Genomic DNA, 139751 nt, shown 5'->3' with positions numbered 1-139751 from the left:
TCAAAAGAGACATTGATAGATTCCATGACCACTCTTGTTCTCAAATTATAGACTCTGAAGGCTTTTGTGGAAAGTGGATATCCAACAAAGATTCCTTCATCAGCTTTTAGATCAAATTTAGATAGCTGTTCAGGATGAGTCTTGAGAACAAAACACTTGCATCCAAATACATGAAAGTACTTCAGATTTGGCTTCTTTTTCTTCACCATCTCATATGGTGTTTTTCCTTTCTTGTTAATGAGTGTTGCATTTTGAGTAAAACAAGCAGTCTGCACAGCTTCAGCCCAGAAATAGGTTGGAAGCTTTGCTTCTTCAAGCATTGTACGTGCAGCTTCAATGAGAGTTCTATTCTTCCTTTCAACAACTCCATTTTGCTGTGGAGTTCCAGGAGCAGAAAATTCCTGCTTAATTCCTTGGTTTTTGCAGAACTCTTCCATTATCAAATTCTTGAACTCAGTGCCATTATCACTCTTTATAGTTTTCACAGAATCTTTGACCAATTTATCCAGATGTTTGACATGATCAATCAAGATAGATGCAGTTTCACTTTTTGTGTGCAAGAAATACACTCATGTGTATCTGGTGAACTCATCCACTATGACCAACGCATATTTCTTCTTTGCAATAGACATGACATTCACTGGACCGAATAGATCAACATGTAGTAGATGATAAGGCTCAAGAATTGATGATTCAGTCTTGCTCTTGAATGAAGATTTTCTTTATTTGGCTTTCTGACATGAATCACAAAGACCATCAGGAGCAAATACTGTGTTTGGAAATCCTCTCACAAGATCTTTCTTGACCAGTTCATTTATATTGTTGAAATTTAAATGAGAGAGTTTCTTATGCCAATTCCAGCTTTCTTCAATTGATGCTCTACTCATCAGACAGATTGCAGACCCATCAGTACTTGTTGAAAGCTTAGCTTCATAAATGTTACCACGCCTGTATCCTTTCAAAACAACTTTGCCTTTAGATTTACTCACTGTTTCACAGTGTTCTTCAAAGAAATCAACATGATAACCTCTGTCACAGATTTGACTTATACTCAGTAGGTTGTGTTTAAGTCCTGAGACCAGAGCTACTTGTTTAATTATGACATTTCCAAGATTGATATTGCCATATCCCAATGTTTTTCCAATGTTGCCATCTCCATAAGAAACACTTGGGCCAACTTTCTCCACAAAGTCTGATAACAGGGCTTTATTTCCAGTCATATGTCCTGAACATCCACTGTCCAGAACTAGAATATTTTTCCTGTTGCCCTGCAATCATAAAGACCACTATTGATTAGTTTTAAGGATCCAGACTTGCTTGGATCCTTTGGCCTTATCAAGTTTGTTAACATTTGCAGCGGATTTAGCATCAGAGTTTATGTTAACATTTTTCTTAACAGAACTTACACTATCAGACTTTGAATCAAAATTTACACTAGAAGAAACAATGGAAACTTTCTTCAAAGAAGGTTTTAATTGATAATAATCATTGTACAAACTATGATATTCCTTACAAGTATAAATGGAATGCCATAAACTACCACAATGAAAACAAGGATTTTGTGGTTTATATCTAACAGACTGACTCTTAACTCCTGATTTTGAAGGTAAGGAGTTTATGTTCTTATTCTTCCTGCGAAAAGAGGCCAGATGGTTAGAACTTCCACAGTTATGGCAAGTTTTCCTAGGAGCATCAGGAATAGATTTATAATCATTGCTTTTATTTACACCTTCCTTTCCATTCCTATTTTTCCTAGGTGATTTTACCTTGTTTGCATTCTTAACATCTTTCAGCTTATGCTTAAGCTGCTTTTTAGTCATTAAGCCTATGTTTACTTCAGCTGTCTTTTCCTGTTTTAGTTTGTCAGAAGTTAATCCCTCTCTAACTTCTGATTTATCATTATCAGACTTTACAGTTACAAACTTAACAGGTTTTAACTTTGGCTTTTGCTTAACAACAGGCTTAATTTCTACAGTTCCTTTGTCATTCTTATCCTCTCCATAACCTAAGCCCTCTTTCCAATTTTCACTACTTAGCAAATTTTGAGTTGTCCTGCCAGAGTTAGTCCAAGTCCTGATTATCTCTCTTTCCTTTTCTAACTCAGTTTTTAGAGATTCATTCATTTTTAGCACTTCATCCCTAACATAAAAAGTATCATCTCTATCCTTCTGAGTTTGATGGAACATAACTAACTCTTTTTCTAAGAAATCATTTCTTTTCTTAAAAGCAAGATTTTCAGAAGTTAATCTTTCACATGTTAAAGTTTGATCTCTATAACTAACAAACATGGTTTTAAGATATCTTCTCAACTCATTAATATCATCAGTATGAAAAGCATAAGTAGTCTGAGGTACCTTTGTTTCAGCAGCTTCAGAACTGCTCTCAGCACTTTCTTTATCAGCATTTGCCATCAACGCATAGTTCTCCTCACTTTCAGAGTCTGAGGTGTCTGTCCAGCTTTTCTGCTTTGTGACAAGAGCCTTGCCTTTGTCACTCTTTACTTTCTTGCAATCAGGAGATATGTGGCCTTTCTCACCACAGTTATAGCATTTGACATTGGTATAATCTCCTCTATCAGACTTTCCTCCTCTGCCTTCAGATCTTCTGAAATTCTTCTTATCAGGACTTGTGCCTTTCCTGGAAAACTTCTTTCCCTTCCTGAACTTCCTGTATGCAATCTTTGTGATCCCTTTCACCATAAGAGCACACAGCTTCATCATCTCCTCATCAGCATCAGTCTCAGGCAAGCTTTCAGAATCTGAGTCATCATCACTTTCAGAACTTGATGACTCAGTATCAGACTTTGTGAAAAGAGCTTTACCCTTGTCTTTTCTTGAGGTAGCTGCCTTGGGGGATTCTTCTTCAGCCTTAAGAGTAACTGTCCTTGACTTTCCTCCTTTCCTCTTGCTTCTTTGTTCCATCTCAAGTTCATGAGTCTTGAGCATTCCATAAATTTCATCAAGAATTGTTTCATCAAGACAGTAGTTGTCTCTTATTGTTGTTGCCTTCAAATCCCAACATTCAGGAAGAGCTAACAGGAATTTAAGGTTTGAATCTTCAAGATCATACTCCTTATTAACCAGTGACAGATCATTCAAGAGTTTGACAAATCTATCATATAAATCAGTCAATGACATATTAGCCTTTGAGTCAAAGTGTTCATACTCTTGAGTGAGTATTGTCTTCATGTTCTTCTTAATTGTATCAGTTCCCTGACACCTTGTTTACAGAGCATCCCATATCTCCTTAGCAGTCTTGCAGTTAATTACCCTATTTGACATTACATTATCAATGGCACTATGCAGTAAGTGTCGTACCTTAGCATCCTTAGCAATTGATGTAATATCTTCAGCAGTATAATCACTCTTCTCCTTTGGTACGGTCTTTGCTGCTTCACCTGCAACTGCAACAGCGAGCTTGATTGGTTTGTGAGGCCCTTCCTTGATTCTATCAAGATATTCTGGATCTGTAGCTTCCAGAAACATGGTCATCCTCACCTTCCATATGGCATATTCAGATGGTCTCAGTATGGGAACTCTGATGGTTTCATACCGACTTTGAATTTGTGTCTTTGGAGGTTCTTCAGTTTTGGTAGGCTTAGTTGGAGTTTCTGTTCAGACATGATTGTGTTTGGATCTTTAACTGTATGTGTGTTAACAGATAGGCTCTGATACCACTTGTTAGGTCACACACACTATAGAGGGGGTGAATACAGTGTAAAATTCAATCAAATCGAACTTTTAATATTTCAAGTAACAGAAAACAAACTTTATTGAAACAATAAACTCTGTTACAGTATTGAACTGTTACCTCTCAGTGATGAACAAATATCACGAGAGCTGCTAGGGTTACAATTAATAATCTCTTCGAATATGATAACACTTATAGTGTAAACCCTATGTTTGTGTTTATTACTACACAGTTACAAGATAATCGCTAATTGATATGGAATATAATTCTGCTTCCTAAAATATATCAATCAGATATCTTTTCTTCCAAGTATCCCATTCTTCACGGAACTCCTTCTTCATGCATATCTCTTCTTATGTTTATCTCGATCTTCTTTCCTTTAATCAGCTACTGTCCTTATCTGAACGTCCTTCAGCACTTAAGTTCTGATATCCATCTTCTGATGATTATCTCCTGATAATATAAGTACTGATATCCTTAAGTCCTGACTTCCAGTAAGTACTGATTTTTCCTGTTTAAGTAAGATCTGAAAACTAAACATAAATCATATTAGCCATGACATTATCAAATATATCTAACATAGTCTTCATAGGGAACACATTCTCAAAAAATATTGCATCACGAAACTCAACTATCGTATTCGCCACAATACCGTCTATGTCAGATTTTAAAAACCAAAAATCTCATAGCAATTGTGGTTTCAATATAGCCCAGAAAGACACAATCCACAGTTTTCGGTCCTAGTTTCTTTCTCTTGTGTTCAGGGACAAGCACCTTGGCAAGGCACCCCCACACACGAAGATAACTCAAACTAGTTTTACGCTTTCTCCATAATTCATAAGGAGTCTTATCCATGTGTTTCAGAGGGACTTTGTTTAGAATATGGCAAGCCGTATTCAGAGCCTCTCCCACCATGTACTTAGAAACCCTAAATTAATCAGCATACTGTTAATCATATCTTTAAAATTTTTGTTCTTTCGCTCTGCCACCCCATTAGACTCAAGTGTGTATGGAGGAGTCACCTCATGAACTATACCATTGCTTGCGCAAAATTCATTAAATGAGGTACTCGTATACTCACCACCTCTATCCGACCTCAACCTTCTAAGTACTTTGCCAGTTTGTGTTTCAGCTTCATTTTTAAACATAATCAATTTATCTAGTGCTTCATCTTTATGTTTAAGCAAATAAACATAACAATATCTACTACAATCATTTATAAAGGTAATTAAATATCTACAATGATCCTTAGTTAACACACCACCAAATTCACATATGTCTGTGTGTACTAAATCTAACAAGTTAGAATCCCTAACAACATTATGAAATGGTTTCCTTGTTAATTTAGCAGTCACACATACTTGACATTTAGTTTTCTTATCAATGGCATGCTTTGGAATCAACTCTAAATTCATCATATTCTTTAGAGCACCAAAATTTAAATGACCAAGTCGTAAGTGCCACAAATCAGATGATTCTACACAATTAACAGAAGGTGCAACACTATCATTAATAAAACTGCCCAAAACAGGCTCCATATTTATTAAAAATAAACCGTCACACAAGTAACCCTTGCCATAAAAAGTACCAGTATGTGTAATAACTACTTTATTACATTTGAGAGAAAGTTCAAAGCCATTCTTAACTAAAATGCTTCCACTAATAATGTTTCTACGAATAGAGGGAACATGATGCACTCTAGTGAGAGATAGAATCCGCCCAGAAGCAAACTTCAGGTCCACGTTTCCTATTCCAAGCACTTGAGCAGCACTAGCATTCCCCATCGTCACTGTCACCCCATGAGTCTGTTGACAAGAAACAAACAGAGTAATATCAGCACAAATATGCACATTAGCTCCAGTATCAATCAACCATTCATTAGACAGATAAGAGGAAAGTAGTTCATGGTTGTAGTTAACATACCCGTCGTTGGTGTCAAAGGAAACAAACTCACCAACAACCATGTTAGCCACAGGCCCACTAGTGGTTGAAAGTCCAAGCACAGTGTTTGCTTGAGCTGCCACTCCAGCTTTCTTTGCTTTCTTCACAGGACAGTCTTTACTCCAATGACCAGCCTGTCCATAAGTCCAACAAGGTTTTTTTGCCTTTGGTTTCTTATCCTTGTTCTTGTCATTTTTCGGTTTAATTTTATCCTTCTTACTGACAGATTTCCTTTTCTGCCCAACAGTTACTACGTTCACCTTCGAACTACTCCCATGTTCAACAGGCATCACATGTCCTTGTTTGCACTTGTGTTGTTCCTGCACAGAGATTTCCAGCATAAGGTTTGTCCATGTGATCTCTCCTTTTTATCTTTTCAGGGAGAGAGCAAACTCCTCCCAAGATTTAGGGAGCTTTTCAATCACAGCCATCACCTTAAACTTCTCAGGTAAGTCCATTCCAGACTCACCCAAAGCATGCACCAACATCTCAAACTCATGTACTTGCTCAGTCATGGATTTGGTATCCACCAGCTTGTAATCAAGAAACCTCGCCACAGAATACTTCTCAAGACCTTGAAAATCAGTATTATGGGTTTGGTCCAGCTTCTCCCACAACTGCTTAGCACTATAAGCATCCGATGAATAAACATCAAACAGAGTGTTCGCTAAAGCAGCCAGAATGACAGCCCTAGCCACCCCATCCTTCTCAGCCCATAGCGCATAAACAGTCATAGTTTCAAGCTTTTCTTGATCCACAACAGGAGGATCATACTTTACCACCGGCCATAGACCCTTAACAGTTAACCAGAGCTTCATCTTTTTCTGCCAGCGAGAAAAAGAAGCCCCCCACTGAATTTATCAGGCATGCCCAATAAATCAATAGGTTGTGGAAATCTATACGTGGTCCAATCTATGGTGGATGCAGTAACTCCAGAACCGGAACCAACAACAACAGGAGTCTCACCAACAGGAGTATCAGTTTCGTTAACCATCTCGTTAAATAGCTATATAACAAATAAACTCTTCAAGATTGTTGGGAAAACAACAATAGTAAATAACTACTATACTAACACAATGAGGCAGTTATATAACGAATAACAAGAACAAGGCAATAGTACCAATAACGAAAACAAAACACGAAGGTCGTAAGTAAAAAAAATAATCAGCAACTGTAAAAAAAATAAGAGGAGAAAGAAAGCTTAGCGTAATGAAGCTTTCAATCACATCGGAGTCACCAATCCCTCGAGAGGAAGAGGCTGTTCTTGAAGAGTTTATTGCCCTCACTTATTGTATTCAGAGACTGCAATAACCCTCCCAGGATAAAACAGCAACAACATACCAGTTCACAGCAACTCGATCTACAAATAGCAATCAGACCTCAGTCGCCAAAACCTATGCTAATCTGTATAATTTTGGAGGAGAGAAAAAGAGGAAGATGATATCTAGGGTTTCACGTATGTATATTTCAACGTATTTCAACCTCTATATTCCAAAATGTTTTATTCAGTATATATATTACACCCCAAAACATAACTGAATATGTTATATTAATTAAATAAATATTCTGACTTATATGCATGTAATGAATACTTTCAGAATCAGAAACAACACATCCCCGGTGGATAATGCTTGGTGCACCGATGGATAATCCATACATTATACACCGATGGATAATGCTCACTTAGTACCCCGATGGATATTGTACACTTTGTACCCCGGTGGATAATGCACATTTTGTACCCCGACGGATAATGTACACTTTGTACCCCGACGGATAATGCACACTTTGTACCCCGGTGGATAATGCACACTTTCTACCCTGACGGATAATGTACACTTTGTACCCCGACGGATAATGTACACTTTGTACTTCGACGGATAATGTACACTTTGTACTCCGACGGATAATCAGTTCGTGCATTTTGTACCCCGACGGATAATCAATTCAGTGCATTTTCCAAATCATGATATTCATATTCAATATTCATAATAAAATAATATAATAAGTCAGTAAATATTATAATTAAACATTAAATAAACTTCCTTGCTTACTTAATCAATGTGGGACAAACCCTCACAACCTTTTTCAAGCTACTACAATTTCTTTATGGATTACACTAAGAAAATGACTTAGATCCAAACATGAAAGTTTAAGTCCTCATTACAAAGAACAACCTCCAATAATTAGATTTAGGAAATTACATTAAGAACATGTCTAAAACATGCCTCAAACTTTCCATTTTCTAACTTAGCGTACGCAGCCTTACCCTCATTCCAAAGAATGAAGAGGTTGTTCCCTCAAATGACCTCCGGCTTGTGTGTGTGCATAAATATGTGTGTCCTAGGTAAAAAATGATACATAAAAGTAAGTAACAGTAAGAGAGGTAATGATAAACAATGATACAATACCTCATCCCATGGTCTTCTTCACATGGGACTTACCGTAAAAAGTTTCGTTCATTGGTTAATTGTCGTAAGTCCATACCCCTGGAGGCCTTCAAGCTTTTCACGGACATCCCCCTCCTCGACCGTCTCAAGGAGGGAATTCTTCTAAAAGTACCTACAACAAATACATTAGTAAAAATAATCTCCACTGCTCCTCTCCGTGCAAGCCTTATCCTAAAATCACCATTGAGAATAGATGGACCAGGGCATTGGACGCGTCCTAAGACCCTGGGCGCGTCCTCTCCTTCTTGAAACCTGCACAGCTTCCTCAAAACCCTGGTGCACAATATTCCACTACACAGGGCGCGTCCTAGGCAAGACAGACGCGTTCTCGAGCTGTTATTGCTGCAAGACCATGTTTTCCAAATGCCTTCATCAAGGTTGACGCGTCCACCTCTCTTGGGCGCGTCCATCCCAAGCGATGCACTCCCATGCTTCACCATCGCCTGCCTACAAAACATCTTCTAACATGTAGACGCGTCCCCATTATATGGATGCGTCCTAACCTTCCACAATATAATACCGGTCTTGACTGTACTTAATCCGCGTTTGATCCGAGTCACTCCAATGCCAAATTTTGGGTATAACAACTACCCCCCAAATTCTATTTGCAGTTGAAAACAAAATTGGAATTTTTATCCATAAAACCAAGCAACGAAATTTGTCTCACAAACACAGGATGCGTCGTTGGCGGAGGACGCGTCTTGCCTTCACTTTATACCCGTGGCGTACAGCTGTCATCCACGTAAGCTGACCCTCTTCTATAAATATCTTCCCCCAACTCACAATTGTACTTTATTCTTTTTCTTTCTGGAAACCGCCATTGCCGCCATTCCCAAGCTTTTGGTCCAAAATCCCGACGATTCAACCGCCCATTACTTGATTTCTCTTGCTCAATCAACTCCACAACTTAAAAGTTACATAAATCTCCTCTTATTTCTTTATTTGGCCGAGTAAATTGATTTTAATGAGCAAGAAACCGTTCGTATGCTCCGTTTTTACCTTTACTGTTCTTCATTTTCGTCGTGTATGTATATGTATGTATATAGAAAATCCCCATATTTTGCTCCTTTGATTCTTGAATTATATGTTTTTAGGGTTTTATTATATTTTCCCCAAATTGCTAACAGTCGGTTAGAATTCCATTGCATTGCAACCACATAGGACGCGTCTACCCGTTAGGGCGCGTCTTATATTCCCTTGTTTAAGACGTATGTTTAAGTCGTGTTAATTAGAGGTCACATAAGGGCAACACTTCACTAGGACGTATCTTCATAGTGCATCTCATGCGATAGATTCTTAGGACGCGTCCCCGGATATCTCCAGTATCTCCCTTCTTCATTTTTTCTTTTTATGTGGACGCGTCCTCAAATTTTTCTTCCTTCTTTTACAGCTGGAGGACGCGTCATCTTCATCACCTTTTCATCCATTCAAAGCTCTCAATAAACGCCTTGGGATTTACTCCCCACACTTAATCTATTTCATACCCGATTTTCCTGAATTTCACAGGACGAGTTCCTTCCTTGAAGCAGAAAGATGCGTCTTCGATTCCCTCAAATCAAAGAGCTCTATAATGTCTGATTCCAGTTCTGATTCTATGGACCATGTCCACATAAGCTCTAGAATGAAAAAGAAAGAATTCAAACGGAAAAGAACTCCAATTCTCCATGCTAGGGCCGCTATCGAAGATTGGACAGATGATGAGATTGTACCCACCACCAGCCAACAACCCCAATGCATGACTGTTTCAGACGAGGACGCGTCCCCTTCTCAGGACGCGCCAGATTCTCAGGACGCGTCCCCTCTTAGCGTAAGAGAATTTGAAAAGAGGGTTCCATACCCTGAGGCATATCCTGTGTCCCCTCAGAAATCTGATCCTCCCCTGGAACATTGGGAACCTGCAGATGTTGAAGTGGATTGTGACTGGACAAGGCTTGGTGCTCTAACCGAGGCAGAGAAAAATGCCAAAAGGAAAAAAGAAGGTAAGCTAGCCTGTGTAGCTCTTGACTCTACTGCAACTGAGTGGGAAATCCAGTGGCATATGAAGTACTATGACATGGAGGGCATCTGGGCGCGCCCTCTTCGTACAATGAGGCCACACATTTTTAACATTGGGAACCAAAGGATTCCCAGAATGGTTCTCACACCAAAACTAATTTCCTTGGGTGTGGGCGCGCCCCTACATCCATACATCAAGAAAATTTTGAAGTGGTACGACGTGGCTCCAGTCCAACTATCCCCAAACTCATACAAGCTAGCTTGGGCTCTGTCATTATGTACCATAACCTGGGATTGGGAGCGCCCTCAATGAAAGAGTTTAGCTTTTTCTACAGCATCAGGAAATCTATTCTCGGGTACCACTTTCTGGTTGTCAACAAATGGCTGAACAACAAGGGATTTAATGAAGGTAAGATCAGTCATGAACGAGACTGGAAGGAGCTATTTTTCTACATTTATGATGTCAAAAGGACGCGCGTTCGTTTCAACCTAGAGCCGAGTAAGCACAATGTCTAGGACACGTCCTCTTTTTCAGGGCGCGTCTTCTATTTTGTAACCCTTTCTCTCTTTTCTTTTTATAACCTCCAACTTTCTTCTCTAGATAAAAGGACTCAGAAAGAGCTAACAGGAAGGAAGAAAAAGAGAGCAGTGAAGTTATTGCACTATGCTGAGAAACATTTCAACCTCAAGGATATGATCACTGAGGAGAACTTGAAGAAAATAGGAGCTTCGTCCCCACGAGTGGGTTCTCTCTGCAAATTTCAAGATTTTCATAATGGGAAGCCCATTCTCACTGCCTCTGAGAAATCCAAAGGGATCCATGCCACATAAATTATTCAGCCAGACATTAACAAAAAGGTGGACTTGGAGCAAGGTAAGTAATTATTATGTATAGGACGCGTCATGACTCTATGACGCGCTATTTTTATGCTTTCCTTTTCCTTTTAACTTAACTCGACTTATAGACGTTCCTTTATATCTGCGCTTTCACTTTGGGCGCGCCTTACCCTCAGGGCGCATTTTTTTATAAAATTTTGGGACTGCTATTAACATATTACTCATGTATTTCCATATATCCAATATTTTCTTAGGTGGGACGCGTCATATCTTAAGGCGCGTCATACTCGCACATGCATTTTCAGATTTTTGCATTCATTATACTTGACATCTTTTCATGCACTTACATGTTTTTAGCTACATGCATGTAAAATCTTTATATTATAGTATGGACGCGTATTATTATCTGGACGCGTCTTCTTTATTCAACTAACACCTTTTCATGTTTATATCACAGATATGGCTTCTCTTCCAAAAGGATTTGCTATTGGAGCTTCCAAAAAGCTAAGGGCCAGGAAACAGGTCCCTACAAACTCTGATCCAAATGTCAAAGACCCCACTCCTGCTATAACTCCTTCTCCTCCACGAAAAATATTTGATACTATTATGCTTGAATCCCTGAGAAGGAGGAGGACGCGCCCTCAAAGCGTCAGAAAGTAGTGCCAGATGATCAATCTTTTGTGCTTCGGTATCTGGGCGCGTCCTCAGGTGGCGACTTTACTGAAGAGGAAGTTAGAGGCTGGACTTTTAGGACAGAGCAACAGTCAGAGGAGGCTATGGTGAGGGTTGCAGCCGAGCTTCACTTGCACGCCAGGCAAAGTGCTAATATGTCTGCAAGGCTCAGGGCGCGTCTTGCTGCCACAGACACTGCAAAGAGCCAAGCTGAAGATAAGATAAAATCTCTGAAAAAGTACATTAATCTGCTTGTCCTAGAAAAGGATGTTGAGATCAAACGCCTGGAGGAGGAGAAGACGCGTCTTGAGGGGGATAAAGCCGTGTTGGAAGGTAGTGTTTCCTCTATGGAGAAAATAATGGAGAGTGTTATCACTCTGAATTCTACCATGCAGCTGGAGCTTGATACCCTCAATGATGACAAACAGCATGGGTGGAGAGAGAAGAAAAAACTAGTCTATCAAAATAGTTTCATAACTGGGTTCGAAGAATGGTGCTCTGGGTTTATTGCAAATGACCCAGAGTACTCTTTTTCTAAGTTCGATGCAGACACCCAGATATGGGTCAATGACTTCAGAATCAGGGCTGCGGATTCCATTAAGAGTAAAAGAATTTTTCTAGGCTTGGAGGAAGAGGACGCGTCCCCTGCTCCTACTCCGCTCCAGACTCAACCTCCTCCTGCAGACAACCACGACAAGCCTCAGGATGCGCCTCCTGCCTAGGACGCGTCCTATGTTTATTCATGGAGTTTTTTACCTGAACTATTTAAGGGTGCGGGCCCCTTGAAGCCTTGCAAATTGTAATGATTACTTTTGAACTTCATTTGCCTACACGCTTTATGACGCTTTTTTCTGCCTTAATCATGCAAACTTTTACTCACTTTAATTATTTTTTTTTGTCATATATATTTGGGCGCGTCCTTCTATGAGGACGCGTCGCCTTTTAAATCTCTCTGTGTTTATATTATTATCTGTTAAATAGATGTCCTTTAAGGGCGCGTCCATTCTTTTTGAACGCGTCTTTGTTTATTTTAGATAGTATATGGGCATGATACGATGTTGTACTTATGTATCAAGGCACAAAGCAAAATGGGGCGCGTCCTAAGAGCATCAACCAAGATAACTTGGGCGCGTCCTTAGTAACAGTACTTGTTCCATTTTTACCTTGACTTTGTTGTTCCCTTTAACCGAATTACCACTCAGGGCGCGTCCTGTGATTAGGACGCGTCACACAACTAAGTAAATCAACAAATAAATAACCATTTGGAAAATTTTCAAAGTTTTCATTAATAATGTGCTCTGGTGTCAAAACTGCACCAGTCCCACGGCTACTATGCTCTGTGGGGAAATTATTTCGAAAAAGTGACCCTTCAACTAGTTCTAAGGTAAGTAGTACATGCACTACCCCCCCTAGGCTAGGAGAATTTATTTAATTCTAGTCTATAGTCTGGGCATATCCCTAAGTAAAAAAGATATGTAAGGGGCCAAAGTCGCGCCTTACTGATAATACTTTCGGAGATGTTCCGCGTTCCAAGCTCGTGGAACCAGCTTCCCTTCCATATCCTCAAGGTGATAAGTCTCTTTCCACAAAATTGCTTTTATCTTATATGGTCCTTCCCAATTAGCTCCAAATACTCCATGCTGGGGATTCTTCGTGTTCGGCATCACCTTCCTGAGCACCAAATCCCCTACCTTTAGCAGTTGTCCTTTTACCTTCTTGTTATAATACCTTGCGGCACGTTGCTGATATGCCGCAAGCCTCAGCTGAGAATTCTCCCTTGTTTCTTCCAAAAGATCCAAATGAAGCCTTTGATTAACCTCTGAATCCTCCTCCATGTATCGATCCATGTGAAGCGACCCCGAACCAACTTCCACGGGGACCATAGCTTCGTAGCTGTAAGTCAGCATAAATGGAGTTTCTCCCGTTATAGATCGTGGAGTAATGTTGTACGACCACATCACTGTTGGGAGTTCTTCAGGCCAATTCCCTTTACGCTCTTCCAGTTTGGTCTTAAGGGTGTGCTTTATTATTTTATTCACGGCTTCTGTCTGTCCATTACTTTGAGAATGATAGACCGCTGCAAACTCCTTCTTAATTTTCAGATCCTCACACAATTGCCGCAATTCCTTGCTGTTAAACTGCTTCCCATTGTCAGAGACAAGTTTGTAAGGAATACCAAACCTGCAAACAATGGAATTGAAAACAAAATCTCTGATTTTCTTTGCCGTGATAGTTGCCAATGGCATAGCCTCTGCCCACTTAGTAAAGTAGTCAACTACGACCACCGCATACTTGACATCCCCTTTAGCCTTGGGCAACTCTCCAATTAGATCTATCCCTCACATGGCAAACGGCCACGGACTTATCATAGTCGTCAAGAGCGTCGCTGCCATAGACGAGTAGTTTGCAAAGCGCTGGCAGCGATCGCATGCCCTGATAAAATTTGTAGCATCCTCTTTCATTGTAGGCCAATAATACCCTTGGCGCAAAACTTTCATCGCCAACGAGCCACCCCCCCGAGTGATTACCACAGATTCCTTCATGTACTTCCCTTAAGAATTTCCTTCTTCTTCGTCAACACATCTAAGCAGCGGTTGACTGAACCCCCTTTTATACAGAACTCCGTCGTACATCACATACCTTGCAGCCTGATAGCGGAGTCGACGAGCCTTAAACTTATCCTCGGGGAGTGTTCCCTCATGAATGTAGGCCAGAATGGGCATCATCCATGTCTCTTTGGGAGCCTCATCCACCTGTATAATTTTTATCTCTGGGATACTAGTAATCTCCTGGATTTCAAGGGGTATGGATCCTAATAACACAGCCTCTTGTTGCGACCCCATCTTTGTTAGAGCATTTGCGTTACTGTTCTTCTCCCGCGGCACACATTCCAACCTAACCTCTTTGAACATTCCAATCAGGCGATGCGTGCATCTCAAGTACAATTCTGTTCGTGGACCTCGCGCTTGAAATCTCCCATTCACCTGATTCACCACCAACTGGCAGTCACTCCTTGCAATTAGGTTTCGCACTCCCATTTCCAAAGCGATCTTTAGGCCATTAATCAATGCTTCATACTCCGCATCATTATTTGTTGCATAAAACTTGAAATAAATTGCGCTCATCAGATGATGGCCTTCTGGAGACACGAGTACTATACCCGCACCTGCTCCTCCATTGTTAACTGCCCCATCTACATGCAAGATCCACCAGGGATGTGGAAATTCCTCCAAAGACTCCTTAACGTGAAGTGAGTGTAGCATCACTAAAGCTTTGTCGTCAATCGCGGAGTCAAATTCCAACAAGAAATCAGCTAAGGCTTGTCCTTTAATCGCCGTCCGGGGCATATATTCCAAATCAAACTGTCCCAACTCCACGACCCACTTCAGCATTCTCCCTTATGAATCTGGTTTGTAAAGGACTTGCCGTAGTGGGTATGTCGTACGGACTTCACCTCTATGGGCTTGGAAATACGGCCGTAACTTTCTTGATGCAAGAATTAGGGCATAAACCAACTTCTCCATGCTTGTGTAGCGAGTTTCAGCGTCGTGCAACCGCTTGCTCGCATAATACACTGGTGATTGCTGCCCATCTTCCTCTCTTACCAGAACTGCACTGATTGAATACTCAGACACTGCGAGGTACGGTATTAGAGATTCCCCATCCAATGGTTTTGATAACATGGCAGGGTTCCCCAGTTGTTCCTTGATCTTCCTAAAGGCCTCTTCACACTCTGGTGCCCACATGAAGTCCTTCCCTGCCAGCTTAATGGCTTTGAAGAATTCCTTACATCTATCGGAAGACTTTGAAACAAATCGATTCAGCGCGACAATCCTCCCAGTTAAACTCTGTACCTCTTTTACATTGGTAGGTGACTTCATATCCAATAATGCCTTGATTTTTGTGGGGTTGGCCTCAATTCCCCTATGGTTGACGATGAACCCGAGAAACTTGCTTGACTCCTCGCCGAACACACACTTTTGTGGGTTTAACTTCATGCAAAACCTCCTTAGAATGTCAAACATTTCCATCAGGTGCTTGATATGGTCATTTGCCGCCTTGGACTTTATCAGCATATCATCCACATACACCTCCATGGTTCTCCCAATTTAGTTCTTGAACATCATGTTTACCAACCGTTGGTAGGTTGCGCCAATGTTAATTAAACCAAACGGCATTCCTATGTAACAGTATAACCCCCTGTCAGTGATGAAGGATGTATGCTCTTGATCGGGACCGTACATCGAAATTTGATTGTAACCAGAGTATGCATCCATAAAACTTAGCAAGGCATGCCCTGCTGTCGCGTCAACCAACTGATCAATTCGTGGGAGCGGGAAGCTATCCTTTGGGCAGGCCTTATTGAGATCTGTGAAATCCACACACGTCCTCCACTTCCCGTTCGGCTTCTTCACAAGCACTGGATTTGCAAGCCATTCGGGGTTGAAAGATTTTTTGATTAGCCCCACCTCCAACAACCAGTCTACTTCTTCTTTTAATGCTATCGCCTTTTCCCCGCTCACCGTGCGGCGTTTTTGACGTATGCCCGTACAATTCGGGAAGATATTCAACCGGTGACACATTACTTCTGGGTCGATTTCCACCATGTCTGAATGACTTCATGCGAAGATATCAAGATTTACAATTAAGAAGCGGGTAAGACTTCCCCTCATTTCATCATTTAACTGGGATCCCACTTTCAAAACCTTGTTCGGGTCCTTTTGTCAACCAGAATAGATATTGTGTCTTCGGCCGGTCCCGTCTTTTCGGCGGGCAGGATCCTGGGATGCAAATCGAAATCAAAGTCTCGGGGGTCCTCGACTTCCATTCTTGCATCTGAGGGCGCGTCCCCATGAGTGCCTCAGGACAAGGCATGGTTTTGTGCGACGCGGGTGAAGAGGGCGCGTCCTCATTTGGAGGAGCATCAACCTCAATTCCATTTTTACTCTTCAAGGGCGCGTCCTCTTTTTGAGGAGCATCCACCTTAAAGTTATTTCTGAGACCTTGCAAAATCTCACTTCTTCCTTCCAATTTTTCCCCGTTAACCTCCTTCTACAAGATCTCCTCTGCATGGTTCACCACAACTTGTTCCACGCTATGGATCCTCGAAACATTCCCCAGCGTCAAAATAGAGTTCCCGGTGACATAGGTTTCTTCCTCTTCGGGGCCTTCTACGAAATAGTGGGCATGAACCTCTCCACTCGGTTTTGTATGAATGTCCTCCGCACCCTCAAATGGAAAACTCTTTCCCTCGTACCTTCTCCTGCGGAATTCTTTAACAGCCTTGTAATAGCAGTCGCGTCACTCGTACTGCGACCCTCTCAGACTGCCTATTCTGTTAGGTGTCGGGAACTTTATCATCAAGTGATGTATCAAGGTTATCACCCTGAACGCCCTTAACCACGGTCTTCCCACCAACACGTTATACGCGGAATCCTGATCCAACACCTTGAAATCTATCATTTGAGTGACAGACAAAGCTCCTTCCCCAAGTGTAACGGGAAGCCTAACTGAACCCATAACCCTTACTGCTTCTCCAGTAAAACCATAGACGTGTGCATCTTCAAAATACATGTTGCTATCTGGGAAACCCAATTTTTTGTACGTGCTGTAATACATGATGTTCGCAGAGCTCCCGTTGTCCAAGAAGACCCGATGCACATTCATTGCTCCGATAAGCATAGTTATTACCAGCGCATTGTTGTGGGGATGATGTACCCATCTTGACTCTCTCTCCCTGAACGTAATATCAGCTGACTCCCCTTTGAATATTTTTGGGGGTCTATCTTCCAAACTATGAATGTTAGTGAGTGGCGGATGCCGTGCTTCTCTCACATTTCTTTCCAATGCTCGATTACTATCACCAACAAAAGGGTGTCCTCCAAAAATTGCCCTGATACTACCAGCCCTTTGAAACTTAACTTCCGCTATTTTTTCAACATCTTCCACCCGCGGGGGCTGCCTTTCATCCTTACCCTTGTCATCGCTTCCCCTGCGTCGTTTCACCTTATCAATCCACTCTCCCAGATACCCAGCCTTGATCAATTCCTCAATTTCATCTTTTAGGTGACGACACTCGTGGGTGTCATGGCCGGTAGACTCATGGTAATCACAATACTTCTTCTTGTCTCTACTCTTCCATGAAGTTAGGCGGTCTGGTTTCTTGAAGATTCCTCTATCCTTATTTACCTCGAAGATATGATCAATAGATGCTGCCAGTGGGGTATAATTGCTGACCCTTCTCTCATAGTTCGATGGCGGGCTCCAATCTCTCCGCGTGTTCACGGTGTTCACCCTATTAGGGCTTCTGGCATTCCGCCGATAATCTGGGCTCAAGGATCTATCTCTTCTCTTGGCTCGCCCCTTGGAGTTATGGGTGTTGTCATTCTTTTTTGTTTCTGCAAGCGACTGCTCAATTGCTTTGAATGATTCCGCTTGCGCAAGCATATCAGCTAACGACACAAAGTCCTTCCCTTGCAGGTGCTTCTAGAAATCTGTTCCCACACGTAGTCCAGCTATAAGAAGTATTTTCAGCATTTCATCAATCGCGCCCCTTACCAAAGTGTATTCTGTATTGAACCTTTTAAAATATGAGTTCAAACTTTCTCCCTCCTTCTGTTTCACATTAGCCAGTGTGGTAATTGGTGGCGTGTACTTCACTGCAGCTTGGAATTGAGTTAAAAACAAAGTTTTCATCTGTTCCCAAGATGTGATCACACCTGGAACAAGTTTCTGGAACCACTGTTGAGCGCCTTCTCTAAAAGTGGCCACCAGGAGACGGCATCGACCCAAATCAGGTACTTGATACACATCCATTTCAATGTTGAAACGCCCCAGGAATTCCACAGGATCAGAGTTCCCATGAAAATGCAAGTCATTGGTTAGTTTCCTGTATCCTGTTGGCAATCGCGCCTCCCTCACAACAACAACAAAAGGAGACGGAGCTTGCGCAGTTGCCGTTACCCTTCCTCCTTCAAGATGGTTGAGCAACCTTTTGAGATCGTTCACATTAAACGTCCCTACTCCAGGAATGGTTTGAGCATTAGGCTGCTGGGGTTGCTCCGCGACTTGTTGGGGTTCCCCTTGATTACCCCCTTGGTGTAGCGGTGGATCTCACCGCCCCTCGCCCTGAGGCTGCGGCTGTGGTATGTTACCAACTTGGTTTTGAACGTTGTCCCGCACGCGAGGTTCCTCTTGATCGCGTCGCGGAATTTCATCATTATTTTGCACTCTTACTTGAATTCGATCGCCATCCTGGTCATGAGGACGCACTCTGGACCCATTACCCGTAGCACTGTGGGAAGCTACAGGAATAACGACAAGATTTTCTTCAATGGGGGGTGCGCCATCTCTCCTACCATTGTAGGGCGTTCTTCCATATTGGTATCCCATCCTTCCTCGTCCATTCCTCTGATATCCCCGATAGTAATTCCCGGGCCTTCCTCGCGGAGGAGCACGCTCGTGCTCGCGGTGCAGCACCCTGTCATCCCTTTGGAATGTAGGGGGCACACGCGTTATATCACGGAACCTCGTTTCTTCAGCGTTTCTTTCCTTTTGCCATTCTACAAGCAGCATCCTCAAATCGTCATCTTCCAACCTTATGCCAAGCCTTCTTTTTAAGGTTGAAAAATCTCTTCCTTCCTCGTCTTGATTCTGAGTGTTCTCCGCACGACGACGCTCGTCCATTATACGCCCAGACCTATGTGGGTGTGGCACCACTTGGTTACCAAGGTGAGGCCTTTCCCTACCATCAATATCCTCATCGACAAGCTCCACAATAGGTTCTACATCGTCAGAATACTCCCAGCGCCGTGGAGTGATTCGCGGGTTTTCTCCGCTGCCCTGGGTATCTCCTTCAACTACTGGCGCCTTCCCCACGGCGTGGCTGTGACGGGGAAAACGACGACCTCTCCTCGTTCTCCGGCGCTCCACCGTATTCAGTCTTGAGTGAAAACTATTAAGAGTATCCCCCATGCGGTACAACTGCTCCAGGATATCAGCGTTGTTGATGAGAACCGGAGGTGTCCCCCCACATCCGGAGCTCTCAGTGGATCTGCCATGTTTCTGGGAACGTAGGGTTCATGGCGAATGTAGCCTCCCTCGCCTTCTTCTTCAGATATGTTATCACTTCCATCATAAGAACTTCCATCACGATTGTAAGACATCTTTTCCTCCTAAGATTACAATCTTAATCAGCACCCCTCCTTCTAGCGCCAATTTATTGACGGAGGAATCTGGTAACAACAAAGATTTAGGTTTCTCGCCGGAATTAAGATATATGACGGTGGTTCTTCGCCGGAAAATCAAGCGGTGTGTGGTGGTTTGTGGTTGTTTTAGGCTGAGATTGATCAGAGTAAGTGGTGACTCTCTTATCAGCTCTCAACTTCTTACCCTTTCAATGTGCCTACGTACTCTTTATATAGGGATCAAGCCTGACGTAGTTCTTGTGGAACAAGAAATCTAATGGGCTTAGAATTCTTATTCCTAGGCCCGGTAGAAGCCCATCCAAAGTCCGTCTTCCGCTAGCTTTAGAAATGTCCAACTATGAGGCCCAACCGCAAAGGCCCAAGGCTCGTCCGTAATCGCAGGACTTCACGGATAATGCATCTCCCTGCGCAAGGATAACACTCCGCTACAGCTATTTCCCTTGATTCACGGACGCAGGTATAGCCATAGTTCACCCCAAGTGCGGGACGCATCCCTGTCCCCCGAATGAGGATAACCCACCAGATAACAGGACAGGTGATCCCAAGCTCTTGGGTGCAAAGTGCAGGATGACTCCAAAGTTCTCCAACGAGGACACCCGTTGAATACAAGAATAGAGTTCCCAAAGCACACACCAATGTTAACCCCGCATCCCCAACGAGGACACCCGTTGAATACAGGAGGAGGCCTTCAATCATCAGGCATACCCCTGGAGGCCTACAAGCTTTTCACGAACATCCCCCTCCTCGACCGTCTCAAGGAGGGAATTCTTCCAAGAGTACCTACAACAAATACATTAGTAAAAATAATCTCCACTGCTCCTCTCCATGCAAGCCTTATCCTAAAATCACCATTGAGAATAGATGGACCAGGGCACTGGACGCGTCCTAAGACCCTGGGCGCGTCCTCTCCTTCATGAAATCTGCACAGCTTCCTCAAAACCCTGGTGCACAATATTCCACTACACAGGGCGCGTCCTAGGCAAGACAGACGCGTCCTCGAGCTGTTATTGCTGCAAGACCATGTTTGCCAAATGCCTTCATCAAGGTTGACGCGTCCACCTCTCTTGGGCGCGTCCATCCCAAGCGATGCACTCCCATGCTTCACCATCGCCTGCCTACAAAACATCTTTTAACATGTAGACGCATCCCCATTATATGGACGTGTCCTAACCTTCCACAATGTAATACCGGTCTTGACTGTACTTAATCCGCGTTTGATCCGAGTCACTCCAATGCCAAATTTTGGGTATAACAATTTTTCTTGGAGATCACTCTCCAAACTAAATATTTTGAATTACCACAAACCTGTTCAAAAAAACTTAAACTGAACACAACCCATCTACCATATCATGCAATTAGTCATATGGCTTCAAAAGTGAAATTGTAGCACGTACACGAGCAACTAATACTATTAATAACTATAAGAACAAAAATAATTTAATATCGCTTTTTCATATATGCAAAAATAATTATTAGAAATTATGGAACTATATAATTTTTTAGAGATTAAGCTTAAGATTTAACTTTTTTATTTGGTGCAAAAACACCCAGATTAAATGAGTAAACACAGAATGAAAGATGATGAGAAGTTTTCACACTCTTCTCGTGACAAACCTCTCTGCTGCACCCGTCTAACAATCACACATATATTCATGAAAAATGCCCAAGTTAAATGATCAGAACGTTTATTTTCATGTCGCAGTCCTCAATGGATCATGCAAAATGGCAACCACAAGTGTTTGTTCCTATGTTTGTTAATACTATAAACTCTTACTTATTTGATAATCAACTACAAAATGAAGTCACAATAAATAATGAAAACAAATCATCCATACAAGATCCAGGAGAGTTTAAAATTATATTAGTTTGGTCCACATCCTACTTTCTCCCCCAATATAAATGCAATTTGCAAAGTGCAAATGTAATCAGAGTTGATGAAAGAGCTAAATCTAATCCTATCTTTTGTTGCAGGCTCCTTTCATGATCGCTTTGGATAAAACAAGCTACACTGATGGACAGTGGGATCAATTCACCCATTTTGTATGTGAACGGGCCCATCATACATTCTATATATTTAAGTCTGGGCCCACTTTCTTATGTGATATGTTTTGATGATTAACCGTAATAGTTCGGTCATATCGGAAATATTGATATAGGGCGTCTTTGTTTCCCGCTTATAAGTCACTTACAAATTCATAATAACTTATCGACGAGTATTTGTCTACTCAATTTATAAATTGAATTTACAATTTATAAGTTGATAAGCTAAATGTTAGTAACAACGTACTTTTTCTTAATTTATTTTTATTTTTCTCCTTTTTGTTAACTTTACTTTTACAAAAATATATTTTTAAACATTAATCTAATTTAAAATTCATGAATTAAAATAATTTTATTTAAAAATTGTTTATTTTAGTTCATTTAAATAAAAAAAATCAGACTTATAAGTAAAATTTTAACCAAACACTTATATATACCTTATAACTGTTCATATACTTATCACTTAAAAGTAACTTATTCATCGGGCACATAAAACCCTCTTTCCCGTTTCAACTTTTTTTATTTTCAATTTTCCTAATTTAAAATCGATTTCATATTATTTTAAAACCAATTGTAAATTATTTTTAAAGATTGATATTTCTAAGTACGTACTATTTTTGATTTGAATGCACGAGGGGTATTATTGTCATCACAAAATTAATTTAAAAAATTACAATTTTGCCATTAAAATTACACTATGTACTCAGATAAGACCTCTAAGTACGTGTTTAGGGTATTTTTCTCTTATCTTTATATAATTTTTAAATTCAAAATCTTGTCTAACGAACGTTGAATATATATATTTTTTTACATATGATTTAATATTTTTAATTATAATTAAAACTTGATGAATTTAGCTTTGGAAGACAAAATAGCCGAAGGACTTTATAATGAAAAACTTATAGAGGGAAAAAGAAAAGAAAGTTGATAATGGACTTGCGTTACAAATACCTATTGGGCTTTTCATTCAAAACATTCAATTTTGTTGCATCCTTGTAAGTTGTATCTTGGAGTAAGATCCATAATCACAACTCCGAATTTGAAAGTTATAATGCCGGATGGGCTTTTAGGGGGATGGTTATAGGGACAAAGGGCCCAACTCTAAGAACATATGCACCCGTAAAGTATATCAATTCATCAATTCAATCAACGGAGTTAGTTACTATTCACGCTAAAAGTTAAAATAACTTTTTTCTTAATTTTTATGCACCCGCAAAAGTCAAAACTCCATCAATTCATCAATTACTATTCATCAAATAAATCATATATATCCAATATAATACAAGAAATATGGATAATCTAAAAAGGCTATTAAAAGTCGAGGGTTCGTTACCGCCAATAACATTCATTATAATAACTAAAAGTATATTAAATAATAAAATTTTAAATTTCGAATCATTTTGATTATATATTATATTAATATTAATATATAATATTTATATTATCAATTTCAAGATTTTAAATAAATTTAAAATTTAAATAATATTAAATTAATAAATATATATAAGAACCGTGTTTTGCGGGAGATTAGAGGTGATAATTCGTAAAAGACATGAAAATTTGATATATTTGTGTGGATTACACCAATTGATGCCCATTAACAACTCCATAAAAAATCAACGGTTTGGTTGATGGATTGATGGAGTATCAATTTTTGATGTAATAAAAATGGAACTGGTGCATGCTAGTTTTGCAAGTTACAATTAATAATGCTGATGAATCAATGTTTATTCCCTCCTGTTCAATGTTTACTCCCTCCGATGCATATGCTCTAATGCCTCCAAGAGTTTTCATGGTAAACACACAGGAGAAGAGAAATTTATTAAATATATTTTGTGTATTTTTTAGTTTTCTAAATAGTTTTTTTTTTGAAAAAGAACATGATGGAAATTATTTGAAAATTTGTACTATAAATCTTATATCTTAATCATCTCAATTTATGAAAAATTAATTTTTAAAAGAAAATTGTTAGAATTTAAATTTCTTTTTTCATGGATGTCACTAATAAGACAATAACCAATAATACTTGCAACTAAGCATTTTATAATGGTTTTTTGACGTGTTTTTTAAATCCTATAATTTCATATTTTCATTTTCCGAATAAATAATACCTAAATTGAAATTATATTCACATTTGGAATACGCTACACGGCCCAAACAAAAAGGCCCATAACCCGGGGGTAATAAAGACAATTCACAGCCTAGGGTAGCGAAATCCCCGGCTCTCCGTCTATAAATAAAGGCCTCACCCCCCATCTCCCCTCTTTTCATTCATTCTTCATCGACTCTCTCGAGAGTGCGAAGAGAGACGATTTCTAATACTCTCTTTCTTCTTTCATAACAAACTTCTTATATACATACAAACTTTTATATCTATATATATATATTTCATTTAAATATTGTAACAGTAACAGTACTCTATCTTAATCAATTTCAAAACCCTAGAATTTCAAAATATTCAATTCCAAACCCTAATTAATTCAATTAATTTTATACGATCGGAACGCAATCATGGATATGCGATTTCCATTTTCTCCGGCTGAGGTTGCCAAAGTTCGTATGGTCCAGTTCGGCATACTCAGTCCCGATGAGATTGTAATTTTCGAAACTTTTGAGCTCTCTATTGTTAATAATTGTTCACTGTTTATGTAATTGAGCTGTATTTTAAGTTTGTGATGTGGAATTGTTGTTTGTTGTTGCAGAGACAAATGTCAGTTGTGCATATCGAGCACGGTGAGACGACAGAGAGAGGGAAGCCGAAACCGAGTGGATTAAGTGACCCGAGGCTTGGAACTATTGATCGAAAAATGAAGTGTGAGACTTGTATGGCTAATATGGCCGAGTGTCCTGGGCATTTCGGTCACTTGGAGCTTGCCAAACCGATGTTTCACATTGGTTTTCTTAAGACTGTGCTCAGTATTATGCGTTGCGTTTGCTTTAATTGCTCCAAAATCCTCGCGGATGAGGTAATTTCTTTATTCAAATGTTTATAATGTACTGAATTGCTTTACTTTGAATTTGGAATGATTAAATTGTTTACATGGTGGTATTGATAATAAATGCCCTGTTGTTATTTGTATTATAAAGGAAAGATTAGGATAACTGAAGTCACTTTGATAAGGTTATGAATGTTATTGGACACTGTTGAGAAAAAATGTACCCACTGGATATATTCATGCTGGGTTCTTGTTATATGTGACACTTTACTTGCTTTAATACTATTTCGCGCTGGAGTTCTTAGAAAGCTGACACTTTACTTGCTTCTAGTTCTGTTTCCCGCAAAATATATTTATGAGTTGTTTCTTTAATATGCGTGACAAATTGCTTTAGTTGTATTTCCCTTAAATAGAATATATGTATGCGAACCTTTTGCTGTCTTAAATACGCTACCCGCAATTTTTTTATGAGAAGCTCATATATATACATATATCTGACAGTTTATCTGATTAGAAGTTGTAGTTGTTTTTTAGTATTGTAGAATATTATACCTGGAAGCTAAATGACGTGTTGTGACTGTTATGAGACACTTCACGTCAGGGATCGTGCATATATTGATATATAGAAGTTACATATCACAAATGTGTTGACTGAATATTCTTTTTTAACCCGTCGTCATAAGCCCAGGTTCTATATACAATAGAACTGCCAAAGATTATAAACAATATGCATTTTAATTCATGAAAGAAAAGCAATAGTTGGTTTCAAATATATATATGTTCATAAATGCTAGTGCAAAGGTGGAAACTGAACTACGGTTTTTAGATTTAAATTCTGTCAGCATCTGTGTAGATTATTAGTGAATCTCTGTTTGAGTTCATGTGTTCTCTCTGTGCTACATCTTTGATCAATTTTACTCTCTAACTTGCAAATTTTTCAAGCTAATACTCTTCTTGAATGTGATAGGGGTGGAAACATTCTTTCATGTTTTAACTTTGTCAAGATATTTTTGGTTATTCCTTGTATATTATTCCTTGATTATTTTAGTCATACTGTTTTTAAGGTCTTTCTCAATTTTTTTTGTTTCTTCTAGGAGGATTATAAATTTAAACAAGCTCAGAAAATCAGGAATCCAAAAAATAGGCTTAAAAAGATTTTAGATTCCTGCAAGAGCAAAACTAAATGTGAGGGTGGTGACGAGATAGAGTCCCAAAGCCAGGATACTGATGAACCAGTTAAGAAGAGTAGGGGAGGTTGTGGTGCTCAACAGCCAAAGATTACTATTGAAGGTATGAAAATGATTGCCGAATACAAGATTCAGAAAAAGAGAAATGACGATCCAGAACAGCTTCCTGAGCCTGTTGAAAGGAAACAACAGCTTTCAGCTGAGAGGGTAAGTTCATTTAATACACTTTTGATAATACTTGCATCTTTGTTTTCCAAACATGTGGTTTTGATAATCTAATCTTAGAACATCATTATTTAACAATTCCCATAGGTGCTAAATGTGCTCAAGCGGATAAGTGATGAAGATTGCATGTTACTGGGCTTAAATCCGAAGTACGCACGTCCGGACTGGATGATCCTGCAAGTTCTTCCAATTCCTCCTCCTCCTGTTAGACCTTCTGTAATGATGGATACTTCTGCTCGGAGTGAGGCAAGTCTTTTCTTGAACACTTTCGTGATTTAATACTTGTAGTAACTTGTCTTTTTCTTTTTCCCACATAATTTACTTGTTAAAGTAAAAATTGGAAAACCTTATTGTGCCTTTGTGTTTGTTAACAAAATCTGAGTTAAATTACAAGTCGGTAAGAGCTGGGATGAGATGCTTTACTGTATTTAAGTGGCCCAAGTGGAGAGGTTTTACATTCATTAAACCAAGTTCAATACTGAAGTCTCTCTATCTCTCTCGCTTCTCTTGTTACAGGATGATCTGACTCATCAGCTGGCTATGATTATCAGACACAATGAGAATCTAAGAAAGCAGGAGAGGAATGGAGCTCCAGCTCACATAATTTCTGAATTTGCTCAACTGTTGCAGTTCCATGTTGCTACATATTTTGACAATGAGCTTCCTGGACAGCCCAGGGTATGTTCAAAATGCATACCTCTAAAGTGATTAACTGTTACTGTATTGCAAAATTTACTCAATAGTTGCCCATGTTATTTACTGTTCAGGCTACACAGAGGTCAGGGCGGCCAATCAAATCCATTTGCAGTAGGCTCAAAGCTAAGGAGGGTCGTATCAGAGGAAATTTGATGGGGAAGCGTGTGGATTTCTCTGCACGAACAGTTATCACTCCAGATCCAACTATCAATATCGATCAACTTGGAGTTCCATGGAGTATAGCTCTGAATTTAACTTATCCGGAGACTGTAACCCCTTACAACATTGAAAGGTATTGTATTGTTAATAATATTTGGTCTAGTGCAATCCTAATAAGTCTGTGTAAGTTTTGAATGTTATATTCATTCTCCTCTAGGCTGAAGGAACTCGTTGAGTATGGTCCTCATCCTCCTCCTGGCAAAACTGGTGCCAAATACATTATTAGGGAAGATGGTCAGAGGCTCGATCTCCGCTATTTGAAGAAAAGCAGTGATCATCATTTAGAACTTGGATACAAGGTATTGATATTTTAGCTGTTTCTTTTATGTTGTTTAAATTTGATTGGCCATGTCAGGAACACCAGTGATTTCCTTACAATTTCAATTTGCAGATCCTTAATTACTTGTTCCTTGTTACAGGTTGAGCGACACTTGAATGATGGAGACTTCGTTTTGTTTAATCGGCAACCAAGTCTTCACAAAATGTCTATCATGGGGCATCGTATCAAAATCATGCCGTATTCAACCTTCCGGTTGAATCTGTCGGTCACTTCGCCGTACAATGCTGATTTTGATGGAGATGAAATGAACATGCATGTTCCCCAGTCATTTGAAACCAGGGCAGAAGTTCTAGAGTTGATGATGGTACCCAAATGCATTGTGTCTCCACAAGCAAATCGACCAGTTATGGGTATAGTGCAGGATACACTCTTAGGGTGTCGAAAGATAACTAAGAGAGATACCTTTATTGAGAAGGTGCTTTGCTGCTTTGGTTTATATCTCTTGAATGTACTCTGTGCAAATAAATATTGTTTCCATCTGATCCTTTGTATTTTAATACGGGTCCTGTTTTCTGCAGGACGTCTTTATGAACATCCTCATGTGGTGGGAGGATTTTGATGGAAAAGTACCTGCACCTGCCATACTGAAGCCTAGACCGCTTTGGACGGGAAAGCAAGTGTTTAATCTTATCATCCCCAAGCAGATAAATCTTATGAGGCAATCAGCTTGGCATGCTGATGGTGAAACTGGACATATAACACCAGGAGATACTCAGGTTCGAATAGAAAAGGGGGAAGTCATTACTGGCACGCTTTGCAAGAAGACCCTAGGAGCTTCTACCGGAAGTCTTATCCATGTCATTTGGTAATATTCGTCAGTAAAGGAGGAAGCTTTTTATTGTGTACTTAATTTTTATTTAATTTATTTAGTGGTGTTATACATTTAATGTACACAGGGAGGAAGTTGGCCCAGATGCTGCTCGTAAATTCCTGGGACACACCCAGTGGCTTGTCAACTACTGGCTTCTGCAGCAGGGTTTCAGCATTGGTATAGGAGATACTATAGCGGATGCTGCGACTATGGAAAAAATTAATGAAACTATCTCTACTGCTAAGAATGCAGTGAAAGAATTGATTAGATCAGCACAAGATAAGGATTTAGAACCAGAGCCTGGTCGTACTATGATGGAATCATTTGAGAACAAAGTTAATCAGGTACAAAAATAATAATATGTATAGCAAGGTCAGTGTTACATAATGTTGAATTTTCTAATAATTCTCCTTTTAGGTCTTGAACAAAGCTCGAGATGATGCTGGGAGCAGTGCTGAGAAGAGTTTGTCGGAGAGTAACAATCTGAAGGCAATGGTTACAGCTGGGTCTAAAGGAAGTTTTATTAATATATCACAAATGACTGCTTGTGTGGGACAGCAGAATGTTGAGGGGAAGCGAATTCCATATGGATTCATTGATCGAACTCTTCCTCATTTCACCAAGGATGATTATGGACCTGAAAGTCGTGGTTTCGTGGAGAATTCTTATCTACGAGGGTTAACCCCACAAGAGTTCTTTTTCCATGCTATGGGAGGTCGAGAAGGGTTGATAGATACTGCAGTCAAGACATCTGAGACGGGTTATATCCAAAGGCGGCTAGTAAAGGCTATGGAAGATATTATGGTCAAGTATGATGGTACTGTCAGGAATTCACTAGGGGATGTGATCCAGTTTCTCTATGGGGAGGATGGCATGGACGCTGTTTGGATTGAGTCTCAGAAACTGGACTCCCTTAAAATGAAGAAAAATGAATTTGACAAGGTTTTCAGGTATGAGATTGATGATGGAAATTGGAATCCAAGTTATATGCTTCCAGAACACGTAGAGGATTTAAAAACAATTCGAGAGTTCCGTAATGTGTTTGATGCTGAAGTCCAGAAGCTTGAAGCAGACAGATTCCAGCTTGGAACAGAGATCACAACAACTGGTGATAACACCTGGCCTATGCCCGTGAATCTTAAGAGGCTTATTTGGAATGCGCAGAAGACTTTTAAGGTTGATTTGAGAAGACCTTCTGATATGCATCCAATGGAGATTGTCGAATCTGTTGATAAGCTTCAGGAAAGATTAAAGGTTGTTCCTGGTGAAGATTTGATGAGCATGGAAGCTCAGAAAAACGCAACCCTCTTTTTTAATATTCTTCTTCGCAGTACATTCGCAAGCAAGAGAGTTTTGAAAGAGTATAGACTTACTCGGGAGGCGTTTGAATGGGTCATTGGGGAGATAGAATCACGTTTTTTGCAGTCCCTCGTAGCCCCAGGAGAAATGATTGGCTGTGTTGCTGCCCAGTCTATTGGTGAGCCTGCTACTCAAATGACTCTCAACACTTTTCACTATGCTGGTGTGAGTGCCAAGAATGTGACTCTTGGTGTTCCAAGGTTGCGGGAAATTATTAATGTTGCGAAAAAGATTAAAACTCCATCACTATCTGTTTACTTGAAGCCAAACGTTAGCTCTTCAAAAGAGAAGGCCAAGAATGTACAATGTGCTTTGGAGTATACCACTTTGCGAAGTGTGACACAAGCTACTGAAGTATGGTATGATCCAGATCCCATGAGTACCATCATAGAGGAGGATGTTGATTTTGTCAAATCGTATTATGAAATGCCTGATGAAGAAATTGATCCAGATAAAATTTCTCCTTGGCTACTCCGGGTGCAGTTGAACCGGGAAATGATGATTGACAAGAAGTTAAGCATGGCTGATATTGCCGAGAAGATCAATCTTGAATTTGATGATGATCTAACCTGCATATTCAATGATGATAACGCTGATAAGCTGATTCTTCGAATACGCATAATGAATGATGAGGCTCCTAAAGGCGAGTTGCAAGACGAATCCGCAGAAGATGATGTTTTTCTCAAGAAAATCGAGAGCAATATGCTGACAGAAATGGCCCTACGTGGCATACCTGACATTAACAAGGTTTTCATTAAACAGCAGAAAACAAACAGATTTGATGAAAATAATGGATTCGTGACTGAGCCCGAGTGGATGCTAGACACTGAAGGGGTTAATCTCTTGGCTGTAATTTGTCATGAAGAAGTTGACGCGCGTAGGACGACTAGCAATCACTTAATTGAAGTGATTGAAGTTCTTGGAATTGAAGCAGTTCGCCGATCCTTACTGGATGAGCTGCGAGTGGTTATATCTTTTGATGGATCTTATGTGAACTACAGGCACTTGGCTATCCTCTGCGATACCATGACATACCGTGGTCACCTGATGGCCATCACTCGTCATGGCATTAACCGGAATGACACAGGTCCTATGATGAGATGCTCATTTGAGGAAACAGTTGACATTCTCCTTGATGCTGCTGTTTATGCAGAAACTGATTACCTGCGAGGTGTTACTGAAAATATTATGTTGGGTCAACTGGCGCCAATTGGTACTGGAGACTGTTCTTTGTATTTGAACGAAAAAATGTTGCAACAAGCCATTGACATTCAGCTTCCTAGCTACATGGATGGTCTGGACTTCGGCATGACCCCAGCCCGATCGCCAATCTCGGGGACCCCATATCATGATGGGATGATGTCACCAAATTATATGCTAAGCCCAAACCTCCGGTTGTCGCCCATTACCGATGCTCAGTTTTCTCCTTACGTTGGTGGCATGGGATTCTCTCCAACATCTTCTCCAAGTTATAGCCCACTTTCTCCAGGTTATAGCCCTGCCTCTCCTGGGTATAGCCCTGCCTCTCCTGGCTATAGCCCTGCTTCTCCTGGCTATAGCCCATCGTCACCTGGTTATAGCCCCAGCTCGCCTACATATAGCCCAAGCTCGCCAGGATATAGTCCTAGTAGCCCTACATATTCTCCAACAAGTCCATCCTACAGCCCCACCTCCCCCAGCTACAGCCCCACATCCCCCAGCTACAGCCCCACCTCTCCCAGCTACAGCCCGACCTCACCTGCCTACAGCCCGACCTCACCTGCCTACAGCCCCACCTCTCCGTCCTACAGCCCCACCTCTCCGTCCTACAGCCCCACCTCACCCTCGTACAGCCCCACCTCTCCATCCTACAGCCCCACCTCTCCGTCCTACAGCCCCAGCTCCCCCTCCTACAGCCCAACGTCACCTTCATACAGCCCAACCTCACCTTCATACAGCCCAACTTCCCCATCATACAGTCCCACATCTCCTGCCTACAGTCCCACATCACCAAGCTACAGTCCCACATCTCCTAGCTACAGTCCGACATCTCCAAGCTACAACCCTTCATCTGCAAAGTACAGCCCTTCCCTGGCTTATTCGCCAAGCAGTCCAAGATTATCACCATCCAGCCCATACAGTCCGACATCCCCCAGTTACAGGTGAGTGTTAGACACTTTTGGTTCTTGAAGTAAAATTTTCCCATTTGCAAGTGCTTTAGGCACCGAATTACACTTATTCAGTGTATGCCGCTAAAGTTAACTTTATTACTACTACTAATACCACCACTACCACTGGCACCTCAACTTACCTTCAATATATTTGATCATTATGGATGTTATATGTAATTAATAGTTTTTTAATGCACTGTTCTCATGTCTTCATTTTGCAGCCCAACGTCACCTTCATATTCTCCTACATCTCCATCTTATTCCCCTTCAAGTCCAACATACAGCCCTAGCAGGTATACATATGTTTCTTATAGATTTTGTCGCAAATGAAACTCCGTCCCACTGGATTCATTACATATTTTTTCATCATGCTTGGCACGCATTTTAAGGCTACTATAAAATATAGTTCTATAATTTATTTTTAGAATTTTATTTTTCTGTATAAAAGTTTAAACATTATATTTTTATTCAAAAGAAAAAATATTTAAAATTATTTAGGGAACCATGATTTACGGGAGCCTTAAAATGCTTGGCGATCCCTCGTGCCCCAATGTAAAGAATCCAGTGGGACGGAGGGAGTATTATTTTTTATTATCTTTGTTTCTTTTCCTCTTTTTCATTGACTGTTTCTTTTTATTCGAAATGTGAAATGTTTAGTCTTTGAATGTACTTTATGCATTTGAGTTGGTCTTGCTGACTGAATTGTAGGCAATGATGGTGACAATGAACGACATTTTTTTTTTAACATAAGATTTTCTGTTCTCTGTGTTGTAAAGTTGTTTGTCTCGTTTTTTCTTGAAGATGCTGCTCTTATTACCTCAGTTGAATCAATGATTAACTTTTTATGTATTGCAGTCCTTACAATAATTCTGGTGCTAGCCCAGACTATAGTCCAAGTTCACCACAGTACAGGTGAGTTGCAGTTTTTTTCATTATGTTGGGCCGTCTTTTTTCAATTCCTCCCAATTTTAGTAATGTAACCTGGCAAAATTTGATTGCTTTAGATCAGACTTTACTTATCCTCATTTCTTTGTCCTGACAGTCCAAGTGCTGGATACTCTCCGAGCGCACCTGGATATTCACCATCTTCAACCAGCCAGTATACTCAGGGGAGCAACAAAAAGAGCAACAAGGAAAATGGGAAGTGAAAATATTCCCGTCGGCTGTAGTATCTTTTACTAGACTGGTTGGATCATAAATCTGTTAAAGAACAGAGTGTATTTATTTGAATTTTGTTATGAACATGTTTCTTCATGTTTCTTTAATAGTAACGTTTGTTCAAGTCACAATTTTTGTATATGTGTTGACAATTATCAGTTTTTAGTTTCACGAAGGGTTGCTAAATTTAGTTTATTAGAACAAGTCCAATCATAAATACAAAATATGTATAGCTACAGTTATTGTTATTATAATATAGCATCAAAAAGTGATTTTTGGTACTAAAATAAAAGTTGTACCATAATATATAACATAATATTTGTTTACTCTTCCCTCCATTTGCAGGAATTAATGATATGGCAATGATTTATATACATCTTTGATTTCAAAAATAGAATCAAGGATGAATATTTACGTTTAAATATGACATAGTTAAATATGACAGAATTAAGAGTTCAAATATTGACATAGAATTAAGAATACATATATGAATATTTGCGTATAAATATGACGTTTTTTTGAAGTCTCAAGTAGAAGAAACCAAAATGAAGTCATATTATCAACACATCTCTGTTGAGCACCACGTTTGTCAAGTAAAACTCGATAGAGAGTCAATAAAACCGGGAGGAAATTAATCATATTTAAAGACGCCAACCATTTCTCAAGTTGAAGGTTCAAGTAATCTATATCTATACTTCTATACTATATTATAATAGTTGGAATACGGATAATTTGGTTCAACGGTTTGATTCAACGATAATTTCCTAATTTTGATTATTACAAAAATAGAAAAATAGTGTTATATATCTAATAAACTACTAAATTATTAAACTACTACTAAATATAGTATACTTATCCTACTAAATTACGAATACAACTTATCCTATTATTAAAATATTGTTACATATCTCTTAAACTACTAAATTGTTAAAATACTAAATATAGTTTATTTATTATACTAAATTACGACCACATGTTATTCTATTATTTTTATTATAAATTTATAATCATTATATATTTATATAAATATTTTAAAAATATAATATAACTTAATAAATAAAAATTTAAAATAGATTTTTTTTTCAAAATTTTTATTTATTAATGAAAACCCGTGCATATTTATGCTAGTAATTTTTTAAAACAAAAAATTAAAAAAAAAAACAAAATTTCCAACGTCAGTAACCCAACGCAACCTAGTAGGTAGAACCACGTACACTGTTTCTACACGTTAGATTAAGGCCATAAACATCACGGATTAAATGATAAAATAATAATCTAATTATGCAAATACATACGATGAGACATGAATTATTCAACACAAATCACTCGTCTAATCTGTATTGTATTATTATATTCTAATGAGCAAGTAAACATGCAAAACCAAAATAGAATACAATTTACGACCGGCTGATTTACCATGTAATACAATACACCAAGTGTGTATTAGTATTTATCTATGTACTTTTTTTGACTTGAAACAAATCAACCTCTCTCTCTCTCTCTCTCGTTATTTACACAGTCAACAAAACGTATCATTCTTTAGATCTTATCTCATAACTTCCCAAAGTTATATACAGTCAACAACACAAATCATTCATTAGATCCTATTCAACTTTTTTCATCTCTCTCTCTCTCAAATCCGGTTATATATATAGTAAAACTGTTCTGGTCTTCCGGACAATAGTACAGATATATAGTTAAGGCTGTTTTTAGTTTCGGCGATGGAAAAATCAGGAATTAAATCGAAGAACAGATTGTTAAAGCTAGCATCATCAGCAGTTTCGTTCCAAAATCCGCCGTTCAGTCCGAACAGAGAAAAAGCTCATGCGAGAAAAGGATTTTCAGGTCCGATGATTCCAGCAGAGGCTCGATACAAGTCGAAAAATTCAAGTTATATATCGCATGAGCCGACCTCACCGAAAGTCTCATGCATGGGCCAAATCAAACACAAGAAAAAGTTACGTGACTTGAATAAAAACAAGGCTAATGTTCATAATTCTCTGCCCCCGCGTGACGATCATGGTTTCGTATCATACTCAACTCCGCTCCAACATGTTAACCCTAGTAAAAACCAGAAGCCGAAATTATTCAGGTCTTTTCATTCTTTTACAGAGGTAAAAAACAAGAATCCAGCACCGGTGCAATCTTCTAGCCACCAGGATACGGACAAGAAGAAGAAGGGTATTCGGAATATATTTAGTAAGCCGAATAAAAGAAGTGATTACGAGGCGCCTTTGACTGCTCCTTCTGATAAAAAGGCACCGAGTTTAGGTCAACTGCAACGATTTTCGAGTGGTCGAAATTCGTTGTCGAATTTTGATTGGACGACTGCGCAGATATCTCCGGCAGAGGAGCATGATGATGATGATGAGAGCGACGGAGAGTGGGATGAAGAAGATGCGAAGATATCGTTTTCAGCACCGATAAGTTTGAGTAGCTGCAGTATTGTCGGTAATGTAGAGCCAAGAAAAGAGATTAATTTGTGGAAGAGAAGAACTATGCCTCAACCTAAGCCTCTTCAGCTTAATACTTGAGTTCTTGTAATTGATCATCATCCTCTTTTTTATTTTTTTGATTTGTTTATTCTTTAATACTATTGTTTTACAGATTCTATTTTTTTGTAATTAAGTTTTGTATGCTTGTACATAATTGCATACTTAAACGGATTATTATTATTTACTGAATGCACGTAGTGTGTTGAATAACATAAGATTCTGTTAGGGCCACGATGTTAAACTTAACGGAGAATTAGGAATGCTTTCATCTAGCAATTATGTATGATTCTGTGGCCTGCCATTTGTATATATATACTGAAAAACAGCTGGAATTGGTTATGGTTATGTTATCACACTAAATGCAACACGCATAGCTTTACCAAATGGCACTATCGCCTGCAAAATTAAACAATGGGCCTATTTGTCTACTAGTTTATAAGCTACTTATGGCTTATGACTTATAAGCTCGTGACAACTTATTGATGAGTGCCTAACTTATAAGTTGAATTCACAACTTATAAACTGATAAGTGGAAAGTTGGCGGTGACGTACTTTTTTCCAACTTATTTTCATTTTTTCACTTTTTCTAAAGTTTTGATTTTAAAATATAAATTTTTAAATATTTTCTAATTTAAGATTCATGAACTAAGATAATTGTATTTAATAATTATTTATTTTAATTCATTTAAGTAAAAAAACTTCTGATTTATAAGTAAATTTATCCAAACACTTAGAGAACTTATAAGTATTTATCAATTTATCACTTATTTCACACTTAATCATTTTAAGTTATAAGTTACTTATTTTAAGATTTTCCAAAACATGCACAATATGTTAAATTTGCTTTCAGAAATCTAGAATACTCTTATCATAATTAATTATCTATGGACAACTCTATTATTATTCTTAGGGGCTGTATTCATTTCATATTTTAAAAGATTGTTAATAATATATGGATTTTAAAAGATTTTCGTTGATTTTAATTATTCGTCGATTTTGATGAAGTTAATCCAAAATCTTGTAGAGTCTTGCACATTTTGTGGAGTTTTTGAGAAATCCATCAGAATCTCATGTATTTTGAAGAGATTTCAAGATATTAAAAATATACTAGCAAATCCATCAAAATCAACAACTTTTTTAAATAAAAGAAAATCCATGGACTTTTGAATACCATCAAATTTTGATGGATTTTTTAAAATCCAAATTGAATACCACCAAATTTTGATTGATATTTTTAAATCTAAATTGAATAAAAGACTTTTTTCAATCTTTGTTGAATACCTTCAAATTTTAAAGAATTATTTCAAATCCAAATTAAATACCGCATGATTTCTAAAATCGATAAAAATACTTCAGAATCCCAATTGAATACAACCCTAGTTTTAGTATAAGCATTTCTTAAAAGCGTTTGTTTCCTAGCAAGATTACATGAAACAAAAGTTCACTGGTTTCTAGGACTCATCTATTGGCCGAAAGCTGCTTTAATTGATTGATTAATATATATAATCTCTCGTGCTTAGTGATTAGTGATCGATCCTCCCTATTGACGCTACTAATATAGTAGAAATAAACATTCAAACTTGTTCAGTGTGATAACTTCACGATCTTATTCGGTTGATTACCTGTACTTGCCAAAAGGAGCAAGTTTGGGTGTTGCTGTGATTGCCACAGCTGCAAGTGCATTACTTGTCGCTAGCAGTGCAATGACAGTTGAAGTATTGCCTGGTAAAGATGGTGGTGCCTGGTAAAGATGGCGGTGCCTGCAGTGTGCCACTGCAGGATGCAGGTTGAGTGATTAAATTTGGCTCGTGTTTGTTTGCAATCACCGAGACAGTGGAAATCCATATAGGCATAGCCCTTCTGTTCTGGATGCAAGTTCTCACAAACTTCATACTGAAGCTTTTGAGCAACATTGATTGTGACAAGAGAAAGAATAATGTAAATTTTAACACAAATACTACATAATCTTGTTCTATGGGTAGATTCTCCTGCTGCTGATTAATCTTCTCACAATTATTTTCTTTTATTATGATTTTTTTTCTATTTTCTTCTTTACTATAAATATCGGGCTTATCCAGAAAGAGGAAGTCAACAACTTCAACTAACAAACTCAAATTATATGGCTCTACTAGAAAGCTCATTGCAGTCACATCTGATATATGTGGTAGCTATCTGATTAATATTTGTAGCTACAGAACAAAAATACAGCTAGACTATAATTTTAGCCCAACAAATTTGAAATAAGATAACTCTAAGTATGCAATATACATATTTGTGGTGCTTGACATTAATTAGTCAATATTTAGTACCTGAAATGGAAGTAATTCTCCTCCTCCTTACAATCTCCCTTCCTCTTCTTTTTCTTTTAAAATGTATAACTTACTATGGATCAAAGTTGAATCGACGTCCACCAGGTCCGTGTGGCCTTCCATTGATCGGAAACATGCACCAGTTTGACAGCTCAAACACTCACCTCTACTTATTCCAACTTTCACAGAAGTATGGACCTCTCGTTTACTTGCATCTCGGCTCAGTTCCAACTCTAGTTGTCTCCTCAGCAAGCGCGGCCAAAGAAGTTTTTAAGTACCATGACCGCTGTTTTTCAAGTAGGCCAGCTTTAGTTGGCATACAGAAGCTTTCTTACAATGGTCTGGACCTTGCCTTTTCACCCTATAACGACTACTGGAGAAACATGAGAAAAATATGTACTCTTCATCTCTATAGTTCTAAAAGGTCTCAATCTTTCCGTCCTCTTCGTGAAGAAGAAGTTACACGAATGGTCAAAACAATACGGGATAAGGCTGATACTTCTGCTCCCAGTATCGTAAATTTGAGCAAAACTGTTAAGGCTGCTGCAAGCTCAGTAATTTTTAGGATCGCTTTTGGTAAAAGATATAATGATGAAGAAGATGATACAGGGTATAATAATGAAATGAGTAGAAAAATTCACTGGGTACTTGCTGAAACTCAGGCCAATTTCGCAAGCCTCTTTCTTACCGATTATTTCCCTCTGTTGGGTTGTTTAATTGATAGACTCAGTGGGGCTCGGGCTCGGTTAGATAAGAATTTCAACAAGTTAGATGTGTTCTATCAACAACTCATTGATGAACATGATGTGCATGCACCCACTGTCTCTACCCAAGAGCGTAGCATCCTGGAGATCTTACTTCAGATGAAAATGGATTCATCAGAGTTCACATTTGATCACATTAAAGCGATATTAATGGTAATCAAAATTTCTAATTGATTTGAAAAAAGTGGAGATCAAGTACTTTTGTTTTTTAACTCAAAAATTCTAATCATCACCCCCTAAACTTGACTTTACAAATGAAAAAGACAACAATTTTGTACTAATGTATTGTTTTGCCAGAATGTTGTAGTTGCAGGGACAGGCACAAGTGCAGCAGCTGTGGTATGGGCCATGACTTTATTAATCAAGAACCCCACAAAAATGCAGAAGGCGCAACAAGAGATTAGAGAGAGAACCGGCAATAAGGGATTTATAGACGAAAACGACTTGCAAAAGCTTGTTTATCTTAAAGCGATAGTGAAGGAGGCAATGAGATTGCACCCACCTGCTCCACTTCTTGTGCCTCGAGAAACGATTGAAAAATGTGTGGTAAGTGGCTATGAAATTGAAGCTAAAACACGTGTATACATAAATGCATATGCCATAGGAAGGGATCCTGAATCTTGGGAAAGTCCAGACGAGTTTTTACCCGAAAGATTCACAGATAGTAGCATTGATTTCAGAGGACAGGATTTTGAGCTGATACCTTTCGGAGCAGGCAGGAGAATGTGTCCAGGAATTTCAATGGGACTGGCTACGACGGAGCTAGTGCTAGCTAATCTGCTCAACTCTTTTAATTGGGAATTGCCTCCCGGTAAGAAATTGGCAGAAATTGACATGGCAACCCTGCCTGGTCTAACAATGCACAAGAAGAATGATCTTTGTCTTGTACCAAACATGATTAATTAAGTCTCAAATGCATCATAAAGGGTCGGATCATACAATCAGTACCGGTGTTATATGTTTGAAATATTTTTTGCATAATTTGAGTTGGATGTTCTTCGTGTTGATATGTGTTGATGTCATTGGTTACAAGTAAGTTAATGTTCTTATAAGGTCCTGAAAAGTAGACTATAAGGCCATTGTCAACATCAAAAAGATACGATCTCAACTCACAAGTAATTGGACACAGCTGCATTCTAAACAGAATATCATGGAAAAAACAACAGCAGAGAACACATTCTGATATTAATTGATTGTCTAGTTTAATAGGGGTCTGGTTCTTTGGCAACATGGATCCCAAAATAGTGCATTCATTCTTATAGGTTCCACGGGATATGCATAGTTGACATGCACTTACAATCACCAATAATAAATCTAAAACCTTCTCTGATAAATATGACTGACTGCTAGCTTACTGAAACTAATATGTTTAGCTGCATTGGTTTTTGATCGCTTGAATAAAGTATGTCTTGATCGTGAGTTCATGGCCTAGGATTACAGGGGTTTAACAGAAAACAGTCTTGTATGATGGTGAAAACTACTCCTTAGAGCTCCTAATGCTCAATATTTTGTCTAAAAACACATAATGTGGATAATCTTCAATGTTAACCTGACCGGTTGTTCCTCCTTTTCCTGTTTAGTTTTATTCTTGTTTACAAACTGAAAAAGGACCATCCCTATGCTCTTCTGGTGTTTATTTAGTTTTAAACATGATACCAGGAAAGATCATGTAGCAAAAGATGACAGTGTAGTGAAAAAAAACTAGGTATTCGGAGTAGACATAATTTCCTGTAAGAATCTCGGGTTGTAGTCTGTTTCCCATCTTTTTAAAGTTCCTGGGAAGTGAAACTTTATGCAGGTATGGTAACTTCCTAGGTGATTCTAGTTCCTTTATTATCGACAATCTAACAAGTATATCACAAATAAATTCATGAGAAGTTCAGATTCCTGGATAAACGACTGCATATCAAACGACCTCTAACAAAATAGAGTAACAAATAGATAACAGATATGCAAAACAACTCAATGTTCAAAGCACAGAAGCTAAGGAGACATAAAGGCTAACATGTACAAGCTATCATGTTATCATATACATAATTCAGCAATATCATTATTGCACACAAAAGTTATCATTTACATATCTAATTTGCAATTGGATAATACTCAGTTTAAAAAAATTATTGCAAACAAAAGTTCTCTGCGTGAAATTGCTATTTTTTGAAGTTCTGTGCCAAACTATCAATATCCGCCAAAAGGACATAAAATGTATTATTCAGTATTGTATTTACGATCTTGCAAGATTGTCATTAAGGAGGAAAAAAAACCTAACAACGATGCTGGAACTTCATTCCTCTGATGTTGTTTCTTTGCTGTAACTTCGCCAGGAATGATCATAATACCAGGATCAAAGATAGCCTCACTACAACGATACGGCTGATTGACTTGTTTAGATCCTGCGACTGAAACTAGGGTCTCCCTGTACCTCTGGAGAAGCTAAAGCTATATAAGAAATTTAATTTATAAAAACTAGCCAGTTTTTAGTCTGTTGCAGGCTTGCAAATAGAAGCTATATAAGAAATTTAATTCCATATGTTGCTAGAAAATTAATCCAAAATGTTCCTTAGTTGTAGAGATAGAGGTTTACATTATCTTGGTTTCGCGGAGCAAGGATCTATATCATTGATTGCGACAAGAGTAAGAATAATGTATATTTCAACACAAATACTGCATAATATGTTCTATATATGGGTAGATTCTCCTGCTGCTGATTAATCTTCTCACAATTATTTTCTTTTATTATGATTTTTTTCTATTTTCTTCTTTACTATAAATATCGGGCTTATCCAGAAAGAGGAAGTCAACAACTTCAACTAACAAACTCAAATTATATGGCTCTACTAGAAAGCTCATTGCAGTCACATCTGATATATGTGGTAGCTATCTGATTAATATTTGTAGCTACAGAACAAAAATACAGCTAGACTATAATTTTAGCCCAACAAATTTGAAATAAGATAACTCTAAGTATGCAATATACATATTTGTGGTGCTTGACATTAATTAGTCAATATTTAGTACCTGAAATGGAAGTAATTCTCCTCCTTACAATCTCCCTTCCTCTTCTTTTTCTTTTAAAATGTATAACTTACTATGGATCAAAGTTGCATCGACGTCCACCAGGTCCGTGTGGCCTCCCATTGATCGGAAACATGCACCAGTTTGACAGCTCAAACACTCACCTCTACTTATTCCAACTTTCACAGAAGTATGGACCTCTCGTTTACTTGCAGCTCGGCTCAGTTCCAATTCTAGTTGTCTCCTCAGCAAGCGCGGCCAAAGAAGTTTTTAAGTACCATGACCGCTGTTTTTCAAGTAGGCCAGCTTTAGTTGGCATGCAGAAGCTTTCTTACAATGGCCTGGACCTTGCCTTTTCACCTTATAATGAGTACTGGAGAAACATGAGAAAATTATGTACCATTCATCTTTTTAGTTCCAAAAGGTCTCAGTCTTTCCGTCCCCTTCGTGAAGAAGAAGTTTCTCAAATGGTTAAAAGGATACGTGATAAAGCTGGTACTTCTGCTGATTCCAATATTGTAAATTTGAGCAAAACTATCATGACTGTGGCAAGCTCAATTATCTTTCGAATCGCTTTTGGTAGAAGATACAATGATGAAGAAGATGATACCTGGGATAATAATGGAATGAGTAGTAGATTTCATTGGCTACTGACTGAAACTCAGGCCAATTTAGCAAGTTTCTACCTGACAGATTATTTCCCTCTAGTGGGCTACTTGTTTGATAGACTCAGTGGGGCTCGGGCTCGGTTGGATAAGAGTTTCAATAAATTAGACGAGTTCTATCAACAACTTATCAATGAACATATGCAAGCATCCACTGTATCCACCCAAGATTGTAGCATTCTGGACATCTTACTTCAGATGAAAATCGATTCATCAGAGTTCACGTTTGATCACATCAAAGCAATACTGATGGTAATAACATTTTCGAATTGAGACAGATGTGTGTTACAGTTGAGCATTTCCAATATAAATACAATTTTCACATGCAATATCCGAAAATACTTTAGTTTGGATGAGATTAATTTATTTCAGTTAAAGACCACAATTTTGTGCTAACATGTTGTTTTACCTATAAGCCAGAATGTGATAGTTGGAGGGGGAGACACAAGTGCAGCAGCTGCGGTATGGGCCATGACTTTCTTAATCAAGAACCCTGCAACAATGAATAAGGCGCAACAAGAGGTTAGAGAGATAACTGGCAAGAAGGGATTTGTTGATGAAACCGACTTGCAAAAGCTTGTTTATCTTAAAGCGATTGTGAAGGAGTCACTGAGATTGCACCCACCAGCTCCTCTTCTTGTGGCTCGAGAAACCATTGAAAAATGTGTGATAAGTGGCTATGAAATAGAAGCTAAAACACGTGTATACATAAACGCTTATGCTATTGGAAGGGATCCTGAATCTTGGGAAAATCCTGACGAGGCTTTACCTGAAAGATTCATAAATAGTAGCATTGATTTCAGAGGACAGGATTTTGAGCTGTTACCTTTCGGAGGAGGACGGAGAATGTGTCCGGGAATATCAATGGGAGTGGCTATGACGGAGTTAATGCTAGCTAATCTTCTCTACTCTTTTAATTGGGAATTGCCTCCTGGTATGAAATTGGCAGACATAGACATGGCTGCGCTGCCTGGTATAACAATGCAGAAGAAGAATGATCTTTGTCTTGTACCAAAAATATTCGATTAAGTACTACATGCATGTTTAGGGGCTGGATCATACAATTAGTACTGGTGTTTTATAATAAAGTATCACAAGCATAGTTAATATGTTCTGAACTCTTATAGTCCAATAAATAGCAGGAGGCATTTAAAAATGGCTCTACTTGTAAAAATTATAGCAGAAATACTGTTACTGCTACACGTTTGGTTTAACAATACAAGGGATTCTTCCCAAGGATGCTCAGAAACTGTACAGCAAGAGGTTGAAATACCCGCTAGCCCAAGACATAGTAACTTGATGAGCTTATGTTCGTGAATCTGATAGGTTCTCTCTTGTTTATGATTTCGAGCCAACTGGTTAGAATTTCCACAAATTTCCTGTAAGAATCTCGGGTTGTAGTCTGTTTCCTATCTTTTTAAAGTTCCTGGGAAGTGAAACTTTATGCAGGTATGGTAACTTCCTAGGTGATTCTAGTTCCTTTATTATCGACAATCTAACAAGTATATCACAAATAAATTCATGAGAAGTTCAGATTCCTGGATAAACGACTGCATATCAAACGACCTCTAACAAAATAGAGTAACAAATAGATAACAGATATGCAAAACAACTCAATGTTCAAAGCACAGAAGCTAAGGAGACATAAAGGCTAACATGTACAAGCTATCATGTTATCATATACATAATTCAGCAATATCATTAACTTTAATTTGCAATATCCGCAAAAAGGACATAAAATCTATTATTCAGTATTGTATTTACGATCTTGCAAGATTGTCATTAAGGAGGAAAAAAAACCTAACAACGATGCTGGAACTTCATTCCTCTGATGTTGTTTCTTTGCTGTAACTTCGCCAGGAATGATCATAATACCAGGATCAAAGATAGCCTCACTACAACGATACGGCTGATTGACTTGTTTAGATCCTGCGACTGAAACTAGGGTCTCCCTGTACCTGAAAACTTCAAGTGTTTTATAAGTAAGCCATACATTTCCCGCCTCATTCTTGTAGGCCTGGTACCAAAAAAGATCTCTATGTTCAGATAGTAATTAGAAATCGCCATGGTTAAAATAACCATTACCAAACACTACCGGCAGATCTACATGATCTATACTTAGCATTAGAGTCCATGATGCCTCGATACCACCACCACCACCGAGGCACGCCTCATCATTTAATGTCCACAAGTAAATTTTATTTTGTTTTCGTTTACAGATAACTTAAGCAATAGAATCCTTGAAGTCGGTTATGTGATCACTAAGAAAACAGTTAGTGCTAATAAGGGAGCTTAACGTTACAGATGAAAACCTTCTTGTTCAAATCGAAAGCTACCATACCATTTTTCCCTATGCCACTGATACATTACTGGGAAATGCAAGTGTACGTGCTATTACAATTCTTGATTATGAAAGACAATAGATCAAACACTTAAACTACACAACTTTTCTAAAGCTTACTGTATAAAACTCCATTAAAGTACCGATCAATCAAGCTTACAAGATCTTACTCTCATCTCTACCTTCTAGCTACACTATCTCTATTCATTCATCTATATTTTCTATCAAGCAAGCTCAGAAATGTTGCAATACAGGTCTTATATGTCTGTCGCACAAGACCAGACTTCTAACAAACTTTACTTTACAACTAACTTTTCTAGTGAAAATGCAAGTTTAGCCCTTGTTTGACTTCAGCTTTGACTGCAGAGTTGACTTCAGATGGATAGTCAACATCCCCCCTCAAACTTGGCTGACCATCAGACATGCCAAATTTGTTCAGTAAAGACTTGAACTGTGTCGATGGCAGAATTTTTGTGAAGACAGCAGCGAGTTGCAAGGTAGTTGGAACATAAGCAAAGTACACAAGATTAAGATTCACCACAAAATTATTGGAATTCAAAAATAACTCACATTGTAGCAATAAAACTTTTGATAGTTTGCTTAAGCTTTTGGCCTATTGGGCATTATACTTTTACCCACATTGAAGAACATAATCCCAGTGGGTTAAATGTAAGGGTTTTAGAGTTTCAAGTAAGTTTAAAACCCATTTTTTGTTTGCATTTGTTTCTTGATTTATGATGCATTTATCCTCAATCTTTGTTGCAATTTTTAGAAATATTATAGACATCTTAAGGGGCAAAGCCGTTCAAAAGCAAGAAAAATTGTTGAAGATCACATCAAGGTGACAATCAAAAGGATGTTGAATGAGCTTAAAAAAGAGTTGACAGAAAAGCAAAAGAAGAGGGCGTTTCAAAAGAATCTTTAAAGCCACCTTATTGGTCCGTTCCTTTTTGAAAGAATCTTTTAAAGTATTGGGAGACAAATGAAGGGCACTTACATAGGTCGTCGGTTGGATTCGCTCACCGACAACAAGTTGAAAGATTGCATAGTGCCGGTGCTCGGTCATTTAACAAAGTGCGAGAGGTTATGACATTTTTTTCAAACACGCACACCCGCACACACACACATACACATTTATTTCATTTAATAATGTCAACTAAGTACGTGCTAATATAAGTTGTTTAATATTTTGAAAGGTAATGACAAACAAAAATAAGAAGAAACCGACGAGACTTGAGGTTTGGGATAAGTGCATATGAGAGTTGGATCCGATCTTGAAAATCCCGTCTACACTACTTCGGCTGCCATACATATTACGGTAATGTAATTTTTTTAAGTCTACATGTGCATTCTCATTTTTATTTTAAATAGAATTAAGTGTGCATTCTCATTTTTATTTTTATTTTTATAGATTTAATTGTTCCAATGAAACTTGAAAATTGTGTAGGAACGATATGCCGCTATTCTTGAGCGTATGCCCGTGGAGGTGACACAAACGGGTGATAGAGATGAGCCATGTGATTGGTGGATGGAAGCATTGGGGGTCCCCGAAGGTAAAAAGCTGAAGAAAAATTATGTTGTTGGATTCCCCAATGCTCGAGCCACCGATCTTTTGCCTACATTAGTTATGCGCTACCGAGATTCCACCTGGAATGAAGCCGGCTCATCCTCATCCGCTCCTAGACAACGTGAAGCCATCCCCGACAATGTCTATCTTGCCATTGTGAGAAACGTGCTTACAGAGATTCATGCTAATCCAAGTCGGTTTGCTTGCCAACTATCCGATGAGGAGATAACCACATTTGCTCGTACTGCTCTTGAGGTCTTGGATCCATCCTCCGTTCCAAGTCAAAGATTGCAATGGAATAACCTAATTGGTGGTGAGATTGTAAACATTGTTGAGAGTTTAGTTGAAGACATCGTCCAGAAAACCAAAGCTCGTATTGCTGAGGTATAAACTAATTCGTGTTGTTTAATTATTTGTTCTCATTTGCAAATAATTTGTTTCCTCTTTATAATTAGTTTATACTTGTGCATATAGGAAAAAATTCGGTGTGCTTTGGAAGGTGACAAGAATTATACATCCGAGGACGAGGTGACGGATGATGAGGACGTTGATGATGTCGGTGGGAATGGCGGGCAGGAAGATGAAGACGGTGAATCATCTGAAGTTTCTTTGTCGGATTAGTTAAATTTATCATTTATGGGATGATTATAATTTAAAAATTTGTCGTTTATGGGATGATGCTTTATTTGTAGTGTGATACATTGTCGTGTTGGTTTTAAGGCTACTTTGCGGTTTGATGCTTTGGTTATCAGAGTTAGTATTTTGTTTGAATGGATAGAATGGATATATTATCGTTATGACATTATATAGTAGTGTTTGTGAATGATTTGATGTATTGATTGTGTTGAATTGTATTATAGCGGTTCTCTATTAATTGTGTTGAATTGAATTGATGTTCTATTGATTTGGATTGATTTGAATTGGTTTGGTATGGGACTGCAGAAAACCTGCAATTTTTTTTAAAAAAATTTAGCCTCAAAACCGACCGACTTAAGACATAACCGACCATTTTTTACCATAACAATTCCCAGAAAACCGACAGTTTAAACACATAACCGACCATCTTCTTAAAAGGGTGGTCGGTTATCTGGTGGTTGGTTATATGCAGTTAAACTAGCTTCTGAAATAAAACCGACCATTGTGCACATTTTGACCACGGTCGATTATGAGTTTCAGTCAACATCTAAAAAAGAAGACATAACCGACCACTTGTGGTAGGTTTCGCTTTGATGACATGGCATCACATGTGCACGCGTGGTGACACGGGTACAAAGTGACCCCACATATTTGTTCAGGACAAAGACACATAACCGACCAAAAATCTGGTCGGTTATGATGGTTAAACCCGACCATATATCATAACCGACCAGTCTTAAACCGAACACTACGCTTCGTCGGTTTTAAGGCTTTAACCGACCGTTTTTGCTTAAAACCGTCCATTTATGTTGGTCGTTTTTGTCTAGTTTTCCTGTAGTGACATCTAGTCACATGTTAATTTTAAAATTTTGTTTCAAAATTTCGTATACAAGTAATCAGTTAGGTTGTATTAAATTTAATTTAAATATCAAATATCAAAATAAAATTCCTAGAATTTCAGTTCTAGAATAGAAATTTCATAATTTTCTTAGATATGATATATATCTTGTTTATAATAAGAAATATTAAAAAATGTATTTGTTTCTAAAAATAAGCGAAAATAATTTATTTAAGATATAAAATCGGTTAATAATAAAAATCATTTTATGTATAAATACATTGTAATTATATAAACTTTAAACTACTTCTATTATTTCTAAGCAACTGTAACAGCCCACACTTCCGGACAATTAAATCTAAATTAAAAAAAATATAATTTACTACTAAAAAGTTTGACCATTATTACAAAAAAGCAGCTAACGAAAGTTCAGAAATTAATTTACTCCAGTTCTAAGTTTTTGAAATAATAAGACCATTCTAGTGGGCTTTGCTCTTGTCGTGACCCAATACTTTGTGGTCCAACAATATTATATAGCCCATAGTCGACCTCAGCCCAAATACGGTCAAATCGTGACAGGAAGACCTGTTAATAGAGATTCTGTTGCGGCTTCCAGTGAAGTCACTACTTCGATTTAGGACAGTCTCAAAAACTTGGTTGTCTCTTTTAACAAGTCCTAGTTTCGTCAAATTTCACATCCGTCGTGCAATCATAAGTAATGCAGGAGACGATAAAACTCTTATAGTAAACCTTTACACAACATATGAGGACGTCTCATTTGCACTCCTCCGCCCTGGTTCTGGTCAACTTGTGGCAGATCTAGAATTTCCCTATACTAAACACAAGTTTTTATGCATGCCATGTTCTCTTGTGGTAGGTTGTGATCAGAGGTGGCCAACTGTGCGAGTTCGAACCGCCGCCCGGGACCGGCTCGTAATAAAACCCGAATTTATTCGGTCGGGTTCAGGCCGGTTCAGAATCGCACAAATCGTTAAATTTCACAAGCCTGTTACGAATAGAGTTTCAGAAAACCGGGACAAGACCCGACATGGACCGCACAAGACCCGCAGGACCGCACGAACCCGTGAACCCGCACAGGACCGCACGAGCTCGCACAGCCCGCGAGTCGAGTGCACGCGCCAACAGGCTGTTCTCCCTTTTCCCGTCGTCTTCTAACGGTAACATCTGCAGTCAAGCTCCGACACTCTTCCAACGTTCCTCTCCGGTCCTCTCCAACGTTCTTCTCCCAACAACATCTATTCATCCCCTGCTATAAATACATACATATACGAATAAATACATACCCTGCTCTGTTCTTACTCTGCTCTCTTACTCTATTTCTGAATCTAATTCTCTTTGTTCTTACTCTGCTCTCGACTCCACAATTACAATTACACTACGCAAGCACCCGAAATTAATAATTTTTCTTACCCCTCTATTTTCATATTGCTTTTATATTCACACATCAAAGAACTCATCACTCACACTGTTACTCGAATTTATATCCCCATAACCCCGGCTTCACACTCACACATCAATCAAATTTATCAAAAAAAATGGAACAAGGAAAAGGGAGTTCTTCTTCTCAAGATTCAACCCCGGCTTCAATGTTACCATCTCGACCCGGATCCACTTTTAATACCGAAGAAGGTATTTAAATTTTTAAATATTTTGTTATTTTAGTAGTTTTACTAATTTAATTTATTTTAGTAATTTGTTTTGTAATTTATATTAATTTTAGTAATTTTAAAAAAATTAGTAATCCGTTAGATTCTATTTCTTTAAATTTGTTTTGTAAATTCATTTTATAATTCATGTTAACTAATTATATTTCGTTATATTAATTTGTTATGTTAATTTGATTCGTTTTATATTAATTTCTTATATCTATTTGATTCATTTTGTGAATTCGTTTTGAAAATTTGTTTAGTAAATTTGTTTTATAAATTCCTGTTAACTAATTTTATTTCGTTTTGTAACTAATTTGGACAGGTGCTACGAGTTCCAGACAATCATCACATGTGTGGACATATTTTTCGAAAGAACCCTTGTCGGATAATCCGAATAGATTTAAAGTTCATTGTTTGATTTGTGTACAAAATGATCGACCACAACCACCATTTAATTATGCTCGAGGGACCGGGACCGGCACGGGAACACTAAGTCGGCACTCGGAGAATATTCATTCTATTACGAAGGCGAGTCACGAAAGTAGACAAGTACGAAGAGGACCACAACAAACACAACTCGGTGGTTTTATGACATCAACGGGAGGTGGAGGTATGCCTTTTTCCTATAGTAGAGATAGAATGATAGAAAGTTTTGCTACTTTTGTTACACTAGACGAGTTACCATTTTCTCACAGTGAGAGTGATAATTTAGAATACATGATGAGAACTACGATAAATTCGGCATTTAGAAAATTTTCTAGGAACACACTAAAACGACACACAATAACACAATATCATTGCGCTAGAGCACAATTAATTAAATTTTTTCGAGAATTTGATGGTATGGTTTCGTTAACTAGTGATTGTTGGAGTTCGAGTCAAGATAAGCCTTATATATGTGTTACGGTTCATTAGATTGGTGTCGATTACTTGTTACAAAAATGAATTATTGCATTTGATGTTATGGACGAATCACACATCGGTTATACTATTATGTCTAGAATTTTAGATACAATTAAGGTATTTAATTTGTTGAACAAGGTATTCACAATTTTCTTAGATAATGCTGCTAATAATAACAAATGCATTAATTATATTAGGACCGAAATTCCTTTAATTTTAGATGGGGTATTTTTACACATTAGATATAGTGCTCACAAAATTAACTTAACGGTCCAAAAAGGAATTTCACAAATAACTAATTTATTAGAACATATTAGGAAGTTAATTAAGTATCTACGTTTGGCGGGTAAATATAGGTCTAGGAACAAGAAATTGTTTAAAGAAAATGGACTAAGGCCGAAAAAATGGGATACGATTGTTCTACAGGATGGAGTTCGACTTATAAATTAATTGTTGAAGCAATTAAATATAAACCCGTTACCACATTATATAACGACGATCCAATTCACCAATATGAAGGAGAAATTATTACCGAGCATGATTGGGAATTACCATCTACTGTACGTGACATACTTTACTGTTTTGCGCATGCTACTAAAGTTTTTTCTTATGTTTATGAACCAAATGTACATCATTGTATCATTGAATGTGTTAGTATTGTTACTACTTTAAAGGAATACGAAGAACATGATAATTTTAGTGATGTTATTAAGGATATGAAATTAAATGGATCGAATACTTTACTGAATTTCCTTATATTTATGGTATTGCATGTCTTCTTGATCCTGATGTTAAGAAGGAATGTTTAGAAAATATGTTAGAACATTATTATGCAGTGTTAAGAATTTCATATGATCATGTTTTATACGTAAATAATTGTTTAAATTTGTTGTTTCGTCTTATAGATATGTATGCTCCAAAAAATCAAAGTACTATACCATCTAAAAGTAGTAGTACTTCTAGTAGGTTTAGTAGTACTATTTCATCTATACTAACCAAAAAACAAAAATGTAGAATTTCCACTTCATTTCCCGTACCTTCTTCTGCCACTAGTATGATTAACGAATTTTTTTCATATAGTTATGAGTTAAATGATGATTTGATATACTAACATGGTGGAAGAATCATGAGTTACAATTTCCGGTTTAGCAAAAATTGTAAAGGATATTTTAGTTGTCCCGGCTTCTACAATTGCGTCCGAGTCCGCTTTAGTGCAGGTAGAAGAGTGTTAGACGAGAAGAAATCGAGTCTTGTGCCAGACGTGGTAAAAAATTTAGTTTGAAAAAAAGATTGGGATCAAGCCGAAAATGACAACAAGGAAAAAAAGACTCCGTTGATGAAAACGAACCATGGAAGATAATGGATACTTCATCCGAATCGGGAATCTCAACTAGCGAACAACAAGTCTAGAACAAATAGTTAATGTAATTTTTATTAATATTTTTTTGTTTACTTAATTTGTAATTTTTTAATGTTTTGATGCGGTTTGTTCCGTTTTTTTTAGAGAGGAGTTCTCTTACATCATTTGTAATCTTTTTTAATAATAAAATTTATACGAGGTGCCGTCCACTTTCACCAAAAAAATCAAAATAATAAAATTAATCAAGTGCCTCATTTCAGAATTAATAAAATTTATACTATTTTAACCAAATAAGAAAATTATAAAATATATTATTTAACATAATTATGGCTACATAAACCCAATTAAAAAAAACGAACTAATTATTACTATTCCAGCTAGTCTCCTGATCTAGTCTATTACTACTTAATTATTGTTATACAATTATTGCTATATATATGGTCTAGATATGTGAAGTACTCCTAGTCTACTACTAGACTAGTCTCCTTCACTCCGGTACTACTTTACAAACTAATTTCAGAATTAATAAATTTGGGTCTCGGGAGTAATACTTTACTCCAGTATCCATATTTCTAGTATATAATCCGTATGCAGTCCGGTCCGAACCGCATGAATCACACATATGGCCCCCTCATATCTGCCATTATATACATGTTTTCCTTGCACCAAATGCTCCACGTATATATCACATGCAGTACAACCTTAACAAAGGAAAATTTGACTAGAAAAGTGTGTTGAATAGTTGTCAGAATTTGATTTGTCAAAGGATTTATCATCTACAAATGTAGGCATGTGCACCACAACAACAAATGCAGGTTACCTTCTATGTTGCGACGACAGTGCGTGCCCTACAAGTACGACTCTACATATTTGTCTGTGGTCACTACTCTACCTGATTCGGGTTCTTGGTTGGTGGGATGTACATAATTACGCTTTGTGTTAATCATTTTTTTACAGTTTTGTTTTTAAAATATCTGATTCAATTCTTTGCATTTTAAAATTTATTAAAAACAGTCAGTTTCACTACTTTCCCACTTTTTTATCCATTTTCACACTACTTTTATTCCATTATCTCTCTTTTATACATTAAAAATCAATAAATCTCACCACTTCACTCACTTTTCTTTATTTCTTTCACTATTTTATATATATTTCACACATATTTCTTAACCTCTGTGCACAAACCAAACATAAAGAATTGGTCGGGACGGAGGAAGTATTTTTTTAGTTTGATCTGAATCAATGTTTCAGAAATCGTTATGCGTGCCAGGGCGGTGAGGGTACCTTCGAGAGATTAATCGGCAAGTCGGAGATTAATCGGAACATTAATCGAAAAAATATAAATATTATTTTTAATTTTTATAATTATATAATGATCAATATGTCAAATATTTGTTTGAAAAAAGAAATTAGAATGGTTTTAAACAATATCTAATATTTGACATTTGTTATGTACTAATTATTGAGTTTACAATATTAACTATATTTTAATTCACACTTTTAAACTAATTATAATATATCATTTTTATATTTTAAGTGAGAAAATAAATATATTAGATTACTTGTTACTTCTTACCAATATTTTATATTAGAAATTGACATGATATTGTGTGAAATTATGAAATTAATGATTTAAAATTATAAAAAACATTAAAAAAATGTTTTTTAATTATTTTCCGCCTAGACCGCCTATGACCGTTTTTTGACCGCCTAACCCGCTTAATCCCGATTTTGACCCAATTTTTAAAAAAACGCCTAAATTACCGCCTAAATCCGAGTCGGGGCGTTTTAAATTTAAATTTTAGTCATTAAAATTGTTACAATCTGACTCACTGTGGCTCAACCGACCACAGTGCCATCAAGTAAAAATTGACAATTATTAACAAAATGTAAAATTATTGCCCCTAAGACAAGCTCACCGCATGCAGTTGCAACTTATACCAACACAAAAACACATTTTCTTTTGTTTTGTTTTTCTATTATCTTTAGATTCATTTTTTCACTATAAAAGGCCAAGCTTTGCATAGGCAAAAGACAGACAACTCAAACTAACACACAAACACAGATTCAATACTTACTTAAGCAAGAATGGAACTACTTCTTGTTTTCATCATAATCACTCTACTCCTATTTTTGCTTCTCAAATGTACAAAATACCAGGGCATCAAGAAGTCGAAAATCCGCCCACCAGGTCCCCGTGGCCTCCCGTTAATCGGAAACATGCACCAGTTTGACACTGCAAACACTCACCTCTACTTATTCCAACTTTCACGAAAATATGGCCCTCTCCTTTCGTTGCAGCTCGGCTCGGTTCGGACTCTAGTCATTTCCTCGGCAACCGTTGCCAAAGAAGCTTTTAAGAACCATGATACTTGTTTTTCAAGTAGGCCAGCTTTAGTTGGCACACAGAAGCTTTCTTACAAAGGCCTGGACCTTGCGTTCGCTCCGTATAGCGATTACTGGAGAAACATGAGAAAATTATGTACTCATCATCTCTTTAGTTCTAAAAGGTCTCAGTCATTTTATTTCATTCGTGAAGACGAAGTTTCAAGAATGGTGACATCAATACGTAATCGAGCTGCAGCTACTTCTGATTATAATGTCGTAAATATGACCAAAACTGTTATGACTGTGGCAAGCTCAATTATTTACAGAACTGCGTTTGGAAAAAGATATAACGATGATGGTAAAGATGATGCAGGATATAATAATAAAATGAGTCAAGAAATTCACTGGCTACTTGCTGAAACTCAGGCCAGTTTCGCCAGTTTCTTTGCCAAGGATTATTTTCCTCGAGTGGGTAGTTTTATCGATAGCCTTTGTGGCTCATGGACTCGGTTGGAGAAGAGTTTCAATGGGTTAGATGGTTTTTATCAGAAACTTATTGATGAACATCTTCATGCATCCGCTATATCGACTCAAGAGTGCAGCATGCTGGACATCTTACTTCAGATGAAATCGGATTCAACTGACTTCACATACGATCACATCAAAGCGATATTAATGGTACGTAATCAGGTTTTTCAGTGTCAATGTTTAAATGTTTGCATTTGACCATTAATTAAATAAAAACGTTTCATGCATGCAATTTGATGTAACTTTAGTCTTAAGAGCAGTGTTCTAAAAATCCCCGATTTTAAAAAAAATCTCCGATTAATCCCCTACAAAATATCCGACCGATTTGAATTTTGAAATCCGATTTATTTTTACCAATTTTTCTTTATTGCAGTATATATATAATTATTTATTAAAATTAAAATACTATATTAATATTAATATGAATAATTATAGAAATTATGATATAATAAATATATATTTGATAATAAATAAGTAATATAATCATAATAATATATTAAATATAATTTAATATTATAATACATCCGATTTTTTCCCCGATTAATCCTCGATTTTCAATTAATCCTAAATCGGTAACTCAACCGATCTTCCCCGATTCCCGAATTTTACAACACTGCTTAAGAGGGGTTCCTTGTCAATTTGTAGGTTGTTTCATTTATAACTTCTTGAACCCCTGGTTCGGCCAAAATTCATTTTTTACCTACTGCACTTTGCATCCCCTTACTTGACGCGATAAATTGCACCATTTTCGTTAATTTTGTTAAAATTTTCAGGGGTATTTTAGGAAATGAAAATATTAAATTTTTTCAGATCTTTATTTAAGGTTTTTAACCCTCTAAATAATACATTTTGAAAAAAATTTAAAGAACGGAAGTTGTAGAGAATAAAAAGATTTTTTCGAAATAAAAAGGTTCAAAATTAAAATTTTTTTTATAATTGTTTTTAATAAATTCATTAAGTAAAGATTTTATTTAATTTTGGCTTCGTAAAATTTTTGATAATTTTGAATGTTATTATTTTGAAAAGATTTTTTCGTTATCTACCATTTTAGTTCTTTAAATTTTTTCAAATAACTCTATAATTAACCATTCTTTTTTAGGGAAAAGGATATCAATTTTGTGCTAAAAAACTTCTATCTCTACTGTGTGCACAGGATTTCATAGTTGCAGCATCAGATACAAGTGCAGCAGCAGTGGTTTGGGCCATGACTTTGTAAGTGAAGAATCCGAGACCAATGAAGAAAGTGCAACAAGAGGTACGAGAGTTAATAGGAAAGAAAGGATTCGTAGACGAGACCGACACCCAAAAGCTTGTTTACCTTAAAGCGGTAGTGAAGGAGGCAATGAGATTGCACCCACCTGCTCCACTTCTTGTGCGAGATACGAACAAAAAATGTGTCGTAAGTGGGTATGAGATTGAAGCTAAAACACTTGTGTATGTAAACACATATGCCCTAGGAAGGGATCCTGAATTCTGGGAAAATCCTGACGAGTTCTTACCAGAAAGATTCATGAATAGTAGCATTGATGTTAAGGGACAGGATTTTGAGCTCTTACCTTTCGGAGCAGGACGGAGAATGTGTCCAGGAATGTCAATGGGCATGGCTATGACGGAGCTAGTGCTAGCTAATCTACTCTACCCTTTTGACTGGGAATTGCCTCCCGGTGACAAAATCGCAGACATTGATATGGATACCCTGCCTGGTTTAACAGCGCATAAGAAGAATCATCTTTGTCTTGTACCAATAACTAAGAATTAAGTATGGAATGTAAAAATCGTGCATGCATCAGTATATAGGTGATCTTGTGAAAACAATTAATATCAATATAGAGCATACAGTACTATAATATAGAGCGGTGATATTCCACATGAATTATAAAGCTTGGTATGGACAAGTTAAGATAAAGAAACTGTGCATGTAACCTGAAGATTTTCAACATGAGTATGTAATGTTAACCTAAAGTTTTATGCCTCCTTAATTTAACTTAGTTTTGGGATTCCAGGCCCCCGAGTTTGGGAAAGGGGCACCCCTACTTGTTCTCGTTGTTAAACACCAACAAATCTTCCATTGGGCGGCGCTAACTTCTTAACTCTGGTATGATCCATTAGTAACTTCTTAACTCTTATAGTGGTTCTTAAATTTATTAATAGCTTCTTCTCTTTACTCATTTTTAAGAGATTGTTTATCACTTTTAAATAATCATATATAATATTTTCGTAAAAATAATATTTTTCTCTCTTTACTATCTTTTGTACCGGGTGAATTCAACTTCTTTTTAATAATAAAAAATTTAATTAAGAAATCATATAAAAAGTATTATTGAAAAAAGCACACAGACTTATTAGAAATCAATATTATATATTATATTTTGGGTAAGACATTCTTAGCTCATATAGAGATGTACAAACCCATTGGGTCAGACTTTATCCGGGCTTTAAAAACCCGATTTTTTAAAAATGGATTGAGACATACTTTTTTAAAAATTGGGTCGGTCCGGGTTGGGCCGGTCCGGGCATCCTAAGAAATATAAGGCCCGTTTTAGGCTTGCGGGCCGAGCCAGGCTTTATCCGGGCTTTTTATTTATAAATTAAAAAAATATTTTAATATTTTATAACTCGAATTATGAGTAGTTTAAATACTGGAGATAATAATATCTTGATATATCAGATAGAGTAGTTTAGACACTGAAATAAATAATTATTTTTTTTAATATAATATATAAATAATCATATATACCTTTATTGTTTCTAATATTATAATATAATATTTTAAAAATCATAAAAAGCATTGTATATTTTCAAATTTTATATAAAAATATCGTTTTTTTAACTGGGCTTTTCAAAAAGTCCGAGATTTTATCCAGGCCGAACCGGGCTTTTATCCAGGTCTTTTTCGTTCCGGGTTTTTATCCGGGCTTTTCGGATTTCGCGCCGGGCTGAATTTTCGAGAAAAAGGAGGTCCATTTAACGTCCGCAGGCCGGGCCGAACAAAGCCAGGTTTTTTTCCGAATCAGATTTTTCGGACTTTTTACGGATCGGATCTAATTTCGGGTTTCGAATTTTTTAACATCTCTAAACTCATATATCAAATAATCGGACCACTTGCAACACCTATTCAATTTTAGAATTAACTTTAGCAACAACTTACTTGGTGTCTGTCGACATCTAACAAACAATTTGTCATGTATATCATGATCTGTTACATTTAGGTTCATTGAAAAAAAGGTAATACCACTATTTGGGAAAATATAATATATTCTTTTTTTTGACAAATTATTTATTCTTAATTTACCTGTATGCTTTGGAATCACTAATTTGAACATTAAAAGATTCGCAAACTTTAGAATCCTTTTTTTTTTGTGAAAAATAGGATCCTAAAACTTTAATAAGCCTACTATAATTTTAATTCACATTTAAGTTTTTTATTCACATAGAATAAATTTCTCTACTTATTGACCCTATTAATGAGCCATATATTTAGGAGGAACTAATCTTTAATTGATACTTTAATTTTCCAACCTTTTACGAGTAAGGCAATAGCCTTTTATTTATAAGGAGTTCTTAACGGGATTCCTTTACAAAATGGGTTTACAATCTATCTCTATGGACCTTATTACCCATTCTATCTCTATGTGCCTTATTACATATTTTATAACTTCTTTCCAACATTTGTCCCGAACCAACGATTTGCAATATCTTTTAGATTTGCTGCTTTATTCTTGAATCGGTACATGCACACAATATAAACAAAATTAAAAATGAGATAAATAGGTATCTGAGTAATTTTTGGTTTTCTTACTTTGATTTCTAAATAAAATATTTTTATTTATTTAATAATTATATATATTATTTATATTATTTTTTTATTTTTATTATATATTTCTTTTTTCTTTTTTAATAAAGTAACACGGGTGGTTCCGTTTGTTTCCGTTATGTTTTTAGTATAAAGTGTATTATGTATATTATTTGTCTCTTGAATTCCTCATTGCCTCTTCGTCTTCTCCCCGCCTAGAACAAAAGGAGATAGTGTCGTAGTATTTGAAGAGTGCCCCTCTCCTTCCCGCATTTCACCTGTAAATTTTACTTTGTTTATTTCTTTTTGTTATAAGTCTCTTCTTTGTTTATATATTCTCTCTAGTAGTAGTGTGTTAAGTTACATTCATGGATAACTAAAGTTCTTCCTCATCTCAAACACCCTCTACTCGTAACTCAGGAAAACGTCCCCTCCTAGAAGAGGGGGATGAAGAGTCTGCCTTGAACTTAGATAATTTAGAAATCCCCAATTTAAATTTTTGTACCTCGTTTGACTTTATGAACGAGGAAGACTTTTTCTTGGATGTCAAGGGTGTACCGAAGACTCCCCCCCATGAGCCCTCTTACCGTGACATTTAGGGAAAAAGTTCTTCGGGATAGTTTAGAGTTATGTCGAATTGATTTTCCACGCGGTAGTAGCCTCGATTACATCAGTCATTATTCTAATCATAAACTAGATGTGGCAAAGTTAGGTTCTTGGGTAGATTTAAAAAATGGGTATAGGTTTAGGGTTCCGGGGGCCGACGATCTGGTGTGGGTAATGCCGGAGTTTGGTATGCACGACATTCCTTTACTCATGTTTGAGTACGGCCTTCGACTACCTCTGCACCATTTTCACCTTGCAATGTATGAAGCCCTAGATTGTGGTATCGCATAGTTGTCCCCTAATTCAGTCGCCCAGATAAGTGGATTTATAGCGTTGTGTAACGAACGAAATCGAATCCCTTCAATCAAGTTGTTTTTTTCTATATATTGTGTCCGTTATTACAATGGGCAAGTGTATTTCGACACTCGAAAGAACCGTTCTAGGATAGTTAGTGTTAAATCTTCAAATTCTGGTTACCATCCTAAGTAGATCTATGTCGCTGGAAAGGATCTCGAGCTTCTGAGGCATTGTCGTAAAGTAACTCAGTCAACGGTTGAATATCTAAATAATTTAGAAACATTTGAAGCTACGTACCTCGATGAGTTTCAGGGGTCGAGGCCCATTTTTACTCATAATGATTTGAAAGACCCTCAGTTTCTCGAAGAACACTGCCGTAAGGATTTAAATTTTGTAACGTTATTAATAATATATATAGCTTCCTTTTTAATTTTAATTAATTTGTTTTTTTAGTTTAGTTTCTCTTTTTTTTAACAGATTTTTTTGTCTTTTTTATTTTCCTTTCAGTTTCAGGAAAGTCGTTAAAGAAGCTGTTGGAGAGTGGGTTTTCAAAGGAAATGGATAAGGCCATTATGATGCTCGTGCAGAAATCGGCTTCTGGGGTCGTGGACAAGCTAAGGGTTGTAGAGAAGCCATCATCGCAATCAGTGTCCATCGAGCTATTGGATGAGTTTGGGAACCGTGTTGAAGGAGGTTCATAGAGGATTGTCAGTAATACCTCTCGTAAAAGGTCGAGGGTTGAGGTTATAACGACCCGTATATTTTATTTATTATTTAAATGTATAATTATGAAATAAATAATTAAATAAAATATTTGTGTGAGTTTAGTCAGTGGGTTGTTACTCTGTCACTATGTGTATGTGATTACTAGTGTATGAAATTGAAGTGCGTGGTTAATTAATGAATTATATGATTTTGTGTCGTTGTTAAAAGTGGTATTATTGCAGTTTTATTTCCATAAATATTTGGATTGTCTCTAAAATTGTTTTTATGACTTTATAATTTCAATAATTATTTTTAGGACTTTATCAAATTGAGAAATCAATATTTTATTAATTATTTATTTTTAAATGATTTTCTGAGTGTGTTTAATAGTAAAATCCTTATTTAATTAGGGAAATCTTCAAAAATTATGAAATTTATATTTTAATAAGTTCGTATTATTCTGAGAATTTTAAAATTATTTTGGGAATTTTCGGAGTTAGTTTCACCCGCGCGTCGATTCGTTTAATTGATAAAAGCGGGTATAAATTGCATTTTAGAAATTATTTAAAAATTTCAAAATTTATGTTTTTGTGAACTTCAGGATATTTCTAGCATTTTAAGACTATTTTCGTGATTTTCTGAATTTATTTTAAGTTCAGCTCGGTTCGTTAATTGTAAAATGCTGGTATCAATCGCGTTTCAATATTTATCTAAAAATAACAAAATTCATATTTTATTAACTTGGGAATATTTATATAATTTTAAAACTAGTCTGGTAATTTTTTTTGGGTTTTATTTACCCGCACCAAGGTTCGCTAAATCGTAAATTTCGGATAGAAACTAGGCTTGCAGGCAGTGAAAAGAATACGTGCATAATTCCTATTAATTCACTGTAAACGTGGCAGTTCCTCCTTGTTGTCGCTGCTACGTGTTGGCTGAAAAAAAAAGTAAAATAAAATAAAAATAAACCCCCCAACTTCCCTGTTAATCTCTTTAACCTCACCTCTCTCAACCTTAATCTCTCTAATTTAATCTCTCTCTGTCAATCTCTCTGCTCTCCTCTCAGTCTCTTTCTTCCCTCTCTCTCTCTCCTTTTCATTTTCCTCCCTCTCCGCCTGTTGTTCTTGCGGTTTTTGGCCGCCGCCTTTGTTTCTCCTGTGGGTTCCCGTTTGGCTGTATATATATATACACATATATGGTTGTGTATATGTGTGTACAGTGTGAGTGTGTGGGTGTGTCTGTGTGCGTTTCAGTTGTGTTTGTGTGTGTGACGCTGTGCGTGTGTGTGTGCAGTGTTGTGTGGTGGCGCGTGTGCGCGTGTTGTGCCCTATATGTGAGTTTTGCTCGGTTGCCTTGGTTTTGCTATTCTGTTGGACAATCCTTTTATTTATTTAATTATTTAATTGCCTCCTGCAGATAAATTATTTGAGTGAACGTTTGTGAAATAATATATATATTTTGTGTGGGGTAATATTTTATTAATCGATGAAATTTACGTAGGATGCCCGGTATTTATGGGAACCCGTAAATTTTGTCGCCGTCGGCGATGAGCTTCGGCGAGCCGACGGTGGACGGTGATGACGTTGTTCTGAGTCCTACAAATTAATAAATAAAATACGAATAATAATAATAATTAATTGATTTAAATCGGTGGTTGAGAATTGTGAAATTTAGATTGTGTGATTTGTTGGATTATGATTGGTTTGGACTGAATTGATGGGTTATGATTTGACGTCGAGTTGTTCGACGGGTAGGCCGATAAACAGAGGAAGTGCTGCCCGAATTTTCGGAAATTAAATTCAGAAATTCGGGACATACCCTGTAATTATCGGAACGTCGAACGAGTATAAATAAGTATATACATATATTTTGTGCGAAACTTGATTGTACGATGTGATGAACTATTTTGCCAAATCGATAATCCTGATTTCGTAAAATTTCGAGTATACGTATTTTCTGGAAACAAACATCAAACCGATTTCTCGAGAACATGAACCCTGACTGTTGGATGTGTTATTGTATTGTAATAATGTATATAATTATGAGTCGGGTTTGAATATCGTTGGGTAGATTTAGTGTCGAGAATATGTCAAGCGTACCTAGACGTCTAACGTAGGGTATTTCGGCTCTGTAGGTTCTAGTCGAAGGACTCCGGAATTGATATCGAATTAAGATAATCTAGTGATTAGTCGGCAAGTGCCTCGAGGTTCCCAAACAAAGAACCCTGAGAGTCCTGGATACTGTATGGATATAGATTGCTACGAAGCAGGGATGTCTTCTAGTGAGACAGTAATTTTTCCATGAGAGCCTAAACGTTCAAGTCTATCAAAATCAGTAGTGATAGTCGTAAAGCTCTGCAAGGCAAGTACCCTGAACTAATTTTTTACAGTTCGGTATAGATGAATAATTGTTTATTTAAAAGATGTACTGGAATAGAACGTTTTAAGTTACGTATTCCCCGTATTTAAATATGTTTTGTTAACTGAGGTTTTGGGGGAAAAGTAACTTCTGAAAATGCCTATCTCTAGATTATGATTAAAATTAAAAAGAGATTTTAGAATGTGTGCTGTAATGGTTTAAAAAGAGATAGGTGTAAATGGTTTTGGAAACTGGATAAAAATAAATCAGATATTGGATGGTCAGTTGGCGTAAGAGGTCCGTTATTAGGTAACGGCCCAGCATGGTTGCGTAAGAGGCTAAGTCGGATGTACGCACTGGTAGGCCGCTTAGTTCAGCATGACAGAGACTTAGCTAGTCTCTGAGTTCCGGAACGAAATTTGTGGTGGGATAGACTGATCAGCTGTCCCTTGAATTTATCCTCTTTTATATATCTGATAAAGGTTTAATGGTTCCCGGAACGGAACAAATGGTTTATAGTCCTCGTAACAGGACAGGTAATTTATGGGTTCAGCAATGGACAGTAGTTTTGAGAAGGAAATAACATGCTAAAATTTAACTCTGGTATTTTTACACAGCACACTACAGATGATGTGATTTTATAAAGCATGCTAGTTTTGATATCCAGTTTATACCTGTTTTACTTGCTTTCTAGCAAGTTATGAATTCTGTTCCTATAACTATTTTATCATGAATCATTTTGCTTGTTATTCATATAGTAGTACTGCTGAGCAATTGATTTCACACCCTTGCGGAATTGTTTATATATGTATTGCAGATGCCTAGGAGTTTCTTCCGCAATAGTCAGGGCAGGGTTCCAGTTTCTTCCGTGTCAGGCTCCTCTGAGGTAGTTGTGTTGGACCAAAGATGGTCTATTGAGTTGCTGTATTAAGTTAGTTGCGTCAGGATGGTTTGTTGTAAGTCAGTTTTGTAATATTTGTAACATAAATCATACTTAAACCTGGAAAAGGTCTTAGTAAAGGGGTCGTGATTATGTATAATTAATGGTTTGGATTATATTATGTTAATTATTATTGTTGTTGGTGACATCAACTCCTGACCCCGGGGTTGAGGCCGTCACAGAGGTTCCTCCGTCGCCTTGTTCTACGGGAAAAAAGATTGTGGAAGGTGTCCCTGGGAATGGTGTGAACAAAACTCTCAGCTTGATTGGTAATCAAGGTATAAAGCGTCCTATAGTCGACGCCACTGCCAACAAGGAAGTTAACCATGTTGAGATCCGCCCCTCCGAGCGTTAGACTGGTGGTTCAACAGTGCCCTTCCGAGCTTTTCGTGTTTTCAACTTGCCTCAAGACTCAAGTGTTTTTGAAAAAAGGACGAAAAGTGAGCTCGTGGATCGCTGCTTAGGACGTGCTGGACGGGTACCATTCTTCTTTTTCCTCTTTTTGTTATTATTATTATTATTATGTTTGTTTTTGTTTTTGTTTTTATACTGTTGTGTTTGTTTGGTGTTAGTTTTTGTCTGATGTTACACATTTCCTGGAGAACTATAAAGCTGATGAAGATTCGAGCCCACCTTCGAAGATCGAGGAGGATTGTGAGACCCTGAGAGGAGAGAAGAAGAAGATGGTCGCTGAGCTGGGGGTTATGAAAAGGATCGAATCACGGAGCTGTCCAAAGCCAACTCTAGTTATCGTATGAAGGTATGAGTTCATTTCTTTCCCTCTTATATCTCCCCTATGTATTTATTTATATATTATTGTAAAAACAATTATTTGTATAGTGGGTTGATATGATTTGCTTTGATAATTTACTTAGGTAAGTGAGCTTGAAGTTGCTAATGGAAATCTTGAGAAGGGGATGGAAGAGGCTGGATTGAAAGTGAAGGAGTTGGAGAAATCCCTGTCGGATAAACAAAAGGGAAAAAAGGACTTGGAGGACGAGTTCTCGAGCTTCCGTGAAAAATATCAAGCTTTGGAGAAGGAAAATGTCTCCCTTCAGATAGAAGTGGATAAAGGGGTCGAGGATATTGCTAAAGCCCTCGGGGATGGCTATGGACGCTGCTATACGAGGATGCAATCCGCGGGTCTCGATGTGTCTGGGCATAGTTTTGAAAACTACCTCCGGGACTATGCAGCTTCTAACAAAGGGCCAGAGCAAGTGGATGATGAGCCCAACAACCCGTGAAGGCGAGGAATGCCTCGTGGTTTTGTGGAACCTTGATTTATGGATTTTATGCATTTTGATTTGACTTGGTTTAAGACGTTGGTTAGTTTATTTTGATAAGACTATATCTGAACTTGCGAAGTATTATCAATCAGTTTTAGCAACTTTTCTCTAATTTCATTTTACTCTTTATTTCCTTTTCGCTATTGTTCATTTATGCCGTGAATTGTTTATGTGCCTTCTATGTTTAAAGTAGGCAACATCTTGTTCACCCTTGATAGTTTCATGTCATCGGATCTATATGAATTAGATATCATAAGAATTGAAAATTTATTGTCCACTTGTGACTTATCAATACTATGAACATTGTTTTAACTAATATTATGGTGCTTTTTTATTTTTCTCCGTTCTCTTATTTGGTAACAAAGTGTTATATAATAGGAATTTTTTTCTATAGAACTTTGAAATTGTATTTCATCTGATGTTCCATATTTTCCTTGCATGAGTTTATTATAGAATATTCACAAAAATTGAAGTAGTAGGAAATGAACTTTTTATTAATAATTTAATGGAATTTTAACGGGGATCTCATATCGACCCCTTTTCGTTAAAACAATTTCATAGGCGGAAAAAAGAAGCGTTCATTCCTAATTTTCGTAACAAATCACTGATAAAACTTCTTTAGATGGATGTCATTCCAAGTGTTTTTAACTGGAGTTCCGTCGAGCTGTGCCAGTCGGTAAGTCCCCGGTGCCACGATGTCGGTCACTTGATAAGGGCCCTCCCACGGGGCTTTGAACTTCCCTGTTATAGTGGGTTGTGATGCTGCTGACTCTCGAAGTACTAGGTCTCCAATAAGAAAATTGTTCACCTTCACCCTCTTGTTGAAGTAAGCCGTCGTTCTTCCTTGGTCTTGGAGAACTTTCGTCGCTGCCTCATCTCTAACTTCCTCTAAGAGAATGTTATGAAGGTTGAGTTCTTCCTGTGAGGTATCAGAATTAAAGTGCTCGACCCTTGGGGAGTTTAGAAAGACCTCGAAGGGGAAACAACTTTGAGGCCAAGCGCTATTTTGAATGGAGAGATCCCCAGTCGCAGTCCCTGCAGTTGTCCTGTAAGACCGTAATACATTAGGGAGTTCATCGACCCATGGTCTAGGTAGGTCATCGACCCTTGTCTTGAGTCCTTGTAAAATTGTACGGTTAGAAACTTCCACTTGCACATTGGCTTGTGGTAAGCCGCCGATGACTTGACATGCCTTATCTTGAGCTGTGACAAGGTTTTTGTGAATTTCCCCCCCACAAATTGAGTTCCATTATCAGTGACTATAATTATTGGTACACCAAACCCAAACACAATGTATTCCATCAGGAATTCTACCATCTATTTCTCGTGTATTTTTGCGAGAGGTCGAGCTTTAATCCACTTTGTCGCGTAGTCGACAGCGACCACGACATATTGAGCTTGATCATGGACTTCTGGAATGGTCCTACAATGTCAATGCCCCACTGAAAAAATGGGCAAGAGTTGAGGACATGTATCATTTCTACTGAAGGTCGATGGGATACTGTTCCATAGATTTGACACGATTTGCATTTTCGAACAAATCTTCACAATCACGTCGCATTGTTGGCCAAAAGAAACCTTGTCGCACTAATTTCAAAGCCAAGTTTTTACCTCCCAAATGATCTCCACAAATACCCGTGTGAACCTCGATTATCGAGGCTTGAGCTTCCTCTGGTCCTAAACATCGAAGAAGTGGTTCGACGAGGCCCCGTCTATAGAGTTTGTCGTTCAAGACACAGTAGTTCTTTGCCTTGTATGCGATGGCTCTGGATAAATTATTTTCTTCTGGTAACTTTTCCATCAAAATGTATTCTAAGATTGGTTGACGCCAGTCAAGTACCACAATAATCTGGTTGATGTTTAGTGTTTCTTCTAACGTATTCCTCTCCTCAATATAGATCGCCTCCGAAGTTGTGACCGTCGAGGATGCTAGCTTGGACAGGGCGTCGACCCACTGATTTCTCTCTCGACAGATATTTTTAATAGTCCATGAAGGAATTTTATGTAGCAAAGTCTTGGAAAGAACTAAATATGCTGACATTCGAGGGTCGTGAGCTTTGAACTCGCCCTGCAACTATTTTACAACGAGTTAAGAGTCACCAAATATTTTTATCACCTTCACCTCAAGATCATTTTGCAAACGTAATCCTGCGAGCAAGGCCTCATACTCAGCCACATTGTTCGTTACCGAAAACAAAAATTTGAGTGCTTGTTGTATTTTGAAACCTTCTGGACTAATTAAAATTAAACCCGCACCCCCTGTAATATTGTGGAGGATCCATCGAAGTGTAAAGTCCATGCCTTTTGAGAGAATAACTTGTTTTTGTTTTCCGGTGTGTCAAATTGGCATTTTACTATAAAGTCTAACAAAGCTTGGGCTTTCATCGCACTTCGAGGAAGGTATTCAATGTGAAATTTACTAAGCTCGATAGTCCATGCAGCAAGGCGACCCGTCATGTCGGGCCTATGCAAGATACGTTTTAATGGTTGATCTGTCATGACTTTAATCTGTTGATCCTGAAAATAGTGCCGTAATTTTCTACTTGTTATAACGAGCGCATATACAACCTTTTCTACCGAAGGATAACGAGTCTCAGCGTTTTTTAAGGTGTGACTAACGTAGTACATAGGGGCTTCCCGTCCCTCGTCATCTTTAACCAGGACAACGACCACCGACATATAGGAGGCAGAATTGTAGAATTTTAATTCTTCTTGCGGTAGCGCCCTAGCGAGGACGGGGGTCTCTGTCAAGAATGTTTTTAATGCTTCAAAACTATCTTTGCACGCAGTGTCCCACACCAATTTTTTATTCTTTGAGGCTTCTTTGATGACTTTGAAAAAAGGACTACAACTTTTGGAAGCTTGTGGTATAAACTCGCGAAGGGCTGCAATACACCATGTCAAGCGCTGAACCTCTTTGACGGTCGAGGGGTCTTTCATTTCCGTTATAGCTTTTATTTGAGCAGGATATGCCTCTATACCTCGCTGTGAGACAAGAAAACCCATGAATTTCCCTGACGCTAAACCGAAAGAGCATTTTGTGGGATTCAATCTCATGTCATTTAAGCATATATTTTCAAATGTCTCTCGCAGGTCGTTGGTGTGATTGTCAGCAATTTTCGACTTTGTTATCATATTGTCAACGTAAACCTCCATATTCCGCCCGATTTGGCCTTTAAAAATGTAATCCATCATTTGTTGGAATGTTGCCCCCGCATTTATAAGACCAAATGGCATATTTCTGTAGGAAAATACACCTCAATGTGTAATGAAGGTTGTTTGTTCCCAATCTTGATCATCCAATTTGATTTGATTATAGCCTAAGAATGTGTCCATAAATGATAGCAACTCATGACTTGCGGTTGCGTTGATGAGCTGGTCTATATTTGGTAATGGATAGTAATCTTTAGGACATGCTCTATTGAGGTCCGAGTAATCAATGCACAATCTCCACTTTTCGTTGCTTTTCTTTACCAGAACGACATTCGCAATCCATGTGGGGAATTTTACCGGTTCAATGAAATAAGCCTTTAAAAGTCGATCAAGCTCGTCATCGATAGGCCGACGCTTTTCATCAGAGAAGATTCGTTTCTTTTATTTGACCGGTTTTCTCGAAGGGTCGACATGTAACGAATGACGAGCCACGGTAATTGGAATTCCCGGCATGTTAGAGGGTGACCAAGCGAAGATGTCAGTGTACTCGCGTATCAAGCTTGTTAACTCTTTCTGTACGTGGGGGCTCAGATCCTTCCCAATATTAACTGTTTTTTCTGGGGAGCCTTCTACAACCTCAATTTCTATCGTTTCACCAATGGGAGAGACTGTTGTATCCCTTGGGACGTCGAGAGTACTAGAAGGATCCATCTCGATGACTTGGTTTACCGATTGAGGCTCATATTCCTGTTTTTTATGTACCATTGTGGTGAAATAACATTACCGTGAAACAGCTTGGTCGCCACACATTTCTCCTAATTATCACAGTTTATGATGATTCTAGTAGAGTATTTGGCATGCATCGGTGTATAAGAAAGCAAAAAAAGATGTGCAGATATAAGTTTATTATTTTATCTCTAAAAACCAAAAGTCAAAATGGATTACTGCAAAAAGGTTAATAAAAATACTAGAAATTAGTTTGGTTTTAAAATGAACGTTCAATCTTTGTTTTTTGTCGGGATGAACGTTCAATCTTTAATTAGTAAAATAAAGAATTTAAATAAAGTTTTATATAAGAAGTTCACTAATTTATACTAGCTTTACAAACCCAATTCACCGGTCTTCATTAATATTTTATATTTTTCATTTTATATTATTTTTAATTATAATATAAAGAATAAAATATTAAAATTAATTGATATATATAATTATACATTTTTATGAGTTTTTTTAATTTGAATGATCAAATAATATTAAATAATAATATAAAGTAAATGCTCCTTGTTGGTGGGATTTGACTTTGTAAGCTTATTTGTATCTTTATAAATGTTAATATGAATGTTTGTTTTTGATGGATTTTGAACTTAGGAACTTGGACATTATATAAATAATAAATATTAATATAAATATTTATTATTTTCAAAAATAATAATATAATTTTTTGCTATTGACAGGATTCGAATTTGAAAATTTAGATAGTATATAAATAATAGAATAAATATTAATTATTGTCGTGATTCAAACTTGAGTGATGTATTTTTTTAATATTTAGATTTAATAGTATTAAAAAGATCTAATATGATTTGAAGGACAACCAAACCAAATAGTGTTTTAAATTATATCCCATTATTAGAGTTTAATATAAACAAGTAATTATCTAATATAGCCTAAAAACATGCATTATCTTAAAAATAAATTCCTTCAAAACGCTAATTACCTTGTTTTGACATAAACACATTATTACCGTAATTACCTAGTAAACTACACCTATATATTTTTATTCTTTAAGAAAAATTCCCCTAATTAGGCTTACTTGAGTACTATTTTTAATGGCAATGTTGTTATTTTATAAATTAATTATGTAATTATAATAATACCCTCATACATTTTTATTAAAAAATATTTTGTACTTCGTATTCACCCAAGTTAGGTGAGTACGAATTTAAAAGTATCAATCTCTTTTTATTTAGACTATACTTATATGTTACTTATGTTTGGGTTTTTTTTAAAGGAAATAATAACAGTTTCATTAATGAATTATATTGAAAATACAATAAAATATATCTTTCATTTACAAAATGTATCATTTAATCGAAAAGTATGCAAAAATATTACCGGAAATTTAGATAACAAAATCATAATGCATGAAAACATAACCCGCAAAAATGGCGCCGTTAAAATCCTATTAGAGAAAAAAGTTCATGAAGGAAAAAGAATTTCCTCCACAAAGTACATCTTGTACAAAACTAATAAAAAACTAATATCTTCTTGTAATAGTAAGAAATCTCTGATTTCATCAAAATTTATAAATAAATTGTTTTGTACTATGTTAGCCCGGAGTATGTACTTTAAAGTCTTAAAAGAGGATACACGTTCAATATTTGTACAACATATTACTCTAAACACACAATTTTCACTTCATCTCATTGATTAAATCTTCCGATAAGTGAAATAAGGAGAATATATTAAAATTAATAAAGAATTATATATATTGGGTCCTAATTCAATTAATAAATTATTTGTATTCCATTTTTTTTAAAAAAAATATTGGCAAACTAATAAATTATTTGTATAAATGAGTGCATATGAGGTATTGAATTATATACAAATTATAACTCACTGTCTTGATTTAAAATAAATGCGATTATGTAGTTAATACGTGTCATTACCAAACTCAAGAAGCCGCATATACCTGGACAACACACCCTGTCTACGTTGCACTATCCTTGTTTAAGTACTCAGTTTACCATCTTTGTCCGAATTATATATGTTATGTACACACATGTTTTTATACAGTCGACGCTAATGGCGGTTTGCTAATTTCCGAAGATCAAGGCACCGCTTACCTTGTTTCATTAACCTATATACATACATATATATATTTATATATAACCCCGTATATAATACATACACATGTAATGGAGATTTTGAGAAAATCATTTAAATTACAAGCCCAAACTGAAGAAGAACATCAAATCTTGTTACACACGCAACAAGCTAGTACTAGTTCCATGCCAGCTTCATCAGCAAGTAACTCATCTCAGGCTGTTGATAATAAAGATGTTGTTATCAAAATTAATAGCCAGGACAACACTGATCATCAGTCACCTGTTTCTCAGCTTTCACCATTAACCAAGATTCTTGAAAGTCCGGGTAAAGATGATGGTTCTGATGAGGTGGTGGCTTGTAGCTCCAATGCCTTGTTTCGTCGAAAATCGGGGTTAATGAGGATGAAGACTAAGTCGAGATTGATGGATGCGCCAGAGATGGATGGGAGGTCTCAGAGAATGATTAGGTCTGGTGTTATTGGGATTGGAAGTGAGTTAGATGAAGATGATCCTTTTTTGGAAGATGATTTGCCTGATGAGTATAAGAATATGAAGTTTAGTAAGTGGAGTTTGCTTCAGTTTTTAAGTTTGATTTTGATAACTGCTGTTTTGATTTGTAGTGTTAGTATTGATTTTTTTGAGGAAAGGGTTTTGTTTGGTTTTGCATTGTGGAAATGGTGTTTGATGATCTTGGTTTTGATTTGTGGGAGATTGGTTTCGGGTTGGGGGATTAGGGTTGTTGTGTTTTTTGTGGAAAGGAATTTTATGTTGCGAAAACGAGTTTTGTATTTTGTGTATGGGTTGAGGAATGCTGTGAAGAATTGTGTTTGGTTGGGTATGGTTTGGATTGCTTGGCAATTGATTTTTGATGAAAGAGTTGAGCAAGTGACGGATAGAAAGGTTTTGCCTTATGTGTCTAGAATTTGGTTGTGTTTGCTGGTTGGTACTTTGATATGGCTTGTCAAGACTATACTTGTTAAAGTTCTTGCTTCTTCTTTTCATGTGAGCACTTTTTTTGATCGAATTCAGGACTCCTTGTTTAATCAATATGTTATTCAGACGCTTTCGGGGCAACCCTTGCTTGAGATTCGACAAGAGGAGGAAGAAGAAAAGAGAGTTATGGATGAGGTTCAGAAGTTCCAGAGTGCTGGTGCGTCTGTGCCCGCGGATCTCAAGGCAACTATTTTCCCGAAGAGTAGAACTATGATTGGGACTGCAACAAACACATCGTTGAAGAGGTCTCTGGCTAGGAAAAACTCTGTTTTTACCGCTAATTTGGGTAAGAAGGAAGATGAGGCGATTACTATTGATCACTTGCATAGGCTTAATCAGAAGAATATATCAGCTTGGAACATGAAACGGTTGATGAATATTATTCGTAAAGGGTCACTGTCAACCTTAGACGAGCAATTACACAACTCTACTGGTGAGGATGAATCTGCAGTGCAGATCACAAGTGAATTTCAGGCAAAAGTTGCAGCCAAGAAGATATTCTCCAATGTGGCTAAGCCAGGATCCAAGTAAATTCTAAGTTCTTTCTTCATAACCGTAGCAACTGTACATGTATACCAGTCACAAGAGGAACGAACAATTTCATGTTTAGACCTATCGTAATATCCTTGCTTTGCCCTATACTGTTGGTGACCACATTCCAGAAATTGTATCCCTGTTATGTGTTACTGATTTTCTTATGTGTTTCATTCATTTTAGCATTTGGTGTCATGCATTGCTGTGCATAAGTCCATTCCCTTGTTTTCAGATACATTTACGAGGAAGATTTAATGCGATTCATGCGAGAAGACGAAGCTTTAAAGACTGTTCGTCTATTTGAAGGAGCTAGTGAAGGCAAAGGAGTAAGCAGGAGAGCTTTAAAGAATTTGGTGGTAAATTTTTTTCTTGGCCTACATATTTATTAATTATTATGACATGATGATAGTGTGTTACATCTAAGAATGTAAGTGTTGACATATTAAAGTTTGTATAATATTCGTATAGATGACTTTGTACTGAGGGGTGGATACATAAACCATATCCGGATGGTTTACTGCATAGGCAGAGGAGGATAGATAGAGGGTTTGGGAGTGCTCAAATAATACTAATTGTTATACGTGTAATAGACTAGATTGTTATTTAATATAGCATTTGTACAAGTAATTTCATACCTTATAATAAAATGTTACTTCGTATCCCAAATTTTTTTATCAACGCTTTTAGGAGGTATGATTATTAGAAGTATGGAAAAAATACTAACAAAAACTAAATTTTATCATACAAACAAGCAAATATTATCCCCCCAGTCTAAGTTCATAACTGTATCCCCATTATGTGAAATGATCTTAACTTATTTTAAGATGGACATATAATAGGACTGTGTTTACATGTAAAACTTGTGTGCATGATTTTATGTGTATTGAGCACACGAGAAGTTTTTTTAGCAGAGGTGCAGTTGTGGGGTTTAGTAACTTCTACACCATCAGAATTAAACCAACTAGGAATAAATTTGATCATTTGTGATGCTTAACTGCTGGTATTGACAAATAAATATGCTCCTTATCTGATCTTTCTTTGCAAATCGTAAAATCGCCTCGTTCAACCAAATTAGCTAGTAAAATTAGACTGATCAAAAGATTGTTATGTTTCATCTTTGTTTTTGTACAGGTTAATGCATTCAGGGAACGAAGAGCACTGGCATTATCACTGAACGATACGAAAACAGCAGTAAACACACTCCATCAGATGGTGAACATCATTGTAGGAATTATTGTGGTAGTTATATGGCTTCTTATACTGAAAGTTGCCAGAACCCATTACTTTGTTTTAATAAGCTCCCAACTTCTTTTGGTCGTCTTTGTGTTCGGGAACACATGCAAAACAACATTTGAGGCAATTATCTTCTTGTTTGTGATGCACCCATTTGATGTCGGTGATCGTTGTGAAGTGGACGGTGTTCAGGTAATATAATAGGTAGATTATATGTAAACCTGTTGAACACCAACACAGAGATTTTCAACATGGCGTAGACACTTAGGGTTCCAACTCATTTCCTTCTTTTGTTTTTGTTCTAGATGGTTGTTGAAGAAATGAATATATTGACTACAGCATTTTTGAGGTACGATAACCAGAAGATCATTTATCCGAACAGTGTCTTAGCTACCAAACCCATAAGTAATTACTACCGCAGCCCTGATATGGGAGATGCTATCGATTTTTGTATCCACATTTCAACTCCTATGGAAAAGATTGCAATGATGAAAGAAAAGATCACGAGGTATATATTAGTCTTCCTAATTAGTCGCATTACACTGATCTGCCTGTAAATACCATGTATTGTTATGACATTTAAAATTGCAGGTATGTTGAGAACAAGAGCGATCACTGGCATCCAGCTCCGATGATTGTTCTGCGGGACATTGATGACATGAATAGGCTGAAAATATCGATATGGCTGTCACACCGAATGAATTTCCAGGACATGGGTCAAAGGTTTGTAAGGAGAGCTCTATTAGTTGAAGAGATGATCAAAGTCTGCAGAGAGCTCGATATTGAATATCGTATGCTGCCAGTTGACGTCAATGTTCACAACATGCCAGCTATTACCTCCACCAGAGTTCCTTCCAACTGGTCAACTTGCGCCTGATTGCAGGTTCCATGGTACAGATTAGACAGTGAAGTAGTCATTTGATGTTTTTAGAGTTATTAGTAGTTAAATGTAGTATAATGTAGGAGACTAAACAGTTATTTAGTACTTGCCTGATTCAGCTACAGAAGTCTACTTTAATGGATAAATTTTACCCTTTCTTGATATCGAGAAGCTCTGCTTCCTTTAAATTATACAACTTAGAGTGAGAGAGCTGGAATTTGAGGCCTCGAGATCTGATACCATATTACGTAATCAATCCGTCTAGAACATAAGACCGACAAAATATCTTATCTTATAAACATCGAGTGAACATGATAAAATTACCCAACTATCCTAAACTTTCGATACATGTAAAAGCAGCTCTGTTTATCCGCTTTTACACTGACCAACCTAAACGACATTTCAATTTTAACTACCCACAAACACCAGACGCCCTTCTCCAGTCTCTTCTTTCCGCCATAAAATCTTGCTGTTCCATATATCATTGTCGTATTATTCACGGCCGAGTAGTTAAATCATTGAGTTACAGAGATGGATTCATTGGTGATTGTTTGGTGTCTTTGTACTCAAAATTGTGTTGTTTTACTGATGCACGCCAACTGTTTGAGGAATTGCCTGAAAAAGACTTGGTTTCTTGGAACTCATGGATTTCTTTGCTTTCGAGAAGCGGGTATTTTGGTAAGAGCTTGGAGATGTTTAGTAGGATGAGATTAGAGATGGGTATGGAGCCAAATGAGGTCACAGTTGTATGTTTAGTTTCGGGTTTTATTGAAGTGGGAGGTTTTGATGAAGGTGTTTGTGTTCATGGGTTGGCTTTGAAAATGGGTTTGATGTCTGAGGTTAAGGTGGTTCATTCGTTTATTAACATGTATGGGATGTTTGGTTACGTGGGTTTGGCTTGTTATCTGTTTGAGACGATGATGGTGCGGAACTTGGTGTCGTGGAATACTATGATCAAGATTTATGCGAGAAATGGGTTGGGTGAGGAAGGTTTTAAGGTTGTTAAATTTATGAGGAGGGTTGGGATCAGTCCTGATCAAGCTACTATAGTGACATTGTTACAGGGTTGTAAAGATATAAACGTCGGAAATCTAGTTGATGCTTTGCATGGGTATATTATCACGGCTGGTTTTGATGAAGATGTGATGATTATGACTACATTAGTAAGTATTTACACGAAGTCAGGAAGACTGTGTGCTGCCCATGAGGTTTTCAGAGGGATGAAAGAACCTGATAGGATAGCTTGGACAACAGTGCTTGCTGGCTATGCACTGCATGGTTATGGAAGAGAAGCAATTGAACTATTTGATGTCATGGTTAGTAAAGGCGAGGAGCCTGATCATGTTACTTTCACTCATTTATTAAGCGCGTGTAGTCATTCAGGGCTTGTAGAGGAGGGAAAGAGATACTTTGAGATTATGTGTCGCGTTTATTCTGTGGAACCTAGATTAGATCACTACTCTTGCATGGTCGATTTGCTGGGGCGTTCAGGGTATGTAGGAGATGCATATTTATTAATAAGAAGCATGCCTATGGAGCCGACTGCTGGTGTTTGGGGATCTCTCCTAAATGCATGTAAGATGTATGGTAACATAGATATTGGAAAGGAAGTTGCGGAAAGACTATTTGCTCTGAATCCAAAGGACTCTAGGAACTACATCATGTTATCGAGTATGTACTCCGAAGCTGGTCAGTGGCTTGATGCTTCTGAAACAAGGATCCTTATGAAGGAAAAGCGTGTTACAGAAACTCCAGGTTGCACTTTTATATATTGAGCTTGGACGTACTTAAACTTACTTCCCTTCCATCGATCGTAGCAATGATACAATGAACAGCTTATTCTCAGGAGTGATAACACTGTCTACAACTTCCACTCTGCAGTTTCTTGGCGACTCAAGTAGACGGTTAAAAGGTACTTGCAACGTTGATAATCTGCAGCAATGAAGGAGTTGCTAGGTTCGGTATCACGGTATGGCCTGCACCCCAGAGAAATCTATTTGCTGCTTCTCTGGACAATGAAATGAGCATTTACATGAAGTTCACTGCTCCGAGTCCGTCGCTAAACCGGAGTTCTTCCCCTTAATGCGAGATCTGATCTAATACAAATTGTACTCCAGTGCACATTTATTACAAGTTGATTACAGTCCATATATATCTAAAAATATCAAATATATGGTACTGGTAGTTTCAAATTACTATGATTCGGTGGTGACTGGTGAAAGTTAGACATAAAATTGTCCATGAGTCCACATATACTCGATTTTCCGGAAATACACACCTTATTAGAAATAGCCCTTCCGAATGATAAATTTAGTGGACTTTCCATGTAGTCATGTCAAGTTTTATTCATTTAAAATTTTAAAAGATTGATAATAATTTATGGATTTTAAAAGATTTTCGTTAATTTTACTTGTTCGTGGATTTTGACGGAGTTGATAAAAAAATTCGGCAGGATCTTACTTATTTTGTGAAATTTTTCGAAAATACTTCAAAATCTCGTGTATTTTAAAAAGATTTTCAAAATTTAAAAATGAATTAACAAATCCATCAAAATTCACCACTTTTTCAAATAAAAAAAATCCACGAACTCTTGAATAACATCAGATTTTGATGGATTTTTAAAAATCCAAATTGAAAGATTTCGGTAGATTTTTTAAAATCTAAAGTGAATACACTCTGATTTCAGATTTTAACAGACTTTTTTTAATCTCTATTGAATAATATCAGATTTTAAAGGATTTTTTAAAAATTTAAATTGAATAACTCTTGATTTCAATAATCCAAAAAAATACACTAACTAATTTATGTTATGACCAAGTGCATCATGTACAATTGAGAACAAATTCGACAACTTAATTTCACACTTTCTTACAGTTGCTCAAGTTGATAATGCAACAAAGAAGGATTTCCCCTACGTTTCAACTTTCAAACACATAATTTTCTTTGTAATTACTTAAATGTAAACCCCATGACCTACCTTAATTAACATCAATTTTCCCAAGTGTCTCTTCGTCTTTGATTGAAAGGACTCAATACCCTCCCTCTTTGGCTTGTCATCGTTTACCTTTCAGAAGAAAGGACCTCAAAATGTTGCGGAGTTTCAAAGAAAAGGTTATAAGAACATAAAAGAGTTGGGGAGCTGATCAATATTCTTCATCACTCCTGCATCAAACCTGAGAGTGAAATAAGGACAGTGTTAATGAAGTGTAACATTAACAAGAGGAAATTAATTGAAAATGTGAGATTTGATAATTAAATGTGAAGAGGGATCGGCTGACTTGTTTATTTTTCCCCACACCTGCAGACAATGATGAGAGGGGGGGCTTTAACTTCTCATCCTGGCTTCTCTTTACCCCAAACAAACATACTACATGATTTCCCTTTGCTTTAATGATACAACAAGATACTGGGTAGCATTACGCGTGCTGTACTAGCTACTAACTTTAATCGTTCACCCTTATGAGCAAACCAAATATTTGACCGGCGCCCCCTATCATCATATATAGCACCCGGGTAGTATCTGATAAGGGGCACGGAGGGACACGTGTTTCCCTAAAATAAAATTTTGCAAGTGCCTCCGAAAATTGATAAAAATAAGGATGTATCCATAAAATATCGTCAGTGTTCCCCAGAAGTTTAAATCCCGGATCCGCCCCGAATTAGCAACCAAAAGTTAACACCAAAAGTACTTAACTGTTGAGAAATGTGCTTCTAATTTTCAGAGTTGTATGTGTTTCATTAGCCCCTCAATACACACTCAGTACACACTGCAGCATGCATATTCTTGTAATTAACTAATGCTACAAATAGAATTAAAAAGAAACTCTAAATATCATCCTTAGCATACATGCATTAGCATTTACATGCATTATTAAGAGTGCATTATTAACGGCCTATAGTAGTAATTAACACAACTACATTTGACAAGCATACCAGCTGATGATTCAAGGCAGCTCATGCATCCCTCCAAACTGTGTATGGTCGAGAGGTTTTGTAGCATACCAGCTGTTCATCACACGCTTTGCTATTGATCTTTCAAATGCATGTTCAACACAGATCGCCTCCTTGACTCACAAAAGCATGCACAAGGATTGGAGCATAATTGGAATCAAAGCTCCAAAATGTTAGATTATGTGAAGTTCCGCAAGTCTCCTAAGGGATCCCCTCCAGTGTCTGGAAAGGCTTAGCTCATGTAGGAGGAGAGAGGTAAAACAGCATCTAGCTCATCGACTAATCCTAGGAACAGGAATATATCTACAACACAGTGCTAGATCCATATAAATCGTCAAATGGTTATTAACAAATGACTTCCACCTTCTAACAATTAAAATCCAAATACACAGAGAAAAACAATTAATCTGCCATTAATTAGCTAACACAATCTATATATACATGCTTCACAATTGCACCCTTAACATTAAAATATTCATACTAAATGGCCATCCATCCCAGAAAACAAACTTCACATAGAGATTTGTAAATAATATTGTAGATTAATTACTAGCATGCAAGTGATTAATTATAATGTATTCATAGAAGCTAATACAGCAGTAGCCGAGGTTCTAGCTAAGCTATCTACCAAAATCTGGGGGCACACATTGTTTAATAGTGTTCAATCATGAGACCACATTTTATATATATATATATATATATATAATCTAGAATACATAAGTGGGAACTGCACTAAGCCACTAAATCCACCACATTTTATTGTTTGTATGTGTACTGGGGGTTGAGGGGATGGCATGAATAATGTGTTCATACAAACTTTTACATTTACTAGACTTTTCTCTCGTGACGCAATAACATAACTTTCCTGCTCTTCTTTTGCTTCTCTTTTACACTCGTTTTTGCGTCTACATCACTGCACATACATGATTCTATGCAGATCTTAGGGCTTTTACCTTCGAACAAGGGACCATGTCCATATACGTTATAACACTTTGGATCATATGTATAAGAAGAGATTACATTAAAAAGCTAGGAAATCAAAATAACTAACTAGCTAGCTAGGGTAATTTCTCAAAAGTGCTTACAATTTAAATCGGATAGCTAGCTACAATCTATAACTTTGTTCATTCCACACCAACATACTTCAAAATACAATCGATAAACTGTTAAACATGGGAGAGAGAGAGAGATTTGAGTAGAGAGAGAGAGAGAGATTTGAGTAGAGGGAGGGAGCGAGAGAGAGAGAGAGAGAGAGAGAGCAAGGGAGAGGGGGGGAGAGAGAGAGAGTGTTGAACCCTGTATACCTAAGTATATAGTAGGAGCAGAAGAATATATTATAAGCTGGGAAGGAAGAGGTTGGGTTTGGATCACAAGGGTTTTGCAAAGAGAAACTTACAGAGCTCTGTTGGCAGTATGACCACCTCCATCTAATTAGACTCAGCTGATCAACTATACCAAGCTCTACCAGATAAAATATTGCAACTAACCAATTATCGTATATAGCTGTAAAATCTTGTAACTAAACAACAAGAATTAGATAGAATTTAGCAAAAAAAATATGAATCAGATAGATATATAGCTGCACAAATGAAGGAGGTGGACAGAATGCCAAAAAACTCATGTAAGAATCCCTTTGTTAAACCACCCATGACCTAGCTTGTATGTTATGTACATAAAAATTGATCCATCTTCTTATTCTTCATCCCCTACACACACATCAACAATCTTCACTTGTATAGAAAGAAGAAGAAATTGATCTATATATTATCATTTGATCAGATGCAGTGGGAGGGTATAGTAGTTCAACTAATACCAGGCTTGCTAGCTACCTTAAATATTAAAATGAAAAGATAAAGTTAGAGAGAGAGAGGGGGGGACTAGATGAAGGTAGCACCAGCACTGTAGCAGCTAGGTGTATCACTAAATATTAATTCACTGTTATTTTACAACGCAGTTGGATTTTCATTGAATTTACAGAAAATCAAATTGGCAAGTCAAAATCCAAAAAAACATATATTTGCCGTTCTCCATGCAAAGATGCATTATACATGTGTTTGGTTTTGTAGTTTACTGGTGCCTTCTATTTGTCACGCTTTCGGGACTGTGGATTGTCATTTTTGGTATTTAAATAAACGCCAAACTAATTAGTTTCTAATTTTTCTTGTGCGAAGCATCTAGTGTTATATTTTAAAATTAACATTAATTCGCAAGCTGATAAAAATATGTATCAAGACTCAAGAAGGAACGTATCAAGTTCTAAAACCTAAATTCCAGAATTTATTGGAATTACAACAAATTAAAGTGAAGAACACTTGGTAATTCATTGTGTTTCAATGGGGAAAATGTAAAGTGAAAAGCAAAGCATAAATAGTGTTTTAGGGGCTGAAGCTCTCGAGTTGAACTGAAAACTTTAGTCGAGAACCTAGTTAAAAATCAGTGAAAAAAAATTATTAAGCCAACTTTAAAATCTTGATTTCGCCACATGTCCACTTTTGATGGTCGGGTTTTGTCCTGTTTTCTTGTAGTATTCAGGATCAACAACTGGGACGAAACTACTGGAGCGACAATCTACACTGAAATCCCGGCTAAGCAATAAAATGAAATAATTTTTTTTTTTTCAAATCACATTTTTTTAGATCTTGACTCCTAGTTAAAATTCAGTATAAACTTTTTGTTAAGTCCGGCTCCGGCTAGTATTAAAACATTGGCGATATTTCATTTAAGGCCGAGGCTATTTTGCAATCCTGGTTTCACCGCTATAAACCAAATTGTGAAGTGAAAGCACTAGCTATAGCAATGTGAGTTGGAAGAGTGGTGGAAAATAGCAAAGCTAGGTTTTAGTCAAGTAAGCAATTGATGGTGATGGAGAAAACTACAGTATGAGATGGATGCATGTATATAACAGCAGGAATATTTAGCTCAAGACAGAAAACCCCAGTTCTTGAAGCTTTTAGTCATTATGGTAGTAAACACAAGTATGTAGGACACACATACACATTGCCTTATTCTTGCATTTTCTCATCTACCAGCAGGGTTATACAGTACTCCTGCTATTGCTTTAAATTTAATTTTCTTCAGATGGACTATTCAAGAATCAGTTGCCCTGGATCTTGAAAACTTCTATACTTCAATAATAAATCATAGTTTGAGTTTAATCAAGATATTGTAACTTGTTTATCAGGAAAAAAAATTGCTTTATTGAATACGAGAACAATACAAAACCAACCATAAATTGGTACTTGGTCAGTTATGACCATAATTGTGACTAATCAGGTAGGTTATTTATATTTTATTGAAAATACGGATCAAAATCATCTACAATACAAAACCAATCTTGAATCGGTACTTGGTCAGTTATGACCATAATTACGACTAATCAGGTAGGTTATTTATATTTTATTGAAAATACGGATCAAAATCTTACGGTATTATTTGGATCAGTTGTTAATAACCACTATTTCTTGTTATTTCTTGTAGTGGGAACATAAATTTACCTGCATCAACTAAGAATTTTATTACTACTAGAAAAGATTAAAAATCAAGAAATCATGATATTGACCTAGCTATGGCGGGGCCTCCACCAATTTAAAGTTTGGGATCCAAAGTCTACCACACAACAACAACAGGCACTTGTCTTCCATTGAAAAAGATAAAAACTTTCAAATACCTAAAAAGATCACTTCTGACCTTAATAAATAAAATAACAAAGACAAGGATTCAAGTGAGAAAAGCATGCAGTAAATGAGAAAGAAGCTAGGTAGGTCAAATGGTATGAATGATGGCATTAAGTAGTGATATCTCATGTCATCTCCTTTTCCAAGAAACAAGATACCACATCTAATTTTATAAATCTCAGAGAGCTCTAAAAGACTACAGCGTGTTACGGACTCGGCTCGTAAAAAATTTAATATACTCGAGTTTGTCTCCAAAATTTAAATAAATTTCACTAAATATTAATAAAAACTCCAAATATAATCGGTTAGGTTCGAGTTCGATTCGATAGAAAATAAATAATGTATAAAAAATAGTAAATATTTATATAAAACATATTTATAATAAAAAATAAAAATAATAGATACTCGGTAAGGCTCCGAGTAATTTGGAGCTCGACCTCGGTCAAGTTAAAAATTTCAAAAACTCGAGTCTGAACTCGGCTAGATTATTTCTGAGGCAAGTTCGAATTTTTTAGGAGTCGAGTTTGAGCAACTAACAAATATATTGAAATATATTGAGTCGTTTGCAAATGGAGCGGTGAAGAATAGTGATGAGTACTTGTTATTTTTCCTACCCTTCTGTCGTCTGTAACGTCGCACTCATTACCCAGTTGCCTCTCTGTCACTGCTACCCCTATTCCTCCTCCAAATCTTTGCGATTATATTTTCATTTTTATGAATTTTGACTTTTACGATGAATCGTTAGAATGTTGGGTCTGAAATTAATTGTGGCGCTTGCATACAACTGAATATAGCTGGTAATAACTAGCTAGCGACCCTAGAGGTACGTTGGACGGATCTATTTATTTATTGCTTCAAATCTACCATCCCCCTCCTATTCAGTTCATATTCCCCTTGGCTTGCCCTCATTTATTTACACCTACAATATGCTTTACTCAATTTTTCGCATTCACCCGCTTTTAAATTGAAACCTTTTTAATTATCAATATATATATATATATATTAAATGATTTTTATAGTATTGGCTTATGCTAAGTTAAAACGCTCAATCCTTCCTATATTGTTCTGTTCCGCTGATCCTGCTCGAACTGTCGGAGTGAACTCTTGCAAAACAATGCAGATGAAGGCGGAGGTCTCGTCGCACCTCCGGCGTGAAAATAAATATGGGATATCGAAAAAAAAGAATAAAGTGAAGACGACATATATGTGTTTATATAGGTGTGTGTAAAATTGAACTTCTTCCCGGGACCCTCCTTATCTATAAATAGGCCAATGATTAGGATTTCGAGGTGTTAGCTCATAAATTGAATCGTTTCATGGCAGAAAGACTAGATGTGTGGAGCGCGCAGATGATGTATACGTGTACGAGGCACCGAATGACAAATACTTGTAAGGATCATCTTGCCATGTGAAAAATTACAGTTGGAATGTGTCGATACCGACAAGTAATCATTTATGTCATCATTCGAGATACGTGACCGAATATTTGCGCTGCCATATCAGGCAGGGTTTTATAGGAGTTCTGACTTATGTCTTTAGTACACATGTTTTAATAAGTTTAAGATTAGTTTCTTCTCCAATATTTATTTTCTCCTCCGGACGCTCTATATTGTCTAGACATTTTGTGTCTTCTGAAAGCTCTGTTCATCCGGATGCTCTATGCCGTCAGGACGCTCTATGGCATTGTGACACAATGTTCCCTCTGAACACCTGTCTTTATCATGCATGTTTTAGTAAGTTTAAGACTGATTTCTAATCTGGATGCTTTGGCTGGATGCTTTGTGCTGTCTAGATGCTCTGTGCTGTCTGGACACTATGTATTATTTTGAAATTCTACCGCATCTGAACACTCTGTAGTACGTTTTGTGCCACTAGGACACTCTATGTTGTATGGGCGCTCTGCGGCACTGAACGTTATGCTCTCTTGGAGCAACTCCAACAATTTACTTATAAATGATCATTAATAAGGATTCAATCAAAATTGGAAATCCAACAACATCCTAGTAGTTCCCTTAAAAGTTAAGATCCTTCTTTGCTTCCTTAAAGATAAGGGATACTTAACAATTTCATATCTTACATTTATTAATTAAATATTCATTTCGCTCTTTTTCACACTCTTTTTCTCTATCTTGTTTAAAAAATATGAATATGATTTAAATTTAGTATTATAATAATAGTAAGTGTGACGCCCTCAAACTCGGGGTTAGGAGTGAGGACCCACAACACCAATAAACTGACATAATAATAACAACAAAATATGATAAACCCTGAAACTAACAGGATCTAAACAGGATAAAGTATGAAACAAGATTACAACTACCAACCAGAATATAATATTATTACAACCCAATATATGAATAATTTCAAATGATTCGATTCCGACTTGGAATCGTCAGATAACCCAAAAGTATCTGATATAGCTAATACACTTCCCACCAACTTATTATCACTTGCTTACACAACATTTACCTGCTATAGTATCTGAAATCCCACAACACGATAGGGACCGCCAGAAACGCTCTTGCGAGCGGTGTGCTTAAGTCTGGCCATCTTCTTGCTTAACTGTCATGGTTAGATCAAAGCAAATAAATGAGCAAAGACGCTCAACAAGTAATTATATAAGCAGTTCTAAATATCAACATTATTTGAGGCATTCTATCTCAGAATAAAACTAAGCTAGATGGCAGTATTCTATTAATGGCTAGGTAAAGGTGTTGAAAGAGGTTTCCGGGCTTTCAAGATTCAAAGTTGACAGAAAGTCAACATTCATCGCAATCAATAAAGGGGTTCTCAAGGAGTTTCTCACTTTAAAGGAAGCAATCATTCAAGTTTCGAGAATCAATAACAAAGTAAAGTGACAGGGTTCTCGATCAAATTTCATAACTTTAAAAAAGATACAATTCAATTTGTTTCATTTCAAGTAAAAGAAGCAAACTGCTTTATCAAAGATATACATTTCCTCTTTTATAAAATATTAAAGAACCCTCGATGGAATATCCATCTTTTAAATATAATATGGGTGATCATCACGTACTGACCTCCATCCGGTCATTAAGGTACCTATGGCATTATTTCAGCCTTATATTGGACTAGCCCCGCTAGCCTTTTATAAGACTGGGCTAGTCTCACTAGTCTCTTATGTCTTCATCCAACCTTCAAGGAATTCATTTGGAAAACATTCGTGTTGGAATACAAGAAAGTTTGACTATATTCAGTTTTAACATTACCGATAAGTGAAATCATTTGGACTCTTTCAAGTCGAAAGTCATTCTTAAGACCAATTTAAGAATTCAAGGGAAGTGAACAAATCGAAAGTAAGCAGGGATCATAAGTTAAAGATATCGATCCAATGTTAAACAGGGTGTATAGGGTCGCAATAAGGATAGTTCCAAAGAACAATACGTAACAAGGCATAAGGGATTATCAAGGAATCAAGGCTAACAAGATGTAGCATATGAAAAGTTCATAAAGGCTCTCTTATGGTCAAGCGATCATAAGTTAACAAAATATAAGGATAGGGTATACGTACTTGAAGCAAAGGGGTTAATTTTAGGGTTCGTCGCAAGGATTAATAACAAGCTTATCACAAGGGACAATAACATAGTTTTCACAAGAATCAACAAGTTTTACAAAGAACCTTTATTTTATCATGACATCAACAATAATCTTTATGTAATCAATTCATAATAAAAGGCGGGGTTACTTGCCTCAAAAAGCTTTCATGTTTAATGGAACCCGAGCTACTGCCACCTAAAATTTCCTACCCTTTACTAGCCTGAATGCCTCTGCTATCCAAGTCTACAATACAAAACAGAACCCTAATTAGATACTTGATCAATTCATGATGTTTCTCAAAACGTCTAACTTATACCCCAATACCAAAAATCATTTATCTTTTATACGCAATACATACACATAGCACATAATAAGATACACTTTTATACTCTTTATAACACCGACTAACTCGGTACTTTACACTTAGCAAATAATCACCGATTCATATAACTCGACACCAAATCAATTCGAAACTACACCTTATACAATCCTATTCACTTTGCATGCAAACCACAATTAGCATATCTCCTAAATCACATAATCATTTAACACCAAACATGCAAGTCGATTTCTTCAATCAAACAAGCTACCATGCATGACTCAAAACATGCACAAATTCTAACCAACCTCAAAGCTATTCTTTTCTACCATTTGTTTTATAAAAATTCGAACCAAAACAAGTTCCCAAACTCGACCAACTCCAAAATTCTAACATGCAAAAGTCCTTAGCTTTTATAAAATCTTAATCAATTATTCTTATATCATTCAATTTATCAATCGTTCTTGACAGACAACTTATTCCCCCTTTTATTATAAAAATTCCAACCAAAACAATATGACCAAACCAAATAAAAATCAACATGCAACCACTTAACATTAACATGCATAATTTTAGATAAAAACCAAACCTACTTTGACTTAATACCCATGAACAAAAATCATATCAATCGTATATATCACATAATTCGAACCAAATTCCTTAGACCTAAAGTTTCATTCGGTTTTTCAATCAAAACAACATGCAACTAACCAAATCAACATGCATAAAGATTCTTGTGACATGCATTCCCTTTTTCTACACTAAACACAAAAATCAATTTCCAATAGTCATTTTATTCAATTCTATAGACATAAATTCGATTATACACCAAAAATCCAAACAAACACAAATTAAATAGCATGCACTCAATATCACACCCTTCTTATACCAAATCAAGTTGAGAATCAAACTTAAACAAACCCACCGACTCCCATTTGGTCTTGGTCGGTGGTGGTCGAATTCGAAGGTGCCCATGCAAGGGTATCCTTTCGAATTTTAGACCTTAAATCCATAACAAAAATAGTATACTACGCATTCTTTTGAATCCACATCAAGAAATTGTATTTTTTTGAATAAATTATGAAAGAAGGTTTTGTAGAACTTGATCAAACACTTACATGCAAAAGAGTATAGTGTAGAGGATTGAAAAAAATGATGGAGGATGGTAAGATTTTCAAAAACCAACTAGTTCTTGATATTGCATGCAAGAGAGAGAGGGAGAGAGTATTCGGGAGAGGGGGGGGAGAGAGAGAGAGAGAGAGAGAGGAAAAGAAAGAGAGAATGAGAGAGAGAGAGCCGAGAGAAGAAGAGAGTGAGGGAAGAAGAAAAAGAAAAGGAAAGGGTGAATATATATAGGATGGCAGGGGCAAAATGGTCATTTGCCATTTAATTCTAGAAAGTTATTTTCTTTTCTCTCAAAAATCAATAAAACTCTATTTGTAAAACATAAAACATCTTTATAAAATCAGAAAATATTTCAAATTCTATTTTTAAAATAAAGAGTATAAAATTATCTCTTCTCTCATATTTTTAAAATAATTTCTGAGCGAACGAATTAATATCTATGAATTTTACAAATGAATCCCAAATAATAGAAATAAACTCCATAATCATTTAAAATATCAGAACATCCAAATAAATCCAACTATCATTTTTAAAAAGTCTCTTGGACTATTTTAGAGATAATAAAGCAAATCTCACACCTTGTTCATATTTTCATAAATAAAAAAAAATATAAGGACCATTAAATCCTTATTTAAATCAAATAAATCCTTTTAAAACATTTAAAAGCTCATGAATTCACAATTCATACACGTACTCACAAATAACACATAATCACATAACACTAGACACCACAATTCATATCGATAGACTTTAGCATATAATTCTCCTTTAATCCATCTTTTGAATAACGGTCTCGTTCTACTTGACGACCCGATAATCACAGCTTAAACCCTTAGTTGACTCATCAAACTGGAACGAGACTTCGCCCGTTCCTTGTTACTATTTCTCAAAGTTCACATAAGCCACAAAATCGTATAACTTAATATTTTATACCCAAAATTCCCAAATTATGACACAAACATATATTTTATTTGAATACATATATCGCGAAAATCCCAGTCGTTACAGTAAGGAACCAAAGTAAGGATTGTTATTGGAGCTGTACTATCATCTAATGTCTTAAAAAATAGATCTTATTAATTTATATTATTTTTAAGCAACACACAAGGATACTATTGGAGTTGGTCTTAGCATCTATCTTTACTATACATGCATTAGTAAGCTTATATATGACTGCACATATAATTGGGTATCTCTTAATAACGATGAACCCCCGATCATATATATAGCTAAGTTTATAGAATTAAGTATTTAGTATGTGCCCTTGACACATGAAAAACATTTATAAAAAAATGCATCTTTTAGTTTAAATTAAAAAAATTATTATTTTGATTATTAGAGAAGTCGCTTCCTAAAATTAATTTTAAGAAAATTATCTGAAATGATTTGGATTTTGTATATAAAAGTTTATAGCATTTTTTGTAATAATAGAATTAACCCACTGCATTTACAAAAATAACCTTGATTTTGTTGAAACCTGGGGCAAAGTTCAAGCCTGGTTAAAATAGAATATATCAAATATTATTCAATTTGTTAATTATTATTAAGAGCGTACAATAATAAATATTATTTAATTATATGTAGTTGTAGTAAATTGAAGCCAAGTGAAATCATAGCGTAATTGTAGGGAATAGAATCATGATAAAATTATAATAGTATTTAGAGTGTATAATAAATAAATATTGTTCAATTATATGTAGTCATATTGAAACCAAGTGAAATTATAAAAGTTACTTTATAAATAAATATTATGTAATTCTAAGAAATCGGAACATATTGAAACCACATAAGTTAAATTATATGATTAAATTTTGTATAATTATATAGTTGTAGTTAAATTTAGAGTGAGATTAACTAATGTAAGTACCTGTTATGTTTCATTTAAAAATGTTTTTATATTAATAAAGAGTATAAATTAATAAATTCGGCATACATTATAAATCTATTTGTTCAATTGTAAAAGTTTAATCTCAAACTCAACCCTGAGACAATTCGTGTAGTTCGTATACTTTCATGTCATGTACTTTCGTATTTCGTGTACATTTCGTGTACTTAAGGGTAAACAGATATCCGTAACTTATCGTTTCATATTCATTTCGTGTACATTTCATGTATAAGAATAAATAAATAAATTAATAAATATATATATATATAATTTTATATAGTTGAATATAATTATAATTATATATATATAAAGGTATATTTTTGGATATAATTTTATAAATATATATGAATTTTATGTATATATACATATAATATTAAAGTAATATGTATATTTATATAAATGAATATATAAATATTAAAAAAATTATTATTTCGTGTACTTTTGTGACGTGTCGTATATCTAAGGGTAAACACATATTCGTATCTGTTTAGATTTTGTGTTCTTTCGTATTGTGTACTTTTGTGTTCGTGTATCAAAAAAACCGAACACATATCCATTTATATCATTTCGTTCTCGTGTCGTTTTATCCTGTCGTATACCAAATTGTCAGCTCTAACCCTGAGGTAGGCCAGGCAAGGAAGGGTAAAGCACTTCTTACTGAAAATTCAAGAATGTTTTAGGAGTAAATGAAGAAGAAGAAAGGAGCATGAAGGGGGAAGGAAGTGATAAGTTTGTTTGATTAGCTGTGAAAGAATGATGAAGAATGCATGGGACTGAAGAATGCATGTGTTTCACATGAGAAACAGAGAAAATGTAATAATACCAAGGTGAGGGGGGCTTACTGCAGACCTTGAGAAAGGGGGGAGAGGAAAAGAATGGAAAAAAAGTTGTGGGGAAATAAAGTACGTGCAGCGTTGAGTTTCAGGACAGCAATCATTAAGCCGACGACGACGATGCTTTAATTATGGTGAATCTGATATACATATGTTTCTTTTAAGTCAATATACATACTAAAGCATGCCATGCAACGATTATTATTACCAGTACTGCATGTGCTGAGACTTCTTTTGGCAGATGTTCTATGAATCATTCCGCTACACATTTTTATGAATTCAAATTACCACTCAATTCTTTGAAATTATAGTAGCTCCGTCTCACTCGATTGTATACGTGTTTGCGCGCATTTCGAGACTTTTATAAAATATAATTTCGTAATATTTTTTTAAATTTTTCTTTTTTTGAATAAAAGTTTTAACGTAAAATTTTTATTTAAAAAAAATATTAAGGAGTTATATTTTAAAGAAACATTGAAAAACGTGTCAAAAAATAATGTACAGAATTCATTGAGACAGAGGGAGTACGCTCTATACCTCTGTGCTTGTCTTTTTGTATTTGACGATTAGCAATATATTTGGTAGAATTCCCAAGGAAAATGTTACAAAAACTTTATAAAATTAAATGAAAATTTTACCAATAATTATATGAGATCCTGCGTATATATTTATGCGTCAACGAATTAAGTTTCGGACTTTGTCTCGGTAAATCGAATTACAAAATGAATTGGATCAAGTCGTGTCATATTGCCGTCCATTTAGCGTTCACACAAATTTATGTCAACTTTTTTGTTATTTTTCAGGACAGCTGACGCTTTTTTTCTCTATAAACAAATAATATCATCTAGCATAAAAGAATAATTGATCTCGGTAAATAAATAAAATATTTCAGCTTGGAGCTCGTAAATATAAGTATTCTGCAAGTGGTTGGTGGGCTGTCATTTAACTTTCAGAAATAGAAAGTGGGCTGCAATTCATATATTTGTTGTGAGAGGCCCACGTTCATATTGTATCATTTAAAAAATTTCAGTGGTTAAAGGCCCACTATGAAAGGATTTGATAAATTGAAGCAGACAAGTTGCTATTATGCTATAATAACATACAGACCACCCCCTCCCTACATGTACATACAAGTTGAAACTTTTAATCAACATATGCACAAAATAAAAATTCTTACTATGACTGAACAGATACTTTCAAGAACTCTGCTGTATTATTATAACCATAAATTGGCTGTTCTTTATTATAATTATTAGTATTACAACAAATGGCAAAGATGCTAGAATGACTTGCAATGAAATAATTGGACTTGTAGAACTTATTCAAGATAATTACTATAACAGTGAAATGTAAAGCCAGAAAAGTGTGGTAACTACTTCTGCCAGACTGCGTATCTGTTGCCACTGGTCGCAAGTGTCCATTCCCTGCCTGCAGGGCACCATGATCCTTCACCAATCTTCATGCACAATTTCTCTCCAATTATTGCAGCATAAACATTTGACTGAGCCTCCAGAATCCTGATGGATGATCGGCTGTGTACGTCTTGACGCTTCCTAATTTCAATCTGCAATGCATTTTTATATATGAGATTTGGAGAGGCACATAAAGGGAAAATGCACCATTGTTTGTTGAATAGCTTACCAGCTTTTTGATCTGGTCATGAATGGATTTACCCCAATCAAAGAAATGGTCATAAAAAACTGAAGGCATCCCTGGATGGGTGAGAATATATGCATAGCCCTGAGATCAGTATGACCAGAAATCATAAGGGAACAGAAAAACTGTACCAATAAGTAATTTTTTTTTGTATCTTTTCTTTTTAGACAATTAAGAAAAGCATCGGTTTAAGTACCTCCATGATATGATTTGCAGGAAAAGGCCAATGTGCCTGCAAGAAGGAAAATAAACTCCGCATTAAACATAAATATTAATTATTAGCGGCCTACATCATACTACATATGTTGCACTAAAAAGAGACCAAAAAGAGCATCATCATCAGCGTTGTAGGTAATATCTGCCAATTTACACACATGAAAAGCAAACATGTTATAAAGTTTCCTTTCAATTTCCTGTACTCAAGCAAATTCGATGGAAATCCTCAAATTTCCGGAAAGAAACCTTAGCGACCACTTAACAGCGCGCTTAATTTTATTTTTTATCATTACACTCATGCAGAGTGCCCGGAGAATGGAATTTGAAAAATGATTTTATTACAGTAAATGTAGTATGCATATATCCCCCAGAAAAAAAAAAGTTGAACAGGGGTTGAAATATAGTTGCAACACAGATTGTGTTCATGTAAGTCACCCACACATAGATCCATACACTAATACACATACACAAACCAACAATAGTGGAATTCTATGAACCCTTAAACATCTGTCCTATAGCTAAAGGTACCTGAGTTGAGCCAGTATCATGGTTATCAAGGAAAGTAACAGCTCTAGAAGGCCACCAGCCCATCACACCTGGCGGCTTCCCTGCAGGATCACGCAAACGCCATAATTCCCCTTTGACAGCTTCCTATATGACAATGCATGCATAGCTGATGTTAGAAAGACTCAATTTTTGGGAAAATATAAATACTTGGCAAATTTTTACCTGAAGAATTCCTTTCGTGGTGAAATCAAAGGCAGTCGAGAGCTGCCCTGCCCCATCAAGCCAATTGATTATCCGTTGCCTATGACTATCTGCAAGTGAAGTTCAGTGAAGAGAAGGAAAAACATATTATAAAATATTTGTGACTAACATTGTGTAGTTAGAAACTTCAGTAAAAATTTATAAAACAATACACGAACCAGAAACCTCATTGAACTTTTCGCAGAAAGTGATAGAATGGAATAAGTTATAGAATGAAAGAATGAGGGAATGAGGGAAAAAACCTTGGTTATAGTCCAAGCGATGACCATGGTAGTTGCATGAGTCCCAGTACTCCCCAACAGATAATACTGGCTTAGCACCTTCGATATACTCCTTCACATACTGTGCTGAATAGCTATATTCAAGGATTAAAATATAAGATTGATGAAACTATACCGAGATAAAGTACTATTGGAATTGTAAATCTGAAATTGAATAGAAGCATTTACCCTCTTGCAAAATCAAAACGAAAATCTTGTAAACCAACAGTATTGCGTAGCCATCTTAGCCATCCGATAATATCTTTTCGTACATAAATTTTTGAGTGATCAATATTTGGAACCCCGTCAAAGTTGTCTCCAGTACTTCGATTACCCTAAAGTATGCAAGAAAATGTACAGAGCAGTAACTTAATCAACTTTTATTTAACCAATATGAGGCATATGAAAGAAAGGAAGAAACACAGTAACCCAACTACTCAGGCCACAGAACTTACAAAGCCCAAACATTCTTACCAACTCGAAAGTCTAAGCTGTCAAAAAGAGATCTAAAATAGATCCTCTGTAATAGAAAAGAAGCTAAGGCTTAGCTTCTTTTAATTTATGAAACCACACTTAGGGTGATAAACCCTTCAAATATTATACTTAAATATTTTATTTTTTGGTTTGGGCACACATGCTAGTATGTGCCACAAGAAAATTTACTGACAGGGTTATTGACAAATTTCTATGTCAGTTAAATAAGACTAGAACTAGCAAAATTCTATATGCAGGTTCCGTATCAAATAAACTGGACAAGACTAGACTAAAATTTTAGTAAATGATTAGCACTCATTACTCAACATCAAATCAGTCACAATTAAATGCAAGTGGATAAGAGGTACACAATTAAAAAAATTGCTTACCAATCCACCAGTACAAGATGTAACTGCGTGTTCATCCCATGCTAATGGAATTCCATCGTAGCGATTATACCTTCCACCATGTCCCTGGGTAGTTCCAATACGATGATTGATGACTATGTCAGCCATTGGCCGAACTTTATGTTGCCTCATCTTATGAAGTAAAGCTTTTAACATGCTCTCAGAACCATATGAGGAATCAAGAGAATAAAGATTTTGTGGAAGGTAACCTGCAGTCAAACAGATTTTTGAAATAAATGTATACCGTTATAAGAATCCTCGTACAAGTAGCTAAAAAAACAATTCAACAATATGTGTAACGACCATGTTCATATATTTGTACCTTCAGGTGCAAAGGAATTGCTTGGTGGTGGTAACCAGGCTGACGTAAACCCAGACTCTGCAATATCAGAAACTTTAGAATCCAAATTTTTCCACCAGTCATGTTTGTGAGACTCCCAGTTGAAAGCCTGTCAAACAACTCCTTTGTTAGCTATGCATAGACAAACAACTTCTATGTCTTTTCCAAATGTACTAAGAAAAGCAAAACAAAATCACAGCACCATGGCAATTCAATCTAAAGAAAAACCACATTGTTAGGTTACCTGCAATAAAATTTCTTTCCCATTCCGTATAACTGCCACTGCAAACACAAATGCAAAAACACACTTCAGCTGTGTAATTAACTAACATATACACTTCCAAAGCCAGAGGATGCTGATAAACATTCCAATCAAAATGAAGTTTAAGCTATTGGTCGTGAAGACGTGAACCATTTGAACAATACTTCAATTATTGTTTAGGACTAGTTCATCAAATAATATACTTGTTCTCCCTCATAAAGTTTTGGTACATTACTTTTTTTAATCACATTATTTACTTAGATGTTACTTTTACCTAAAGAAACATCAAACGGAAATGCTTATATAGTTGTAACATATAGCTGCAAATTAACATAACCTAGCGCTGCTAAGTGTTTAGTGTGTGGTTACGATGAATTGGACTCATACGCCGCCTTTTAGAACAAAGGTAATAGCACAAGAAGTGAATTGTAGTGTGACTGTACCAGGATCAACCTGTTGAAGGCTTTCATCGAACTCCTGCAATGCAATAAAACGAAGAATAAAGCAACAAGTGAGTAATGAATTAAAAACACTTAAAATTCGACAAAATAGGAACTAATAAAAAAATGTGTAGAATAGACTTACAACATAACCCATAGCGAATCACTTGACGTTGATCAGCCAACCGTAAATGTGTAAAAATGAATTCACGAAAAACTGCACAATTTGCAGTAAGTAAATGATAAGGCATTGCGAAAAATTCGTACATAGTATAAAATAGTACTATAGAAGAAAGGAAATGAATTGGTACCTGAAAGAAGGGGGGGCGTGGGAAATGAAGAGTGTATAAACAAGAGTATATATAATGGAAATGAGCGGTTGAAAATTGAGAAAGAATGAGAATAACAAAGGGGGGAAATACAAAAAAATGGGCGTGGAGAATATGTGCTGCGAGGTGACCACGAAAAACACCTCCAGCGGCTCTGAATTGCAAATCAAAGCAGAGATTCCAAAAGTGGAAGACAGACCGATTTCATTGCCTTTTTCTCTGTACATTCGGAGGTGCAACCAGAATCATATCATTTCATATCGACATATCGGATACGTGTGTGTATGTCATATTTGACCATGCCCCTTGCATGTTATTCGTTTCCAAATACTTATTTTGATAACTTCGATAATTTAAAATATGACAAATATCACGTCAGAATATATATTCCCGCACAAAATGCTGCCTTTTTATACTTTCCATTTTTGCAATGTGACATTATAAAAAAATTAAAAATTTATAGTGCAAATTGGTTCGAAAAAATATATGAGTGGATTCGACTTTTATCAATAAATCAAGATTAATTAAAATGTTAAATCATATAGTATAATTTAGTGTTTGTTTAATATATTAACATTATTGTGACAAAAAAAATATGGACATGACTTTATAATAAAATTTATCATTCAACAATCAAATTTCAAAATTGAATTATAAAAAAATACTCTTTAAGAATAAATCAAAATTTATCAAGAATTTATAAAAAAATTGGACGATTTTCAGAACACTTATTCTTGGACATTGTTCCACCAGATACAAACTTGAATGAACTAAAAAATGGGGGGAAAAACAAATTTAGCCTATTTTTACACAAAATTAACAAAAATGACCAATTTCTAAAAAGTTGATCAATTTTAGCTCATGTAATATCCAACTGTGAGATACCCAACTGTTCACACCCAAGTGACAGTGGAATATTGACAGTTGAGTATTCAATTGGTTAAAATTGACTTTTTTTTAAATGGCTTTGGTTAAATTTTTTCAAAAGGCTATTTTTGTTTATAGGAATTTAACAGGACAGAGAGTAAATCTACCGTCACGAGAAATGGAAACCGCAGCTGACTCAAATCATGAAGAACCATCTTCAAAAAAACTCAAACAATCCCAACCTCACAAGACCCCCAAATACAAGCGCCGCAAAATCGCCCTCTTCTTCAGCTACTGCGGCGCAGGTTACCAAGGGATGCAAAAAAACATAGGAGCCAAAACAATTGAAGCTGATTTAGAACTAGCTCTTTATCTTTCCGGCGCTATACCTGAACAAGACAAGGACCATCCAAAACGTTTTGATTGGTCTCGCTCTGCTCGTACTGATAAAGGCGTTAGTGCTGTTTGTCAAGTTGTGTCCGGGAGTTTTTATGTCGATCCTCCTGGTTTAGTTGATCGGCTGAACCAGCGTTTGTGTTCGCAGTTTCGCGTGTTTGGGTTTAAGCGTGTCACTCCCTCGTTTAGTGCTCAGAGGTTTTGTGATCGGCGGAGATATGTTTATTTGCTTCCTGTCTTTGCGCTTGGTGGGAATTGCGGTGTCGCGGTTGGTTCAGGCATTTTATCGAACAATGTGAGTGTGTTCACGGTTGGTTCAGGCATTTTATCGAATAATGAGAGTGTGTTGACGGTTGGTTCAGGCATTTTATCGAATAATAAGAATGTGTTGACGGTTGGTTCAAGCATTTTATCGAATGATGTGAGTGTGATGAGTAACGGAAGTAATGTCGATGACAATGCAGTGTTGAAATTGGTTGAGGAGGGTAATGTTGAGGGGGAATGTGGTGTGGAGAGGTTTAGTTATTGCGGGGAAGTGAAGGAGAGGTTTAATAGGATTTTGAAATGTTATGAAGGGACGCATAATTTTCATAATTTTACTACCAGGATAAAAGCTGAGGATCCGTCTTCTCAGCGTTTTATTGTTTCGTTTTGTGCTAATGAGACTGTGATTGTTGATGATATTGAGTTTGTTAAATGTGAAGTTGTGGGGCAGAGTTTTATGCTACATCAGATTCGGAAGTTGATTGGTTTTGCGGTTTTGGTGATGAGGAATATCGCTCCTGAGTCATTGATTGAAATTGCTCTTCGGAAGTGAGTGCTTGCATAAAAGAGTTTCTGTTTTTTGTGTTTTGGGTGTAGCATTGTTCTGATTTTTGGCCTTCGTTTTGATTAACTGCAGGGATATTAATATAACTGTGCCTACGGCTCCTGAAGTTGGATTGTATCTGGATGAATGCTTCTTCACGTCCTACAACAAGAAATGGAAAGAAATTCATGGAGAACTGTCGATGAAAGATTATGAGAGGGAGGCCGAGGAGTTCAAAATCAAGCATATATATTCTCACATTGCTTCCACTGAACATAAAGAAAAAGTTGTCGGCCTTTGGCTGCAATCTCTGAACCATGAAAATTATCGTGAATTAAGTGCAGTGGCCAGTTGCAGGACTGCTAATTTGGAGAATTCTGAAGTGCAGATAACAAATAACGACGACAGTTCTGAACTTGAGATTGCTGCCAATCTAAAAAGTCCCGAAGTTGAGGTAACAGCTGATCGAATGATGCTGAAATCAAGCACAGCTGAAGTGGAGGTCGTTCTGGAATGAATCGGTCAGGACTGCCGACCATTGTAATGCTTCCTTTTGTTAGCTTCATTTGTATTTTAAAAGCTTCCAACAGCAGAATTATATAGATTCTAGTTGAATTCAGATGATTTCATATAGATCCTGTTATGAGCAAGCTGAAGAGTCTGCCAGCTTTTTCCTGGAATGCAAGTGTTATTTAATACAGAAAATATGTTGAAATTGAGTTCAATGCATTTATTTTTTCCTAGAATCAAATATTCTGTATTTCTGTCATCAATGGAACATTTTTTCCCAGTTTTCTGTTCTCTTCAATTAGGCAAGTTTAACAAGATTGAGTCCAAAAACTAGAGAATAGTAACTAATCAGAAATTGCTTTGTCAATCATCCACCACTAATCAGAAATTGCTTTGTCAATCATCCACCACAGATATCAGAAACAGGGTACTTCACCAGCTCGACCCAAACTAGCTATAGGCGACCTCGCCAAATTATATAGAAAACAGCTAGACTGCACTAGTAACTAAAAATCGTTTTATGAAATTTTTAAAATTAAAAAAAAAAACGTTCCCACATTGATGTTGAGGAAGTGCGCCTTTTAATTTTAAAGTTTGCAGCACAGCCTTTCTTGGACAAATGAAGCTAGACAGCTGAGGTCTTCACGGCCTGATAGGACCTTTTATTTCTTAGTATGAAGCATAAAGTTTCATAAAGACGAAGCCAGACGATTGAGAGTCACCACACCAGATAGGACCGTCTTGCTCCGTTCTTTCACCTTTACTTGATACAAAACACTGTACAATCAATATATCCATGTAAGTCCTCGAATAAATCCTAGAGATGAAACAGAACATCAGAACCTAATGTGAGACCGTACCTTAAGCCTTCTAGCCACATTTCTGTTATAAGTGTTTCTCCAGGGTACACATGCAGAAGTAGTCGACCTGATATGCTTTTAACCATGTCGGGGTCGCCTCCACATATACATCTAATAATAGCTCTGACTGCAAACCCAAGAGTGCACAGTCCGTGCAGTATAGGGCGAGAAAATCTTGACAAAGTAAAAAATAAAAACAGTAAACAAGTTGGAAGGGGCATGACAAAGTACTAAAGTGGTAATTTACCAATACAATTTGCAATGATCAATTACAGAAGACCAAAAAGGCATCTGTATAATTATAAGTTAATGATAAATGTCATTTTTTTTGGGGTTTTAAGATTGTTGATGTTTCTGCCTATGAAGAGGATGAACAAAATAATTAAAAGAATTGGTTGAGCTTTGGCAAGATGATATGAAGCTGTATAGTTGGTTAGTGCACTAACCCTGCCTTCCCTGCAAATGCTGGATCAGAATGCAAAGGGTTATAGTCACCAGACAGCCTGTATAGCAACGCCTGCAGAACACCATCGCAAGATTCCAGGATTGTTAAAGAAACTCAAACGGAATACAAAAAACATTTATGTTAGTTTTAAACATTAATAAATTACAAGTTTGTGTGAGCTGTTGAAAATTTGGAGTTTATCAAGTGTAATTCCCAAACAAGTTGGGGTCAGCCAACAAATCCTTTGTTGAGATTATCCCTGCCTTTTGTCCCCACTTTCTTCAGAAAAGTAACTCAACATCATGTAGTACATTTTTGCTTCGAAAAGTTCTCGACTCCATACGTTTTACGTAAGAACAGCTTGATATGACAAGTGTGGACCTCCACTACTGTTAGTAGAGGAAAGAAAGCGAACTGGTGCCGTACCACCAGGGGCATAGGCACATAGCAACGAGGTTAGAAGTTGGGGGCACAGGGCACTCGCCCCAACTGAAATTACAAGTGTGTATATTTAATTCATAATTTACACTTAAGGGGTGTATTCATTTCAGATTTTAAAGGATCGTTAATAATCTATGAATTTTAAAATATTTTCGTTGATTTTAATTGTTCACAAATTTTGATGGAGTTGATACAAAAATCCTATACAGTCTTGAAAATTTTGTGGAGTTTTTCAGACTTCCATCAAAATCTCATGCATTTTGGAGAGATTTCAAAATTTTAAAATTGTACTAGCAAATCCCTCAAAATCCACCGCTTCTTCAATTAAAAGAAAATCCATGGACTTTTGAATACCATCAAATTTTGATGGAGTTTTTAAAAACCCAAATCGAATACCACCAAATTTTGATTGAGTTTTTAAAATCTAAATTGAATACACTCAGATTTTAAAAGACTTCCAATCCTTGTTGAATACCATCAGATTATAAAGGATTATTTAAAATCCAAATTGAATACCCCATGATTTTCAAAATTCATAAAAATCCTTCAAAATCCCAATTGAATACACCCCCTAACTTAACCTAACTTAACCCCGATTAAGTAAAAATTTGAGCATTAGGTTTGGAATTTATCATATATTTTGGATGCTTCCCCTATCAACCATTTTTTCTCTATGCGTACTACCCCTTGTTGCACATCTTTCTAGGTCAGTCCTGCTTATGTTGGGTGTAGTATATCACACTCCCTAATCTAAACTCATTGTAACCAAACCATATCATCCGATTCACTTGAATCTTCTCATCAATTAGTATCTGTTGCCACCTCCATTTTCCTATCAAGGTCATCATCTCATGGTTTAAAATTTTGTTGTCACCAGACAAAAACGAGTATATGTTTTCAACACACAGTAGGTGTGAGTGATTGCATCATTAGGAAGAAATCGGAAGATGTACATGAAGACAAATGTGAAGCAACTAATTTTAAAACAACTGGAAACTATCTGGCAATCCCATCCAACTTTAAACGGAGTAAAAGTCACGAAAAGATCAGATTCTAACCTCCCTATTTTATTATTATTTTTTTTTGTCTTTTTTCCTCTTGTTTACTGAAGACAACATCATAAAGCCAGGCAAAATCTATTGACTCTACAAATGTGTAGCTAAAATGATGAAGATAGCGGCTAGAGGTGATGGTCGGTAGCTTTGTTGTGCCACCAACATATTAAGTAAAGGGGACTACCCCTTGACTCATGTTGGAGTTTTCTATATTAAGATCCTTTCGGATTAATCAAAGAAGGTTTATTTTAGCATCATTTTAAGGCAGTCCAATATTGCCCCATTTGGATGATGTGAAATATGAAGCAATCTAAGCCCAATCGCCCATAGTATCCCTCATATGATATGTTAAGAGTACTATCAACCGAGCAAATAAGGTAAATTCAATAATCAAGAACAACCCGTATATAGAAAGTAAAAATTTTGAGCAAACCTGGGAGGGCTGAGTACATTCTTCATAAACTGCAAAAGGCTGACTTTTTGGATGCTTAAAAGCTAAGCTTTGATTGTTGGGATAGTTCGAGTAAGAAAATGGGTGTGGTGATTTTGAGAAGCCCCCAGCACCCCTTAAAAATAAAGTTAACCTGTACATTAAAGTATATACTGAGTAAACTGCACATAAATCATAGAACATCAGTCACTTGCTTAAGAAACTTACCGATTCATGCAGATTGGCTCATCAGATGACTCTCCATAACTTGTAACTTCAATTTCAACAACAGCTGCTTTACCTAAAAATCAAAAGGCATGCCACGATGAGAACAGAAGAGAATTGATTTCATAGTAAACATCTAGTAGCACATTATAATAAACTGTTTGTCCATATACATAGTAAGACTATTGTGACAAAAGAACTTATAAAATTGTTTAACAATAATGTGTTTATTAATATAATGGAATTTTTCTTTTATTGTATCCAAATTCCGGACAATGTTTTACAATAAGAAACTTTAGTACTAATGAAATTTGTCGATTTTCAAACCTTTATCATGCAACCCTACAACACTTGTCTTATTTCGTATCTGCAAGAATAACAAAATTAAGAATTTGTAAAGATTGAGTGGGTAATACAGGTGGATTATAATTTCTGATAAAATTGACAACTCTTGCAACAGAGTGTTATCACTTTCAATATAAACGAAAATAAATTTAAAACAGGCAGACCTGCATATACCACAAACTGGGACCTGAGGTTAAGAAACTTACACAACCATGAGTTGGCAACGGTTTGTAGATTTCTATGAACTGTTGTCCATGCAATAGTAGACGCGGATCAAAACTGATAACAAATGTGAAAGACTTTTTTAGTTTTTTTGCTCACTCAAGGAAAATAGCGGTGAAGAAAAGACTGAATTTAGAATAGAATACATATACTTACGACAACCCAGGTATTTTGGCAACATTAACTCCAAGAGGGTATATAGCTGCAAAAGTTGGCAAGACCTACAAGTTGATACAAAACTTGTAAAACTTGGAGATTTTACTAATATTATGAATGATTTTAGGGGCAATGGGGCATCAAATGGATAAGATAAATTCAGAGCTGGACCAAAAAATGGACTACCCTAGACTACTTAGACAGCATTCTAGCATAACCATGTACTAACACTGCATACTTTGAGGCAGGTATAGATAGATTGCTCCACTGTGATCTAATTACATTTCCAATAGTAAGAGCAGCTAAGACTAACAAATTTGTACTACCTTGATGAATTTCTGGCCATCTTCATGGTAAACATATTTGAGCTCTTTTTCATCCAAAGCATTTCTTGCACATGCTCCAATACCTAGTGCATACAAGGTTGCATCTCTATTCAAATAGAGAATTATTAATACAGGGTTTCATCTCTATTAAGAAAAGCTTGGTAATACTGTACTATGAGTCTATGATAGAGAAATGAGAGTATACAAATTCATTCAATGCAAGATCATATTTAGTATTAGGCACATAAATACACACAAACACGGACATGCTGCTCCACGAATTTACCTCTCATCATAAGTGAATGTCCTCTGTAATTCATCACGTACATGCAACAAAAAAAATTACAAATTAGAATTTCATTATACCAGAATGTAACTATTCAATTTAACATCAAATAAATTATCTGATTTAACAAGTCAGTCACTGACTTTTCCAAACACAAGAATATTACTCAGAGAAAATACGGTGTCCATGGTCGGAGAACAAAGAGAAAACAGATGATGGGGGCATTTAAGCTAGAAATCTTTAGTTATTTTAGAAGAGAAATGTCAGTTCCTCTTTTAGTTGAGAATATATCAGTCAAGCAAATATAACTAGCCAAAAATCCAGGCACATTATTGCGGAAAAAAAATGTGACATGCCATGACCTAAAAATCCTATAATTAACAATTCTCAAAGCAACTAACTTTCAACCTCTCTGGAAGTTTAAACTAATAGAGACTCTATTATAAAGATTCTAGATTAATCAAAACTAAAATTAACAACAACTTAAATCTTATAATTTCACAATCAAAACACATCCAAAAAGCAACTAAACATAACTCACTATCTCGCAGAAGCAAGCACGATATTTGGGGAGTAAAATGTACGCAGACCTTAATTATTACTCCGTACCACTCCAAAAAGTAACAAGCAATAAAATTAAGAAATTGTAACATCACCATATATTGATAATAAAAAACAGATAATAAGATAAATATAAGAATATAAAAAAATTGAATTGCAAGGGATTAAGAAAAGCAGAGACCTCAGGGAACTTGTAATTGACTACAAGCTCAGGGTTGATCAGAGAAGTGCTTTGTTCCATGAGTTTCAGACTGTTAAACAATCACCAGCACCAAGCTTTGCTGCAAATACTTGGAGTGAATGATGAGCTTGATGACTTGTATTTTATATGAGCCTGTAAAGGGGAGTCGTTGGGTTGGGTTTACGGTTAGAAATGATTAAAATATGATGTTCGAGTTTTGGGCCCATACTGACTGGCCTTTCTACATTTATTTTATCAGCGATTCATTCTTGAACAACGAGACTCTTCGATACTTTCGAGGTCCCAAGATAACCCAACCCCCACCCCCGGTGTCTTTGTCAACGATACCAATTATAATGTTTCATTACGGTAATATTCACATGCGGTAATGTTTTATTTCGGCAGTCCGAATGAAACATTATGTCTAGTGTATCTTATTCATATTGATTGCGGATAATTAACCTCTTACTATATAGTAATTTCGGGCAGTTTTAATACACTTGGTTATGAATTTTGAATATAATATCTAACTTGTGTTGAATATGATATGTAATTTACATGTATGTATTTTTTTTAATTTTTACGGGACCTAAATTTATATATAGCTTAAGACCTACGAAAAAGTTGAGACTACCTACCAACAAATTTATTTTGAAGATCGTTATTTTAGAAATTTTAAAGTTTAAATGTTTTAGTTATAAAATATATTAAATTTTCAATATTTTTATAAAATATGATTTGTAATGCAATACGTTTCACATTATTATACAAAATATATTATTAGTACAACACAAATGATCTACAAAATCTAATAAAATACTTGTATTTTCCTTACCTAAATAAAACCGATCATATCTCATTAATCCATTTACTTTAATTTCATGATTTTTTTTTAAAAAATCATTTTTAAAAAAGATTTGATCGATATTTTTTGACTTTCGACATATTTAACCCGCTAACCAATATTTTTAACTCAATTTTCGCTTAATTGTTACAGGGCTATCAATCTACAAAATTAATAGAAGCATTAATTGACAACTTTTGAAAATAAGTTTATTATTAGTGTATAAAAAATCTTAATATTTTATTGTTGCTCCTTAAAATTATCATAAATATTTATGTTTTTCAAAAGTTACAACTATATTATATTGATCTACATGAGTCGAGACAAATTGCAAAGCAACTAAGATTTTCATGACCGATTATAGATTCTGAATGACAGATTATCTGACGATAAAACAAAGGAAAGTGGTACATATATATGCTCTCTAACATCATATTCATTTTCCGGCTAAATATGGCTAAACAAACCCATCATTCTAATCATCGGCCGATATAAACATTATTGTTGATCAATTATTTATTGAGAACAATATTCCTAATACATAGTTCCATTACAACATACTGTATTTTAATGATAATTTTTAGAGTTGATACTGTTAGAATAATATAAGATCGTGTAAAGGATCATTCTGGTTTCTCAACATGATATCAGAATTTAGGTTGGCCGGAGAACTAAGGATATGTCCATAAATGGGGTTTCGAGTGAGGGGGAATGTTAATTATATGATACTATTAGGATCTTCCTCTAACACCTTAAAATTTTAGATGAACTGGTTACTCAACAGATACGTGGGGTCTTCCTATGGAGCTGATATGTATCCACACTTAGTTTACAACATATTTATTTAAGTCTATCGCACAACAAGAATAATTTAGTATCGATTTCAATAAAGGGTGTGCACCTATAAATCAAGAGTGTGCATGTATTAGTTCCCTCGAATTATAGGTGCACACCCTTTATTGAAATTTAGACCAAATTATCCGTATCGTACATAATAATTTGAATTTCAATTTAAATTTGCACGTGAGAATATTTTAGTCTTAATTATAATAAGGCCTGTACCTATAAATCGAAGATGTGTAGACGTGAGTTTCCTAGTTTTTTTTGTATAAGACTTACTTATGAGATTCAAGATTTATTTAATTTTATCATTATGAGATTCCAAATCCATCTTTTTGTCTTAGTAAAGTTTACAAAGTGCATTGATCATATTAATTTGCTGCAGACAGTCAAGGCTGTGTGCACAACAGCTGAAACATTGACATTTCCAATTTTTACTTCCTCAATCTCAACGGCATGGCAAAGGCAAGCTTCTGCTTCCTCTGTTGAAATGTTGCTCAATGCTTTACAGCAAAGACGAATCGGAGTAGGCGCAAAGTTACCAGATACCAGAACTCCGCAGGCTGCAATCCCCACAGGGTCTACATTGCAGCTGCTACAATTCAGATTTAAGTTAGAAGGGCTTGGTGCTGGAGCCATGCCTATAACATGCCTTAAATCATCTGCATTGGTTACGGTTACCAGCACAATGTTAAATATTAGGAAGACAATGGTAGATTGAGAGGCCATGGCTCCAGACTAATAATATCTATGCCGCTAGCTAGGGTATAAGGAAATCTGACTGTCCTTATATTAACCCTAGCTAGCTCTGCATGTATAATGTGAATCTGCAGTAATATAATGAATCTTAAGGTGAAAGTTGTGGTATTTATATGCAAATCATGCAGGCTATTCTTAGTAACTATAAATGAAGTTCTGTTATTTATATCATATCTTTCCAATATTGTCTGATCATTAGTCAGAAAATCTGTTGTACATTTCTTAAAATAACTACTTACACATATTAGGCATATGGTTTTTAGGAGTTGTAAGTTGCTTATCATCTGTTCCTGCCTAAATAGTTAATACATGCATTCAAGAAATATATGCCTAAATAGGACAGATAAGAGAAAACTGGCGCGAAGATGACCTCAGGAGAGTTGCGTGATATAATACCATTTTTAGTTCAAATTCTGAATGACATACTTGAAAATTTAAAGTTCACCCTCCTTATTTAACATAAATAATCTGTGTTTGTAAGTTCACTTGGTCTTGGTTTTATTATGTTTAAACAAGATCTTTTTCCTTTTACAAAATGTGAAGAGGATGGTGTTTTTAGAGCAACTGTGACTTGTGTAGATGATTTATTAGTTGCTAGAGATTCTTTACCTTCTATGTTTTCAGAAATTCTTCTGGAGAACTTCTTAACCAAATAAAAATACATTTGATTTACTGAGGAATCATAATTTCGAAATTCCAGAGAAGCTTCTTTTCTTTTGCCTAGAAATCTGCATCTAAGTATTGAAGATGCACTTTTGTTAATGGTCCCTGAAGTTATAGGAGTACTAATGGCAAGCTTTTAGACCTAAATATGACTAGAAACAATATGAGTAATGCTAGTTAACCCAAAATTCAGCATTACAGCTTGCTAATCTTTTGACAAGAGTCTTGGGAGTCAGGGCCGGCCCTGAGATTCGAGGGGCTCTAGTCAAAATCAGATTATGGGGCCCTAATATACATATATCATGTACATTCATATATATTAACTTAAAGAAGTGGAAATTTTTGGGGCCCTGAGCGCAAGCCTTTCTTGCCTATAGCCGGGGATGGGAGTGGATCATCATAGTTTCACCTGAGCGTTCTTTTACATGTTCTTGATATCTTCATTTTCTTCTAGAAATTCATCAAATCATGATAATTTTCATGTACTTAATTAAAGCAAGCATTCTATCAAATGGCCTACAGCTATGATTTTCTGATGTCTAATAATTTCTGATCGATTCTATTATTGAACCTTTTTCATTCAAAGACATCAATGGAGGAAAAACAATATAGCACCTAAAATAAAAAACAACACAATTGCAGAATCAACTTTTACAATGGGAGAAATCAGCCAACTTCACAAATTGGATTGTAAAAAAAACAAGTTTCTATCTCCAAAATCAATGCTAGTAATTTCAAATTGATCATGTTTTGTTGCATACTGTTAAGGTTGTGTGCACAACAGCTGAGGCATCGATATTGCCAATTTTCGCTGCCTCATTCTCAACGGCATTGCCCAGGCAAACTTCTGCTTCTCTTGTTGAAACGGAGCTCAATGCTTTACAGCAGCTACGAACTGGAAGAGGCGAAAAATTACCAGACATCAAAACTCCGCAGGCTGTAATACCTACGGGATCTGCATTACAGCTGCCACCATATACATTTAACGGTAAATGACTCTGTGCTGAAGCCATGTCCAACAATGGCCTTACATCATGTGCACGCGCTAAGGTTGAGAACACAATGTTAAATATTACAAAGAAAATGGCAGATCGAAAAGCCATCTGTTTCCGGACTAATATTTATGAATGTTGTTATTGTGGAAGCATATAAATTCTGCCTGGGTAATTATATAAGGGAATCACTAATCAGTGAGTCCTCATATAATCCCTACGCATGTGTTTTTTGAATCTGCAATGAAATGAAGAACCTTAATGTTAAGGCTATGGCATTTATACAGAACTCATGCAGAGGCTATTGTTAGTAAATTGATATTAACTGCCTATACATTGCTAAAAATAACCATTTAAACTAATTAGCTCATTGGTTTAAAAAGGCCAGAAGTACTCATTTAAAAACCAATAAATTTATTAATTATCATAAATGCAAATTACAAAAATATAGTAATATGTTCTTACAAAGTAAAAGAATATGACCTTGAGTTAAGGTCCTTCAAAATTCTACCAAGTACGTGGTCTTAGTTCTGCATTAGTGCTTATATAACACCAAATAAGATCACATCAGTAGAACTCAAGTCTCAAACCTATACTGAATCCACCTAATACCAATCACATTTCTTATTTTTGCCATTACATCTTAAAGGGGTCGAGTGTGTCGTCCTGAGGCCCTGCCACACAGCCGAGCATTCTTAGGAATGGGGTATTCATCTCTTATTGAGTTGGTTCCAGCATAAACTCGCATATAGAACTGTTGTCCCAGGTATTGTCGTGCCCAAAACTCCGATCTGATGTTCCACATTCCTACATTGTCAAGAGCCACATAAATCGCGGTCCATGACATGGGGTACACCTGCAAGAACAATGTGTAAATGTTACAGGCCTCAAACATTCATCCAAAGGGATCATGTGATAGTGAACTATGCGTGATTAATAAATCGCGATTTGTTCTTGCATTTCTCTATGTGCATTGTGAGTTGGGACCAAAAACCGAAGCAGTCAGTTGACTTGGTTCTTTTACCTGAATTGTGGTCCGTGCAATTGCATCGCGGAGATTGTAATTGTTTCTGCTACCTGAGTTCCACTGCCCTCCATCCATTCTGGACATAACAAACATTAAACTAAATTAGACCAACTAAAATGAAATTCAGGAGGAAATTGATAATATAGTTGTGCATTACTTACCCTACTACGAAGAAAGAATATCCGTCAATGTGCCAGCTCTGGATGATGTCTTCTGTATTTTCAAACACAATCTCGACGAAGGCTCTGTAGTCAGTGCCTAAGACAGAAGTGTCAAGGTACAAGCCCCCGCCAGTGGGGTTGGGAGATATGCTATTAACGCGAAAAACTCCTTCAATGTTGAAGTAGTCAGCGAGCTTTAAGGGAGTGTCAGCTGGCACAAAAGAGACACTGTTGACTCCATATCTCTGCTTGCCACCAATTTGACCAGCTGAACTGGACAGTCTAATAGTTCTGCTAAGAGGTATCATACCATAATGGTACGAGCCTTGTGGGTTAGGTCTTGGTCCGCTTGCTGTAAGATTAGTCCTGAGATGCATGCATAGACATTGTATCAGTATTTTACTATAACAACCATGAACAAAATATGATAGGCCGGGACTAAAAAAGAGACTTGTAAAGGACCTGATAGTCCGGGCCTGGTTCAAAGACCAATCAATCTGGATGGTAGGTCCACCAGGAGGTGGGCCTGAGACTGGACCTGCAGAGTTGCTGTACTTGAGAATAGCAGTACCGGTGAGGACTTGAGAGGTGAAACGAGTGGATGCAACAATGTAGTAGTCTTGAGACGGTTGGTCAGCTGTGACTAGCACCGAGTAACATTGCCCAACATGAACGTCTAGGAAGGAATAGGATGTTTGCAATGTATGTGTTCCTTCCACCTCTACTAGTTTCATCTTGTGCCCTTGAATGCGGAAATTGAGAGAATGTTCCAGTCCAACATTGCATATTCTCAGCCTGTAAGTTTTTCCTGATATCGAAAATGCACCTTAACAAGCTTGTTTGATATTATAGAAACACAACCTATAATAAACTATGTTACTGAGCATACAATGTACCTTGTTCAACGTTAAAAGAGCCTCCATTAGGTCCCCGTCCATTGATAAGAACGCCATCAGGAAACGGTAACTTCTTACCAGCATCCAGGTGTGCCTTCAAATCCTATTTTAACAAAGGTAAATCATTATCACTTTTACATGTTTTACACAGTAAGCGCTGAGATTAATACATGCTTAATGACGATCAAACAACACAATCAGGAGTAGGTAAACTACTAAAATGAAAATGCAGAAAAGTTCAATGGGATTAGGAGGAGAATTGAAAGCGAAATAAGCACATGGATGACTAATGGGCTCAAGGGTAGCTGGGACATGAAGGGCCATCAATATCATTTGTCAAGAGCAATCATAGGCCTTTTCTTGGTGAACATAAAGTAACATGTATATTGGCCCACTAAGAGAACCATTATAAACTTCCATGTGAAAGTAGATGCTACTAAAAGAGAAGAAGACACTGCCAGTTGTTCTGATAGACATCACCAGAGCAAGTGCAACACTGTATCTATCAACAAATCTGTATTTTTAGCCCACAAAAAATGAAGAAAAGTAATCACATTCATGTTTCTTTATCTATAAACAAAATTTCATTCTACTTAAGCTTTTAATTATATTGAATGATTCAAAACAAAACTAAATGTCATATAGTTGGACCATAACATGTCACATTTAGAAATATAAGCAAGGAATGGGCTGTCATCTCCCACAGCACACTACCATTGAAAAGGAAGTGAAGTAGGTCCGTGGGGTTAAATGTTATCTATAGCAGTTAGCTCACCACTATCACCAATAGTCACCCCATTTATTAGTCATGAAAAAAATGTTCTTATTTTGTTACCGACACTATTATACCAGTCTTGGAAAAAGTCATAAATTGGGCTCTCGAGTTTTAAACAGGGAGGAAAACGGATACTATAATTTGTATAGTTTTAGATATGGAGGGAAGTAAGTAAGTTTACCGTGTGGTTGGACTTGTACCAATCTCCGATAAGGACAGTGTAATCGCCAGCAGGTTCATCGAATGGGACAGGGATTCTGGGACGGCTAAGAATTCTAATGCCTCCAAAACCACCAGCTGCTTTGTGGAATGCAAGAGAAGGGAAGTAGTAAAAGCTTCCAATCTGATCCTTGACTTGTAGGATATATGTATAGTTTCTGCCAGGAGGTATTGGACAAGTTGTTCCGTAAACTCCATCCACAAATGAATTTCTCCTCTGCTGAATCCCAGACCTACACTTACCTTCATAGTTAGGTTCCATATATACTGAACTAACCAACTAGAAGAACTTTTAGCAAAAAACCTAGATTAACAATTTTGGTAATGACTAATTGCAAAAATGTAAACAATACTTTCTTGATCACACTCAGACTTTTGAAAATTAACTCATCATGAACTCATACTTACTCATGCATCCAACGAGACTCAAAATTACTCGTACATCTAACAAGACTCGAACAATCAACCTTTTGTTATTAGTAATTATAAGAGCTGTTTTCACCGTGCTAAAGTTTTATGATGCCATTTATTTGTCGACCACTGATTTGTCGAGTTTACAACTTATAAGAGACAAGGATTTAGCAAAAATCTCATTATTAATTCAAGCATGTGAACTCACACTTGTGGACAAAATTTGGAACAAGTCATAATTTAGTCTATCACTAGTACAATACAATGCATTGTCATTCTTTGGGGACAGCTTGAGAATATAATTGCTGTTGAGTTTATGGACAATATTCAGTTTCAATTTGAAATAAGGAAAATGCCAACTGCAGATAAAGTTTTATTCTGTAATAATATGTATAATATGCTATTTTCTTCAGAATTTCTGTCCTCAAGCCAGACCGGAAAGCAATAGCACAATGAACGAGGATCATTAGATTCATTTCTACAGTTGTCCCAATATCAAAGTAAACTGGCACTAGAGTACTACTCCCTGATGTTTGAACATTTAGCTAGATTGTACTACTGTTTTCATCTTCTTCTTTATTTTCTCTAGTACAAATATTTTTTCGATAAATCAGATATTTTTCTTATATAGGGGATAGAGTTGTATAAGGGCTCCCTGACAAATCGTTGCCAGGGACGGGTCCCCCTTTACCACTAAGGCTAAAGTCTAACATTCTAGTGTTTAACATGATCAAAGCATTTTCTCACCTAACAGAGTTTCATGCTATCTCTGTACTTGCATTTTGCACCACAGAAAGCAAATTAAGTCTGTAATTCACATTAATTCTAATCCTATAGAAATTAATTCGGCATTTATAGACAGAGAGAGAGAGAGAGAGATAGAGAGAGATGGAAGAGAGAGAGAGAGAGATGGAGAGAGAGAGAGAGATGGAGAGAGAGTTACCAGGAGAGAAGAAAAGGCTGGTTTAAGCTGTTAAAGACATTAATAATGAGATTATCATTAGTAACTGAATGAATGTCTGGTCCAGGGAACTGCCCATTGATCAAAATCCCCTGCAATGCATAAACAAACATCCATAAACACCAACTAAATTCCCAAATCTTCCCGAAAATAAAAGAGCTTAACGATCCATTTCATCAGCACTAACCTGTTGGCGAACGCCGAGAGGATAGATATCACCATAAGTAACATTCCAGCTAAAGAATCTGTACGGATCCTCTGCTTCAACAATGCCCAAAAAGGCCACACACAAACATAACAAAACAGCTAATTCAACCCGCATTGTAAATTATGATGATGCAAAAACAGAGTAGAAGAGCAGAGTATGATTTGTAAATGTGTGTAGAATAAAGTGAGGGGTACAGAGGGTGTTTTTATAAATTTATAGTATGGTGTAATTTGAAGGGACAAATGGGGAATTAACACAAAGAGATTAAAATTAAATGGGAGGGAAATTAATACAACTAAGAAAAGTGGTGTCGGTGTGAATGCATTCACAAGGGTCCATGCCTCTTCATTTTTCAATTACTATATTTTTCTTTTCTATTATTGTCGATTCTCCGGTCATAGACTCGTAGTTAGGTGGTGACGCGGGAAAGCTGCTGCATGTGCTCAGCCTTCTTAGAACTAGCCTTCAAAATTGCTACGATTATAAGTTTCCTATCACTGAATTCTTTATATTAAGAACGGAGATCGACGCGTATTTTAAAACTCTTGTAAAATACAGTTTTTTAAATAATTTTAATTATTTTTTTCTTTTAAAGAAAAGTATAATGTTTAAAATTTTATTCAGAAAAAAAATTTCTAAATTTTTTTTATAGAAATATACTTTAATAGTCTTGAAATGTGTGTCAAGTATGTGAAAAAAGTATGTAAAAAATACGTTCATGGTTCGGTACGGATTCTCCTTTTCTTCAAAATAACTAGTGACCAAATCATTAGTAGCTATTTTAACGGTTTGAGTTTTTCTTGATTCGGATTTTCAAGATTCGGTCCCGATTTACGATACAGTCTTAATGATTTTGAATTTTTTTTACCAGTATAGTGTAAATTCGAAGAAGAAATTACATTTGACGTGATTATCGAGATTTTGAATTTGAAAATTGTTGAAATTAAGTTTAATGAAAAAAATTAACTCGACTCGATTAATTAACAACTCAGCGTTTAATTTGATATGGTTTTGATTTGTGATCCATACCTCAATTGTGCTCAATTAACAGGGGAAGCAGGGAGTAACAAAAGAAATTGCATAACAGAACTACCAATAGGAGCTGAGCTTAATTGTTTGTTTACATAAATTTAGCCTACCAATCAATCTTGCTTTATATAATTAACTAAGGTAATTAACTCTACCAACCATTTTTATCTATAAAACCCACACTACGAAGAACAGATACAGGTGAAAAACAAAAACAACAGTAATCACGTTGTGTCCTTTGCAATGCCTTTAAAAACAGGACAGCCCAACTAAAATCAAATTTTACGTTCTTTCATCATTAAAAATTTTAAAATTATATAAAAGTACCCTCTCAAAATTCATATAAAGATGTTTTCTTAAAATTTATCTGATGTAAAATGAAAATTCCTAGATCCGTCTCTGATTTAATCACCGATTAACTTGTATTTTCTTTCTATATAATCACCCCCCTTTAATTTTGTCTTTCAATAATTACATTAATAATTCATACTATAAATAAAAAAGTTTGCTTGTAAATTAAATAAAAAAAAACAGTGAAGAAGCGGCTGTCCCCCTCCATTCCAGTGGAAAACACCACTTAGTAAAGGACAAGGGCATGTGCTTTTTTATTTGCCGACGTTTTTCTCTTCATCATTGGCTACCTTCATGATAAAAACTTTCACTTTGAGCTATGTGTTGATCATTTAAGCTCGGAAACGTAGATCTGCATAAAAAGTCCATCGATCCGAATTTATCTTGACTACATTCGTGATAAAAACGTTCACTTTGAGCTATGTGTTGATCACTTAAACTCGGAAACGTGCAGACATGCACAAAAAGCCCATCGATCCGAATTTTATCAACATTTGATAAATTCGGGGTTTTTTCTGAAACCGAACCGGCCCGTATTAACAACACCCAGATCAGAGGGGAATTCCCGGCTAGCATTAATATGACCACCGACCGCAATTAGTGGCCGAATTTGTACAAATCATGGCCAATACATCATATAATTAACGAGACAGAGAAACACTTGAGATACTACAAAAAGCTGATTACCAAATTGTACTAACCTGCTAATTATGTTCAAAAAGATGTAAGAGGAAATTTTGAGCACCAAAAGTGATTGTGATAGTAGACTTTTAAGCTGTCTATAATCATTACCTATTGCTTATTCAAAATTTGAATCCGATTACTTTACCTCCTTTTCCCTAAAATAATTAGTAACTCTAATTACTTGCTTTAGCTTGATGCATCTTCATAAACTGATAACTGTGCACTCTTCACTATACTAGATAAATTTGAAGAACTCAACAACTTTGTGTACTCTTCGCTTTCTTTACGTGATGTCCGGGGTTCAAACATTGTCAAATACTAGAAAAATTTTGCAGAACTATCAAAGTATATACCCATAAACTAAAAAAAAGTACATACCCTTAAAACAGTGAAGATTAAGAGGATGACCAAAGTCCCCAGGGCACTTTAACTTTTTATATTCAGCATACACTGTATGATATTGACAAATCATATCAAAATCAAGTAGCAATGTGACCTTCAGTGCACAAAATCTCCACTATGTGGAGATCAAGCTCTGCCTCTTTGATTGAATTGAACACCCTGAATAATTCTAAACATGCTATATGAGCTAAATATAAAATGCCCACTAATCCACTTTACACAGCCAAAGAGAAAGAAACCTCGGCACTTCAGCTAAACAACTCTCTTTCCTTGTTGTAAAGGAGTACATGACAATATACAAAATGTATATCTACCTAATCAAACTACATTAGTATGCTTCTTCAAGATATCACTTAATGTAGATCTACCTTACCACGGCATAAGGTTGTCTGACAGAACTTAAGGAAGAAGCCAAAGGCGTGCCTTGAGCTTAGCGGGTTCCATAGTACATCACCGAATTGAACAAGCCTTACCTTTGCACTATAAACTTGGAACTTGATTGGGCCTTCAAAGTAATGTTTCAATCCTATTGTTAGCTTGCCAAATCTATCCCTGATTTTTAAAATTTCGACCGCTAATATGAAACATTTGCTAGCAGCTAGCTTTTGCGACCCTTTAAAGGTTCCTCATCACTTGCATATAACGAAATGTTTTTCTTCAAACTTGTCATATGGCCTAAGTGAAAGTAGTAAGATTCTTGTATTCTCCCTAATACTTGTTTCTCATCATACATGAAACAGTGTTACATTCATATCATTAATCTACTTATTTTAATTCAAACATCTTCAACACAGTTCTGTAGTTCATGCTTCAAAAAAGCTAAACATGTCCCACTCAGAAGTAGAAACTGGGAAGGGTAAAATGCATGCATATTTTACTCCTGCCCCTACAAATAAATAAGCTGTTACTGCAAAAAACCTCTGCCTTCTAAGAACATAGAATTTTCTGAGTTTTTTAAGGTAACTGGCGAAAATTTTTTATCAAGAAGGCAACTGACCTGATGCACCTCAATAAATATGCACAATACAGTATATAACAGCTTCCTCGCTGCTGCTTCATAATAGAAATTCTAACCAAATCTCAAATTTGAGATCTATACCTACCATTCTTAATTTATTATGGCCTTGACATGCGATATAGACACAGCAACTCCATATCTATTCAATAATGTTTTGACTTAAAATAGGTTAAGCTAATAAATTCAGACTTTTAAAGCCTGATCAGTGATGTACGACAGGTTTTACAAAGGAATGGAAATAGACGAAGTTACGGAAGTGGTGGTGAAAACAAATTAAAATCGGAAAAAAAGAGCCAAAAGCCTTCAGAATGAGAACTGTGTCATGATACCACACTTCAAGGTAACTTTTAAACTGGGGAAATAATAAACCTAGACTGATTCTAATTAAACATATAAGTGAATGTTATTCAAGCTAATCATCCTCCATGATATGCAACTACATGATAACATCCAATGCAACTTCTTCTCATCATCCTGCATACTAAGATAGGATTATTGTTGCTGATAAGGTTGTCTCGCAGAACAAAAGGAGGAAATCCAAGGCGTGCCATGAGCCCAGCAAGAAGGTTAAAAGATGCACCCCCACTGTTTAATAAGCCTCTCCTTTGTCCTATAAGTATGGGTCCTATTTGGAGCTTGTTTAAGTAATGCTATAACCACAAGACAAAGACTAGTTATACCTTACAAGATATAAACTATCCCCAGTGTCTTTACTAACAAAAGAAGACCTACAGAACTAACAAAAGAAGACCTGCTTATCTGTTAACTCTGATACAGAATGTTCACTTGCTCCTGCCCACCCTTTACTCTAAAGTATCCTTCTTTTTATTGCTAAACCTACCATATTTATAGCCCCGACCCATTTGCATTATCAAGATGGCAACTCCATCATATCTATTCAATTACGTTTGAGTTGAAATGGTTTTGGTATTACATCGGAATTTGAACACGTGACCGCTGATGTAGGACATGTTTTACAAAGGCTATAAAAGAAGATACAAGTAGGTTTAAAGATTTAAAGACAAAAAATAAGGCCCTTGAAAAAGACAATTACAAGCCATGATCTAATAATTCATAACAATTAGGAATGATCTAGAATTGGGAATTTTAATTACACTAAGCTAATCCTAATCAAAATTAAGTTCCAACACTTAATCCTATACAAACTAACAGGTAAGTACCAACCTGATTCTTAAATATTCCACGCGATTATATAAGTAACAAGTACCTAACATTTGAATTCTCCGGTCCTCATTAATCATCTCCACTCTTAGGGAGCCCAATTTAGGATAAAATAGCACTCCCCTTCAACATAAATTGAATTTAATCTTCGATAATAATAGTAAACAACAGAAGATACAAAATTTCTAACATAGTAAATACAGCATAAAATTATAACAGAATAGCAAATTTAGGAACAAAAACCACAGTACTTTTTCGAGTTATGTTAAAGAAGCAAGTAAAATGTAAAAAATATAAAATGTAACACCTCATTTCTCAACCTAATAGTTCCCCATTTCTCGAAAAAATTACAACTTATCGCAGAAACGAAGCTGAAATCATTATTGAAATTCCGAAAACACGAAACTAATTCCCAAATTCGACAAAAAGCCCTAATTTAGAAAATTCAATTGCTATTATCATTACCGAACAGAATACGAAGCCTGGAAGCGAAATGACCGGAAGGTTCGAGAGCGGCTTCAGCAAGGAGACTAGATTTGATATGGCCGACACGATCTTCGAGGCTTTTCTGCTCTTCTTGTAGAGCGTAGTGGTCTTCTTGGAGTTCGTGAAGACGGTACTTTTGGCCGGCGGATCGGAGACTGAGGAGTAATATTCCGGTCATAACGAAGAGCTGAAAGAAGCTGTCTTTTCTTTTTATGGCGTTTGCGACGAAGCCGAGCGACTTGTTTGGCTTTGCGACGCCGCCGGTGGCTGAAGGGTTTGAGGATGACATGGCAGTGCTTCCGGTTGATTATTGCAATTTCATTTCTATCATTAAAACTATTTATACTGCACTTTTTCTTTTTCTTATTTTTTTTCCTTAGTACAAATTTTAGAACAAAGTTATTATTTTTTTGCGAGTCATTTTAGAGTTGTAATTCGGGTCAGACGGTTCGCGAGCTCGCCCGTTTTAAATTAAACGAGTCAAGTTCGTGCAGAGATTCCGACTCGACTCTTGAATGTGAAGTTCGTGCAGAGGCTCCGACTCGACTCATCAATGTCAAGTTCGTGCAGAGGTTCCAACTCGACTAATGAAATTAAAGGTGTCGAGTACGGGTACATGAGTCGGCTCGACTCAACTCTATTAATCTCGACTCGAAACTTGTCTCGCTTGGTCCAAATTAACAAGATTAGCAGATTTATCCTTGTACTAGTTATTTTATTAATTAATAATTAATATTCAAAAATAAATGTTGAATTTGTAAACTTTTGTATATGGAACCTTTATAAATTTAGAAAATAAATTAACTTTATTAAATTTCAAATAAATATTTTCAGTGGACATCAGTAAGTTTATTGTTTTATCATATCAACTTTAAGTTTAAGTTCGCATATGGCTCTAATTATTTTGTACTTTTTATTACCACAGTGCCAATAACTCTTCAAAAATTCACTTACAAATATTATTGTTTGCAAATTACATGAGAAACAACATTTGTTACAACACTTGTTCTTTTCAACAAGATTAAATGGAAACGTGTTCATCAAAAATACCTTATGATATAAATATACTACAGCCAAAAAATAAAAAGAGAGAGTGAATGCATCATTCAATAAAAATCTGAACACTCCAGGGATTGCAATTGGCAGAACTCCAATACCTAGGTTAAAAGTCCAAGCTACCGCACTGTTTATTCTCTATGGTCTTCCTGCTATTCCTTTCGTTATCTATACCTCCGCGGCCAATTCCTAGCTTTGGCAAACCCCGGTTCAGTCCCTCCAGTAAAACACACGCTTTACACCATTTCTTTGAAGGAAAAGATAAATATGATTAGCAACTAGAGTGATTAGGAATGACATTAAATTTCATGTTTTTGCTAAAACATTCATCAACCTACTTAAAGTAAAGCAAGAAAGAACATTTAATCTACAAAGAGTATTTCTGTATATCTATAATATTTGCGACTTCATTTGTCCTTTTCATGCCCTGAAGGCCCAAATTCGTGGTAAATATAATGGCATAATTTATTTTGACTCATAGTAAAAGACATTGTATTTTCTGGTGAACTCCTTTTGTGGAACATTTAAAGGAGGAAGCAAACAAGTCATTGCGGCCACATACAAATTGATTAAACTGATCAAGGGAATTGAAGCGGTATTATACTGTTACATGAAGATGTTGACTATAATAAGAAGACTGGCTCATAAAGTGAAATATTCCCTCTCAACCGTTGACAATTAGAAATATAAGAATTGGGGATTTGAAATTGAGTTAAAACTATCTCATTTTTTTAATTTCAAGCAATATGCAATATGGGAAAATTAAACACAACAAGAATATAAATGAAATGTCTAAAAAAAGGATCGAGGGTGAAGAAAAAGGACGCAAACGAGGAGAAGTCATCGTTCCTAACCAATTATGTCCAAAAAACTAATCTCAGCTCAAACAGAAGCATAAAAGATTATAATTATTAATGTGCAGTACATTACTAGGCAAAAGTGTCATGCAAGTTACAGGCATATTCACCAAGGAAACGTGAAAATTTGATTAAATACGCGCACTGCTGAAAGAGTGAACTGTAAAGATGTTAAGATAGCTCAACATATTTCAGCTAATAATTGATGCTATAAGTGTGTAACATCAATTATTAGCTGAAATTCGTTAATTCATAATAAAATACAAACAAAACTACCTGACTTGATATATAGCCACAGCGTTCACATGTTCCTTGCTCTGGCATTTTTGTAGAAGTAGCAATCCTGAAATCCTCACCTGATTTAATGATGTCCAGTATGGCTCTAGGTCTGCAATAATAAGCCATCCCACAATAATTAAAGTAACAGGAAGCAATTTGATAAAAGTAAAAAGAGTAAAATATACTGTAACTACTAAAAAGGTCACATGATATTGGTGAAGGTGTAATGCTTATATATAAGTAACCTGATCCTCTCTAAATCTTTAATGAACTCTCGAGCAAAACCACGATAAGCATTTGGAGAGTAAATACCTGTATTTGCAATGGAAATCAAACTTCGGTAAAGAAAAACATGAAAAATATATTTTGTAGTAAAACATGAGCAGAAAACATGTTCCAGGATCTAGTGGGCATAACAAAAACTATTTTGAAAGGCAAGATAGAAGATAAAAGCTATAAAATGATAACATTTTAATAAAATGAGAGATTAAGGTTAAAAAACAATGAGGACTGTTTATAATAAGAAAATCACCAGCACTCGATAAAGAGAACATCTACATAAAAGACAATACTATTAAGGGACAATTATTGTGAGAAAGGACACAGAATCTAGACGCAGTTACATAAATCATTCTGTAAAAATATCCAACTAAAACTTGAGCATTTATTCCAGGTGTACAGGTTGAAAATTCAGCAACATACAACGCAACCATAGTGTACAGTTATAAATTCAGTTATTGACAATACAAGCATATTGCTCATTTAGGAGAAAAAGGTTGAGAGATAAAATACACTTACACTCTGTGGAGAAGTAGTCCAGCTTTTTGAAGTATGCATACGTAACATCGGGTTAAAGTTTTGCAAATTAGGTATGACAATTACATAACGAAAAGTCATTAAAATAGTAAACAAAAATTACTAGTGGAAATAGATCAAACTACAAGCTCATTTAGAAAGGATATATAACAATCTCCTTCTCATATGTGTACTTAAACGGCTTGCATCTAGGAATTGGTCCATCTTCACCCGTAGTTATAGATGTACACCTGCCCAGCCTACATCATAAAGGGCATAAACCAAGTCAAATATCTGACAAAAAAACAAGGAAAACAGAGCAAACAAGCTCTAATGATATATTACCTGGCAATGTCACCTCGTAATATATTAAGGATAACTGTTTCTGCAATGTCATCTGCATTATGTCCAGTAACTACTTTGTCTACTTTCAACAAGGCAGCACCCCGGTCCAGGGCCTTGCAGAAAAATTAAAGGATCAAACTCAATGTTATGGCAGGCCAGTGCTAAGTGGTAAACAGGCATGAAGCATGTTCTTATTGCCAGATGTTAAAATGTCTGAGTGTTTCGTGAAGTGGACCGTAAAACACGGGAAAGATTAATAATGTAATTCAATATCTGTTCTGCTTAATTTATTGATTAAAGAAGAATGATACCTGGCGACGGAAGACCCCGCAAAATGTGCAATTATTCTTCAAGCCTATCATCTTTACTATCTCATCCATAGTCCACCCATACAAATCTTTATAAGAAACAACTTTTAATGGGAGTCCATACTGAAAAGAAAAAATAGAAAAGGTAAGTTGCATAATAAGGAAAAACGTAATACACAAGATGATTAGATGAATATAAGATAAAAAAGAGATTTACATTAACAAGTGAGATGGAGCAATATTAATGTATAAACTAAAATCAATAATATAGTAAAAGAATGGGGTCAGAGATGATGAAGCCATTTAGTTTACCTTGAAAAAAGGTTACTATCCACTAGAAGTTATCTTCGTCATTTATAAATAAAATGTAATTGTATTTCATAAGTTATAATCAGTTTGGATCATTTTATTAGTCATGTATAATTTATAATCTATACAGTTCATTAACAACAGTAACCTCTTTTGGGTTGAACACAATAGTACATCATCAATCTTCTTACAATTTTAACTACAGAACTTTACTAAATCTTATTAAATTCTAAAACCTACAATATTATTCATAATTGATGCGGGACACTCCTCAAGAAGCCAAAAAAACAATTTGCGAACAATATAGGCTTTGAAAGTCCAGTAATTAGAGTATTCTAGAATTAGTGTATCATATTAATAATGATCTACAGAAATAGTAGTAGGCGTAGCTATCTCTAAGAGTTCTATTTAAATTATTCATTGATTAACATATTCATTTTTTATTTACCCATTTTTGTTATTTTTTTGCTATTTAAAATCGTACTCTTTTTTCTTCTTTGAATTTTATTGTTCGTATGCAGATGTTAGTTTAATACGTCGCATTCATCCACCCAAAACTTCGCCAAAAAAAAATAAAATCAAACCCTTAAAAATTATAAAAAAGCACATTGTAATCAAAACAAATTTAATATGATCTTTCTTCAAATATTAAAAAAAACAAATCTCAACAACATACAAGTTTGTAAAGTAAATTATAAGATCATGATTCAAGCAAATTTAATACAATATTTTATGTACACCCTTAATATATATCATTGAAAATATCACTCGGCCTGATTGCAAAAATTCTATAAATCTGCAAATTTTATATGACACACACACACACACACACATATATATATATATACATATATGGTATTATATTTTTGTCACCCATTTAAATTTATTATTTAATAATTTTTTATATACTCACCCCTGCATGAATGGATCGATTATATTCCTACTACTTGATGCAGGACATCGGGTAAAAAATCCCAAAGAAAGTATTTGGGAGTAGTATTATAGGCTTCGGAAGCCCATAAACTAGAATATTATAAAATAGGTTTAAGTATATTATTATTGGTAATATATATTTTAGAGATATAGTTTAATTAGGAAAGTAGATTATTATATATAGTACCTTTATCATTGTAATTCAGCAGAGATTATTATTATTGAGAATTATATTGAGTTGTTTTTTTAATATCTCTTGCGAGAGAATTCTGCCCTAACCCTAAATCAGCCCCATCTCCTGTCACTACTAGACTGAAAATATAATTAGAATTACTAAAAACTTTACCAATTTATAAATTTAAAAATGTAATGAAAACTTTATACAATTATACAAGTATTTTCATGTTCAAGTACTTATCTTGTTTTCAATATGCATTTATAAATATATGGACACGTTTATACCAAGATCAATTAGTATTAATATTAATAAAAAAAATTAGAACGGCCATGTGCTTCGCATCGCACGGTTACCGTAAACTATTATATAAAATATAATAAGTGACAAGAAGTATTAGAAGGCACCTTTAAAAGGGTTATATTCACTTCTATGAAGTCAAATTAAATATTTACATATTTTGCACTCAAGATTTCAACTTCAAAGTCATTGTATACCCTATTTTTTTGCTAAATCCAAATAGTAAACTTATAAGTGATGTTCAACTTATAAGTTACTTACTAGATGCAAAAAAATGAATATTGAGCATAAGGAGGCCGCATCACCTGATCAGACAGCTGGCATTACTAGTAACAGAAATGACAGCTAATCAGTTAGTTAGAATTTTAGCACTACTTCTCTATATATAGTCATTATGTACCACAACTATGATGTAACTTTTACTTCTCTATGCTAAACATTTCAATACACTTTTTCTCTAAATCATGTCTTTGTTCTCTGCAATTCATCTCTGCATTTTCATTACTTAGCAAAGAAGACAGCTGAGTTTAATATGGTATCAGAGCAAAACTTCTTCAATGACGATTGTTCCGCATCTTCAAACGTATCTACATCTTACAGATTCAGGTGTATTCTAATCAATTAAATCTCTGAAATCGATAGTTTCATCTTACGATTTGCTTCATCATCGATAGTTTCATTTTTTTTTCCTAAATCTCTCTGAATTGTTGCGTGTTGATGTACAGTTTCATTTACATCAGTTGATTGATAGTTTTAATCTCCAAGTTGAATGATTGATATCTAAATCCCTCTAAATCGATTGATTCAATGGCGTCAAGTAGTATTAATCCATGGACAAGACCTCTTGTGTCATCTCCCGGTCCAGATCCGTCTAGTGTTCTTTACATTCATCCTTCGGATGCAAACACTTCACAACTTGTATCTGTCAAATTTAATGGAACAGGCTATAGTAATTGGAAACATTCTATCATGCTAAGCTTATCTGCTAAAAATAAGCTTTGTTTTGTTGATGGAACAGTCATGAAACCTAATGTTGGAACTGTTGAGTTCAAAACCTGGGAACGATGCAATGATTTGGTTTGTTCATGGTTACTGAATAGCTTAGATGAATCTATATCTCACAGTGTTATGTTTTTCAAAACAGCTCGAGAGATTTGGCTTGACTTGGAAGAAAGGTTTGGTTATGCATCTATGACACAAATCTACTCTATTGAACAACAACTTGCTGACCTCAGTCAAGGATCTAAGAGGGTTTCAGATTTCTTTACAAAAATTAAAGCTTTGTGGGATGCTATGAATGATATTAGTCCTATACCTCGCTGTACTTGCAATAAATGTACTTGTAATGTGTCACAAAAAGTACTGCAAATGCAACAGGATCAAAGGTTATCGCAATTTATGATGAAACTTACTGATAAATTTGCTACTGTAAGAGGCAATATCTTAATGCAGCAACCTTTGCCTAGTCTCTCAAATGCCTTTAGAATGTTTGCTCAAGAAGAAAGGCATCAAGAGTTGTCTACTCTAAGTGCACAAACTGAATCTCTGGCTTTTGTTGCTGATAATAAAAGGCATTCTAGGCCGGGAACATCTTATTCTCAAATGTCAACTTATACAGGAAAAGCACATATCAATTCTGCTGGTGGCACTGGTTCAACTGGGAATGCGTCTAATTCTGGATTTAAGAAGGGAAACAATTATTTTTGCACTCACTGCAACATTGCGGGACACAGTGTTGAAAGGTGTTTTAAAGTACATGGATATCCTCCAAACTTCAAGAACAATAAGGATAAAAAGTTTGCTGCAGTTTCTCATACTCATTCTGGTGCCGACACATCAAATGCATCTCTATCCTCTTCTGCTAATCCTACCATTTCACTGGCTCAGTATGAACAGCTTATGGAGCTTCTTAACAAACAGACTATTTCTACAGAATCACATGATTCTACTCATCATGCTATGTTGGCTGGTAAGACCTGTTTGCTAGCTGACAACATCTTTAATACTGAATGGTTGCTTGATAATGGTGCAACTGACCATATTTGTTCAAACTTGAGCATGTTTCTTACTTATAAACCAGTTACTGGTCCCTCTGAATTCATTATAGTTCCAAATGGAAGGAAGATTCCTATAATGCATACTGGATCTGTCAAAGTACAGGACATGGTTCTGCATAATGTTTTGCATATTCCTTTATTTCAGTACAATCTGATTTCAGTTCACAAGTTATGTACTGATATGAAATGTTCAGTCACTTTTAATGGCACTGACTGTTTGCTACAGGACCTTTGCAGAAAAGGAATCCAATTCTTCTTGGTAAATATCAAAGTGGACTTTACAGGACTTCTTCTACTCAAGATTCAGTTACCAGAACCAGTCTTCTCAGTGTTAAGGAGGATGCTAGCATTTGGCATCTCAGATTGGGTCATGTTCCTTTTCATAGACTCAAATTCATACCAGCTTTATCAAGTCTGAAATCTTCTTGTTCAAACCTTGTTTGTCAAGTGTGTCCTCTAGCTAAACAAACTAGATTAGTTTTTCCTCATAGCAGCATTCAGACTAAGTCTCCATTTGAATTGCTACATATTGATGTATGGGGACCCTACAAAGTTAAATAACATAATGGATGTAATCAATTTCTTACTATAGTAGATGATTTCAGTCGGTTTACTTGGGTTCATATGCTCAAAATTATTATGGCTGATTTTTTCACTTATGTTGAAACTCAATATAAAACCAAGGTTCAAGTTGAACCGTTCAACAGATCAGATCTGATAATGCAGCAAAATTATGTCAAGGTTTAATGCATAAATTGTTTCTGAGTAAAGGCATTTTTCATCAGACAAGTTGCAGTCACACTCCTCGGCAAAATGGAGTGGTGGAACGGAAGCATAGGCATCTGCTTGAAACTGCAAGGGCTTTGTTCTTCCAGTCTAAACTTCCACAACAATATTGGAATGAGAGTGTGTTGTGTGCTACTTACTTGATTAATAGGCTTCCACTCCAAAGCATTCAAAATGCAACACCCTTCTACAAATTAACCGGTAAAGAACCTTCCCTTGATCATTTAAGAGTTTTTGGTAGTCTTTGTTTTGTCTCTACAATTGCTGCTCATAGTGGGCAAATTTGATCAAAGATCTGCTGCTTGTGTTTTTCTTGGATATTCAGTATTTCAGAAAGGTTACAAAGTTTTGAACCTTAGCACTCATCAAATTTCTGTTTCTAGAAATGTTATCTTTCATGAATCTCACTTTCCTTTTCATTCACATGATGCTCCCACTTCTTTTCCAACACACATATATCTTCCATCTGTCACCTCTTCTTGCTTTAATGAATCTTTTGATTCAAGCCCTACTTTTACTCATTCCACAATATCACCAACTGATGATTCTGTTATGACACCAAGTTATGACTCACCCAGGAATCTGATTCTAGTCATATGGCTTCTTCTGATTCTGACTTACTTGATCTTAGTGTTTCTCCCAACATTACACCTAGTTTTTCTGTTCCATTAAGAAGATCCACCCGTGTTCACAAGCCTCTGCTTACCTTAGTTCTTATCAATGTAATACTGTTTCCACACCAAAACATTGGTGCAATCTTGTTCAATTTACACCTCCCCTTTCATCTTCATCATCTTGTGCCATTGTTGAACCTCGAACTTACAAAGAAGCAGCATTACAACCAATTTGGGTTCAAGCAATGCAGACTGAACTTCAAGCTTTACATACTAATCATACATGGGATTTAGTTCTGCTTCCTCCTCACAAGAAACCTATTGGTTCTAAATGGGTATTTAAGGTAAAGCTTAAATCTGATGGATCACTTGAGCGTTGCAAGGCTCGTCTGGTAGCTAAGGGTAGCTAAGGGCTACAATCAATGTTTTGGTATTGATTATGCTGAAACGTTTTCTCCCGTTGTTAAAATGAGTACTGTTCGCACTCTTCTAGCAGTTGCAGCTTCTAAAAAATGGGTTTTACATCAGTTGGACGTGAACAATGCTTTCCCCCATGGAAATTTAAAGGAAGAGGTATATATGCAAGTTCCAGATGGGGTTCCTAATCCTTGCAATTTTGTGTGTTTGCTTCGAAAATCTTTGTATGGTTTAAAACAGGCCTCTCGGGAGTGGCATGAGAATTAGTGGAAGAGTTACTTTGTCAAGGTTTTACTCAATCTCGTAATGACTGCAGTTTGTTTATTAAGAAACACTTGGTTGTATTTGTATTGTTGTTGTCTATGTTGACGATGTGATATTAACTGGGGATGATGCTCAGGCCATTTCTCATCTTAAATCTCATTTAGATACCCTGTTTGGAATTAAGGATCTTGGCCAACTGCATTATTTTTTGGGAATTGAGGTAACTCATTCACCTGATGGTATTGTTCTCTGTCAAAGAAAGTTTGCTATTGAGTTGCTAGCTGAAGCTACACTTGATGTTACTCGTCCTGTTTGTACCCCTTTACCAGTTCATCTCAAATTATCCAATGCTGAAGGGATTTTGCTTTCAAATCCTGAGTTGTACAGGTCTCTTGTTGGTAAGCTCAACTATCTCACTAATACTCAGCCAGTTCTTTCATATACTGTTCAAACACTGAGTCAATACATGCATGCTCCTCGTGACACTCATTTGGTTGCTTTTCATCACACTCTGCGTTATTTAGCTGGTACTATTCATCAAGGAATCCTGCTAAAAGCTTCAGACCAGCTCCAGATACAGGCTTTTTCTGATGTTGATTGGGGTTCTTGCCTGGATTCTTGCCGTTCTATCACAGGTTACGTTATGTTGTTAGGAAACTCACCTGTTTCATGGAAGTCTAAGAAACAACACACTGTTTCTAAATCTTCTGCAGAAGCCGAATATCGTGCAACGGCTTCTGCAGCTACTGAGGTCACATGGCTTGTCCGCTTGTTGAATGAACTTGGTTTATCTACACTGAAACCTGTGTTGCTTCATTGTGATAATCAATCGGCTTTACACATTGCTAAGAACCCAGTATTTCATGAACGAACCAAGCATATCGAGCATGATTGTCATTTCACCCGTGATAAGGTTCTAGAAGGCCTTGTGTAGCTCAGTTACTTGCCGACAAGATCTCAGCTAGCTAATGTTCTTACCAAAGGTTCTCTTTCTCCTCAGTTCAATGATTTGGTTCACAAGTTGGGCATGTTTACCCTTCCCAACTTGAGGGGGGATATTGAGCATAAGGAGGCTGCATCACCTGATCAGACAGCTGGCATTATAGGGCTGTGCATCCGGTTCGGTTAACCGAAAATCGAACCGAATAACCGATTTTCTTTCGGTTCGGTTAACCAAAATATGAAATTCGGTTCGGTTTTCGGTAATGATTTTTTAAAAATCGGTTTTTCGGTTTTTAACCGCGGTTAACCGAAAACCGAATAAATTAACCGAAATTATTTATATGTGATAATAATTTATTATTTATATCTACATGTACTATACTTTCTTTCTACAGACATAAGCGAATAACTTAAACTTCTGAAGCGAACTGAAGCGAACTGAAGCTACCGGCGTCGCCCTCCACTCCACAGTCCACACTACCAAATGCAGACTCAGGTGAGTTTGGTGGATCAAAATACAATCCAGTAGGCAGTAGCTAGCTTATTAAAGATAATTCACCTGACTCGGGTCACCTGAGTATGTTGTAAGATCTAATTCTTTATATTTTTATCCAAATGCAGACTTGCAGTTGCGGAGGCTTGGAGCCAGGACTAGGAGCACTGGAGCAGTGCAACATGTGGAGTCAGGTCTCTGGAGTTGTATTTGTTTTGAAATTCGCCAAGTTGTATTTGTTTTGAATGCAAACTAATGTTATGAAACATCAAAAACTTATAATTCTGTTTGCTTGAAATTGCTGCTTGTAAACTTAAATTCTCTGATTATTTTTGGATAAATTTAGCCTTTTCTTTTGAAATTCGGTTTTATATTTCGGTTTCGGCAATAACCGGTTTATTTATTTCGGTTTCGGTTTCAAACCGAATAAATTTCGGTTCGGTTTTCGGCAGGGGTTTTTACAATATTTCGGTTTCGGTTAACCGAAAAAAAAATTCGGTTTCGGTTAACCGAATGCACAGCCCTAGCTGGCATTACTAGTAACAGAAATGACAGCTAATCAGTTAGTTAGAATTTTAGCACTACTTCTCTATATATAGTCATTATGTACCACAACTGTGATGTAACTTTTACTTCTCTATGCTAAACATTTCAATACACTTTTTCTCTAAATCATGTCTTTGTTCTCTGCAATTCATCTCTGCATTTTCATTACTTAGCAAAGAAGACAGCTGAGTTTAAGAACGAATGCCCTATATATGATCAGATGCAGCTATCTCTATCTCCAGTATAAAAAAATATCACTATAATTACTGTAAGAGCGTAGAAGTTCCATGTGCACAAAAAGCTAAACAGATTGTTTTTCCTACACAAACAGTCAGGGAAAGATGATAAATTCAGTTTGAAATTCGACACTGGCACATAGAACACTAGTAGATACAAAAGGCTCGAAATTTTATACTGCACATACAATTAACAATGAGAAGTTTATGACTTAGGAGGTATATATCAGGAAGACAAGTGTAAGTAAATAACATGAAGATAACAAGCTCTCAGAATGAAATTAGCACATTACAAAAAACATTCCTAACCTGAATCTCATTTCTTTTGACAGTTTCGAGTGAATCATCCCTGTAACCAGTGATTCCTTCATCAACGGATAACAAAAAGAGATCCAGACCATAGTTATGGCGGCGATTTAATTCAGCCATAACATAAGCAAGCACAGTTGAATCTACAAATTTAATTAAATAACTGTCATTAGACTATGCTCCATAACTCATAATACATTGTTAAACACTAAAAACAATTCCTCAAGCTTCAATTAAATAAATGCACCACGATGACGATATACACTAAATCACAATCACTTAAGAGCACAGAATAATGCACAGTACAATTTACCTTTTCCACCGGAGGCTCCAATAGCAATACGTTCTCCGGGCTTAAAAAGATGGTTATCGACTACAACTTTATGAATTTCCTCTTCGAAAACCTCATAGAAGCATTCCCTGCAAATCTTGAAGAACATAGCATTTTCGAAACAGCTTCAATCAATACTTACAAAAGAAACATTCAATGGCATACTCACAATTATATCTATCAGTTCCATGTGATGACATAAAAGAGTAATAGTAGTGAGGGAGAGAGAGAGAGAGAGAGAGAGAGAGAGAGAGAGAGAGTACCTGAGTAATTTGATACTAAAGTAGTAATTAAGAGGGAGAGAGGGGGAGAGAGAGAGAGAGAGAGGAGAGAGAAAGAGAGAGAGAGAGAGAGAGAGAGAGAGAGAGAGAGAGAGAGAGAGAGAGAGTAAAAACCTGTTGTAGGGTTTTAGGTCTTTTGAGAGCAGCCTTTCTTTGATTGCAAACAGAGCAATTACGAACTCGGCCGGCCTTGTCCGCAACCTCCTCCATCGATTTGCGTTGCTTGTATTGTATTCAGAGGGAGGAGGAGAAGAAGAATATTACGACTAAAGTTTCAAGAATAATAAAACTCCCAAATTAATAGTACTACTTTTTATATAAATACCAAAGGACAAAAAAAGTTAATAGTGAATGCAAAGGGAAACAACAAAGGATTCTTTGTATTATATTTTGAATTACAATTAAGAAAAAAATAATAATGATTTCACCTTTGATTGGTTTGAGTAGGTTTTCAAAAGTTTTATGGAGTAACTATTTGATTGGAGTCTTAGAGTTCATATATGTTTTACAAATAAAATATAGGTTAAAATATTGCAAAATATATTATTTTTCGACAATCATCCCTATTCTATTAAAAATCTTGTAGATTGCATATATTTTACGAGCAGAATATTACAAAATATATTATTCTATAAAAAATATTTAGTTTGCAGAATATAAATGTTAATGTTGAACATACATATTATACTGTAAATATATCATATATATTTTATTTGCAGAACGTGATGGACTCCGAGTATTCCGACAAAAAGGTGGACTCCATATAACTTTACTCGGGTTTTCAAATATCTATACAGTATATCCTATCATATGTTTCTTTTTGTACACTGATTTTTCATTGGATTCAGTATTCATATATGTTCTTCATTTCTGAATTAGTAGAAATGTCAGGAATTTTTAGCTAATTAGTTATTGCTTTATTTACTTGCTCCTTTTCCATTCATTTTAAACAAGTGTCAAAATAATTATTTTCCAAAAGCTGAGACTCAATTACATAACACTCAGTCACTCATGAACTCTGCAATGGCATGTCCATGAAGTTCTACTTTATTAGCTAGTGAAGAGGAATGTCCCAACTCATGAACTGCATTTAATCTTTCAAGACACTGTGAATGCACTAGATGCCCCTGTAAAATACACGACAGGGGAGTCTTTTGTTTTCTTTGAAGAACCGAAATGCCTCAAACGATATACCCCGGAAATTACATCCTCTGGCACTTCCCATTCTATGTGTCCTAGTCCAAACAAGGTACTATTATCTTGATTCCATTTGAAGTACAACGAGAAATCATCATCGTCATATGCAGGTGTCCATTGTTTGCCTTGAAGCATTTCTACCACTGCAAATGTTCCCTCTGACAATAGATCGTATCTCGGGTTTGGACTCCAGAATGTGGCGCTAGGCTTGTCTCCTTTTTTGAATGATCCACTTTTTGGTGGCCTTATATCTTGTTGCATGTCTCCGAATTTTTTACCTGGTGGAGGTGAGTCGCCTGAAGGGTCTAGTACGAGGCTGAGTTGGACGGAGGAGAGATCTGGTGGTGATATGCCATTTTTAGGAGACTTTACGCCTTTGGCCATTGCTTTCGCCAGTTTATTGAATTCTTGAATGTATGCTGATAATGTGTGAGGGCCATAGAGTGTTGAAGCAGCCTGCATGTGGAGCACATCAGGTAGCATACACAACAATTAGCAGTGCTAAATTTTATCTGAGAAAATAATTATCGTAGCTCTGACATTGCACACATTATTACTATCGCTTATGGGAACATAATCACTGCAATTTTGTGATCAATTTCCATGTAAATACCACCTACCTCGTATCGTTGTTGCTTGTACTCTTCAAAAGTTGCAACATATTGTGAATATGTGTTCGATAATCCTGCAATCACAATGTGCGTCTCTGCATCAAATTCTCCATTTCCATTAGTAATCAGTGTTTGCTTAACTGCCTCCCTCAGTCTTCGGCCAGCCATTGTTGTAAACTCTGCCAGAATCAATCAAATTAAATTACTAAATAGATCTTAGATCAGTACTAATAGCATAAAGGTCTTAGTATGACAAACCTCCTGGTACTGATAAGATGATTAGTTTACCCAGCCTGAGAATTTGAATTGGAAGAATTGCTGGCTGTATTACATTAATTACATTAATATATACTTAAGATTTATTACAGTTTGTAATATTTGTTCAATGTATGAGATTAAAGATGTATTAGGAGTCGATCGATTAAGCATTACCGCCCATGCATAAGGCCAGAACATTTCACCAGTGTCAAGCAAAACAGTCTTTGGCTTTTGGCAGTCCACCTGGTACTGGCTTGGTTCTTTAAGTGCATCTCTCAGTTGTTCCCAGAATTTATTGATCTGCATCAGAATTTCTCATTTCATTTATTATTTTTAGTAAAAGATGAAAGAAGGAACTATCAATTTCGATTAAGTGGACCTTTGTATCGCCTTGTTGAAATCCAAAAGCACCAGGGCCATCAGTAGTGCCAGCAGCAAAACCTGGGCCGAGAGCTGCTGGACACGTTTTAGCGACTTTGTCTCCCTCTAATTCCACCTCAATATCTGTAAAGTTCAAATATACATGTCTATAGTCTATTTTTCCTGTTACTGCTTCTTTTGCAGAAGAAAATAGATCCACAGCCTTCTGAAACTGCCGTTCTCCTATGATCTTTGTGCTAAGTATTTCATCCGGATACCTATTGGAATCAGAAATACTTGCATTATTAGTGACTAGACAAATGTAACTGGTCATTATTTTTTCTTTCTAATTTTAGCCTGCTATATAAGATGTGTTATTTTATTACCCAGGGCCTCGGCCAACACAGAGCAGGTCATTGCCATGACATGATGAATGATTAAAATCACAAGGTAAGCCACTGTCAGTGCAAAATGCTCCAAGAACATTGGGACTGACATCTCCCACATTTGATTGGCAAAACGCACCAACAAATCGTGATCCATCGTTCTTCCTTACTTTAGATTCTTGACTTGTTGATTTACCGCAAGGCTGTCCCCCTGTGGCTTTAATTTGTGATGCTTTCTGTATGAAGGCCTTTTTGTCTGTCAAATACACATACTTAAGAATAAGTCAGTAGTTTATTTCAACACTGCTACTAGAACTTTTACCGAATATTAGGGAGATGGTGTGAAAGAAAGCTCTCTAGTAAAATTCAAAACAGACTAGTGCATACTAATTTTGTTGTTGAAGTAGTTTTGATGCGCAGAGGAACTGTTACTGGTGGAAGAAAACCAGTCTTCAAAGAACCTAGCAGCGGCACCCTTGTTATCACCGCTAATGAGCTTATTGTCTCTGCTCATGGAGGTTCCATGTGTGGCAAACCAGTTAAATGCTCCAATGCTCTTTCCACTACTTCCATCCACAAACTTTAAAAGCGTCATTTGTGTATCTACATTACGCGTATACCTTGCTCTCTCCTCTGGCGGGTTGAATAAATATGCACTTGGACTCCTATTTACTCCTCCATTATCCAGTTCTCCTGCTCAATTTATGGGTCCAATTTAAGAACCATCGAGATTTTTAGAGTAAAGTGGTTAAAAATTTATAGATTGAGCTTATTGAAGTAACATAAGGTAGTGTATAGTTGGTACCTTGGTTGATGAAAATGGAACCAGGCTTAAGGTTTTCATGAGCTTGAACAATACTTAACTCAATTGCTGTTACAATAGCTTCAAATGATTGTGGCACAAAGCCAAGAGAAGTTACTATGTAAACAACATACTGTAAATAACCCCCTGGACCAGCATGAGTATGTGTTCCACTGATTGCCACATTCTCTTCATTATACAAATTTCCATACCTTCAAAGAAATCAGCTAATTTAGGTTCCTGAGCTCTCAATATATTTCTAGCCAGAGAGATAACACACTCGACGTTATGCAGTGACTTAATGAACAATAACCTTAGATGTATTACCAGAATATTTTTGTCGACAGACATGCATGTTAGGTCTTCTTCAGAACCTCAACAGCTCTGAAAGTTTAGATATCGAAACAAACTCTGGTATTCGTATATACAAAAGAACTTGAACTTAAGTGACTATCAAGCAAGAATACTCACTAACACACAAGTATCATACAAAATTTTAAGTTCTCTCCTGATATGTTTTTGAAGAGCATGCATGTGAGTTAACATAGTGTGTTCTAACTTCTAACTCATTTTCGTATTCTCTTAATCAAAATATAGGTTTACACTTAGTTCAGTGCATCTAACAGGATCAAGTCACCTCTTCTGAAGTCTTTCCAAAACTTTAATAGTGACAAGCTGTGAGGCCATGCCAGCATCAAGATTAACAAATGCAAATCTAGCACCTCCTGAGCTCTCAGCTACAACAAACGCCCTTGCTCTCAGCCGGAAATGTACACCACCAGTGGCCTGATCCATGTTACCATACCCCATCATGTTAACTCCTGCAGCTGGACCAGTTGAGTCATAGCTTCCTACTCCGATCAAGTACTCTCCACCAGTGCTAGCGCTAGTTCCATACAACAAGCCTAGCACTACGACAACTAAAAGACAGAAAAATGTGCATTGGTAATTTTTGCTAATCATTTCTGTAAAATGATTTGTCTGTTAGGAATGTGTTTCGGGTTTTATACCAGCTGTGAACTTGATCGGCTGAGAATTTCTTGTGATTTTAAAATTGATTATGACTTTGCAAGAGAAATTAACTTGGGTTAATCCGCATCTGTTTTTGTATTAAGTTAAAATATTCCATTTCAAGGTAATCTAAACAAACCTTAATGGTGTGATCACAAGTATTTTACAGATACTTTCTAGGCTCCTCTAGCTTTCCCACTGAAGATTAAAGAAATGTAGATAATATCATATCATAGAAAATGAAAGACACAACTTAAGTAGATGGAACATATAATCATTTTCAAAAAATTAATCCTTTCAAAAAGGAGCAGAAGTTTCTCTGTAATACCATGTTATTTGTCAGTTCTCAAAACACCAAAAGTGTTGGAAGAATTTAATATATCATGCTTATCTTAATAGGTCTTCAAGTTCATAATATCACAATTCACAAGTCATATATAGAGATAATCCAAAATATTATTCTAATTTCATCTTTACTTAAAATTATTTGCTCAGGTCAGTAGATTTGAAAGTTAATACACTTCAAGAAAGCATTCTACTCTAATCCCTTGTTATGCATTCTTATGGCTTGAACCCGAATGCATCCCGTTAATGGGTCACAAAAAGGCAGGTGATGAATGTTAAGTTGGACAGTCTGATTGCGTAGAACATGTACTGGTCTTAGTTTACATTTCTGACCACAAGCCTGGCAATTTGTGTGGCACAAACCTTATATATAGTGCAGAATCATGAGACCTTCAATCCAGCCCAACATTACTTAAAAAAGAAGAAAATATGAAAATGAACTACCGCTTAGCAGCAGCTCTTTTTGTGCTGTTTATTCTGAATGCTGAAGGTTGCAGTCCAAGTGGAAAAATAAGGGGAAGAAAGGCACCTCCCGGACAATGCAACCAAGAAAATGGCTCCGATTGCTGCAAGAAGGGTAAATTTTACACGACATACAAATGTTCACCTCCGGTCAGTGACAATACCAAAGCGACTCTGACCTTAAATAGTTTTGAAAAGAATGGAGATGGTGGTGGTCCATCTGAATGTGATAATCAATATCATGACGATGACACTCCTGTTGTGGCATTGTCGACTGGTTGGTACAAAGGAGGATCGAGATGCCTGAACAAAATCACCATAAGTGCTAATGGTCGAAGTGTGGATGCCATGGTTGTAGACGAGTGTGACTCTACCATGGGGTGTGACAATGAACATGACTACCAACCTCCTTGTTCAAACAATATAGTGGATGCTTCCAAAGCTGTCTGGGAAGCCTTGGGTTTGGATCAGAATGTTGGGGAGGTGGACATCACCTGGACTGATGCTTAACAGTTAACACCCTACAATTCAAATTTTAACTAAGCTGTCACTTGAATCATGTACATTAATGTTTGCAACTTAGCATAAGTGTCTGAAATGTTTGTCTGTATGTGAGGCTCCGCTTTGTGTCTGTACTTTATATGTGATCAAATTCTTCAGTCATATCTCAGCTTGATGATTCATGTTTGACCTGCATTCTACAATACTCCATCCCTACCACAATCGCAATCTTTTTCAACTTTGAAATTTGGCCACTTCTAATGTTAACCCGTATTAAATCTGTCAGGCTCTTACTTATCGATAACTTTGGTTCCTGGGGCCAAAATGGTGGTAACAGTACTCCCTTTAGGTCCTGATGCCTGCGTATACGTGCTGAAGTTGGAAAATCCTTATTGCAGCTAGTCCCGTCCAGGTACTTGAATTGCTTCGGTCTCTTCAGTAATTTCCCTTGAAATTACAAGTGCGGAAAAGTTGTCTGCAACTAACATCTGCCAAGAATCAGAACTCATACTTAAATGACAATTTTTTATGAGTGAAGATCTTCAAAATATAGAACAGAGTTGCCTGCATTTACATTATATGTACTATATAATGAGTTAAAATTCATCATCTGCATTTTTTAACATATTACAGATCAGTCATTCAGTTGGGTGCAAAAGACTTATTTGCCTCTTGTCGAGTCAAGCTAATGACTTTTCTACCCTTCTTGCTTTCAGCATTGTTCTTGATCAATTTAGCTGCAATTAGCAGTTACATTTGCTCAAGATTGAACTCAAATACATGCAAGATTCGAAATTTAACAGACAATGTAATAAATATTTTTATTATTCAGCAGAAACTCCATTAACATACTTATGGAGCTGAAAGACATAACCAAACTTATACAAATAAATCACTTAAAAAGACCAAAACAAAAAAAGTAATGCACCCTGTCATGAACACCATGATAATTAAAAATAAATACAAATATCAAACCGAAATCGACTCACATAAATATCACACGATCGTCTTCAACCTTGCTTTAATCTGGCAAATGAAGAAGAAGTCACTAGTATGCATAGTCTTTCTTCTCTTTTGCCTTCTCTTTCTCGGCTTCATGACTGCTGCTCTTGCTGTGGTGTAAGCCTGGAAGATGGTCCTTGAGCTTATCAATGAAAGTCCTTTTCTCCTTCACTGCAGCATGTGCATCAATAGTACTAGCGGTGGCAGAGTACTCAGCAACACCTACTGCAGGAGGCGCATACACAACTTCTTCTTCGACAACTGGTGCATATGCATCAACCTTGTCATGTTTGTCGTGAATCTTCTCTTCGATCTCATGATGTTTTTCCTGAATCTTGTCTTTGATCTCATGGTTTTTGTCATGAATCTTTTCCTCAGTGCTGTGGATCTTCTCCTCGAGCTCATGGTGTTTGTTCTCGATCTTCTCTTTGATCTCGAGATTCTTTTCATGAATTTTTTCTTCAGTATCATGGATCTTCTCCTGGATCTCGTGATGCTTGTCTTGAATCTTTTCCTTCAAGCTCTCCTTCTCTTCAGGTTCAACAACAACTAGAACGCTTTCATCACATTTTTCAGTTGGAAGAAGATATGCATCAACTTTGTGATCCTTCAAGTATTTCTTCTCTTCCATTTCATAATGTTTCTCTGCAATCTTGTCCTTAACCTCTTCCTGTTTCTCATGGATCTTCCCTTCAATCTCGTGATGTTTCTCCTCAACCTTGTCTTTGATCTCCTCATGTTTGTGGTGAATCTTTTCTTCGAACTCATGAATCTTTCCCTCAACCTCGTTATGTTTCTGGTTAAGCTTCTCCTTAATCTCCTCTTGCTTGTGGTGAACCTTCTCCTCAACCTCGTGATGTTTGTTCTCGATTTTCTCCTTGATTTCATGTTCTTTGTCGTGGATCTTTTCCTTCAAGCTTTCTTCATCATCACTTGACTGAATCAGAAAATATGCATGAAACGTCAATAAATATCTGAGTACTAAATATCTCGACAAAATTAGTGAATTCGCATCTATAATTATTACTAGACTTAATAATAGTAAGAAGTACTTACTGAGCAAGAGTCAGATCGGTGAAATTTCTCTTTGATCTTCTCAACAAAGCCCTTCTTCTCTTCAGGTTCAACGACGACCAGCACACTTTCATCACATTTTTCGGCTGGAAGAAGATATGCGTCAACTTTGTGATCCTTCAAGTATTTTTTCTCTTCCATCTCTAAATGTTTCTCAGCAACCTTGTCTTTCACCTCTTCATGTTTCTCATGGATCTTCTCTGCTATCTCATGTTCTTTCTCTTTGATTTCATAATGTTTCTCAGCAATCTTGTCTTTCACCTCTTCATGTTTCTCGTGGATCTTCTCTGCAATCTCGTGTTCTTTTTCTTTGATCTCCTCATGTTTGTGGTGGATCTTCTCTTTGATCTCATGTTCTTTCTCATGAACCTCATGCTCTTTGTCGTGAACCTTTTCCTTCAAACTTTCTTTAGGTTCTTCACAAGTCTCAACTTTGTCGTGGTGGTGGTGGTGAAACTTCTCTTTGATCTTCTCCACAAAGCCCTTCTTCTTTTCCGGTTCAGCAACAACTAGCACAGTTTCATCACATGTTTCAGTTGGAAGAAGATATGCGTCAACCTTGTGATCCTTCAAGTATTTCTTCTCTTCCATCTCGAAATGCCTCTCAGCAATCTTGTCTTTGACCTCTTCATGCTTCTCATGGACCTTCTCAGCAATCTCGTGTTCTTTCTCCTTGATCTCCTCATGCTTGTGGTGAATTTTTTCTTTGGCCTCATGAATCTTCTCCTCAACCTCTTCATGTTGGTGGTGAATCTTCTCCTTGATCTCGTGTTCTTTCTCGTGAATCTTCCCCTCAACCTCTTCATGCTTGTGGTGAATCTTCTCCTTGATCTCGTGTCCTTTATCATGAATCTTCTCCTTCAAGCTTTCTTCAGGCTCCATAACAACCAACACACTTTCATCACAATGTCCAGTTGGAAGAAGATAAGCATCAACCTCGTGCTCTTTCAAGTACTTCTTCCCTTCCATCTCCAAATGCTTCTCCGCAATCTTGTCCTTAACCTCCTCATGTTTGTCATGAATCTTATCTTTAAGCTCATGCTCTTTCTCCTTGATCTCCTCATGTTTGTGGTGAATCTTCTCTCCGGCCTCATGAATCTTCTCCTCAACCTCTTCATGTATGTGGTGAATCTTCTCCTTGATCTCGTGTTCTTTCTCGTGAATCTTCCCCTCAACCTCTTCATGCTTGTGGTGAATCTTCTCCTTGATCTCGTGTCCTTTATCATGAATCTTCTCCTTCAAGCTTTCTTCCGGCTCCATAACAACCAACACACTCTCATCACAATGTCCAGTTGGAAGAAGATAGGCATCAACCTGATGCTCTTTCAAGTACTTCTTCTCTTCCCTCTCCAAATGCTTCTCTGCAATCTTGTCCTTAACCTCCTCATGCTTCTCATGAATCTTCTCTTTAAGCTCATGCTCCTTCTCCTTGATCTCATTATGCTTCTCCTCAACCTTGTGCTTCAACTCCTCATGCTTCTCATGAACCTTCTCTCCCAGCTCATGAACCTTCTCCTCCACCTCGTGATGCTTGTCGTGAATCTTCCCCTCAACTTCCTCATGCTTCTCATGAATCTTCTCCTTCAAGCTCACTTTAGGTTCATCACAAGTCTCCACTTTCACAACTGCAACAACTACAGTCTCTTCATGACATGCATCATTCTTCTTCTCAGCATAATAAGCACCTTCTCCTGCCATTTCAGTATCGAAAATCGAAAATCGAAAAAATTTAAATAAAAATGTATAATCAAATGTACTTAAACCGAAAATGTATATGAATAGGTAACTAAGAGTGTAAGTAAATAGTATTTGTTATAGCTTTTGAGTTTTGATGAGAAAATGAGGAAGCTAATGAAATGTTTTTATAGGCAGATAAACGCGGTTATGACAGTGTTAATTACGCATGCAACGTAGAAAAAAGTTAGGGTAATTAATTAAGAAAATGAATTAGTACTAACTAATTACTACTAGTACTAAACAAATGAAAAAGTTAAACCTAATCGAGTAATCCAGCTCGTATTAATTATTATGAAGCTTCTGGAATCTCGATCCTTGTGTAGCAAGTTGGAGGCGGCGTCTTCTTCGTCTCACTTATAAAAATTGATTAAGGCTAACAAACAATAACTAATCTCCATTTTTTTTATTTACATTCCTCCTTGTCTACAGTAGTTCAAAACCTGCTCTTACGCGCCTGGAAGCTTTGCAAGCAATCTGGTAGTACATGTTTACAAGTTCTAGTAACTTTCACACTCTCGCAATTTGGTACTCCCTTCGTCCCTAAAAACGTTTACTCTTTGTGTTGAACATGTTTGTCAATGCACACTTTTGGTTGTTAATATCTTTAATACCGTATTATTATTAAATATAAAAATTTTATTGTATTAAAGTACTTATAAATACGAATCCAACAAAATCACGCATGACTATGTTTGATCTTATAGATTAGACGTAAATTAGTAGTCAATTACTTATCACGAACAGTAACGAAAGTCAAAATGGGAAAAACAATATGGGACAGAGGGAGTATATTTCTAGAAATTCCGGCAACTTTCACACTCTGGGAATTAGATTCTAGAAGTTCGGAGGTATCAAATAGGCGACCAGTTATTATTACAAAATAACATATATTAATTAATAGAGATGTGTTATTATGCG

At 36.3% G+C, this 139751-nt stretch overlaps 15 protein-coding genes, 1 long non-coding RNA gene and 1 pseudogene across 17 annotated transcripts; 9 read left to right on the top strand and 8 right to left on the bottom strand.

The window, feature by feature from the left end:
• Positions 1-24107: 24107 nt before the first annotated feature.
• Positions 24108-33084, top strand: LOC141709087 (DNA-directed RNA polymerase II subunit RPB1). Its single transcript, XM_074512987.1, has 14 exons — positions 24108-24427; positions 24535-24798; positions 25863-26162; positions 26268-26426; positions 26697-26858; positions 26948-27168; positions 27253-27394; positions 27515-27850; positions 27954-28240; positions 28332-28590; positions 28664-31746; positions 31977-32048; positions 32611-32667; positions 32798-33084. Exons 1-14 carry the CDS (start codon positions 24344-24346, stop codon positions 32901-32903), a joined length of 5532 nt encoding a protein of 1843 aa, XP_074369088.1. The 5' UTR covers positions 24108-24343; the 3' UTR covers positions 32904-33084.
• Positions 33085-34238: 1154 nt separating this feature from the next.
• LOC141706464 (uncharacterized protein At1g76070-like) lies at positions 34239-35633 on the top strand. The gene has a single exon (XM_074509223.1). The coding sequence runs from the start codon at positions 34635-34637 to the stop codon at positions 35445-35447; it is 813 nt and encodes a 270-aa protein (XP_074365324.1). The 5' UTR covers positions 34239-34634; the 3' UTR covers positions 35448-35633.
• A 2027-nt stretch (positions 35634-37660) lies between these two features.
• On the top strand, positions 37661-39490 carry LOC141709088 (6,7,8-trihydroxycoumarin synthase-like). Its single transcript, XM_074512988.1, has 2 exons — positions 37661-38634; positions 38779-39490. The coding sequence occupies exons 1-2, from the start codon at positions 37666-37668 to the stop codon at positions 39385-39387; spliced, it is 1578 nt and encodes a 525-aa protein (XP_074369089.1). The 5' UTR covers positions 37661-37665; the 3' UTR covers positions 39388-39490.
• A 1945-nt stretch (positions 39491-41435) lies between these two features.
• Positions 41436-43400, top strand: LOC141709089 (6,7,8-trihydroxycoumarin synthase-like). Its single transcript, XM_074512989.1, has 2 exons — positions 41436-42413; positions 42582-43400. Exons 1-2 carry the CDS (start codon positions 41448-41450, stop codon positions 43188-43190), a joined length of 1575 nt encoding a protein of 524 aa, XP_074369090.1. The 5' UTR covers positions 41436-41447; the 3' UTR covers positions 43191-43400.
• A 10132-nt stretch (positions 43401-53532) lies between these two features.
• On the top strand, positions 53533-56289 carry LOC141706463 (cytochrome P450 71A9-like; annotated as a pseudogene).
• A 13928-nt stretch (positions 56290-70217) lies between these two features.
• On the top strand, positions 70218-74100 carry LOC141709085 (mechanosensitive ion channel protein 6-like). Its single transcript, XM_074512985.1, has 5 exons — positions 70218-71818; positions 72058-72181; positions 72957-73250; positions 73364-73566; positions 73650-74100. The coding sequence occupies exons 1-5, from the start codon at positions 70389-70391 to the stop codon at positions 73933-73935; spliced, it is 2337 nt and encodes a 778-aa protein (XP_074369086.1). The 5' UTR covers positions 70218-70388; the 3' UTR covers positions 73936-74100.
• A 31-nt stretch (positions 74101-74131) lies between these two features.
• Positions 74132-76217, top strand: LOC141709086 (pentatricopeptide repeat-containing protein At5g40410, mitochondrial). The gene has a single exon (XM_074512986.1). It carries the CDS (start codon positions 74250-74252, stop codon positions 75711-75713), a length of 1464 nt encoding a protein of 487 aa, XP_074369087.1. The 5' UTR covers positions 74132-74249; the 3' UTR covers positions 75714-76217.
• A 553-nt stretch (positions 76218-76770) lies between these two features.
• Positions 76771-79927, bottom strand: LOC141709084 (uncharacterized). Its single transcript, XR_012569689.1, has 2 exons — positions 77872-79927; positions 76771-77111 (listed from the first exon to the last, which is right to left on the bottom strand). It is a non-coding gene; the product is annotated as an uncharacterized LOC141709084 (long non-coding RNA).
• A 10547-nt stretch (positions 79928-90474) lies between these two features.
• LOC141709083 (putative alpha-amylase 2) lies at positions 90475-94662 on the bottom strand. Its single transcript, XM_074512984.1, has 13 exons — positions 94415-94662; positions 94249-94320; positions 94107-94140; positions 93646-93683; positions 93384-93510; positions 93044-93270; positions 92370-92515; positions 92163-92275; positions 91882-91970; positions 91681-91803; positions 91133-91168; positions 90922-91020; positions 90475-90844 (listed from the first exon to the last, which is right to left on the bottom strand). The coding sequence occupies exons 2-13, from the start codon at positions 94258-94260 to the stop codon at positions 90653-90655; spliced, it is 1236 nt and encodes a 411-aa protein (XP_074369085.1). The 5' UTR covers positions 94261-94320; positions 94415-94662; the 3' UTR covers positions 90475-90652.
• Positions 94663-95426: 764 nt separating this feature from the next.
• LOC141709081 (uncharacterized) lies at positions 95427-97222 on the top strand. Its single transcript, XM_074512981.1, has 2 exons — positions 95427-96508; positions 96597-97222. Exons 1-2 carry the CDS (start codon positions 95478-95480, stop codon positions 97018-97020), a joined length of 1455 nt encoding a protein of 484 aa, XP_074369082.1. The 5' UTR covers positions 95427-95477; the 3' UTR covers positions 97021-97222.
• Positions 97223-97344: 122 nt separating this feature from the next.
• LOC141709082 (enoyl-CoA hydratase 2, peroxisomal-like) lies at positions 97345-102859 on the bottom strand. Of its 2 annotated transcripts, none has more exons than XM_074512983.1 (11): positions 102547-102859; positions 101805-101827; positions 101519-101601; positions 101193-101257; positions 101021-101093; positions 100797-100836; positions 100473-100545; positions 100248-100398; positions 98320-98390; positions 97874-98047; positions 97345-97790 (listed from the first exon to the last, which is right to left on the bottom strand). In XM_074512983.1, the coding sequence occupies exons 2-11, from the start codon at positions 101812-101814 to the stop codon at positions 97703-97705; spliced, it is 828 nt and encodes a 275-aa protein (XP_074369084.1). In that variant the 5' UTR covers positions 101815-101827; positions 102547-102859; the 3' UTR covers positions 97345-97702. The 2 variants fall into 2 exon arrangements, with proteins under 2 accessions (XP_074369084.1, XP_074369083.1); XM_074512982.1 differs by having other exon boundaries at positions 101519-101624; positions 102547-102858.
• Positions 102860-106190: 3331 nt separating this feature from the next.
• On the bottom strand, positions 106191-111616 carry LOC141709080 (L-ascorbate oxidase homolog). Its single transcript, XM_074512980.1, has 8 exons — positions 111282-111616; positions 111077-111186; positions 109685-109955; positions 108729-108831; positions 108295-108640; positions 107833-108198; positions 107669-107747; positions 106191-107500 (listed from the first exon to the last, which is right to left on the bottom strand). The coding sequence occupies exons 1-8, from the start codon at positions 111414-111416 to the stop codon at positions 107288-107290; spliced, it is 1623 nt and encodes a 540-aa protein (XP_074369081.1). The 5' UTR covers positions 111417-111616; the 3' UTR covers positions 106191-107287.
• Positions 111617-116228: 4612 nt separating this feature from the next.
• On the bottom strand, positions 116229-116803 carry LOC141706462 (uncharacterized). The gene has a single exon (XM_074509222.1). The coding sequence runs from the start codon at positions 116741-116743 to the stop codon at positions 116414-116416; it is 330 nt and encodes a 109-aa protein (XP_074365323.1). The 5' UTR covers positions 116744-116803; the 3' UTR covers positions 116229-116413.
• A 588-nt stretch (positions 116804-117391) lies between these two features.
• On the bottom strand, positions 117392-129377 carry LOC141709079 (cytoplasmic tRNA 2-thiolation protein 1). Its single transcript, XM_074512979.1, has 10 exons — positions 129202-129377; positions 128789-128903; positions 128476-128618; positions 120098-120217; positions 119787-119899; positions 119609-119701; positions 119445-119485; positions 118892-118958; positions 118644-118755; positions 117392-117757 (listed from the first exon to the last, which is right to left on the bottom strand). Exons 1-10 carry the CDS (start codon positions 129295-129297, stop codon positions 117617-117619), a joined length of 1041 nt encoding a protein of 346 aa, XP_074369080.1. The 5' UTR covers positions 129298-129377; the 3' UTR covers positions 117392-117616.
• Positions 129378-130185: 808 nt separating this feature from the next.
• On the bottom strand, positions 130186-133664 carry LOC141705078 (neutral ceramidase 2-like). Its single transcript, XM_074508153.1, has 9 exons — positions 133339-133664; positions 132705-132913; positions 132287-132592; positions 131900-132155; positions 131533-131791; positions 131328-131453; positions 131154-131217; positions 130905-131074; positions 130186-130740 (listed from the first exon to the last, which is right to left on the bottom strand). The coding sequence occupies exons 1-9, from the start codon at positions 133662-133664 to the stop codon at positions 130186-130188; spliced, it is 2271 nt and encodes a 756-aa protein (XP_074364254.1).
• Positions 133665-134406: 742 nt separating this feature from the next.
• Positions 134407-135479, top strand: LOC141706460 (kiwellin-1-like). Its single transcript, XM_074509221.1, has one exon. The coding sequence runs from the start codon at positions 134487-134489 to the stop codon at positions 135027-135029; it is 543 nt and encodes a 180-aa protein (XP_074365322.1). The 5' UTR covers positions 134407-134486; the 3' UTR covers positions 135030-135479.
• Positions 135480-135829: 350 nt separating this feature from the next.
• LOC141709078 (uncharacterized) lies at positions 135830-138930 on the bottom strand. Its single transcript, XM_074512978.1, has 2 exons — positions 137079-138930; positions 135830-136959 (listed from the first exon to the last, which is right to left on the bottom strand). The coding sequence occupies exons 1-2, from the start codon at positions 138792-138794 to the stop codon at positions 136069-136071; spliced, it is 2607 nt and encodes an 868-aa protein (XP_074369079.1). The 5' UTR covers positions 138795-138930; the 3' UTR covers positions 135830-136068.
• Positions 138931-139751: the final 821 nt, after the last annotated feature.

Source organism: Apium graveolens, chromosome 2 (genome assembly GCF_009905375.1).
Source record: "Apium graveolens cultivar Ventura chromosome 2, ASM990537v1, whole genome shotgun sequence".
In the NCBI taxonomy this organism is placed as follows: domain Eukaryota; kingdom Viridiplantae; phylum Streptophyta; class Magnoliopsida; order Apiales; family Apiaceae; genus Apium; species Apium graveolens.
Note: the sequence above shows the minus strand (reverse complement) of the source record. Positions and strands in the feature narration are given on the sequence as shown.

Coding starts and splice junctions, on each gene's coding strand:
- LOC141709083 (XM_074512984.1), bottom strand. Junction 93,684..94,106: donor CCTTCAACAGGTTGATCCTG/GTACAGTCACAC, acceptor TTGTGTTTGCAG/TGGCAGTTATACGGAATGGG. Junction 90,845..90,921: donor ATGACCAGATCAAAAAGCTG/GTAAGCTATTCA, acceptor AATGCATTGCAG/ATTGAAATTAGGAAGCGTCA.
- LOC141709078 (XM_074512978.1), bottom strand. CDS start 138,794: ATGGCAGGAGAAGGTGCTTATTATGCTGAGAAGAAGAATGATGCATGT. Junction 136,960..137,078: donor ACCGATCTGACTCTTGCTCA/GTAAGTACTTCT, acceptor TTTCTGATTCAG/TCAAGTGATGATGAAGAAAG.
- LOC141706464 (XM_074509223.1), top strand. CDS start 34,635: ATGGAAAAATCAGGAATTAAATCGAAGAACAGATTGTTAAAGCTAGCA.
- LOC141709085 (XM_074512985.1), top strand. CDS start 70,389: ATGGAGATTTTGAGAAAATCATTTAAATTACAAGCCCAAACTGAAGAA. Junction 72,182..72,956: donor GAGCTTTAAAGAATTTGGTG/GTAAATTTTTTT, acceptor GTTTTTGTACAG/GTTAATGCATTCAGGGAACG. Junction 73,251..73,363: donor GTGAAGTGGACGGTGTTCAG/GTAATATAATAG, acceptor TTTTTGTTCTAG/ATGGTTGTTGAAGAAATGAA.
- LOC141709089 (XM_074512989.1), top strand. CDS start 41,448: ATGCAATATACATATTTGTGGTGCTTGACATTAATTAGTCAATATTTA. Junction 42,414..42,581: donor ACATCAAAGCAATACTGATG/GTAATAACATTT, acceptor CCTATAAGCCAG/AATGTGATAGTTGGAGGGGG.
- LOC141709086 (XM_074512986.1), top strand. CDS start 74,250: ATGATAAAATTACCCAACTATCCTAAACTTTCGATACATGTAAAAGCA.
- LOC141706460 (XM_074509221.1), top strand. CDS start 134,487: ATGAAAATGAACTACCGCTTAGCAGCAGCTCTTTTTGTGCTGTTTATT.
- LOC141709080 (XM_074512980.1), bottom strand. CDS start 111,416: ATGCGGGTTGAATTAGCTGTTTTGTTATGTTTGTGTGTGGCCTTTTTG. Junction 111,187..111,281: donor CTCTCGGCGTTCGCCAACAG/GTTAGTGCTGAT, acceptor TATGCATTGCAG/GGGATTTTGATCAATGGGCA. Junction 107,748..107,832: donor TATTCTTTCTTCGTAGTAGG/GTAAGTAATGCA, acceptor TGTTATGTCCAG/AATGGATGGAGGGCAGTGGA.
- LOC141709079 (XM_074512979.1), bottom strand. CDS start 129,297: ATGGAGGAGGTTGCGGACAAGGCCGGCCGAGTTCGTAATTGCTCTGTT. Junction 120,218..128,475: donor TCAAAAGAAATGAGATTCAG/GTTAGGAATGTT, acceptor TTTTCTTTTCAG/TATGGACTCCCATTAAAAGT. Junction 119,900..120,097: donor GCGGGGTCTTCCGTCGCCAG/GTATCATTCTTC, acceptor TTTTTCTGCAAG/GCCCTGGACCGGGGTGCTGC.
- LOC141706462 (XM_074509222.1), bottom strand. CDS start 116,743: ATGTCATCCTCAAACCCTTCAGCCACCGGCGGCGTCGCAAAGCCAAAC.
- LOC141709088 (XM_074512988.1), top strand. CDS start 37,666: ATGCAATATACATATTTGTGGTGCTTGACATTAATTAGTCAATATTTA. Junction 38,635..38,778: donor ACATTAAAGCGATATTAATG/GTAATCAAAATT, acceptor TTGTTTTGCCAG/AATGTTGTAGTTGCAGGGAC.
- LOC141709081 (XM_074512981.1), top strand. CDS start 95,478: ATGGAAACCGCAGCTGACTCAAATCATGAAGAACCATCTTCAAAAAAA. Junction 96,509..96,596: donor ATTGAAATTGCTCTTCGGAA/GTGAGTGCTTGC, acceptor GATTAACTGCAG/GGATATTAATATAACTGTGC.
- LOC141709087 (XM_074512987.1), top strand. CDS start 24,344: ATGGATATGCGATTTCCATTTTCTCCGGCTGAGGTTGCCAAAGTTCGT. Junction 26,427..26,696: donor ATACTTCTGCTCGGAGTGAG/GCAAGTCTTTTC, acceptor CTCTTGTTACAG/GATGATCTGACTCATCAGCT. Junction 27,395..27,514: donor ATTTAGAACTTGGATACAAG/GTATTGATATTT, acceptor TCCTTGTTACAG/GTTGAGCGACACTTGAATGA.
- LOC141705078 (XM_074508153.1), bottom strand. CDS start 133,664: ATGATTAGCAAAAATTACCAATGCACATTTTTCTGTCTTTTAGTTGTC. Junction 132,156..132,286: donor CTACTTCAACAACAAAATTA/GTATGCACTAGT, acceptor TGTATTTGACAG/ACAAAAAGGCCTTCATACAG. Junction 130,741..130,904: donor ACAAGCAACAACGATACGAG/GTAGGTGGTATT, acceptor CTCCACATGCAG/GCTGCTTCAACACTCTATGG.
- LOC141709082 (XM_074512982.1), bottom strand. CDS start 102,606: ATGGAACAAAGCACTTCTCTGATCAACCCTGAGCTTGTAGTCAATTAC. Junction 100,546..100,796: donor TGTAGGGTTGCATGATAAAG/GTTTGAAAATCG, acceptor TTTGATTTTTAG/GTAAAGCAGCTGTTGTTGAA. Junction 97,791..97,873: donor ATGTGGCTAGAAGGCTTAAG/GTACGGTCTCAC, acceptor TTGATTGTACAG/TGTTTTGTATCAAGTAAAGG.